Genomic DNA, 132,638 nt, shown 5'->3' with positions numbered 1-132,638 from the left:
GCCTCCAGATTCATTATCTCAATCCACTTTCACCATTTTAGTTCCCTGCTCAAAAATATTTTTTCGGAAAAACATTGAAATTGTTTAAATGGAGAATATGTTAAGTGAATTAAAGTGTATCCACTGTACAAAGGAATATTGTGAATCAGATTTTATAAAGGATAAGGTAAATTTGTATATAATGACACAAAAAATGTTTTCTATATATTGTAAAGGAAGAGCTAGTAACTGTATTTTTGCAAGAAGTACATGTGTTGTGGTGATGGTTGCAGCACTCTATAGTTACCAAAAATCATTGGGTTGTACACATGAAATTGGTGAATTTTATGGTATGTAAAACCTACATTAAAACAGCTCTTTTTTAATCTATATATTCACGTGTTTCTAGTGATTTTGACTGAAAGGCCCAAGAACTGACAAGCAAAAAGAAAGAAAATAAATATACAAAAAGATCAGGGAACTGTTAAGAGTGATATTCTTGGGGCTGTATTATGTTGACTGAAGAAAAATGCACAACATGAGAGTTGTGAGTTAAGTTTTATTTGGGGCAAAGTGAGCCCTATAGTCCCGGATGCAGCCTCTCGGTTAGCTCTGAGGAACTGCTCCGAAAAGATAAGGGAGAGGTCAGTATATATGTAATTTAGGTGAAGGGGGATGCATGCAGTCAAACACACACATTTTGCCAGAGGGTTGCTGCTAGCGACAAGAAGGTAGCTGCTAGTCAGGAGGAGCAGGTGTTTCTGTTAATGATTTCAGTGCTTTCCTGGATATGAGAAGAAATTGGGCTCCTAAAATCTTCTCCCGAAAATATTTAACTATCTGGAGGCCTGTTCTGCCAGTGTTTTCAAGCGCAGAGTGCCTCATTCCTGAACTCCTTTCAGGGGGTGTTGAAGGTCAAAGACTGCAGTGGCTAGTGACTTCATTCTTGTGGGGTGACATGATGAGCAACAATTTTTAGCTGACAATTATAAGGAACTTTCATTTTTACTTTATATGCTTCTGTATGGTTTGAATTTTTATAGGAAGGATACATAACTTTTATTTTTCCCAGGTTTCCCCCCCAGTTTTATTGAAATATAATTAAAATATTGCATTAGTTTAAGGTAGACAACATGATGAATGATATATGTACAGATACATAAATTTTATAATCAGAGAAAAGGATATATATACATATATACATTAAAAATTATTGTATTTCTCAGTTAAGATAATGGAATTCTCATAGACTCTGTTTCCACCAATACTCAAGAAAGTTTTAAAAGTTGAAATTTCATCCACGGCAAGCGAAGCGTTACAGCTCAGTATCTTAAATGTCAATAAGCAGCAAAAATCAAGGAAAGAAATAGAAGATCTGGTCTGGAACAAGCATGTCACGGCTTCCAATCCTGCCTCCATTCCATGAAAACTCATACTGTTAGGTCCACAAAATCCTGGAAAATAACACATACATATGAGCGTGTATTCCAAGAGAGAAGAAAATTAAGTGGTTTCCTTATCTTTTATCTCTTCTCTCTGGAAAAGTGAAAATAGCTACTGGGGAGATGAAGGTGGAGTGAGAAGCGAAGAATAGACTAAGTCTTTAGATAGCAGTGAGGACTCCAGGAAAGCATACTGAATCGGAGGAGGCTCTCTCCCATAAGAGAGTGAATTCTGGAATAGACACTTAAAACCTCAGAAGTGATTGCAGAAGTTTGCATTCTAACAAAGACTGCACCTCACCCTTCCTGAGTTCTTCCCCCTCCCCTCCTTCAGACAAGCTTATAAGTCATAGAAAAAGTGCATACAGCATAAAATAACAGCCTCAAGTTGCTGTTCATTAGGAAAACCAAACCAGTTTCAGATCAAGTGGGAAGGAATTCAGGAGGCAAGTAGAGAAACAGAAAAAATTCACCCCAAGTGCTTTGAGCACTAGAATAACCTAAAAAGAAAATGAGCTCAGTAGATGAAATTCAAAAATGAGATAATAAAACAACTGAAAGAGATGAATAGGGAAATTGCACATTTGATGAAGCGAAGACCAAAACAATGTCATTAAAGAACTAATAAATGCATCAAAACAGCAAGGAACAGAATAGACATGGCTGGAGGTTGAATTATTGATGTGGAAAAAGGCTTGAAATAATCACAATAAAGGGAAGTGAAAAACACTAAGAGATTAAAACAATCAGAGAGAAGCTACTAGATATGGAAGACGGAGGTTGTTTGTGTGCCTGGAGTTGAGAACTCTTAAATGGAACAGAAAAAGTATTCAAAAATTTAAGTACAGGGCTTCCCTGGTGGCACAGTGGTTAAGAATCCCCCTGCCAATGCAGGGGACACTGGTTCAAGCCTTGGTCCAGGAAGGTCCCACATGCCACGGAGCAACTAATCCCGCGAGCCACAACTACTGAGCCCAAATGCCACAACTATTGAAGCTCATGTGCCTAGAGCCCGTGCTCCGCAACAAGAGGAGCCACCACAATGAGAAGCCTGTGCACCGCAACAAAGAGTGGCCCCCGCTGGCCACAACTAGAGAAAGCCCGTGTGCAGCAACAAACACCCAACACAGCCAAAAATAAATAAATAAAATAAATACATTTATTTTAAAAAAAAATATATATATATATGTACAGAAGTTCCTCTAAAATGATGAGTTAATCTGTAGCTTGAAAGGTCAAATATTTCATTCAAAATATTTAACCCTGAGACATATTTTAGTTAATTAATTGAAATTCAGACATCCAGGCAGAAAAAAAGCAAATTGCCTACAAGAAAAAAAGTCAGGCTGTCCTCAGATACCTCAAAAGCAACATTCAGAGACAGAAGAAGTGGAGCATTGTCTACAGAGTTCTGAAAGGACAAAAGTGTGATCCAAGAATAGTATACCCAGCCAAGATGTCATTCAAAAATAAAGGTACTGGACAGTTCCCACAAATATAAAAGAACTCATAGAAAAGGGAAATACTTGAAAGTGAAATTCAGCCAATTAAGAAACAGGGCAAAATTAAGATTTTAAGAATTGAGAAGTCTTGGTAAAAGGATGTGTGATGATCATTGAATCCATTTAAATACAGAATTAATAATGAACACTTGAATGAGTTATTGTTTTGGAGCACATACATGTTATACAGATTAACAATGTAAAATACTATGACTAAGAAATATTGGCCCCATGGGAAGGGGTTATGAAAGATAGGATGAGTGCACCAATGTCCTGATCTTCCACATCAAGGTCAATTGATTTTAACTTGAAACATGTTTTTTGAAAACATTAGTAAGAATAACATAATATCAAAACCATTTTTTCTAACCTTAAATCGATATTTTAAAAAATGAGAACTCTTGTAGTAAATAAACCCTTATTTGATGTCCAGCTTTTCTTTTAGTTTTTAAAAATTCTGTTAAATTGAACTAAGCTTGAATGCAATACTTTTTAACTTTTAAATAACACATATATTATGATACTATTTTTTAAAATTAGGTATATCCATTAACACACCTATTTATCTACCATTCTATCTGTGTAAAAGCATGGAAAGATTTAGAATGATGCTAACCAACTGTTAATAATTGTTATTTTAGATGGTGGGTTTTAAGGGGTTTAAAATGTTTTCCTTGTGTGTGTGTGTGTGTGTGTGTGTGTGTGTGTGTGTTGCATTGCTTAAATTCTTTACAATGAAAATGTTATTTTTTAAAAGAACAACAACTGATTTTTTCTTAAAGCAAAGCAAATTGAAAAACAAACTTTCAACACTTCTCCCTAGTCTTCAGGATATGATTGATGCTTTTGTCTTCAAAAAAAACCAAACTATCTTTCCAAACCTATCTCCCTTTAGTCTCAAATTAACAGGGCTGATCTATAAGAGATATTCCTTGAAAATCTCTGCTCTGCTCCTTTTCCCAAATAATTTATACCATCTTGAATGGGGTCACCATCCTTATTCCTGGCAAATACAGTCCATCGCACAAAGCTCAACCTCTGGTCTGTCTCTTCCATTGACCTCTTCAGAATTCACCCCCTGCCCAAGCATTTTTTTTTTTTTTTTTTTGGTACGCGGGCCTCTCACCGCTGCGGCCTCTCCCGTTGCGGAGCACAGGCTCCGAACGCGCAGGCCCAGCGGCCATGGCTCACGGGCCCAGCCGCTCCGCGGCATGTGGGATCCTCCCAGACCGGGGCACGAAGCCATGTCCCCCGCATCGGCAGGCGGACCCCCAACCACTGCGCCACCAGGGAAGCCCCCAAGCATTTTTTAATCAAATAGTTAAAGGTATCCATGTAGAGAAGTAGCAGTATTGTTCTTGCTTCCTCTGGGTTTGGTTTTAAGAGGAACCATTTAGAATGAGACAAAGTTCTTTCAATTTAAGTCAATTCCATGTTGTTATTTTAATAAGTAGCTTCTGACGCTTATTAATATTATAACAGGAAGTGAGAGCTTGCAAAGTCCAAATTTCAATGTAACTTCAAAGAGTACTGAAAGTTAATAAGATATGTATACATTCCCTGAGTAGGCAGGGAACAATGAGAACTTAGAGGAGTATCCCAACACTCATAGGTTTCAGTTTTCTTTTTCGCAGACAAGAAATGAAAATGCTTTTTTGTTGTTGTTGTTAAAATACCCAAATTTTAAAATATAAATTTATTATTTATTTTATTTTTGGCTGCATTGGGTCTTCGTTGCTGTGCGTGGGCTTCTCATTGCAGTGGCTTCTCGTTGCGGAGCATGGGCTCTAGGCACACGGGCTTCAGTACTTGTGGCGTGCGAGCTCAGTAGTTGTGGCTAGCGGGCTCTAGAGCACAGGTTCAGTAGTTGTGGTTCACAGGCTTAGTTGCTCCACAGCACGTGGGATCTTCCCGGACCAGGGCTCGAACACATATCCTCTGCATTGGCAGGTGGATGCTTAACCACTGTGCCACCAGGGAAGCCCGAAAATGCTTTCTATAGATTAAAAAAATTTAATAAAGTTGCTTGCTATTAAAAAACATGATTATTGATAACCAAGATCTAGACACCCACTGACTTTTCAATGAAGTAAACAGAGATTCCACCAAGTGACAGCATATTATAATTCTATAAATATTAACTGTAGAACCTAGTAACATGATTAGATCCTTAGTGATGGAAATATACTCCTATGTCATTAAAACTTTGTAACTCGAAAGGGAGCCTTCTTCCATGTATCAGGATCTTATGGGTCTTTAATTTTTTCCCAAGGTTTTTTCAGTTTGTTTAGTCTTATACCTCTATTATTTATATCCCATATGGTCCTCTTTGTTAGATTCCATTTTCATTTTGCTGAAGTATATCTATGAGTAATTTTTCCACATAGAATATATGGTGTTAAGCATTTTGAATTCTACATGCTTCTTATTTTGCCCTCACATTCAGTTGACAGTTTGGCTCTGTATAGAATTCTGAAAAAGACTCTCTTCTTGACCAAAGTTTAGGCAGTCACTCTGAGCCCTCCTTTTGACTATTCTTCACCCTTGGGCTCTGTACTCAACTTGCCTAGCCCAGTTTTAGCAAGAAACCTTCTAAATTAGTTTAGCAAGAATTCCCCCATTCTTAATATCTGATCACCATTGATATCTGATGAAGTTATTCATTCCCCACCCTTGATGTCTAAGTCCTTGTCCTGCCCTTAGCAAGAATCCTGTTAGGCAAGTTTAACAAGAATCCCCCCACCCTTCAGGTCTCTCCTCTTAGTAGTTTCCATCCACTGACTCCCTCACTCTGCTCTTTGCCAGCTGTCTTTGCTGTATTTGGAGTTGAGCTCAGTTTTACGGAAGCCTCTCTCCCTTGTTGCAATGGTACTAAATAAAATCTGTCTTTACAGCCTTTGACTAGTGTCTGGCTCTATTTCTTTTTAACAATTCTAGGTTCAAATAATTATTTCCTCACACCTTTGAAGACATTCATTGCTAATGATGACAAGTCTCATTCCTTTATAAGAGAACCTGTTTTGTTTGTTTGCTTTTCTTCCTCTTTGGATGCTTGGTTGCCCACTCATATTCCTACATAGAGAGTTAGCTTGAATTTCCTCTGTGTCTGTGTTTTTCCAATAGGCCTATCCCTTAACTTTGGGCTCTATGTGAGCAGGAGGTGAATATCATATCATTAGGCAGTCTTCATTGTAGCGTGCATGGGGAGTAGGCAGGTAGTCTGGTGACCTCTATAACTGACTCCTTCATGATGATGGAGTGCATTACGTGAATCATTCCTGAGTGAAGCTGCTGTCCCACCCACCCGCCCCTTCCTTTTATACAAGATCTACCTTTTGTCAGATGAAATATTCTCTCTAGGAGCCTGCTCCAGTCAAGTCCCCACTGTCTTCAAAGAGCAGGTATGATGTGATTAGCAGACAACCCCTTAAAAGAAAATAGTTAGGTTCTTCATTTGATGAATGGCTGTGCCAGATTGTCTGTTGGAAATTCACCAGTGGAGTTCAGGTTACTGCCAGTCAATGAAAGGCATTCAGATGAGATTTGGAAAGCAAACAAGAAGCGGAAGCTATATGTTATTGCTTCTTGGCCAGCTGCAGGAAGACAAGAGGTTTTACAGTAGCCTCCAAGTAGGTCCCCACAGATTGCCTGCCTTGGTGCTGCATGCAGGAGTAATCATTGCAGTTCCTAAAACTTCTGACTCTTTGAAAGCTAACAACAAGTCTGAGAGCAAAGGATGACTTACTCTGACCTTCAATCCTCCAGCTCTTCTAATGGTTTGATTAAAAGACTATTTCCCTGAAATAAATTCCTTCCTGCTTGAAACATCTAAAATAATTTCTGTTTCCCTGACTGATCTCCAACTGACACAGTGACAAAGACAAGGAGAGCTGGGAAGATAAACATGCTTTAAGACAAAATTAGGGGAATTCCCTGGTGGTCCAGTGGTTAGGACTCAGTGCTCTCACTGCCGAGGGCCCAGGTTCCATCCCTGGTTGGGGAACTAAGATCCCACAAGTGACATGGTGCAGCCAAAAAAAAAAAAATTTTTTTTAAAAGACGAAATTTGCTAGAGAAGATCCCATGTGATAAAGGCAGGAGGTGACAGCTCTGAGAAGAGAGAAGATTGAATCCCTGGGGCTCACACAAAGAGTAAATAACTGAAAAGCTCTTCAAGAAGAAAGTGCCTGGGGGGTTGCTTTTAGATTGTGAGGACACATCCTTGTTTACTGCTATATCCCTGGAGCATAGCACATGCTTGACACAGAACTGGTGTATGATAAGCATGTTTAACAAATGCATACCCCAGTAGAGAACTGTGCCTTTCTTTGTGTTTCAGTTCGGATGCTTTTGGTTGCAATTAATAGAAAGTCCAACTCAAACTGGCTTAAGCAATAAAGGGGATTTATTATTCCACATAACTGAAAAATTTTCAGAACTATGCTGAAACTTACTATCAGAACTTCAGGCAATACTTAGTCCAACAGCTCAACAAGGATGTAATTTATTTTCATCCCTTAACTCTGCCTTCTAAAATGTTGGCTTCATCATAAGACTGACTTCTTTTGTTGATTGATTGATGCCCAGAGCTCCAGAATTACACACTTCCTCTTTATTTTTAAAGTAAAATCACTCATTTTATTTATTCATTCCATCAGCTGAGAATTGCTCTATCGTACAAACACAGTATTGTACAAAAAAATCACAAAACATTACAAAATTTAAAAGTACAAGCTGCCTTACTTAATAAATACGACTAAAAGTAGTTAAAGTGGAGATGAGATAGACTTTAGGTTGGAACCATTGTTTGACCCAGCAAACCATACAAGCTCTGTATAGACATTTTTATTTGTACATAATACAGGGCAATCCTATTTTGCCTTGTGAAAGAATTTAAAAGGAATAGACTATGAAGACAGTATTCTCCTGCTAGAAAATAACTGCCAAGATTGCTTGGGGGCATTTATGCCATTAGTTTTTAAATATCTCAGTTGAATCCAAGAAACTATATATAAAGCAGGAGGTTTATCTTGTCACAAAGTCTTCTAACTTGTTAAAAAGTTTTTTCCAGAAAACAACAGATATAAATAAAAACAATTGAGAACCCCAGGCAATCTACTCGAAACATCAACCAGAGTACAGAATAATCACTCTGCCATCATCAAATATCACTTTCATGCAAGTAAGAGCTGGTACTATTCTCGCACTTTCTCTTTTATATTTTATAGAAAACAGGGAATCTTTAGCCTAGCATTCCTAAAAGAGATATGATTGGATTGGATTAGATCACATGTCCACCCCTGGATCTATGACTGTGGTCAAGTGTGCACTGATCTGCTCCACCCCTGAATTAGAGTCAGCTACCCTGGACAAAATGAATACTATGAGGAGAGACAAAAAAAAAGTTTTCTATTCTTAATATCTGACCTACTCAAATTTATTGCTAATTCTTGGGGGGACCCCCATCTCTGTATGGCTGGGACTGGGCTTGCTGTGGGAGTCACTAGATAGATGCAGATTCGACAGTGGGTAAGACACATCCAAATGACTCCACTTAGTGAGAGAGGATCCCATCTATCTCAGTGACCAGCCCCAACCATGCATTGGGCAAAGATACTCATTCCCTGGAACCAGTGCTGATAAAGAAGGGGTCTGCCACTACCCTAGGACCTGACCCACAAGAGGCAAAGCCTGCATCTTCAGAATTTCCTGTAGCTACTGAAATGAGTGATCTACAACCCTAGATCCCACTTCCTCTTAACTACTCCAGGAATTAGCTCACCAATTTATTTCCTCTCACTTCTACAGCATCAGAATTTCCCTCTCTATTTGATTGTTTCCATGAGCATACAAACATGCTGTAATTTCTCCTAACTTAAAAAGGGTACCTCCCTTGAACCTCACACCTTCCTCTGGCAATTACCACATTTCCCAGCTTCTCTTAACAAAAAAAAAGGTCCCTTTTAAAGTTGTAGGTACTAGAAGTCTCTATTGCCTGTCCTCTCATTTTCTCCCTTTTTAAAAAATATTCCAATTTTTATCTTGATTTTTATTTATTTATTATTTATTTTTGGCTGTGTTGGGTCTTTGTAGCTGCACGCGGGCTTTCTCTAGTTGCGGCGAGCGGGGACTACGCTTCAATGCGGTGCACGGGCTTCTCATTGAGGTGGCTTCTCTTGTTGCGGAGCATGGGCTCTAGGCGCACGGGCTTCAGTAGTTGTGCCGCGTGGGCTCAGTAGTTGTGGCTCACGGGCTTAGTTGCTCCGCAGCACGTGGGATCTTCTCGGACCAGCGCTTGAACCCATGTCCCCTGCACTGGCAGGCGGATTCTTAACCACTGCGCCACAAGGGAAGCCCTCATTTTCTCTTAAACCCATTTTAATTAAGCTCTTATGCTTATAACTCCACTAAACTGCTCTCAGCAAGGTCACCAGTGATTACCACTTTGCTAAATCCAAGGGTTATTTTTCAGTTCTCACCTTTCTCCAGCTTCTCAACAGCATTTGGCACAAGTGATCATTCCCTCCTTCTTGAAACCCATTTTTCGTTTGGCTTCCGAGACCGCCCACTCCCGACACTTTCCCTCCTATGTCACTTGCTGCTCTTTCTTAGCCCCCTTAGTTGGTTCCTTCTCCTAGTCCTAACCTCTAAAGGCAGAGTCACAAATCAGTTCTCTGACCTCTTCTCTATTTATACACACTCCCTGGGTAATGTCATTTGTTTAAAAACAATCTATTGGGCTTCCCTGGTGGCGCAGTGGTTTGAGAGTCTGCCTGCCGATGCAGGGGACACGGGTTCGTGCCCCAGTCCGGGAAGATCCCACATGCCGCAGAGCGGCTGGGCCCGTGAGCCATGGCCACTGAGCCTGCACGTCCGGAGCCTGTGCTCCGCAACGGGAGAGGCCACAACAGTGAGAGGCCCGTGTACCGCAAAAAAAAAACCAATCTATTACATACTGAAGTATTTATGCGGAAAGCAATAAATATCCAGTTTGCTTTAAAATACTCCAACCCAGGGAGGAGCAGGGGAGGATGGGACAAGACTAACAAAATATTAATAATTGATGAAGCTAGGTGATGGGTACATAGGTGATGGGTATATTATTCTCTCTGCTTTTGTACGTGCTTAAAATGTTTTTCCATAATCCAGGCAAATAAATACAGTCTATATACTGAACTCTTCTATATTTATGCTTCAAGCCCTGACTTCTTTTTCCCTGAACTTCAGACAAGACTTTCCCACTGCCTAGTCAACACTCCTACTTGATTGTCTAACAGTCAGCTCAAACTCAGCATGTCTAAAATGAACGCTGGACCATCCCCCCTCTCTACCGCCACCCTCCCCACCCCCGCAAAACCCTCTTCCTCTCCCAGGGTTTCCTGTCTCTGTAAATGACACTACATTCATCCAGCTGCTCATACCAAAACCTTTTTTTTTTTTTAATTTGGATTTTTGAATTTTATTTTATTTATTTTTTTATACAGCAGGTTCTTATTAGTTATCCATTTTATACATATTAGTGTATATACGTCAATCCCAATCTCCCAATTCATCCCACCAACACCACCCCCCCGCCGCTTTCCCCCGTTGGTGTCCATACGTTTGTTCTCTACATCTGTGTCTCTATTTCTGCCCTGCAAACCGGTTCATCTGTACCATTTTTCTAGGTTCCACATATATGCGTTAATATATGATATTTGTTCTTCTCTTTCTGACTTCACTCTGTATGACAGTCTCTAGGTCCATCCGCGTCTCTACACATGACCCAATTTCGTTCCTTTTTATGGCTGAGTGATATTCCATTGTATATATGTACCACATCTTCTTTATCCATTCATCTGTCGATGGGCATTTAGATTGCTTCCATGTCCTGGTTACTGTAAATAGTGCTGCAATGAACATTGAGGTGCATGTGGTTTTTCGAATTATGGTTTTCTCTGGGTATATGCCCAGTAGTGGGATTGCTGGGTCATGTGGTAATTCTATTTTTAGTTTTTTAAGGAACCTCCATACTGTTCTCCATAGTGGCTGTATCAGTTTACATTCCCACCAACAGTGCAAGAGGGTTCCCGTTTCTCCACACCCTCTCCAGCATTTGTTGTTTGTAGATTTTCTGATGATGCCCATTCTAACTGGTGTGAGGCGATACCTCACTACTGTAGTTTGCATTTGCATTTCTCTAATAATTAGTGATGTTGAGCAGCTTTTCACATGCTCCTTGGCCATCTGTATGTATTCTCTGGAGAAATGTCTGTTTAGGTTTTCTGCCCATTTTTGGATTGGGTTGTTTGTTTTTTTTAATATTGAGCTGCTCATACCAAAACCTTTGGAGTCATCCTTCACTCTTCCCTTTCTCTTATAATCCACATCCAATCCCATCAGCAAAATACATTCAAAACCTGACAACTTCTCACCACCTCCACTGCTACCATCCTTGTCTGTCATTTCTCCCTGGAGCTACTGCAAAGACCTTGTAACGAGTCCCCTTGCTTCCACTTTGGCCCCTACAGTTTGTTCTCCACAAGCAGCCAGAGTGATTCTTTGAAAATGTGAATCAGATCATGTTAATCCTTCCTCTCAACTTTCCAGTAAGGTCCCATCGCACTTAGAATAAAGCCCAACATCCTTACGATGGCCTGCAAGGCCCTACATTATCTGTACCCAGCCTCCAGCCTCACGTCCCTGGCTGCATCTCTCACGGCTCTCACTTTATCTCCTGAGCTCCAGCACACTGGCCTTCTGCTACTCCATGAGCCCACCAAACATACTCCCACCTCAAGATACCTGCTATTGGGAGTTCCCTGGTGGCTTAGTGGTTCGGATTCTGAGCTTTCACTGCCATGACCCAGGTTCAGTCCCTGGTCAGAGAACTAATACCCCACAAGCTGCCCAGTGCAGCCAAAAAAAAAAAAGAGAGAGAGCGATACTTGCTATTCCTTCTGCCTGAAATGCTCTTTCCCCCAAGTATTTGCATGGCTGACAACCTCACTTCATTCTCATCTCTGTCCAATGGTCACCTCTGTAAAGCTTTCAGCAAATAATACGTGTTAGGGCTTCCATGGTGGCGCAGTGGTTAAGAATCCACCTGCCAATGCAAGGGACACGGGTTTGAGCCCTGGTCCAGGAAGATGCCACATGCCGTGGAGCAAGTAAACCCATGCGCCACAACTACTGAGCCCGTGCTCTAGAGCCCGCAAGCCAGAACTACTGAGCCCACACACTACAACTACTGAAGCCCATACGCCTAGAGCCCATGCTCCACAACAAGAGAAGCCACCGCAATGAGAAGCCCGCACACCGCAACGAAGAGTAGACCCCGCTCGCTGCAACTAGAGAAAGCCCGAGGGCAGCAACAAAGACTCAACTCAGCCATAAATGAATAATAAAAATCATAATATGTGTTTATATGTATACAATTATCTATCCCCTTTCCTGTTTAATCTCCACCTATTATACATACATTAGTTTATTACTTGCTTTGTAAGATACATAAGAGCAAGAATTTTGTCTTGTTTACTACTATATCCCAACACCTAAAACAATTCAAAGCGTAAGTAGATAGCCAATACTTGTTGAGGGAAAGAATGATTGAATGAATGGGTCTTAGGTAAGGGTGGAATAGAGCTCTGCTTTTGAACACTCGGTTGAGGGGATGTAACTCTTCCCTTCCCCACTGCCAGCTTCTCCTGAACCCTGGTGTGTCCCTTTAACATCTACAAGGTTTGTTCTTAGGATAGAGCCAACTAAGTGGGTATAAGTTGGAGCCTTCATGAAGGAGTTGTGAAAGTTCTGCTTGTGATAGTCATGCCCTGAGAGATGAGAAAAGGAGTACAGGGGTTAGTCTGTTCATGTGGGAAAGTGGGAGATAGTTCAGTGGCAGAGAGGACTGGAAACCCTCTAAGAGGACTGAGTGCTCTGGGCGTAGGCCTCCTGCTGGGTGCATCCTGCTCGCTCACGTGATATCCTGAGACCACAGATGACTCAGTGGCTTTCTCCTTCTGAATACACAAATTATCGATAGCCCAGGAATAGTCTTGTTTCAGGAGGAACCATGAACAGCACTTCTGGTTACCTCCGTCCCGAGGAAGAGCATTGTTGGGAGAAGGATGGGCACTTGGGGAGAATGAGGCCATTGGTGCCATGATTTTTCCTCTGTCTGCTGGTACCCGATAAACAAGCACCTTTCTCCCATCTATTAATAGCCTCACATTAGGAGGGACCCTTTCAATTGCCTCTTGTGGATGGATGAGGAAGAACTGGAATTTCTTCTATTCTTAATTCTTCTGGCTCACTTGAGAACCATTCAGAACAAAAGAGATCCCAATTTATTAAAAAATATTCTCTTTGAGGAGTTGCTCTTGTCTGCTGAGAAGCAAAATAAAAGGCAGCAGGTTAGCCCTGAAAAGCACTGGGATGCTTGAAGCTCAGCTTTATTGGATATTAGCCAGAAACACTAAGCCAGCAGGGCAGACGGAGTCTATTCAAGTGGACATGGTCATTTATTTGCTTAAAACAAATAAAAACTTTTATCTAAGTGAAATAAAAAATGCACACAAGATAATATCATGGGGCTTCCCGGGTGGCGCAGTGGTTAAGAATCCGCCTGCCAATGCAGGGGACTTGGGTTCGAGCCCCGGTCCGGGAAGATCCCACATGCTGCGGAGCAGCTAAGCCCGTGCGCCGCAACTACTGAGTCCGTGCACCACAACTACTGAGACGACGTACTCAGTAGCATGTTAAGGGGGGATCTTAACACCATCTAGGTGTCAGATCAAAACCAGGCTATGTATTTGTTTGTTAGTATTTGTTAGTAGCCATAGCCTCCCTGGAGGCCCAGAGAAAAGACAAAGACCGGTCATTATCACTGTGAAAATTAATAAAGGGAAACCTCACTAACGTGAAGTCAGAAGGCCAGAAGGGGGAGCTCTCACCGCAGTAGCACTATAGGACGATTACAGAAGAAGCTGTCAATTACTGACCCCACTGGAAGAATCCACAGGAAATAACCATCAGTTAAAGGCCCTAACAGGAAAAGATGTACACTGCACCCCCTGCAAGAAACTGACTACACCAGCAACTCAGTCAATGAGAAACCATCATCACCCTGAACTCTCACGTTTCTCCAATGGACTTTCATTCAAAACAACCCCTTCCAACTTCCTCCTTTTTCTCTATAAAGTAACATTCCTCTCCTTTAGTTATTGGGTTTGCCTACGGCTTTTGCTATGGCTTGTTTGTCCCAAATGCAATTCCCCTGCTATTCCTGAATAAACCCATTTTTGCTGGTAAAAGAACTGTTTTATTTTTAAGGTCAACAACACTAACATTTATGGAGCACTTGCTATGAGCCATGAACTTTGTAGGAGGTCATAAAGGAAAATCTACACTCCTCCTGTGTCTTTCTCCTTTACTCTCACACTTCTATGACACTTTGCTTCTGACACCAGATGCGTGGGCTTTCCACACATCGAGTGATGCTCCAACAGCAGCTGGACGTCCTACAGTTTAATTCAGTTCTGACGCTAACTTGTCAGATCCCACAAGTCAAGGGCTAAGCCTCACAAGACTGCCTGCACCCTTCAGATGTTAATCACAAGTCCCAGGTTGTCACTTGTACTTCCGACCAACCGGCTGTAAATCCAGATTCCCATGACCCTTTCCTTAGGTGCAATAATTTGCTAGAATGGTTCACAGAACTCAGGGAAATACTTTTGTTTACTAGTTTATTATAAAGGTTTATTGTAAAGGTTATAATAAAGGATGTGAATGAACAGCAAGATGGAAAGATATGTAGGGTCAGGTCCATGGAGCTGGGCTGTGTCACATTCCTGGCATGTAAATGTGTTCACCAGTCCAGAAGCTCTCCAAACCCTGTACATTCGGGATTCTTATGGAGGCTTCATTGTGTAGGCATGATTGATCTTAACTCAGTTTCCAGCTCCATTCCCCTTCCCACAGGATGCAGGTGGGTGGGGCTGACAGTTCTAAGTATCTAATCATGGCTTGTTCTTTCTGGTGACCAGCCCCATCCAGGAGCCCACCAAGAGTTGCCTCATTAGAACAAAACAACATTCCTATTGCCCATGAAATTCCAAGGGATTTAGGAGCTCTGTTTCGGGAAGCAGAGACAAAGACCAAATATTAGAACAAAAGATGCTCCTAAGTGCTCTTATCACTTGAGAAATTACAAAGGTTTTAGGAGCTGTGTGCCAAGAACTGGGGGGCAGAGAACAATACATATTTTTTCCATTATTTCACAGAAGTTTATGGAGTTTATTTAATTAAGCCAACAACAACCTCATGAAGTGAGCCCAATCGTCCTCAATTTTCAGATGAAGAACCCAAGATGTGAAGTCGTCAAGGTGAGAGAGCAGGCAAGAAACAGAATTTGAAGCCAACAGTTTTTACTCCAGAGAACCACTGCTATCTATGACTTGCGAGTTCTTATGAGACTTACGAACCCACAAGGCACAATGGCATCCTGGAGTCACAATTCTGAGGAATCAACTTTTATAAAGGATTTTATGTGGTCTAAGCCTGCACATGCTAAACCATTCCCCCCAGTCCAGTCCCGCCTCGTCCATCCCAATCAAATCCTATATATTAGTAGCATTTAAACCCTGGTGGGTGGAACAGATTTTTAACCAGGACAGCTAGAAAGAGGAAACCATTAGGCCCAGATTAAGAGGTGTTTTTCTGGGGAGGTGTGGGGTTCTTGCTGCCCTATCTTCTTGTGGCATCATGGAGTGTTGTGATATATAGCACCTTCCCATGAACCTTTAAAAGCCCTCAGATGGCCCCCCAAGAAGGCCTGATACTTTCAAAACAAGGCTATTCCTTCCCCAAATTATCTAGCAATACACCAAGAGTAGATAAATCCTGAGAACATTTTCCCAACTGTTCTCCACACTCCAAAGGAGATTGTAAAACATACTAGTGAAAGAGAATCAAAGAAAAGGAAGAGGTATCAGGTCAAGGTGTCCAAGGACGGCAGGCCTTTGCACCCAAAGCTGGGTGCCTGGCTTTCTCAGTGGATATGGTACTCCATTTCAATTTCTAGTTTATTGCATGTGTTCTGGCTGTGAGTTGCTGCAAATATTTTTTTATCTTGTATGAGTTTGAACACAAATAAATCTATTTAATAAGTCATATATTGTTGGTACAGAAACTCCTTTTTTACTTATGAGAGGTGGATGTGGTATAAAGAGATCAAGGGAAGGAGCCAGACCATTCTACAACATCTCTTACCAGAGTTTTTTCACTTATAAAACTGGGAGTGGGGTGCAATGGGCTAAGTTACTGTTTAATTCTTTCAGCTCCAAGATTCTGGGGTTCTATGGGGTCAGATTTATCAGTAGACCTGAATTTAGTAGTTTCCTACTTCATTTTTTAAAAAGAAGAGAGCAAAGAAAATTGTACCATATTTAAGAATTTAAAGTTGTAGGCAACAGCTCCATATTTAATATGAAAATAAAATACTCTTAAATTTCAGTTAAAGACAATACAAATTTAGCAAGCTAGTTTATTAACTATAAGACATGTACTGAGCAAAGCATAGAATAAAGTAACGTTAAAATATATTGAAATACTCATGCTAGAGATCAACATTTAACACACCTTGTTTTTTGAACCCCTTTCAGTGTAACCTATACTCTAGTAAAGCTTCTTTTAGTTTAGCATTTCTAAATATGTTATTATTATAAAGTTCATTTTTAGCACAGTTTTTAAATTATATTTATGACAGAGAGATAAACTTTTTCCAATCTGACAACTGATACACACTGTTTAACTTATTTCAACTTAATTATTTGAGAAAATTCATAATTTATCAACATATAAGTTTTAAAATGATATGTTTAAAAATAAATAAATTAATAAATAAATATAAAAAACAAGGGCTTCCCTGGTGGTGCAGTGGTTGAGAGTCCGCCTGCCAATGCAGGGGACGTGGGTTCGTGCCCCGGTGCGGGAAGATCCCACATGCTGCGGAGCGGCTGGGCCCGTGAGCCATGGCCGCTGAGCCCGCGCGTCCGGAGCCTGTGCTCCGCAACGGGAGAGGCCACAACAGTGAGAGGCCCGCGTACTGCAAAATAAATAAAAAATAAAATAAAATAAAATAAAATGATATGTTTGTTGACCGAATATATTACAAAGTGAAAAATAAGCAAAAGCTGTCTTCCTGACCAATTTTTAAGTTATTATGGGTTAAAAATTAATTATTTGATTTGATATGGTGGGGTTGTTGACTGCCAAATAAGAGCTGCCTGACTCATGGAAATAATTTGGGAGCTTTCCAAATTTTTATGAGCAAAAATACTATTGTTTTTAAGGAGAAATTTTTCCTGTAATTTGTGTGCATGTGCGTGGATGTTTGTACAGGGGGTGTGTTTTCTGTGTCTGCAGTTATTTGGAAAATTTGGGGGCAAAACCAAAAATGAACAGAGTTTGACTTAATTAATTTTGTTAATATCTAAATGCAATGCATTTTCAAAATGTAATAGACAGAGCTGGGGTAAGCAGGCTGGCCCACTGCTTTATGAGAATGCAATTTTATCTTGAATCCTTAATATGGAAGCAATGAGATTCTGGGAACCCAGTTAGAGTTTAACTGGCTGTGCAATTTATCTCCTGGAGACCAGCACAGATAGTCTGATCACTTCCTACTTCAATCCATGGACTTTCAAAAAAGTCTTGTCTGCAGGCGAGAGTGTATTGTTAGGTATAATTTGTAATATGTAATATGGATTTTTTGAAAATTCTTGATTTTTAAAAGTCTTTTGGATATTTGGAATTGGTAGTGAATAGAGAATACCTATATATTTTTAAAATTTACTTTATTGAAGTATAGTTGATTTACAATGTTGTGTTAATTTCTGCTGTACAGCAAAGTGATTCATTCATACATATATATATACATTCTTTTCCACGTTCTTTTCCATTATGGTTTATCACAGGATATTGAATTCCCTGTGCTATACAGTAGGACCTTGTTGTTTATCCATTTTATATATGAGTTTGCATCTACTAATCCCAAACTCCCAATCCATCCCTTCCTCACCCCCCTCCCCCTTGGCAACCTCAAGTCTGTTCTCTATGTCTGTGAATCTGTTTCTCCTTCGTAGATAAGTTCATTTGTGTCATATTTTATTTTTATTTTTTTATTTTTTATTTTTATTTTTTTGCAGTACGCGGGCCTCTCACTGTTGTGGCCTCTCCCGTTGCGGAGCACAGGCTCCAGACACGCAGGCTCAGCGGCCATGGTTCATGGGCCCAGCCGCTCCGCGGCATGTGGGATCTTCCCGGACCGGGGCACGAACCCGTGTCCCCTGCATCGGCAGGCGGACTCTCAACCACTGCGCCACCAGGGAAGCCCTGTGTCATATTTTAGATTCCACACATAAGTGATCTCATATGGTATTTGTCTTTCTCTTTTGACTTACTTCACTTAGTATGATAATCTCTAGGTCCGTCCATGTTGCTGCAAATGGCATTGACAATACCTATATGCTTTAAAAGGCTTTGGAAATTATCAAGTTCACTCATTGAATTCATGCAATTAATATTTATTGACAGCTGCTATATGCCAGGCACTGTTCCAGGCACTTGGGATAGGTCAGTGAGCAAACTGGACAAAGTTCTTTGTGGTGCTTATCATAGGAAAGACAGACACCAGCAATAAATAGAAAAAATAAGTAAAGTAAATAATGTTTAGTAGGCAATAAGTAAAGTGGAATTAAAAAAATAATAGAACTGGGCAAGGATTGCTAGTGCCTGTGAGGGTGTTGTAATTTTAAGTAGCATGGTCAAGGTAGATCTCATTGAGAAGGGACATTTGTTCAAAACCTGTAGAAGGAGGGAGATTTAGCCATGTGGTTAGTTGGGGAAGAGGCTCCTAACTAAAGGAACTAACACATGCAAAGCCTCCAAGGCAGAAATGTCCCTGGTGAGAAAGAAGAATAGAGTAGTGTGACTGAAGGACAGTGGAAGGAGCTGACAATAGAGGTAACCAGCCCAGGGCAGGTAGAGCCGTATCAGCCATGGTAAGGACCTTGCGTTTTACTCTAGATCAATATGGCACTATTGACATTTGGGGCTGGATATTTCTTTGTTATGGAGGACAGTCCTGTGCATTTTAAGATGGTAAGCAGCATCCTTGGCTTCTCCCCACTAGGTGCCAGTAGCACCCTGCCAGTGAGACAACCCAAAATGTCTCCAGCCAATGTCAAATGTCCCCTGGAACAAACCCTCTTCCCCTCTGACCCTTGTCATGAACCTCTACCCTTCAGCATCTTTCCCACTTTCACCCCCCGAACTTCTATCCTCTGTATTTTCACTTTTACATGATCAAGATTGGAAATACTTACATCTGGTCTTCTGTGCTCTGTGTATAAGTTGATTCCAAAAGTGAAAATCAACAACATAATACTTCTGTTGTTTTGACTATGTAATTATTATTCAGAGCAAAGTCAAATCATAAATTCTAATGTATATAAATAAATTTCCTTTCTTGTGGTTTTTTTTTTTTTTTTTTTTTTTTGGCCTTGCCCCACGGCATGCAGGATCTTAGTTTCCTGACCAGGGATCAGACCCGTGTCCCCTGTGTTGGAAGCGCAGAGTTTTAACCACTGGACCGCCAGGGAAGTTCCTCCTTTCTTGTGGTTTTTACCCAGAAGGCAGGAGGAATAAAGCAGAGTTAAAGCTGTATTTGGGAAAGAAGCAGTAGTCACTCATATTATCCAGGAAAACGGAATATTTTATTGTGGTTTAGACAACACTCTTGTTTCCATCTGCTCAGACATGATTATGGAGTGGTTTTGTTTTGTCTGCCTCTGTCAAAATCAGAGTGGTCTTATCTGACGTTTGTGTTTACGTCCAACAGGAGAACACTATGGCCAAGCTGTGAGTACCAGGCTAGCTCCTAGCTATGCGAAGGTCCGGATGTGAGTTCCAGGACAGTTCCAGAAAGCATTTAGGTACTGCTTTCACTTTCTCATGATATTAAGAATGCTTGTGATATACATATATTATGTATTAAAAATTTTAAAGCTGACAATTTTAGGTAAGAAAAGAAACGAAAATTGAGAGAGGTATGTTGGAAAATATAAGTACCATGGTAAAAATAGAGCAGAAGAGGAGGGATCAGGAATGTTGGAGAGGGGGAATTGCACTGTTAAATGATTAGAATTAAAATTTTTATTTAGAATTATTATTTATGTTAGACTAAGATAAAAGTAATGAGGTTGGGGTTAAATTGAACTCATGACTCTGAAAGGCTTCTACTCAGCCAGTGAAATGGTTAATGTTTATTTTTGGCCAGCTGACACCCAACAGTCACTGAGAATGATACAAATGCAGCCCTAGGGCCTAAATCCTTCACGTTTACCCCTCACTAAAAGGAAACAGTGCTTCTTGGAAGGCAGCCAGTGCCAAATCTCCAGGCAGAGAACCTCCTGGTACGTTTTGTTACTGATGGGAAGCAGCAATTCTTTGGGAATTTCATGTATAGCGTTGGAGGAGGCAAACAGGCCAGTTTGAGAAGAAAGTTTTCACACCCAGGGACAGTCAAGCACGACAAGCTGAATATTGAAAATCAATGACTGTAATCAACTGGAACAAGTTGAAGCTATAAAATTGCTTTGGGGACTTTCCTGGTGGCGCAGTGGTTGAGAGTCCGCCTGCCGATGCAGAGGACGCGGGTTCGTGCCCCGCTCTGGGAAGATCCCACATGCCGCGGAGCGTCTGGGCCTGTGAGCCATGGCCGCTGAGCCTGCGCGTCCGGAGCCTGCAGGCTCCGGAGAGGCCACAACAGTTAGAGGTCCGCGTACCGTTAAAAAAAAAAAAAAAAAAAATTGCCTTGAATCCAGGATAATATGGAAAAAAGAGATCTTAACATGAAGTATGGTTAAAATATAATGGCACTGTAGAGGTAAATTATTGATATATCTTTATAAACATTTGGAAATATTACTTATTGATTAAGCGAAATTATGAGAAGTCCAGTTTAAAGCTGTAGTCGTGACTTGAGTAAACGATCAAAAATGATTATCCTATGAGGCAGCACTGTCCAGTAGAAATGACATGTTAACCACATATGTAACTTTATTTTTATGAAAAAAATTTTTTAGTGGACTTTATTTTTTAGAGCAGTTTTAAGGTCACAGCAAAATTGAGGGAAGGTACAGTGATTTCCCATATACCCCCTGTCCCCACACAGGCACAGCCTCCTCCATTATTAACATCCCCCACCAGAGTGGCACATTTGCTACAACTGATGAACCTACATTGACATATTATTATCACCCAAAGTCGATAGTTTACATTAAGTTTCACTCTAGGTGTTGTTCACTCTATGGGTTTTGGCAAGTGTATAATGACATGTATCCACCATTATAGTATCATATAAAATAATTTTACTGCCCTAAAAATCTTTCGTGCTCCACTTATCCATCCTTCCTTCTTCCCTATCGCCTTGGCAACCACTGATCTTTTTCCTGTTTTCACAATTTTGCCTTTTTGAGAATGTCATAGAGGAATCACAGTATGTAGTCTTTTCAGATTGGTTTCTTTCACATAGTAACATACATTTAAGTTTCCTCCATGTCTTTTCATGGCTTGATAGCTCATTTCTTTTTAGACGTAAACAGTATTCCATTGTCTGGTCATACCAGAGTTTATTTATCCATTCACCTACTGAAGTGCATCTTGGTAGCTTTCAAGTTTTGGCAATTATGAATAAAGCTGCTATCAATGTTCGTACATGGGTTTTTTTGTGGACATAACTTTTCAACTTCTTTGTGTAAATGGTAAATACCAAGGAGTACGTTGCTGGTTTGTATAAGAGTAGGTTTAGTTTTGTAAGAGGCTGCCAAATTATCCTCTAAGTAGTTCTACCATTTTGTAGTCACAGCAACAATGAATGAGAGTTCCTGTTGCTCCGCATCCTCACCAGCGTTCCATGTTGTCAGTGTTCTGGATTTGGCCATACCAATAGGTGTATAGTGGTATCTTACAATTGTTTTAACTTGCATTTCTCTAATGACATATGTGGAGCATCTTTTTACATGCTTATTTGCCATCTGAGGTGTCTGTTAAGATGTTTGAGGTGTCTGTTAAGATGTTTAGCCTATTTTCTAATCAGGGTGTTTGTTTTCTTACTGTTGAGTCTAAGAGTTCTTTGTTTATTTTGGATAGCAGTCCTTTATCAGATATATCTTTTGCAAATATTTTCTCCCAGTCTGTGGTGTCTTTCCAATCTCTTGACATTGTCTTTCACAAAGCAAAAAATTTTAATTTTAATTAAGCTCAGTTTATTCTTTATTTCATGGATTGTGTCTTTGGTATTTTATCCACAAAGATATCACCATAGGTTTTCTCCTGTTACCTTCTAGGAATTTTACAGTTCTGCATTTTACACTTAAGTCTATGATCCATTTCAAGTTAATTTTTTGTGAAGGGTGTAAGGTCTGTGTCTGGATTTTTTTTTTTTCATGTGGATGTCCAGTTGTTCCAGCACCATTCGTTTGAGACTATGTTTGCTCCATTGTGTTGCCTGTGTTCCTTTGTCAAAGATCAGCAGATTATACTCATGTGGCTCTATTTGCAGGTGTTCTATTCTGTTTCATTGATCTATTTGTTTATTCTTTCACAAATAACACACTGCCTTGATTACTGTAGCTTTATAGTAAGTCTCTATTTTTTTTAAACATCCTCATGACTTATTTTATACCTGGAAATTTGTGCCTTTTGACTCCTTTCACTCATTTTGTCAGTCCCTTCCCCCAACCCTCACGCCTGTCTCTGGCAACCACTAGTCTGTTCTCTCTATTCTCTATATCTATGAGCTCAGTGCATTTGTTATTTGTTTTAAGATTCCACATATAAGTGAGATCATACAATATTTGTCTTCTCTCTCTGACTTATTTCACTTAGGATAATGACTTCAAAGTCCATCAATGTTGTTGCAAACGGCAGGATTTCATTCTTTTTAATGGCCAAGTAATATTCCATTATACATATATATCACATTTTCTTTATCCTTTCGTCCATCGATGGACACTTAGGGCCACAACTTAGGTTGTTCCTGTGTCTTGACTATTTTATTTTATTTATTTATTTATTTTTTAACATCTTTATTGGAGTATAATTGCTTTACAATGGTATGTTAGTTTCAGCTTCACAACAAAATGAATCAGTTATATATATACATATGTTCCCATATCTCTTCCCGCTTGCGTCTCCCTCCCTCCCACTCTCCCTATCCCACCCCTCCAGGCGGTCACAAAGCACCGAGCTGATCTCCCTGTGCTATGCGGCTGCTTCCCACTAGCTATCTACCTTACGTTTGGTAGTGTCTATATGTCCATGCCTCTTTATCGCTTTGTCACCGTTTACACTTCCCCCTCCCCATAGCCTCAAGTCCATTCTCTAGTAAGTCTGTGTCTTTATTCCTGTTTCACCCCTAGGTTTTTCATGACATTTTTTTTTTAAATTCCATATATATGTGTTAGCATACGGTATTTGTCTCTCTCTTTCTGACTTACTTCACTCTGTATGACAGACTCTAGGTCTATCCACCTCATTACAAATAGCTCAATTTCGTCTCTTTTTATGGCTGAGTAATATTCCATTGTATATATGTGCCACATCTTCTTTATCCATTCATCCGATGATGGACACTTAGGTTGTTTCCATCTCTGGGCTATTGTAAATAGAGCTGCAATGAACATTTTGGTACATGACTCTTTTTGAATTATGGTTTTCTCAGGGTATATGCCCAGTAGTGGGATTGCTGGGTCATATGGTAGTTCTATTTGTAGCTTTTTAAGGAACCTCCATACTGTTCTCCACAGTGGCTGTATCAATTTACATTCCCACCAACAGTGTAAGAGGGTTCCCTTTTCTCCACACCCTCTCCAGCATTTATTGTTTCTAGATTTTTTGATGATAGCCATTCTGACTGGTGTGAGATGATATCTCATTGTAGTTTTGATTTGCATTTCTCTCATGATTAGTGATGTTGAGCATTCTCTCATGTGTTTGTTGGCACTCTGTATATCTTCTTTGGAGAAATGTCTATTTAGATCTTCTGCCCATTTTTGGATTGGGTTGTTTGTTTTTTTGTTATTAAGCTGCATGAGCTGCTTATAAATTTTGGAGATCAATCCTTTGTCAGTTGCTTCATTTGCAAATATTTTCTCCCATTCTGAGGGTTGTCTTTTGGTCTTCTTTATGGTTTCCTTTGCTGCGCAAAAGCTTTTAAGTTTCATTAGGTCCCATTTGTTTACTCTTGTTTTTATTTCCATTACTCTAGGAGGTGGGTCAGAAAGAATCTTGCTGTGATTTATGTCATAGAGTGTTCTGCCTATGTTTTCCTCTAAGAGTTTGATAGTTTCTGGCCTTACATTTAGGTCTTTAATCCATTTTGAGCTTATTTTTGTGTATGGTGTTAGGGAGTGATCTAACTTCATACTTTTACATGTAGCTGTCCAGTTTTCCCAGCACCACTTATTGAATAGGCTGTCCTTTCTCCACGGTACATTTCTGCCTCCTTTGTCAAAGATAAGGTGACCATATGTGCGTGGGTTTATCTCTGGGCTTTCTATCCTGTTCCATTGATCTATCTTTCTGTTTTTGTGCCAGTACCATACCGTTTTGATAACTGTAGCTTTGTAGTATAGTCTGAAGTCTGGGAGCCTGATTCCTCCAGTTCCTTCTTTCGTTCTCAAGATTGCTTTGGCTATTCGGGGTCTTTTGTGTTTCCATACAAATTGCAAAATTTTTTGTTCTAGTTCTGTGAAAAATGCCAGTGGTAGTTTGATAGGGATTGCATTGAATCTATAGATTGCTTTCGGTAGTAGAGTCATTTTCACAATGTTGATTCTTCCAATCCAAGAACATGGTATATCTCTCCATCCATTTGTATCATCTTTAATTTCTTTCATCAGTGTCTTATAATTTTCTGCATACAGATCTTTTGTCTCCTTAGGTAGGTTTATTCCTAGATATTTTATTCTTTTTGTTGCAATGGTAAATGGGAGTGTTTTCTTGATTTCACTTTCAGATTTTTCATCATTAGTATATAGGAATGCCAGAGATTTCTGTGCATTAATTTTGTATCCTGCCACTTTACCAAATTCATTGATTAGCTCTAGTAGTTTTCTGGTAGCATCTTTAGGGTTCTCTATGTATAGTATCATGTCATCTGCAAACAGTGACAGCTTTACTTCTTCTTTTCCGATTTGGATTCCTTTTATTTCCTTTTCTTCTCTGATTGCTGTGGCTAAAACTTCCAAAACTATGTTGAATAAGAGTGGTGAGAGTGGGCAACCTTGTCTTGTTCCTGATCTTAGTGGAAATGCTTTCAGTTTTTCGCCATTGAGGATGATGTTTGCTGTGGGCTTGTCATATATGGCCTTTATTATGTTGAGGAAAGTTCCCTCTATGCCTACTTTCTGCAGGGTTTTTATCATAAATGGGTGTTGAATTTTGTCAAAAGCTTTCTCTGCATCTATTGAGATGATCATATGGTTTTTCTCCTTCAGTTTGTTAATATGGTTTATCACATTGATAGATTTGCGTATATTGAAGAATCCTTGCATTCCTGGAATAAACCCCACTTGATCATGGTGTATGATCCTTTTAATGTGCTGTTGGATTCTATTTGCTAGTATTTTGTTGAGGATTTTTGCATCTATGTTCATCAGTGATATTGGCCTGTAGTTTTCTTTCTTTGTGACATCCTTGTCTGGTTTTGGTATCAAGGTGATGGTGGCCTCGTAGAAGGAGTTTGGGAGTGTTCCTCCCTCTGCTATATTTTGGAAGAGTTTGAGAAGGATAGGTGTTAGCTCTTCTCTAAATGTTTGATAGAATTCGCCTGTGAAGCCATCTGGTCCTGGGCTTTTCTTTGTTGGAAGATTTTTAATCACAGTTTCAATTTCAGTGCTTGTGATTGGTCTGTTCATATTTTCTATTTCTTCCTGATTCAGTCTTGGCAGCTGGTGCATTTCTAAGAATTTGTCCATTTCTTCCAGATTGTCCATTTTATTGGCATAGAGTTGCTTGTAGTAATCTCTCATGATCTCTTTTATTTCTGCAGTGTCAGTTGTTACCTCTCCTTTTTCATTTCTAATTCTATTGATTTGAGTCTTCTCCCTTTTTTTCTTGATCAGTCTGGCTAGTGGTTTATCTATTTTGTTTATCTTCTCAAAGAACCAGCTTTTAGTTTTATTGATCTTTGCTATTGTTTCCTTCATTTCTTTTTCATTTATTTCTGATCTGATTTTTATGATTTCTTTCCTTCTGCTAGCTTTGGGGTTTTTTTGTTCTTCTTTCTCTAATTGCTTGAGGTGCAAGGTTAGGTTGTTTATTCGAGATGTTTCCTGCTTCTTAAGGTGGGCTTGTATTGCTATAAACTTCCCCCTTAGAACTGCTTTTGCTGCATCCCACAGGTTTTGGGTCGTTGTGTCTCCATTGTCATTTGTTTCTAGGTATTTTTTGATTTCCTCTTTGATTTCTTCAGTGATCACTTCATTATTAAGTAGTGTATTGTTTAGCCTCCATGTGTTTGTATTTTTTACAGATCTTTTCCTGTAATTGATATCTAGTCTCATGGCGTTGTGGTCAGAAAAGATACTTGATACAATTTCAATTTTCTTAAATTTACCAAGGCTTGATTTGTGACCCAAGATATGATCTATCCTGGAGAATGTTCCATGAGCACTTGAGAAAAATGTGTATTCTGTTGTTTTTGGATGGAATGTCCTATAAATATCAATTAACTCCATCTCGTTTAATGTATCATTTAAAGCTTGTGTTTCCTTATTTATTTTCATTTTGGATGATCTGTCCATTGGTGAAAGTGGGGTGTTAAAGTCCCCTACTATGAATGTGTTACTGTCGATTTCCCCTTTTATGGTTGTCAGTATTTGCCTTATGTATTGAGGTGCACCTATGTTGGGTGCATAAATATTTACAATTGTTATATCTTCCTCTTGGATCGATCCCTTGATCATTATGTAGTGTCCTTCTTTGTCTCTTCTAATAGTCTTTGTTTTAAAGTCTATTTTGTCTGATATGAGAATTGCTACTCCAGCTTTCTTTTGGTTTCCATTTGCATGAAATACCTTTTTCCATCCCCTTATTTTCAGTCTGTATGTGTCTCTAGGTCTGAAGTGGGTCTCTTGTAGACAGCAAATATATGGGTCTTGTTTTTGTATCCATTCAGCCAATCTGTGTCTTTTGGTAGGAGCATTTAGTCCATTTACATTTAAGGTAATTATCGATATGTGTGTTCCTATTCCCATTTTCTTAATTGTTTTGGGTTCGTTATTGTAGGTCCTTTCCTTCTTTTGTGTTTCTTGACTAGAGAAGTTCCTTTAGCAGTTGTTGGAGAGCTGGTTTGGTGGTGCTGAACTCTCTCAGCTTTTGCTTGTCTGTAAAGGTTTTAATTTCTCCATCAAATCTGAATGAGATCCTTGCTGGGTAGAGTAATCTTGGTTGCAGGTTTTTCTCCTTCAACACTTTCAATATGTCCTGCCACTCCCTTCTGGCTTGCAGAGTTTCTGCTGAAAGATCAGCTGTTAACCTTATGGGGATTCCCTTGTGTGTTATTTGTTGTTTTTCCCTTGCTGCTTTTAATATGTTTTCTTTGTATTTAATTTTTGACACTTTGATTAATATGTGCCTTGGCATATTTCTCCTTGGATTTATCCTGTATGGGACTCTCTGTGCTTCCTGGACTTGATTAATGATTTCTTTTCCCATATTAGGGAAGTTTTCAACTATAATCTCTTCAAATATTTTCTCAGTCCCTTTCTTTTTCTCTTCTTCTTCTGGAACCCCTATAATTCGAATGTTGGTGCGTTTAATGTTGTCCCAGAGGTCTCTGAGACTGTCCTCAGTTCTTTTCATTCTTTTTTCTTTATTCTGCTCTGCAGTAGTTATTGCCACTATTTTATCTTCCAGGTCACTTATCCGTTCTTCTGCCTCAGTTATTCTGCTATTGACTCCATCTAGAGTACTTTTAATTTCATTTATTGTGTTGTTCATCGTTGCTTGCTTCATCTTTAGTTCTTCTAGGTCCTTGTTAACTGATTCTTGCAATTTGTCCATTCTATTGTCCATTCTATCTCCAAGATTTCGGATCAACCTTACTATCATTATTCTGAATTCTTTTTCAGGTAGACTGCCTATTTCCTCTTCATTTGTTAGGTCTGGTGGGTTTTTATCTTGCTCCTTCATCTGCTGTGTGTTTTTCTGTCTTTTCATTTTGCTTATCTTACTGTGTTTGGGGTCTCCTTTTTTGCAGGCTGAAGGTTCGTAGTTCCTGTTGTTTTTTGTGTCTGTCCCCAGTGGCTAAGGTTGGTTCAGTGGGTTGTGTAGGCTTCCTGGTGGAGGGTACTAGTGCCTGTGTTCTGGTGTATGAGGCTGGATCTTGTCTTTCTGGTGGGCAGGTCCACGTCTGGTGGTGTGTTTTGGGATGTCTGTAGACTTACTATGATTTTGGGCAGCCTCTCTGCTAATGGGTGGGGTTGTGTTCCTGTCTTGCTAGTTGTTTGGCATAGGATGTCCAGCACTGTAGCTTGCTGGTCGTTGAGTGAAGCTGGGTGCTGGCGTTGAGATGGAGATCTCTCGGAGATTTTTGCTGTTTGATATTATGTGCAGCTGGGAGGCCTCTTGTGGACCAGTGTCCTGAAGTTGGCTCTCCCACCTCAGAGGCACAGCACTGAGTCCTGGCTGCAGCACCAAGAGCCTTTCATCCACAGGGCTTCTTAATTTGGGATGATTCGTTGTCTATTCAGGTATTCCACAGATGCAGGGTATATCAAGTTGATTGTGGAGCTTTAATCCGCTGCTTCTGAGGCTGCTGGGAGAGATTTCCCTTTCTCTTCTTTGTTCTGACAGTTCCCAGGGGCTCAGCTTTGGATTTGGCCCCGCCTGTGCGTGTAGGTCGCCGGAGGGCGTCTGTTCTTTGCTCAGACGGGACGAGGTTAAAGGAGCCGCTGATTCGGAGGCTCTGGCTCACCCAGGCCGGGGGGGTAGGGAGGGTCACGGAGTGCGGGGCGGGCCTGCAGCGGCAGAGGCCGGCGTGACGCTGCAGCCTGAGGCGCGCCGTGCGCTCTCCCGGGGAGCCGTCCCTGGATCCCGGGACCCTGGCAGTGGCGGGCTGCACAGGCTCCCCAGAAGGGCGTGTGGCTAGTGACCTGTGTTCGCACACAGGCCTCCTGGCGGCGGCAGCAGCGGCCTTAGCGTCCCATGTCCGTCTCTGGGCTCCGCACTCTTAGCCGCGGCTCGCGCCCGTCCCTGGAGCTCTCTCAAGCAGCGTTCTTAATCTTGACTATTTTAAATAATGCTGCAATGAACATGGAGGTACATATATCTTTTCGAATTAGTGCTTTCATTTTCTTTGGATAAATACCCAGTAGTGGAATTGTTGGATCCACTGGTAGTTCTATTTCTAATTTTTTGAGGAAACTCTGTATTGTTTTCTATAGTGGTTGCGCCAATTTACATTCCCACCCACAGTGCATAGGGTTCCCTTTTCTCCACATTCTCATATATATAACTTTATTTTTAAAATTTTTTTAAGTAAATTTATTTATTTTATTTATTTATTTTTGGCTGCATTGGGTCTTCGTTGCTGCACCCAGGCTTTCTCTAGTTGTGGCGACCAGGGGCTACTCTTCATTGCGGCGTGCGGGCTTCTCATTGCAGTGACTTCTCTTGTTGTGGAGCACAGGCTCTAGGCACGTGGGCTTCAGTAGTTGTGGCACATGGGCTCAGTAGTTGTGGTGCACTGGCCCAGTTGCTCTGTGACATGTGGTATCTTCCTGGACCAGGGCTTGAACCCGTGTCCCCTGCACTGGCAGGCAGATTCTTAACCACTGTGCCACCAGGAAAGTCCCATATATGTAACTTTAAATTTTCTAGTAGTCACATTAAAAAAACAAGGTAAAATTAAAATTAATTTAATAATATATTTATTTAATCAAATATATTCAAAATATAACAATTTGAACATGTGATCAATGTAAAATTATGAATGAGATTTTTCAATCTTTTTTTTTCATACTAAGACTTTAAAAACTGATGTGTATTTTACAATCATAGCTCGTCTCATTTTGTACAAGCTGCATTTTAAGTGCTCAGTAGACATATGTGGCCACAGGCTACCATGTTCGGAAATGAAGACGTAAGGTCTCAAAAATGAGTAGCTTGGGGCTTCCCTGGTGGCACAATGGTTGAGAGTCTGCCTGCCGATACAGGGGACGCAGGTTCGTGCCCCGATCTGCTAAGATCCCACATGCCGCGGAGCGGCAGGCCCGTGAGCCATGGCTGCTGAGCCTGTGTGTCCAGAGCCTGTGCTCCGCAACGGGAGAGGCCACAACAGTGAGAGGCCCGCATACCGCAAAAAAAAAAAAAAAAAAAAGAGTTGCTTGGCTGAAGAATGACTGTGGAAAAAAAAAATCAATGCTTACTATGATAACATATTCCTCATATGTCCAAGTTGTGAAGAAAGGCAAGATGTACCTAATAAAGTGGTGGGCTTCATAGGAAATCACAGAAATATCTATTTATAACGATAGCCAACACTTATTTAGCACTTTCTATGTGTCAGGCACTGTACCATGAGCTTCACAAGGGTTATCTCATTTCCTTTAATCTTCACAATGCTTGATAAGGCAGTAATAATGGTTGACATTTATATAATATTGTTCTAAAAATTTTGCATATATTAATGCATTTGATCCTCAGGCAATCCCATGATGCTATTTCCTTTTTTCTTCAATAAATTTATTTATTTTATTTATTTATTTTTGGCTGCATTGGGTCTTTGTTGTTGTGCTCGGGCTTTCTCTAGTTGCGGTGAGCGGGGGCTACCCTTCCTTGCGGTGCACGGGCTTCTTATTGCGGTGGCTTCTCTTGTTGCAGAGCATGGGCTCTAGGCATGCGGGCTTCAGTAGTTGTGGCACTCGGGCTCTAGCGCGCAGACTCAGTAGTTGTGGCGCACGGGCTTAGTTGCTTCGCGGCATGTGGGATCTTCCCGGACCAGGGCTCGAACCCGTGTCCCTGCATTGGCAGGCGGATTCTTAACCACTGCGCCACCACGGAAGCCCCCATGATGCTATTTCTATCATTATTCCATTTTAAAGGTCTGAGACACAAAGAAATTAAGAGACATCTAATTGCAGAGCCAGAATTTGTACGCATATTTTTGAAATATATATTACTTATTATTTTTCTTGTCTTAGAGAAGGGTCATGTTGAATGATTTGATTTCAAATGTATTGTTTGAGCAAATTAATCAAAGATCATTTTATACAGCTGAGTGATACTGGGTCATTAAAGATGTTGTGACTGTATAGTATTTGTTGAATTATTTTTTCTCCATGAATAGGATAAAGCAATCCTATCAAGAACCACTAAACTCCTCATAGCTCTGAAAATGTCTTTGGAACAAACACCAATGACAGATAAGCTCTCTTTTTGATGTAATAGCCTTGGGGAAAGTGGACCTGGAGGGTTATTGAGGCTGATGTCTTATGGGTAGAAACAGGGATGGGAGATCTCATAAAATACTGTCTTGGGCTTTTCAACATTCTTTGTTACAGGGATCCAGTACCACTAAGGTGTGTCTCAAAAGGGTCCCTAACTTCATGTGTGTGGCTAGTCACGAGCTTTCTAAGGAGACTCTTGAATTATAAGAATGTGTACCAGAGAATACCCTGGCGGTCCAGTGGTTAGGACTCGGTGCTTTCACTGCCATTGCCTGCCTAGGTTTGATCCCTGGTTGGGGAACCAAGGTCCTGCAAGCTGTGTGGCATGGCAAAAAAAAAAAAAAAAAGGACTCCCGTGGTGGTCCTGTGGCTAAGATTCTGAGCTCCCAATGCAGGGGGCCCAGGTGTGATCCCTGGTCAGGGAACTAGATCCCACATGTCTCAACTAAGAGTTCATGTGCCTCAACTATAGATTCCTGCATGCCACAACTAAAGGTCCTGCATGCTGCAGCTAAGACCCAGCACAGCCAAATAAATAAATATTTAAAAATAAAGAATGTGTACCATTTCTTTCCATAGAAAAATATTTTTTTGATTTTTTTTTATGTAAAAAAATCATCCTGGGGACTTCCCTGGTGGCAGTGGTTAAGAATCCGCCTGCCAGTGCAGGGGACACAGGTTCGAGCCCTGGTCCGGGCAGATCCCACATGCTGCGAAGCAACTAAGCCCGTGTGCCACAACTACCGAGCCTGCACCCTAGAGCCTGTGAGCCGCAACTACTGAGCCTGCAAGCCACAGCTACTGAAGCCCATGCACCTAGAGCCCATGCTCCACAACAAGAGAAACCACCACAATGAGAAGCCTGTGCACTGCAGCGAAGAGTAACCCCAGCTCGCCACAACTAGAGAAAGCCTGTGTGCAGCAACAAAGACCCAACGCAGCCAAAATTTTTTTTTAAACTAATAATTAATTAATTAATTTAAAAATCATCCTGAAATTCATATAGAATCTCAAGGAATCCCCAATAGCTAAAACAATCTTGAAAAAGAAGAACAAAGTTGTAGGGCTCACAGTTCCTGATTTCAAAGCTAATCCAAAGCTACAGTAATCAAAAGAGTGTGGTACTGGCATAAAGACAGACATATGGGCCAATGGACAAGAATAGAGTGCCCCCCAAAAAACCCTTGCATATATGGTCAAATGATTTTTGATAAGAATGGCAAGTCCACTGGATGGGGAGAGGTCATGCTGGAGGCTCTAGGGGAGAATCTGTTCCTTACCTCTTCCAGCTTCTGGTGGCTGCTGATATTCCTTGCCTTGTGGTTACACCCCTCCAGTCTCTCCGTCCTGCCTTGTCATCTTCTTCCATGTTATCCTTCTCCACCTCTTTCTTAAAAGGACACTTGTGATTGCATTTACGCTCCACCTAGGTAACCCAGGATAATCTCCCTATCTCAAGATCCATAACTTAATCACATCTGCAAAGGTCTTTTTTCCATATACAGTAACATTTACAGGTTCCAAAGATTAGAACCTGATATCTGTGGGGGCCATTATTTAGCTTACTACCTCCTCATTCTTTGACCACTTCCTTTCTTTAATGAGGAACCAGTAACATGCTTTACTGCCCCAGTCATGGGATCAGCCGTTTCTCCAGAAGTTTTTGTTCCTTTTTAGTGAAGAATGATATTTGAAAGTCAAAATGTAGATGGTAGGTGGGCTTATTGCTACTAGGGTGTCATTCTTGTACATCCTTTCACTAGGACTAGGAAATAGGACACCAACTAGGAAATAACATATGGGTACACACACACATATACGCACACATACACACATACATTTTGCGTGCATTCTGAAGTGTTGGGCTGGAGTCAGCTTGTATGGGCTTGCAAAAGCCAATAGTTATATATTCAGGAATTCTGTGAGTGACTGTTAAACTAATGGCAGTTTGAATAAGCTATGGTGGGAATATTTACACCATGGAAATCAGCAAACATTACAAATCAGTGGGTTTTTTTCTTATTTCTTTAAAATCAATGTTTTTTTAAAATGAGAAAGCCACTTTACCAGCACACTACTACATATGTATCACACACATATACCCTCTCTCTCTCTCTTTATACATAATATTTGATATTATATACATAAGTATACACACACACACAGATACACACACACACACATACATACACCCATTGGGCTCACACCTCTACCTCTAATTCTAGTCCAACATCACACAGTTTGTTCTAGTCTTTCCTGTTTCTATATTTGTAACTATCTTCTCCAGTAGTAAGAAACCTGACTCCCATTATTCTCAATATATTGACTGACTTACTCACTTTCCTGACTGCATGAACCATCTCCTTGGCCCTGTCTCCGCTGACCCTGACCAAGAGAACTGCCTCCTTTGCCCTGAACATGAGGGCCATTTATCTGGCCCTGGACCTACTGGTCCTGACAGACCTTTCAAGCTATACCTAAGCCCCAGCCCTGCCAGCCCAGGCCATCGGAATTGCCTCCTTGGCCTGGGCCCCACCTGCCCTAAACTCAACAGCCAAATCTTGACCTTAGCTCCTCATATTTCCTTCTTTGTCTACCCTTCCCATTAAAAATGCTTATTTCCCTATTCTTTTTAAGTGCGTGGTGACAAGCCATCAATTTGACTCAGTCATGTGGGTTGCCATCTGGGACATGCTTGTAAATAATAAAACATTATTTATTATTTATCTGAACTGGAAATCTAACTGATGTCCTGCATTTTTATTTGCCAAAATCTGGCAATCCTAGTTAGAGAGAACTATACAAATAAGCTTCCTTTAATCCTGAAACACCATCTATAACTCAAGACTTCCCTGCCCACGCTGGGCTCCTAGCTCTTCCTGTACTGAGTTCTTTCCACCTCACACTTCTGCTTCAAAGGCACAAGGTGTGCCCCTTTCTACGCTTACTTTCTGTACCACACCTTTTCTCTGCCCTTGACCTGCACATATTGCTTTTGTTCCCCTCCAAAGAGCTGTCAGAGTTACAGACAGTTGCACGCAGTTTAGTCTACAACTAGAGAGTTTAGTTTACTAATTAGTTCATGTGTTTTTATCTCGGAATACTCATAAAGGAGATGCCATCCTCCAGAAAGCTTTACATAGTTAGCCAGTAATTTGTACACCCACAGCATTCTTTTCATTCCTCTACCAGTATTTTTATCTTCTGTTAACCAAAATTTTAGAAACAAAGACCTGATTGAAATGAAAAGGTGTTTATTTGTGGTTTGTTAGGACTGCAGCCCAGGAGACACAGATTCAAGAAGCACTTGAATTGTGTTCCACCGGACTACAAAATGAGGGAGGCTTATAAAAGCCAAAACTGCAAGGTTACAGTTAGTTACATGAGTTGTTTATCAAGAATTATAATTGGAGCTGGCAAGCAGTAAGGGTGCTTGTTAAGTAAGGATTGGTTGGGATCAGAAATGGTTGCATAATTACAAGGGAGACCTTGAGACCATAAGGTTGCAGCTGGCAGGTGTTGTTCAGAATACAGCTGGTAGTGTTCTTGGGTCTAGTATGGTTCAAAGAAAGTTCACGTCCTCAGTGATGCAGAGAGGTGTCTGAGACCAGATCCTCAATGGTCACCTGACTTCATTTTTGTATGCCTGAACTGTGATTACCCCCATTATAATTTCAATTTGTCATCACTTCTTATATTGAAAACTATCTATTTTATATGTTTGTTGTGGAATTATCTCCAGAGTAGACTGTTCAGTGAAAAAATAAAATAAGGAGAAGAACTAGAATAAAGGGAATAAAGCTACTGTATACAAAGCTGTGAATAAAGTATCTCTGAAGGGATAAAAATAAACTGTTTTGCAGCGGTGACTTTCAAGGAGGGAAACTATGAGACTGAGATACAGGGATGTGAGGGAGACACTTTTACTATCTATTCGTTTGTACTAATTTAAAAAACTAAGTGCATATTTTAATTATTCAAAAATATTTAATTTGGCGGGGTGGCAGGGGGGGAATTCCCTGGCCATCCAGTAGTTGGGACTCCTCACTTCCACTGCAGGGGACATGGGTTTGATCCCTGGCTAGGGAACTAAGGTCGCGCATGCCGCGTGGTGAGGCCAAAAAAGAGAGAAAAATATAATTTTTTAAAGGCGAAATTATCTGCTTATGTAGGTATGCCCCTCCTTAGACAGTAAGCTACTGCTTGAGGTCAGGGACCACATCCATTTCAATTTGTACTCCAAGAGCCCAGCACTGTGTCCAGGTCAGAGCCATAATTTTGGCTCTTTATACATATATAAAAATAGCCTTCCCCCCACTGATTCATTTCCATTGCTATTACTGATATTACCTCAGTTAAATTAAACTGTATTAAATTCTTTAATGTCAAACATAAAAATTAATGAATAATAAAAATGATAAATTTCAAATTCAATTATTAAACTAATTTAAATGAGATAAATGTTAAAATAATAAAGCCTATAAAAACACTGGAATTTTTAAAAAATTAACTCTGTTGAGGAATAGTACACAAACAATAAAACACCCATTTAAGTGGGTTTGATGAATTCTGACAAACGTATGTACACATGTAATGACCACAATCAAGAGATAAAAAATTTCTGTTACCCCAAAAAGTTCTAGGTCCCCCCTTCTCAATCAATTTTAACCTCCCACCCTTGGCCACTGGCAACCACTAAATAATCACATTACCATCTATTAATAGATTTCAAATATATTTAACTACACACATTTAATTTATTAACAGAAAGTCTGTATTTTGCTATTAAATCAAAAAGCAAATGCTGGCCCACAAAAAAAAAAAAAGTGCATAGTTTGACCATGTTCTTGTTTCAATTCATCTTTTTTTCTCATTCTTTATGAGAGAGTAAATTTGTCATGTGGCATAAGAAGGAAAAGTGGAGGGGCTTCCCTGGTGGCGCAGTGGTTGAGAGTCCGCCTGCCGATGCAGGGGACACGGGTTCGTGCCCCGGTCCGGGAAGATCCCACATGCCGCAGAGTGGCTGAGCCCGTGAGCCACGGCTGTGGAACCTGTGCGTCCGGAGCCTGTGGTTCTTACAGGAAGAAGATAACATTACATTGAACCTCTACAATTCTTCATACACTGTGCAATTTTCAAATAAAGTACTAAGCAATTAAAAAAAAAAGAAGGAAAAGTGGAAAGGCTGCTGTATTTTCAAGAGCAATACTAGCAATTGCCATTTATTGAGCATCTAATACGCACCAGGCACCATACTGACCCTTTACATGAATCCATTTTCTCATTCCATCCTCACAGCCACCCCAACAGCTGGGTATTCATTATTAAAATCATTTTGCGTGTGGCTTAGAAGTACCCCTGACCTCAACTAAGTATGGTTAACACAAATGCATCACACATTTAACAATACCCCAAATCTCCAAGCTCTAAACAACCCACCACATACTTAAGTAGCAGTAAATCCTGTTAAGCCAGGTGCCCTCCCTAGTTCTCAGAAATAACCAGAACTACCACTGTCACTCTGAGGCTCAAGGATCGCTGATCTTGTCCAAGTCTGTGCTGCCCTTTCCTTGACGAGTGAACGTTTCACCTCTGGCCCAGGGTCTACTCTGGAGCCAACTCCCACAGGGCTGTGCTGGAGCCCTCCTCCCTCTCCAGGGTGTGAGGGTTGCTCACAAAGATTCTCCAGTAGTCCTGGGATTCTGAATTCACTATTCCAGAAACAAAGGTCTTCTAGGGGGCAGTGTAGATTTACTCCTTGGGCTGACCTAAGGAGGTAGCTCTGCACAAGTTGAAATTCAAGTTACACATAAAAGATGAAGCTTGAGACTCAGAGAAGTTAAAAATCTTGGTCAAGATCACCAGCTGGTCAGCAACAGAATTAGGATTCAATCTCAGTCTGTCTGACTTCCAAACAACGACTGCTTTTCACTCTGTTGGGCTATCTTCCTGACCATTCTTTAGACTAAAGGGAAAAGGACATAGCAAGTAAGGAGTAATTAAATAAATATATGCGGAGCAACTGCTCTGTGCCAGGCCCCAATCTATGACATGAACAAAAGAGAAAAGACAGAACTTGTGAGGAGAAATGTTCTTTGGGGAGAACCAGGTCTCAGTTAAAGCAGAGAGGAGACTTATGCTCTCGGGGATCTTGCTGATGAAAAATTACAAGTTCCATGCATTGTAACCCATGCAATCGCTCATGAAATATTCAAGCTCACAAGGGCCTGGGGCTGCATTAGGTGCTGAAATGAAGTGGGGAACAAACAGATATGAACACTGTCTGCAAGTTTACAATCTCATGGAGGGGGAGGGATAAACAAATAAATGAACACTCACATGTATAATTACAGATTGTGGTAAGTGCTATGAAGGGAAAAGAAGAGCTTGCTAGAAGAGAGAAAAGAAAGGAACCTACTTTAAAAGAAGAACCCCAAAGATTGAGAAGGCACTGGACAGGTGAAGAATGTTTCAGAGAGAACAGCAAGTACAAAGGCCCTGAAGTAATAAAAAATGAGGGCTTGGGCTTCCCTGGTGGCTCAGTGGTTGAGAGTCCGCCTGCCGATGCAGGGGACACGGGTTCGTGCCCCGGTCCGGGAAGATCCCACATGCCGCGGAGCGGCTGGGCCCGTGAGCCATGGCCGCTGAGCCTGCGCGTCCGGAGCCTGTGCTCCGCAACGGGAGAGGCCACAACAGTGAGAGGCCCGCACACCGCAAAAAAAACAACAACACAAAAACAACAAAGAAACAAAACAAAACAAAAAAATGAGGGCTTGAGGAGTTGAAGGAAGGCCAGTGTAGCTGGGGCCGCTCAACTATCACTGGATGATACTGTGTCTCAATTCCATTTAGTGCAAGTGGGAGGGAGTTCCAGGAAGAGGTGACAGATTGAGCAAAGACACAGAGGCAGGAAAACTATAAAGTGCGGCGGAGGGGTGACATGTTTGGGGAGCTAACAAGCAACTCTGTGCTCTTAGGAGTAGCAAGAGGTTGAACTTAAAAGCCAGGTTGAGTATTTGTATTCTATTTGAAGCAAGAAGGGGCTAACATGTTTAAACAATGGAGGTAAATTTAGGAAGATGGCCAGGGAGTAAGTGGATGACCTGGAAACAGCGATATCCTTGGAGCGCTCTTGCAATAGCCCAAGCAAGAGGAAAGTAAGACTTGCCTAAGGGTAGGTGGTACAATGAAGGAACTGCCCCTTCCTTATAACCAACAGATATAAAATTCCCCAAAAGGAAGAGCAAAGAAGAGTTGTCCAGGGGAAATCTCTGGCAGGAGGGAAAAGGTTGAAACAGTGTCTGTGAGGTTTTCAGAGTTTCCACCTCCTTTGGGGGTTCTCTACCTTTGAGGCCCCTGACTCTTCATCAAAACACAGCAACAAAGCCTCCTAGCAAGGAATACCTAAGTTCCTGGGGTTCCCGTGAGCTGATGAGAGCAAGTCCAAAGGAGAGGGCCTGGGAAGGAGTGGTGACAGTCATGGGGGATAATCACTCAAAAGGAGGTTCCACTGCTACATCATGTGGCAGCTACTCCCTCCCACCAAGCTCTTCTTAGACCTTTAGAAGATATGTTCTCTTTCCCTGGGCATGGCTAAGTGGAAATAGGTCAGACATGGGTGGAAGAAAATTTCCTAAGGACAAATTGATAGGATTTGGCATCTAACCTGATTAGATTTTGAGGAAAGGAAAGAGAGAATAGAAAATAATTATGAGAGAAGCCTGGGTGTTGGAACAGGGGTGATTTAAGATCTTTTAGCTGCCTTTACACGACTCTTACCCTCCGTAAGCAACCTTCTGATGCTAATATTTTTCCCAAGCCAACTTTTCTATAGGTATGCCATTATATTTCTTAGGATAAATTAGTAAATTGGGCTCTTGTGATTTAATCACCACCTAGGTGAAATGACACAATCAAGTTCTTGAATTTGCAAGTTAGAAATTCTAGCCTGGGACTTCCCTGGTGGCGCAGTGGTTAAGAGTTCGCCTGCCTGTGTGGCGGACGTGGGTTTGATCCCTGGTCCAGGAAGATCCCACATGCCACGGAGCAACTAAGCCCGTGCGCCACAACTACTGAGCCCGTGCGTCACAACTACTGAAGCCTGCACACCTAGAGCTTGTGCTCCGCAGCAAGAGAAGCCACCACAATGAGAAGCCTGCACGCTGCAACGAAAAGTAGCCCCCACTCGCCACAACTAGAGAAAGCACAAGTGCAGCAACCTCATATCTCCTTATAGCACAACCCCATTTTTATGCCCTTTTTCACAGAAAAATCTTCTCAAAGGGGTTAATTCTCCCCACCCTATCCCTTTGCTTTTCACTTCTTCTTGAATTAATTCTTCAACCCTCTCTAGTCAGGGTCCATACCAGACAGCCACAGAAACTTCTGTAGTTAAGGTTATCAACAATACTCATGATGTCGTATCAAATGATCACTTTCTGTCCTCATCTTACCCAAACTCTTGTTAATGGTCTACACCACTGACTATTCTCTTCCTGCTACTTTATTCTTTTGTCCTCAGAAATATCACATTCTTCTGGTTTTCCCTCCACCTCTTTGGTTGCTTCTTCTCAACATTCTTTGCTGGCTGGATCCTATTCTTCTGACATGTCGATCTTGGAGTGGTCCAGGACTCTCCTCTTTTTTCTGTTTGAGGTCACAAACTGTCAACTCATCACCCAAACTGAACTCACATGTGGGTATTATATGTCTTGCAGTTTTTACAATGCGAAATTGTGTTTAAAAAAAAACAAGCCCATATTTCCAATTTCTCTTGGAGAATTAGATCTAGCAAAATAGGGTTTGCATTCTCACACTGCTGTAATTTGCTGGAGCTGAGTACCTTCTGCCTGGGTCATTTCTTTTTGTGTGTGTGGTTTAAACAGCAGAAATTTATTTTCTCACAGTTATAGAGTCTTTAAACCCAAGATCCAGATGTCAGCAGGATTGGTTTCTTCTGAGGCCTCTCTCCTGGGCTTCCAGATGGTCACCTTCTCACTGTGTCCTCACATGGTCTTTCGTCTGTGCACATGGAACCCTGGTGGCTGTGCCTCCAAATTTCCTCTTCTTATAAAGACACTGGTCAGATTGGGTTAATATCATGCTTTGTAACAGTCAGATTGAATTAGTACCCTAACAACCTCACTTTAACTTAATTGTCTTTTTAAAGGCTCTGTCTTCAAAAACAGTAACATTCTGAGTTACTGGGGGTTAGGGTTTCAACATTATCAATTTTCGGGGGCAAAATTCATCCCATAACATCTTTATGATCTTTGTTGATTATAAAAGTAATCTATGCTTTTTTAAAATCAAATTATACAGAAATGTGTAAGTAGAAAGTCAAAGTCTCCTGTCATCTCACTTCTCATGACAATATCTCCCAACAGTTAGGCGTAATCAGTGTTTCTTGAAAGAATGAGTGAGTGAGCATGGGGTGGGCTTCATATTACACCTGAAAAAAGTGAGGCACCAAAGAGGCTAAGCAACCTTTTCTAGGTTATAAAACTAGTTAATGAAAAGAGAACCAGGACTTCCCTGGTGGCACAGTGGTTAAGAATCCACCTGCTGATTCAGGGGACAGGGTTCGAGCCCTAGTCTGGGACATCCCACATGCCACAGAGCAACTAAGCCCATTCGCCACAACTACTGAAGCCTGCACACCTAGAACCTGTGCTCCACAACAAGAGAAGCCACCGCAACGAGCAGCTCACGCACTGCAACAAAAAGTAGCCCCTGCTTGCCACAACTAGAGAAAGCCCACGCACAGCAATGAAGACCCAACACAGCCAAAAAATAACTAAATAAAATAAATTTTTAAAAAGTGAACCATACCCAGTTCTACAAATTTCTCATCCAACGTTCCTTCTACTATCTTATGCTACTCCTTTTTTATATTTGTTGTAATTTTTGAATAAAGACGTGTTCCTCATTTTTAATGTTAAAGTGGGTAAGTTGAAGATTTTATATTTCTCTTTAAAAGTTACCAAACCTGGGAATTCCCTGGCGTGCCTGGGTCATTCCTTAACCAGTTCGCTACTTCCAAACATCTAATATCCAGCCAGCTTTACTCATTTAGGTCACCTGTCTAAGTCACGCAGGAATTTGAGTTTATGACGCCTGATTTACCTTTCCCCAGGTAATCTCATCTAGTCCCACTTAAATACCATAAAGTTTTACATTTTCTTCTTTTGTTTAACAAATATTGATTGCCCACATGCCAGGAACTACCTTACCAGACACTAGGGATATAGCATTGAGTAAAATAAGTCACCCTACTTTCAAAGAATTTACCTTCTAGCAGGTGAAACACACAAAATAGTGATAATGTAAAGCCAATTAATATGAACAAAATGAAAAGACAGCAAGGGATAGAGAAGGCTGTTTTAGACAGGGTCATCTGCCCCTGTGAGGTCATACTTGAACCTGAACGAAATGAAAAAAGGAAGGATTCCCCAGAGAGAGGAAACAGTAAGTACAAAAGTCATGGAGCTTTTCTGTCTTGTTTAAGAATGGCAAGGTCAGTGTGGCTGGAGCCCAATGAGTGAGATGAAGTGGTGGGAAGAGCATTTGGAGAGGTAACAGGGCAAATACAGATAGGACTTTGTAGGCTCTGGTGAGGATGACGGGGAGCCACTAGAATGTTCTGAGCAGGGGGGAGTGATGTGATCTGAACTATGTTTTGTTTTGTTTTGTTTTTAATTTATTTTGGTTGCGCCAGGTCTTAGTTGTGTCTGGCGGGCTCCTTAGTTGTGGCTCACCAGCTCCTTTAGTTGTGGCATGTGTGCTCCTTAGTTGAGGCTCGTGGGTTCCTTAGTTGTGGCATGCAAACTCTTAGTTGCAGCATGCATGTGGGATCTAGTTCCCTGGCCGGGGATCGAACTCGTATCCTGTGTATTGGAAGGTGGATTCTTCACCACTGCATCACCAGGGAAGTCCCTGAACTATGTTTTAAAAGGAGTTATGTGGCTATCCTGTGGAGAACTGACTGGAGGAGGGCAAGAATAGAAATAGCTAGTTTACTGAAAAGGCGTGCGGGCTTCAGTAGTTGTGGCACGTAGGCTCAGTAGTTGTGGCTCGCAGACTCTAGAGCACAGGCTCAGTAGTTGTGGCGCATGGGCTTAGTTGCCCCGCGGCATGTGGGATCTTCCCGGACCAGAGCTCGAACTCGTGTCCCCTGCATTGGCAGGTGGATTCTTAACCATGGCGTCACCAGGGAAGTCCATGTGCATCTTTAATTTTACTAAGTGTTACACATTCTTCTCCTAAATGATGTACCAATTTATACTTCCACCAGCAGTACATAAGTTCCATTTTCCTAACTCCTAACACATGGTACTAATTTAAAATTTCTGCCAATCTGATGGGTATGAAATTATATCTCACTGTTGTTTTAATTTGTACTTTGATAGTTACAGTAAAGTTAAATATCTTGTCATGGGTTTATTGGCCATTTGGGTTTCTTTTTTTGGTGATCTACCTCAATATCCTTTCTCTACTTTTCTATTGGATTGTTTGCTTTTTTCCTTTTGATTTTGGGAACTTCTTGGGATATTAATCCTTTGATGGCTATATATATGGTGAATATTGTCTAATCTTTCGCTTGTTGTGTGCCATCTTTTAAAACTTCTGTTATTACAGAATTAACAAATTTTAATGCAGTAAAGCTAACAATATTTTGCCTTATGGTGTGTGTTTTTTGGATCTTATTTAAGAAAGTCTTCTCTATTTTGCTAACATAAAGATATTTATATTTTCTTTACTCCATCCAGCATTTAATTTTTGGATGTGCTCTGAGGTAAAAATCCAATTTAACTTTTTCTTCCCCCTTTTGGAAAAAAATGTTCCAGCGCCATTTATTGAAAAGTTCACCCTTTACCTACTGACTTGTAATGCCCTCTCTATTATAAACCACGTTCCCATGGGCTAGTCTTCATTTCGGCCTCACAACCTCCACTGGCTTGCTTATTTTTCTTCTACTGGGGATGCTTTCCTTTATCGCTCTTCTCAGGGCTGCATCTCTCTCGTTCTTCAGATCGCAGCTCAAATGTCATTCCTCCATATCTAGATTATATCTACAGGTATGTCCGTCTCGGGGACCCCACGACTCCAAAAGGTCTGGAAGGACTGCAGTGGGCAGGAGCCACTGCTCAGCTGTTGCCAGGCCGTTGCCCGGGCGGCTATCGGGGAGGCCGCAGAGGGGAGGAACATCCCGAGTTCGAGTGACGGAATCCAGCGGGCGCCAGAGTCGCCCAGGGGTGCGTCACAGAGCGCGGTCGACCGGGGGCGGGGCCAGGTCTGAGTCACGTGGCTTGGTTGCCTACGCGCTGCTGGGCCGTGGGAAGATGGCGGACGGAAAGGGAGACGCCGCCGTCGCCGGGGCTGGGGCTGAGGCTCCGGCGGGAGTCGGAGCCGGAGACGGAACCGAGACAGAGTCCATGGCTCGGGGTCATAGCCCTGCATCTCCGGTGCCGGGAGCCTCAGGGCTGCGACCTTGTCTGTGGCAGCTGGAGACAGAGCTGAGGGAGCAGGAGGTGTCGGAGGTCTCATCTTTGAACTACTGCCGGAGCTTCTGCCAGGTGAGGGGCGGACTGGCTGGCTGAGGGCGGCAGGGCGGGGAGGCCAGGGGAAGAGGCCCCGGACCCGTTGCTGCAGCCGGGGCCGGACTGAAAGGCGCCACCTCCATGTCTTGCCGCGCCCCCGGGCCGGGAAGGCCCAGTTCGGAAGCCCGACCGCTGGCCCCCCTCAGCCACTGCCCGACTTCGGCCACCGCCAGGGCGGGTTGCGCTGGGTTAGACTGAGAGCCCGAAGGGCGCCGGCAGCTCCCTGGAAGGGCCGTGCCCTGTCGTCGTTGCCTGTCCCCCTGGCTGGTGGTTGGAGCGCCATTGCCTCCTGAGGGATTGATTGCTCGCTCGTTCCTTCCCGGAGATGCTTTTTTGAGTAGAGTGCAGATCTCCAAATTGTAAAACCTGGGTTTTCCTAAATAATCCGGAGATATATGTTGGGGCCAGAGACTTATGTTTGGAGTCAACGTCTTCTGGGCCCCTAAAAGGTATGACAGTTGGCTTTGAAAGACGTCTAGGGCTTTCTGCTTAAGGATTGTGGAGCTGGTTGGCTGTTTGGTTTTTGCTGCCTTTTTTGGGGGGGGCATCAAAGCTGTTCTTTCGCCTCTTCTATATTCCTTTGAGAATTGTGCTGCCAGAAATGAGGCTCGTGATCCTTGTAGTGGTTATTAGGCTCTTTGAGTAGAAGAGGATTGGGAAAGATGAGGAGTGTGGTCTCTTTTGGCAGTTCTGTGACCATTTCTGTGCCGTAGTAGGTCCTAAACCTATGATTACATATTTCTTGGTATGCTTAGTTTCGTTTCCAGGATCACGCCGAGATTTTTCTTTATAAATTTAAAGATGTGCCATTATTATTTCTACGTCTGCTTGTTTGTTCTAATCAGGTTTTGGAGCCGCCCCTCTGCTTCTCACCTGGTGCACCTTAGAAAATGCAAAATAATCGTTGGCACTTGGGCTCTTAATGAGTAGTTGAGTGTGCTGAATAAATTGCGGTGTTCCACAGTTATAATTTTGAGGGACAATTTGCTCTGTTGGTCCGGAGAAGAATCAAAAATTGACTTGATTGAATGTCTTTCTCCCTCCTCTCTGCTGAGCCAGAAGCACTTCATCTCTAAATGGGTTTTGTCCTTGCTAATCTTTTCCATACGTTGTATCACTCCAGTTTTTATGTCTACAACCGTCAGCCTTTCCCTGAACTCTGAAGTACTAAGGTGTTCTTTGCTTCTTCACTAGCAGTGAACATTCTTAGTACACATATTTACTTTACAAACTTTTACTGACTCCATAGGATGGTGCCAAACACTTTACCAAGTGCTGAGGAAACGTAAATAAGACTGCACTTACCCTTGATGAGCTTACGGTTGGGAGGCGGTAGTAGAAATAACAGTATCGTCAATGCAGTTTTGGTAATGATGGAAGAGGAGGCGTTGTAGAAATACTGGGAGAGGCCAGTTTAGATGGGGTGGCCTGGGAAGGCCCTATGGCTGAAGGGATGAAAATGAGTCTTGAATATTGGGGAAGGAGGTGGTATTCCAGAGTCAAAGGTAGAGATGAGAAGGAAAACAGTGCTTTGGGAGAAGAGGGAGCTAATTGGACCCGGATTAGTGAGGAGGAGAGCAGAAAAACTGTTGGTTTGGGGTAAGCCTCCTAAGCTTGCGTTGTCTTCCTAGAAGAATAGCAAGAATGGATATAACCCATCAAATTGAAGCTTGTCAGAGGATAACATATATATATATATATTCTGCTTTATGCCTACTGCTGGCAGCTCTGACTTTATTTTAACTGAATTTGAATGTATTGAGTCTTAGTGATACTTAGATATGTGAGGGCACAGAAGAATTTTAAAAAGGAAGTACTTTTGTAATTTGTCTTTCTTATGAAGTTCTTTTTTTTGGCCTGAAGTTTTCCCAAAACAATGTTTTGCACTAACAAAATAAAAGGAGTATCTGTGACGGTATGTTGTAATAGAAAGCACATTGGATTGCGAGTTAGTTGGGTCCTAATTATGACTTTACCACTTACTAGCTAATAACCTGGGGCAAACTATGACTGTGAGATTGTTTTGTTTTCTGACCTTTATCTTGTAGTGCTTTATACGAACAGCAGACAGAAAGTTTATATTCAACCCTTCACAGTATTTATCACAATATTTTTGTTACATTTTCCCCATAGCCCAGATAAAATCAGTAGAGTGTCCTTTCTTACCAGATACAGAAAAGTTTTTTAAAATTTTATGATGAAGTAGGAATAATTTCACTATCCAAATTTGGTTGAATAGCTTTTGGTTTCACATTTGAAAGGCAGAATAAAATTTATTCATCTACTGATTGTGTGTGTGCGCCTGACATTGCATTAAGTGCTGGAGATAGGAGCCTGCTCTGCTGGAGCACCTAATGAATGTGTAGAGAGATGTAGTTGTATTACATTATCATAAAGGCCTGACCTGTGCTCTCTGGGATGCTTAACTGCCACAAAATTATTTCCATCATGTGTTTACTTTAGAGATATTGTCTTAAGGACTTATACTGTGCCAAGTAGATCCCTCCTGCAACAGGCTGGGACCGTATTCTCTCTAGCTCTTGCAGCACTTAAAAGAAATGGCTCTGTCTTTGGAATTGCACCAAATCAAGAAATGAACTAACATATGAAAGGATAGAGAAGCTTGTTTCATTCTGGGCATGTTTTCAATTTTCAGAAGTTTGTGAAGATGATCAAAATGAAACTTCAGAAGTAATAGTTACTAAGAAAATGATATTTAGATGAGGTTGTAGTTCGTGAAAATTTGTATTCAGTGATTATGGGGTGTGTGTGTGTGTGTGTGTGTGTGTGTGTGTGTGTGTGTGTGTGTGTGTGTTTTCCCCTTCCCTCAGTTCCTTTTCTGAAAACATTGTCAGTCAGTGTGGATAAGATTAACTCCAGAAAACAGTCTTTCTTTGTTTTGCTGAAAAATTGATGATATCCTCTCAAATTCTTGCTATATTTTGGGAACCCAGATTCCTGAAGTTTTCCAACTGGCTGTTGTATTTGTAACACAAATTTTGAACACTTTTTTAAAGTAGACTTCATTAATAACTTGAAATTATACTTTGAGACTATCAAGCAGAGTAGTTTTATGAGTAACCCTTGTTTATGAGACACTTTGAGTTCTGGAACTAACAGTGACTTTGTAGATTTTTAAATGTTAAATTAGGTAAGTACTGAATATTTCATTTTCCCTTAGATTAGTGATTGAGTTCAAAGGGCCTAAATCAGATGGGCATACTGGCTTTACCATTTAAACTAGCTGTGTAACCTTGGCGCATGTTATTTTCTTTAAACCTTAGTTTTCTCATTTGCAAATGGAATGATAACAGTACTTACTGTTCTCTATGTAAATACACTGTTGTGTGGACTAAATAAAACAATCTCTGTAAAAAACAATGGCCCCAGAATTATCTGAGTTATCCAGATTTCTTGGAATAAAAAGTCAACAGTCTTGCCCCCAGCTTACTTTTCAGCTCTTACCTAGCCTTTCCCATCACCCCAGTTCTACTGTTACTTATTCAGGAGTACTTGGAGTTCATGGATCAAACTGGGATCTCAGTTACTCCTATGATTAAAATTTTGCCTGTGAATTTCCAGGTGCATTATTTTGGAAAAGATGACCTTAATTTTCATTGGATTCTTCAAGATCCAAGACACGTTAGGTTTTCAGTAAATATTTCCCAAGTGACTGATCTACAAAAGGATGGAATTACTCCTTTAACAAAAACTCAGCTCATTAAGCATTTTTATGTCTTTCCCTTTCATTGTGCTGTTCTATCCTTTTCTCTCATTTTCTGCATGACAAGTTTTCCTTCTCTAGGGCCCAGTGCAAATGTTACCTTGTCTGTGAAGCTTTCTTTGATTTTACTAGATAGATTTCCTCTTAGTTGTTTGTGTTCTTTTGACACTTTGCACATACCTATGGTTTTAACTCCTTTCCTTGCTGTCACCGTCTTAGTTCAGGCTTCACAATGTCCTTTTGCAGCAACTCTTCACTAATCTTTCTTGCCTTCTTACTGGCCTTATCAGCAGTGCATTTTGATGTTCCTTTTAAATTATAAACATAATCTTGTTAGTCACTTTATTCCCTAAAATTCTTCAATGGTTTTTTCCCCAAAGGCAAGATAAAATTCACACTTATCAGCCTGGCTGCAAAGTCTTTTAGGATCTGGACTTGCTCCACCCCTTACACCCAACTTTTTTTTTTTTGTCTACCTTCATCCCAGTGTTCATCTCTCAGTCCACTTGATTAACCCCAGGGTCACCCCTTCCTCATCTGCTTATTTATCCTTTAAGACGTGACTCAAATAATAAGTTTTTTAGAGCATTTTCTGATTTCAGCAGACAGAATGAGGTGATTCTTTCACTTAGAATATGGACTCCAGTAGCACCTTGTACATCGGCACGGTACCTCAATGTTTTTGTCCATGTTTATCTCTTCTATTGACTAGTAAACCAACGAGTCTTTGTTGTATACCTGGTACCTAGCAATTAATACAATGCCTGGCCCACAAAACTAATCTGTTGAATGAATTATATTGTAGGAACTTCATGATATACTCAAGAGATGAGTACTTCAAAAAAAACACCTAATGTAAAATCTAGTATGTTAAAAGGCAGTTCTACCATAAGAAATTCCTGTAAAGGAACAGGATAGGAGATTTTGGTCCTTTCTTAGAGACAATACTTGTCAACTTAGCTTACATTAATATAATAAATATAATAAAATACACATTTACATGTGTGGGTTGAGGACTAGTGTTGATGAAGGGAAAAAATAGGAGGCATTATATAGTATTGAGGAAGAGTTACCAGTCTAATAGGACAACAGTTTGGAGATGTTGAGAGAGGGAGGATCAGTCTTCCTAACTCCTTGAGGTTGGTGGCCGTGAAGACTCTTGAGCATTACCTCTTTCATTTATTTTTACCTTTTTCAATTATTTATTTTAAAGGGCTTTTATTAAATGCATTAGCTTTTCTTCTTGTGCTGCCTTCTCCTGGGAGATGTCTAAATAGGAACTAAATGACAGTTATAACAGCAAAAGCTAGCTTTTCAGTGTGCGTAACCAAAACATATTATAAATGTGACCTGTGAAGCAGTGAGAACTTTGGGTGCTGTTATTTACTGTGGTACCACCCAGTCTCTTGTACTGTGGTCCCTAGTGACTTCTGTGTCTACCTGTGGATCATGCTCTTCTGAACAATGTTAGTTAAAAAGTCTAGATAGAACACACCGCTTATTTCAAGACCGCAAAGGCATTGGCAAACTAAAATGTGCTTTGTTTTCATTCAGTTGTAGACATCTGTCATCTCTCCCAGAGGTCTTCTTTGACTATCTTATCTAAAACAGCACTTCCCCATCTTCTTTACACTGCTTTATATTTCTTTTAATCACTGACTCTGTCTGATATGTGTATTTGTCTGTATCCCCACCTGGAATGTAAGCATCATGAGGGTGTTTGTATTGTTTACCCAGTGCCTAGATAGTCCCTGGCACTTAATGGCTATTCAATCAGTATTTATTGATCTTTTATCTCCTTCCTTCCATAAATCCCTGACTAGACTTCTTAAGAGTAACAAGCAAGACTTAGCTTATCTTTATCAAGAAATAGGAACTTTTCTTGTCAGCAGGTTTATGCTGCTTCCTAGTAGGGATCAGGTTTTATTGTTCTTTGTATCTTGATTAACTAAGAGTAGAACCTCATTTTAATTTTATTTATATTTTCTAAGAACTTCGCCTGGTTGCTTATATTCCACAAATATTTAAAGTAATGAATTTTTCAGCAAACTTTCTTAGCCAGATTGAAGCATTTATTTTGGATATGATTGACATCATACTTTACAACCCAAACATAGATTGCAAGATGGTATAAAAAATAGATTCCTAAAACTTTCATTGCTGACATAAGCAACATAGAAACCATATGAAAAAATAGAGGGATATTTAATTTATTGAGCATCTTTTATGTGCCAGGCACTTGGGTAGGTGGTGGTATTTTCCTTTTACGGTAGAAAACAGACCCAGGGAAATTATGAAACTTTCCCAGGATCACACAGCTGTGGCGAAGTCTTTGACTCCAGAGCCCATGCTGTTTTTCTTATATCAGCATTTCCTAAATTATGTTTTGTTCCATGAAATATATGTATGCATAAGCACTTCTTGAAATAAGGATTATTTGTTCATATAAGTTGGGAAAATGTTGGGATAAACGTTTTTTATTGTTGTTGTGTTCTGTTTTGTTTTGTTTTGTTTTTGCGGTACGTGGGCCTCTCACTGTTGTGGCCTCTCCCGTTGCGGAGCACAGGCTCCGGACGCGCAGGCCCAGCGGCCATGGCTCACGGGCCCAGGCGCTCCGCGGCATGTGGGATCTTCCCGGACCGGGGCACGAACCCGTGTCCCCTGCATCGGCAGGCGGACTCTCAACCATTGCGCCACCAGGGAAGCCCAGTGTTGTTGTTGTTTTTTAATTAATTAATTAATTTTTGGCTGCTTTGGATCCTTGTTGCTGCGCACAGTCCCCCTCTAGCTGTGGCGTCTTTGCCGCAGTGTGTGGGCCTCTCAGTGCGGTGGCTTCTCCCGTTACGGAGCACGGGCTCCAGGCAAGTGGGCTCAGTAGTCGTGGCTCGTGGGCTCTAGAGCGCAGGCTCAGTAGTTGTGGTGCACGGGCCCAGCTGCTCCGCGGCACGTGGGATCTTCCCGGACCAGGAACCGAACCCGTGTCCCCTGCATTAGCAGGCGGACTCTCAACCACTGCGCCACCAGAGCAGTCCCTAAACATTTTTTTAATATGACACATTGTGACTCTTCTAGAGAGACATTTAAGTATTGTACAACATTTGCCAAAATTAAGGTGTCTAAAACATTTAACATTTGGGAGATTGGGATTGACACATATACACTATTTATACCATGTATAAAATAGATAACTAATGAGAACATACTGTATAGCCCAGGGAACTCTACTTAATGCACTGTGGTGATCTAAATGGGAAGGAAATCCAAAAAAGAAGGGATATGTGTATATGTATAGCTGATTCATTTTGCTGTACAGTGGAAACTAACACAACATTGTAAAGCAACTATACTCCAATAAAAATTAATTTAAAAAAATAAATGAAACATTTTGCCATGTTCTAAACCTTATGTCAGCCCCCAAATCACATGCTTTACTTTCATTATAGTAAAGCAAATTAGTGTGGTGAGGAGTTGATTGCTTTATGTTTCTGCACACCACCGAGTTTTGATTTCCTGTTGTTAGCCTAAACATGACTGTGAGCTTTTTTTTTTCCTTTTTGGCTGCATTGGGTCTTTGTTGCTGCGCGTGGACTTTCTCTAGTTGCGGCGAGCAGAGGCTACTCTTTGTTGCAGTGTGCGAGCTTCTCATTGCGGTGGCTTCTCTTGTTGTGGAGCACAGGCTCTAGGCACGTGGGCTTCAGTAGTTGTGGCACGTGGGCTCAGTAGTTGTGGCACGCGGGCTCAGTAGTTGCGGCTCATGGGCTCTAGAGTGCAGGCTCAGTAGTTGTGACGCACAGGCTTAGTTGCCCTGTGGCATGTGGGATCTTCCTTGACCAGGGATTGAACCCGTGTCTCCTGCATTGGCAGGTGGATTCTTAACCACTCTGCCACCAGGGAAGTCCTGACTGTGAGCATTTTATAAAACCAATTTCCCTCCAAAGTTTTCGCAGGTGTTAGATTATACTTATTGTCCCAAATGAAAAATATTTTAATGTATTATAATTTTTTGGAAGTTGAGAATGAATTACATTTCAGACATATTTTGAGTTCAAGTTTATTTATTCATCTAGGTTTGCCTATATTTCTGCACATAGCAAGCTTGGAAACTACTGATGTATTTGTCTTTTCTCCTCACTTTTGTGCTGCGCCTGATTTCGCTAATGTGTTTTTTAGAGGACTTTTCTTATTCTTTTTTGGGGGGATCTAGTAGCTTATTGTGCTGACATTTGATCTCATTGTATTTTTACTCCCAAAGAAATAACCTGAGTGTGTCACATAAGCCAGTACAGTAATGCCTTCTAATATGGACACTTATAAGAATTATTACCAGATATGATAGAATGAATGACTTAGCTTGGGAATTGTATTTTTATGATATATGGTTGTGTAAAACAGGCATATTTTCATTTGGGATTTCATTTTCTTTTTTCCATATGTATGTTTAAAATATATAAGGTATCCTGGGCTTCCCTGGTGGCACAGTGGTTGAGAGTCCGCCTGCCAATGCAGGGGACACGGGTTCGTGCCCCGGTCTGGGAAGATCCCACATGCCGCGGAGCGGCTAGGCCCGTGAGCCATGGCTGCTGAGCCTGCGCGTCCTGAGCCTGTACTCCACAACGGGAGAGGCCACAACAGTGAGTGGCCCGCGTACCGCCAAAAAAAAATTTTATATATATATATATATATATATATATATAAGGTATCTTAAAGAAATAAAACTAATTATATATAGTTTTTGTTTTTTGTGACTCCAAACTGATACATGCACATTCTAGAAGCTTAAGACAAGATGTATAAATGCATAAAGTAAAAAGTGAAAGTACCATGTAGCCTCACTGTTAATAACTTGATGTATTATTCTGATTTTTGGAAAAGCACATATAGTATATGTGTGTATATAAATATTAAAACTTTTAGTTGCCCAAGCAACTCATGAACACATTCTAATTGTAAAAACTTAGAATAATGTAAAAGAAGAGAAAGTTAAGATGAAAACTACCATATACTCCCTATACTTCAGTACTACATTTTCTTAGGTTAACAGTTTGGGAATGTATACTTACAGAATTTTTCCATATGATATGTATTATTTTTAGAAAAATACTGTCAAGTTTATATACTAAAACTTGCTTATTTCATTTAATATATTGTAGATATCTTTTCACATGGAACACACACATATTAACTACATTAAAAAAAACTGCATAGTATTCCATTGAAAACTGCATTGATTTTATTTTTATTTTTTAATTAATTTATTTTTGGCTGCGTTGGGTCTTTATTGCTGTGCACGGGTCTTTCTCTAGTTGCGGTGAGCGGGGGCTGAGCGGGGGCTACTCTTCATCGCTGTGCGTGGGCTTCTCATTGCGGTGGCTTCTCTTGTTGTGGAGCGTGGGCTCTAGGTTCATGGGCTTCAGTAGTTGTGGCTCGCGGGCTCTAGAGCTCAGGCTCAGTAGTTGTGGCTCACGGGCTTAGTTTCTCCACGACATGTGGGATCTTCCTGGATCAGGGCTTGAACCCATGTCCCCTGCATTGGCAGGCGGATTCTTAACCACTGTGCCACCAGGGAAGTCCAAAACTGCATTGATTTTAAATTATGCAAGTAGCAAAACCTTCAACACTCTTTTTTTTTTTCCTAATTTATATTTATTTATTTATTTGGCTGCGTTGGGTCTTCGCTGCTGTGTGCAGGCTTTCTCTAGTTGCAGTGAGCAGGGCCTGCTCTTCGTTGCAGTGCGCGGGCTTCTCATTGTTGTGGCTTCTCTTGCTGTGGAGCATGGGCTCTAGGTGTGCAGGCTTCAGTAGTTGTGGCTCATGGGCTCTAGAGCGCAGGCTCAGTAGTTGTGGCACATGCGCTTAGTTGTTCCGCAGCATGTGGGATCTTCCCGGACCAGGGCTTGAACCTATGTCCTGTGTACTGGCAGGCAGATTCTTTTTTTTTTTTTGCGGTACGTGGGCCTCTCACTGTTGTGGCCTCTCCCGTTGCAGAGCACAGGCTCCGGACGCGCAGGCTCAGCGGCCATGGCTCACGGGCCAAGCTGCTCCGCGGCATGTGGGATCTTCCTGGACCGGGGCACGAACCCGCGTCCCCTGCATCGGCAGGCGGACTCTCAACCACTGCGCCACCAGGGAAGCCCACTGGCAGGCAGATTCTTAACCACTGTGCCATCAGGGAAGTCCCAAAACCTTCAACACTCTTAATTTAAAAATTTTTAAAACTGTAAAAGCTATGCTCAAGGCAGAATGTATGAAGCTACAGAAAGGTTTTAGGAAAAAGTAGAAGCCCTTTCTTGCCTTCAGTTCCTCCAGTCACTCCCCACAGCAGTTAACGGTGTCTTATGTGTTCTTAAAAATTAAAATGCACACTCTTCTGCAATTTATATTTTAATTAATTAATTTTTGAAAAGAGTTATTATTTTTTTAATTTATTTTTGGCTGCGTCGGGTCATAGTTGTAGCACTTGGGATCTTCCTTGAGGCATGCGGGATCTTTTGTTGCGGCGCATGGGCTCTTCGTTGTAGTGCACAAGCTTCTCTCTAGTTGTGGTGTGTGGGTTTTCTTTTCTCTAGTTGTGGTGCGCAGTCTCCAGGGCGCATGGGCTCTGTAGTTTGCAGCACGCAGGCTCTAGTTGAGGCACACGAGCTCGGTAGTTGTGGCGCACGGGCTTAGTTGCCCCGCGGCGTGTGGGATCTTAGCTCCCTGACTAGGGGTAGAACTCGCATCCCCTGCTTTGATTGTAAGGCGGATTCTTTATCACTGGACCACTAGGGAAGTCCCTACATTTTGATTTAATATACTGAGGACAACTTTCTGTATCAGTACACGTTGAACATTACCATAATTAAATAATTTGTATTCTTTTTTGTTGTTACCGCAAATAATGTTGAAGTGAACAACCTTAAACATTAAGCATTAGTTATTTATATCCATAGCATAAATTCCTGGCATTGACATTACAGTACTGGACTAAAGAGAATGTTTTTTTAAAATTTTGATAGATACTGGCCTACGAGAAGTTGAGTATGTACTTCCACCAATAGTGTTATGGAGTCCCTGTTTCACTATATCCTTGCCAACCCTGGTATTACTAAACTTTTTAATATTTGCCCATCTGATAGTGGCAGATAATTGCTATCACACTATTAATTTGTATTTTAACAGCATTAAAAAAATTTATATATTCATTTATTTTGGCTGCGCCGGGTCTTAGTTGTGGCACACGGGATCTTCGTTGTGGCATGCGGGATCTTTAGTTGTGGCATGTTGGCTTCGTAGTTGCGGCATATGTGCTTCTTAGTTGCAGCATGTGAACACGTAGTTGCGGCATATATGCGGGATCTAGTTCCCCAACCAGGAATTGAACCTGGACCCCTGCATTGGGAGCACGGAGTCTTACCCACTGGACCACCAGGGAAGTCCTTGTTATTTTTTCATGTGTATTAGATATTTACTTTTTTTTCCTGTGAGGTTTGTCTTTACCTTTTTTTTTTTTAACATACTTCTGTTTTAAAATGTTATTATTTAAAAGTCATTAAAATTTGGTTGTGTCTAATGATCGAGTGTGACCTTGTAATCTTAAGATTCCATGCTGCTTTGAGGTTCTCAAGAAGCAGAACATACTACAGAGAGTTAGTTGCAGCCTAACCTGAGGCCATCAGAATGTATCATACAATTTAGTGATTGATTGTTGTTGTGAGAGATTTGTCAGTGTACTTATTTCCAACAAACATTTATTGATCATTACTACTTTGGGGAGATTTGGGAATCTTTGGGAAGACTGAGTCATAGCTGAATAAATGGAAAGACCCTAGTGCATTACATTAGCTAACTCTTTCTTATGTTGTTATCTTTATATGTTTTCAGATAAAGTGTCACTGAATGGATGTATTACCTTGCACCAAATCAGTTTGTTATGGGGCCTCAAATTGCTGCTTAAATGAGATGGCCTTTTAGGTGTGATTCTCCTCTAAAACTACATAAGTCTACTGGGAAACATTTGCTAAGGATTATTTTCTGAGTCACCTCCAAACATTTGCCTTGTGTATCCTTATTGAAATAAATAAATTTTAAATGTTCTATTTATGCAGTACCAATATATAAATTACAAGCAAACACAGAAGTATAAAAGGGATGAGACTTTTAAAACTAATTTAAATAAAAGTTTCAATATTATATTTCTGCCCCTTGATGGGTTATCATTTACACCTTTAGGGTAAGTGCCCATCCCAGTGGAAACCGCTCTACTAATTTGAGCTGAAATTATTTGTTTACATTAGTTGTTATGCTCACTATCCTTAGTTGACTCTTTCCTTCATAATGAAAGCTTGATTTTGGTAAATGAAAATGTTAAACCTAGAGCAAATTATCCAATGAAGTTCTAACAGTAAATGTGGGTAAAACATCATGTTTCGTCAATATTACGTTTTATTGCCTTATGAAATGGAGAACATATACAATAGAAAGTACATTTTAAGTTTGAAGTTAAGAGGTTTCGGTTTAAATCCTCATTCCAACACTTTTGTGATCTTAAACCTTGCCGTGAGTCTATATTCTTGTCTATAAAATTGGGGGTAATAGAAAGCTACCCCGTAGGTTGTTGTGAGGATCAAATGGGACAATATTACAGTACCCGTAGCATAGTTTTTGGTAGCAGCAGATAGGTACCCAGCGTGTCTGTCTCCTTATTTTGTTTCTATACTGAATATTGTTTTTTTTTTTTGTTGGTTTTTTTTTTTGGTTTTTTTTTCCGGTACGCGGGCCTCTCACTGCTGTGGCCTCTCCCTCTGCAGATGCACAGGCCCAGCGGCCATGGCTCACGGGCCCAGCCACTCCGCGGCATGTGGGATCTTCCCGGACTGGGGCACGAACCTGTGTTCCCTGCATCGGCAGGCGGACTCTCAAAGAAGTATTTCATGTAGCGTGGTTTTCCTCCATTTTCCTGTCAATGTAGAGCTCACTGAAAGAAAAAAGTTACCTAAATGCTTTCAGAGCATTTGCTAACATAGTTTTAGATTCAGAGAGCCTATGATGAGTTTTGTAGACTGGAAGTGTAATTTACAGTAACTTTCTATTACATTGAAGCAATATGGATGCCTTTTGGGGTTTATAGTAGGTATAATGCGTTTGATGTGTTGCAACTAATAGTTCGTTCTATATGAAATATTTTTTATTCATTTGGCTGTTGGCTTTAACTTGGTTTATTGTTTGGCATTTAAATTTTGTGTTTCATTTTATTGAAATGTGCATATATCGAAAGTGATTTGAGTTTGTAACATGGATTTGAGTTCTTGGGAAAAAGTTGGCCATGTTTTCATAAAATTGTAGAATCTTATGTTTGGGGGAAGAACTTTGGAGGTTTTCTGCCCCATTCCCTTTCCAGTTTAAAACTTGTAAGTTAGAAACTCCCTCTCAGTCGAGGATGTTAGCCGAGGATCAGAATAATTATATCAATATTGTGTGATATTATATAACAGCTGTAATATCAATAAAGTTCTGAACTTTGACATATCTATTTACTATCAAGCAAAATTGATTATCATTGTAATCTGATGTGAGCATCTTTCTAAAAAATACTGTGATCTTAAGCATTTTCTTTTTAAAATTCCCACAAGTGCAGTTTGGTCAATATTATGCTGCTCTCCTCCTTTACAGGGTTTGAAGGAAGCAGTGAGAATTTGGGAGTTCAATCTACTTAGTTGAATTTGTTTTAGTATACAGGCATATTTCATGCTAATCAATGATATGTATCGGAAAAATTGTCTTAATCGAACTTCAAAAATAAGTTAGCATATCCTTTAATAATTGGGCAAAGAATCAAAAGCAAATAATTACAAAATACGTGTTATGTGCTACTTGGGGTTCTGGTCTGCAGTGAGCTTATTGTCTAGTGGAGAAGATAAATATTAAGCAGTTTTTCCTGTTACATATGCTTATTGGTACAAAAGAGCAGTAGTCAGTGTTTGACGGTTATATGTATTTATCTACCTTCCAACGAGTTTGTCCTTAGGTAACACGAACATAAGCAAAACAATTCCCTTGCTTAACTATTACATAATAATTTTTAGGTCTAACATAAATGGTTTTGAGTAAGCAACATTATTGCTCTTTCCAATTGGTATAGATTATAAAGAAATGATTTTCCGTGCCACTTTTCTATAATCGGCTTCATTAGTGTTTGTTGCCAAACTGAAAATTGGAAGCAAGTGTATGGTTAAGAAGGGAAGACCCTACTAATTTAAGGGAGTGCAGGAATGCCAGGAATCCGTCTTGGACTAGATGAGGGCTTTTATAAGATATTTTAGATTTGGAAATGCCAAAAAATAAGTACCCTTTGAACACCCCAGAGCCATAAAACATTTGAGCACAGGAGATTATTACAAAGAATTAGAAAGCTTTTGTTTATGTATATAAGGCATATGTACCAAATTGTATTTATTGGGGTTATTTGGCGATAGAGAGTAGTGGTAGAATTAGATGGCACTGGTGTGATCTTTCACTTCTTTGTTGCATAGAAAATTTTAAAGTGGGGGAATTATGAGTGGATTTTCCCTTTTTGGTGTATTTCAGGATTTTTCAAATTAAATTTAAACAGGCAAAAAGGTAGTACTATATGTATTGGTATGAAAGGGTATCCAAGATGTGTTGTTTTAGAAACAGAAAACTATATAGTATCCCATTTCATAAAGCAATGATGTATAGAAAAAGTTTTGAAAGACAGTTAAAGTGTTATCATTTGTTGCATTTCAGTGAAGAATAAGTGGGACGTTCACTTTATGTTTCTTGTGTTTTTGTACGGTTTATACTTATATATTACCCTTTTTAATTATTTTTCATTTTATCAACTATTGTTTCAGTACTTGTCTTTGCTTCTTTCCTTTGTTAGATACTGTTTCCTAGCCCTCCTGTCTTTGTCTTGTTTTACTCCCCTATTTGGGGTGTGAGGAGTTACCCTCCAGTAGCTTCCTGAGGAGGTTTCCCCTCTCTTTTGTGTTAGTTAGGCTGGGTGTAGGAATCTAGGTTGAAAATCAGTTTTGCTCAGAACTTTGAATGGTATGTTACTTTTCAAAAAAATCAAATATTTCCAGGATACAGGTAGTAAAGTGCATACTAAAATGAACACAACCTAAGAAATAAAATAATTGAAGCTACCTATGTACCCTGTTACAGACATCATCTCCCTCCCACCATCATCCTGATTTTGCTATTTAATCTCTCCTCCATCTCTTTACTTTGTATTTGTGTATTTTAATATAATGTGTAATATTATTTCTTATATTTTTCAGCTTTGCTTAAATGATGTACTGTATGTATTCTGAAGCTTTTTGAATTCAACATAATGTTTCTAAGGTGTATCTAGTGTGTATGTATAGTTTTTGGTATGTATAGTCTTGATACTTTCATTTTTCACTGGTGTGTAGTATTTCATTATGTAAATATATCAGTTCATTTGTCCATTCTTTTACTGATGGATTTAGAGGCATTTACATTAACTGCTGGGGTAGATATCTTTTCCTTATATGTTTATACATGGCTGCAAGAATTTCTTTTAGGGTATATGCTTACAGTGGAATTGCTAGCTTCATATATAAGCCTATCTTCAACTATAATAAATACTGCCAAGTTACTCTCCAAAGTATTTGTAGCAGTTTGTGCAGTTATCAGTGTATGAAAGTTACCATTGCCCTTCATTCTTGCCAATACTTTGTATAGTCGACAGTTTAATTGTAGCCGTTCTGATGGATAGACTGTGGTATCTCATTGTGGTTTTAATTTTTTTTTCTGTTTACTTGTGAGGAGTTGCTTATCTTTTTGGTTATATTTATTGCTATTCAGATTTCCTCTTTTCTGAATTACTTTTTCCTATTTTTTGCTCATTTTTCATTTGGGTTTTCTTAACAGTTTTTATGAAATTATATTCTAGATATGAATTTTTTGTTGGTCATTACTTTGGAATTATCTTTTCTTCTGTTTATCTTTTCACTTTTTATATCATTATTTTTAACGTAATTTTTAAACTTTTTTTTAACATTTCATTTATTTTTGGCTGCATTGGTCTTCATTGCTGCACGTGGGCTTTCTCTGGTTGCGGCGAGTGGGGGCTATTCATTGAGATGCAGTGACTTCCCTTGTGGAGCACGGGCTCTAGGCATGTGGGCTTCAGTAGTTGTAGCACGCAGGCTCAGGAGGTGTGACTCCCGGGCTTAGTTGCTCCACGGCATGTGGGATCTTCCCAGACCAGGGCTTGAACCCATGTCCCCTGCATTGGCAGGAGGATTCTTAATCACTGTGCCACCAGGGAAGTCCCTTATATTATTTTTATGCACAGAATTTTTACACTTTATTGCAGTAAAAATAGTAAATCTGACAATTGAAATGTAAAATTTATTTAAATTCCTTTTATGATTTTGTGCATTTTGTGGAGCATTGTGTTTTTTTTAAAAAAGCTTTATTGAGGTATAATTGACATACAGTAAACTGCTCATATTTAAAATGAACAATTTGATAAGCTTTGGCATATCTGTATACCCATGAAACCACAATCAAGATAACAAATATATCCGTCACTCCTAGAACTTTCTTTCTACTCCCATTGTATTTCCTCTTTCTTACTTTCCTCCCGTACATAACCATAACATCCTCACTCAGCTATGCTGCTTTCTCTATATATAGATTATATTGCATTTTTAGAATTTTACATAAATAAACCTGTAAGTCTCTTTTTGGTTTCTTGCAGTATAATTATTTTGAAATTCTTTTATGATGTATATATTAATAATTAATTCCTTTCATTGCTGAGTATTCATTCTATGGCTTTATCATGATTTGTTTATTCACCTGTTGGTATATTTGGCTTGTTTCCAGTTTTTAGCTAATACAGACAAAGCTGCTATGAACATTCATGTGTAAGTCTTTGTGTGAACAAACGCCTTCTCTTTCTCTTGGGTAAATAACTGGAATGGCTGGGTCACATGTCAGGTTTTTGAGAGTAGTTGTATCATTTTACATTCCTACCAACAATGTATGAGAGTTCTAGTTTTCCACCTCCTGATCAGCACTTGGTGTGGCCAGTCTTTTTAGCTTTAGCCATTTTAAAATTAGTGGCAGCTCATTGTGGTTCTCATTTGCCTTTCCCTAATGACTTCTGTTGAGTATCTTTTCATGTGCTTAGTTACCAACCATGTATCTTCTTTGGGAATGTATCTTTTCAACTCTTGCTCATTTGAAAAAATTGGATTGTCTCTTTTCTTACCGTTGAGTTTTGAGGGGTGTATGTGTGTGTTTTTGGACCCAAGTCCTTTATGCAATATATTCTTCTTTTTTTCCTTCTTTAAATGTTGTGACTTAGGTGGCAAAGGGTAGACAGATTGGGGATGGTGATTTGTATCACTTTTAAATTACACACATTCTGCCTCTGGTTCACTTGGGATCTCTGGAGGGAACACCCTTGGCTGTGACACAGATTCCATTGTGTTGATGTGGGCATGGAGAAAGCCTGAGGTGCTCTCTACCAGCTTAGAAGGAGCAGATCATGACAAGGATGAACTGAGGCAGAACAACATGGTGGCAGACACACATTGTGGACAGAACTGTTCTAAACGCATGAGAGACACTATCAAGAACTTCAGAGAAAAACTGGGTGAGACACTAACAGGAACGAAATGTCCTGCATTACTAGATGGGCATAAGAGCAGCCAAGCCATGGCTTGCTTGTTGGCATGTATTCTCCTAGGCTGTGGTTTGTCTTTTTATTCTCTTAACAGTGTCTTTTGAAGGACACAAGTTCTTAATTTTGATAAAGCTCAGTTTATTAACTTGTTCTTTTATTTATTTTTATTAATTAATTAATTTTATTTATTTCTGGCTGTGTTGGGTCTTCGTTGCTGTGCGCGGGCTTTCTCTAGTTGTGGTGAGCAGGGGCTACTCTTTGTTGCGGTGCACAGGCTTCTCATTGAGGTGGCTTCTCTTGTTGCAGAGCACGGGCTCTAGGGCGCGCGGGCTTCAGTAGTTGTGGCTCGCGGGCCCTAGAGCACAGGCTCAGTAGTTGTGGCGCACGGACTTAGTTCCTCTGCGGCATGTGGGATCTTCCCGGACCAGGGCTCGAACCCGTGTCTCCTGCATTGGCAGGCCTATTCTTAACCACTGAGCTACCAGGGAAGCCCAACTTGTTCTTTTATTGATTGTATTTTTCATGTTATGTCTGAGAAATCTGCCTAACCCAAGAGCACAAAAGCTTTCTATGTTCTCTTCTATAAATGTTACTGTTTTAGGTTTTACATTTAGATCTGTGATCCATTTGGAGTTAATTTTTGTGTATTGTGTGAGTGATGGGTGGAAGTCATTTTTCTAAAAATATGAACATCTCAATGTTACAGAATCATTTGTTGAAAAGACTGCTTTCCCATTGAATTGAGAAATTGCCTTTGCGCTTTGCTGAAAATCAATTAGCCATATGTATGTAGGTCTGTTTCTGGACTTTATTCGGTTCTGTTGATCTATTTGTATACCCTGATGCCGTTACCACACTCTTGTGTTGCTTTTTTCAAACAGAAAATACAATGTTATGAAAGCTATGTTACACATAGAGACAGGAAGTAGAATGGTGATTGCCAGGGGCTGGAGGGAAGGGGAAATGGGGAGTTATTGTTTAATGGGTCAGTTTCAGTTTTGCAAGGTGAAACAAGTTCTGTGGATGGATGTTGGTGATGGTAGCACGGCAGTGTAAATATACTTAATGTCATAGAACTGTACACTTAAAAAAATGGTTAAGGTAGTAAGTTTTGTTATGTGTATTTTGCCACAGTTTTTTAAGCTGTATTGTGCAATGTCTGGTGCAAAATGAGTACTCAGTCATTTCAGTTAAGTGATTTTTAAAAATCAAGACCCAGAGAGGTTAGCTGGCAAATGATGGGGGGTAGAGGTTTTAATCCACAGCCGAAAGGCATGTTATTTCACTCTATTACACAACTGCCTCAGAATTGTGATCCTCTTCCCCCGTGTGATAAAGCTTGGATTTAAAAATCTCAAGATTTAAGAGGTATTCTAGATCAGTCTCTTTAGTACTAGTGACTTACTAAAACAGAAATGTGGGGTATTTGAATTTATCCTTCTCTTTCCCCAGTCTTCCTAATCATGCTTATGCACTTCTGTTTCTTGAAAATTGCTCTTCTTAAATCTTAAGACATAAAGTTAACTTTTTTGGGTATTTTTTTATATTGTAGTAAAGTATGCATAATATAAAATTTTTCACTTTAGCTATTTTTAAGCATACAGTTCACAGTGGCATTAAGTATGTTATGTTGTTATGCAACTGTCACCACCATTCATCTTCAGAACATTTTCATCTTCCCACACTGAACCTCTGAACTCATCAGACATTAATCCCCCATTCGTCCCTCTCCCCTGCCTCTGGTAACCACCATTCTGCTTTCTGCCTCTATGAATTTGACTATGGTGCATTTTTATAAGTGGAAACCTATGTCTCTTCGTGACTTGCTTATTTCACTTAGCGTAATGGCTTTAAGATTCATCGAGGTTGTAGCATGTGTCAAATTTCCTTTCTTTTTAAGGCTGAATAATATGCCACTGTTATACCACAATTTGTTCATCTATCCCTTGATGGATTCTTGGATTGCGTCCACCTATTGTAAATAATGCTGCTATGAACATGGGAACAAATAGCTCTTCAGGTCACTGCTTTCAGTTCTTTTGGGTGTATATCCAGAAGTGAAATTACTAGATCATATGGTAATTCTGTTTAATTTTTGGAGAAACCATCATACTTTTGCACAGTGGCTGAACCATTTTACATTCCCACCAACAATGCACAGGGGTTCCAAATTCTCCACATTTTTGCAAACAATTGTTATTTTCTGTTTGTTTTTGGTAATAACTATCCTAATGAGTGTGAAATGGTATCTCACTGTGATTTTGATTTGCATTTCCTACTTACTGATGTTGAACATTTTTTCATGTGCTTATTGGCCATTTGTGTATCTTCTTTGGAGAAATGTCTGTTTAAGTCCTTTGCCCATTATTAATTGGGTTTTGTTGTTGTTGAGTTTTAAAGCTTTATATATTTTGGATATTAATCCATTAACAGATAGATGACTTGCAGATATTTTCACCTGTTTTGCAGGTTTTCTTTTTACCACATGGATAGTATCCAAATTTCGGGGTACAAAAGTTTTTAATTTTGATATAGCTCAGTTTATCTGTTTATACTTTTGTTACGTGTGCTCTCAGTATCATGACTAAGAAATCATTTCCAAGTCCAATATCAGGAAGCTTTTCCACTGTTTTCTTCCAAGCGTTTTATGATTTTTAGCTCTTAGATCTATTTTTTCCCTTTTTCTTTTCTTTTTTTAATTGAAGTGTAGTTGATTTACAATATTGTGTTAGCTTCCAGTGTACAGTAAAATTATTATACATATATTTTTCAGATTATTTTCCATTATAGGTTATTACAAGATATTGCATATAGTTTCCTGTGATATACAGTAAATCCTTGCTGCTTATCTGTTTTTTTTGTTTTGTTTTTTATTTATTTAATTTATTTATTTTTGGCTGCATTGGGTCTTCGTTGCGGTGCGCAGGCTTCTCATTGCGGTGGCTTCTCTTGTTGTGGAGCCCGGGCTCTAAGCGCATGGGCTTCAGTAGTTGTGGCTCGCAGGGTCTAGAGTGCAGGCTTAGTAGTTGTGGCGCACAGGCTTACTTGCCTCGCGGCATGTGGGATCTTCCTGGACCAGGGCTCAAACCAGTGTCCCCTGCATTGGCAGGGGGATTCTTAACCACTGTGCCACCAGGGAAGCCCTGCTTATCTGTTTTATATGTAGCAGTTTGTATCTGTTAATCCCATAGTACTCCTAATTTATCCCTCCCTTCCCCTTTGGTAACCATAAGTTTGTTTTCTGTGTCTGTTTCGTATATAGATTCATTTTTATTATTTTTTAGATTCCCCATATAAGTGATATCAATGTGATATTTGTCTTTCTCTGTCTGACTGACTTCATTTAGTATGATATTCTCTAGGTCCATCCATGTTGCTGCAAATGGCAATATTTCATTCTATTTTATGACTGTAATATTCTGTTGTTGTGGTGTGTGTGTGTGTGTGTGTGTATGTATACACACACACACATACCACATCTTCTTAAGCCAGTTGTCTCTTGGTGGGCGCTTGGGTTGTTTCCATCTTGGGTATTGTGAATAATGCTGCTATGAACATTGGGGTACATGTATCTTTTCAAATCAGAGTTTTTGTCTTTTCAGGATATATGCCCAGAGGTGGAATTGCTGGATGGTATGGTAGCTTTATTTTTAGTTTTTAAAGGAATCTTCACGCTTTTTTCCATAGTGGCTGCACCAGTTTACGTTCCCACCAACAGTGTAGTAGGGTTCCTTTTTCTCCACATTCTGTCCAGCATTTGTTATTTGTAGACTTTTTGATGATAGCCATTCTGACTGATGTGAGGTGATATCTCATTGTGGTTTTGATTTGCATTTCTCTGATAATTAGTGACGTTGAGTATCTTTTCATGTGCCTGTTGATCATCTGTGTGTCTTTTTGGAGAGATGTCTGTTGAGTTCTTCTGCCCATTGTTTGATTGGGTTGTTTGGTTTTTTGATACTGAGTTGTAGGAGTTGTTGGTATATTTTGGATATTAACCCTTTGTCAGTCACATCATTTGCAAATATTTTCTCCTGTTCCATAGGTTGTCTTTTCATTTTGTTGATGGTTTTGTTTGCTGTGCAAAAGTTTTTAAGTTTCATTAGGTCCCATTTGTTTATTTTTGCTTTTATTTCTTTTGCCTTTGCAGTCTGATCTTAGATCTATTTTGAGCTAATTTATGGTATAAGGTAAGAGTCTAATTCTTTTGCATATGGATATTCAATTTTCCCAACACTGTTTGTTGAAAAGACTGTCCTTTCCCACACTGAATGGTCTTGGCACCCTGGAAAATCATTTGACCATATATGCGAGGGTTTATTTCTGGACTCCTCTATTTCATTGGTCTGTGTGTCCGTCTTTACTTGAGTACACACTGCTTTGATTACTGTAGCTTTGTAGTAAATTTTGAAATCAGAAAGTATAAGATTTACAACTTCATTCTTCTTTTTCAAGTTTGTCTCAAGTTCAAGGTCCCTTGAGATTCTATGTTAATTTTAGGATGGATTTTTCTATTTCTACCCCCCCAAAAAAAGTCACTGGGATTTTGATAGGGATTGCATTGAATCTGTGGGTTGCTTTGTATAGTATTGACATCTTAACAATATTGTATTTCAATCCATGGACATTTTCATGACATGTCTTGCCATTTATTTGTGTCTTCTTTAATATCTCTCTTCAAGTTTTTTTAATATATAAATTTATTTATTGATTGATTGCTGCTGCACTGGGTCTTCGTGGCTGTGCGCGGGCTTTCTCTAGTTGCTGTGAGCGGGGGCTACTCTTCATTGTGGTGTGCTGGCTTCTCCTTGCAGTGGCTTCTGTTGTTGTGGAGCACATGCTCTAGGCACGCGGGCTTCAGTAGTTGTGGCACTCAGGCTCAGTAGTTGTGGCTCGTGGACTCTAGAGCGCAGGCTCAGTAGTTGTGGCGCATGGGCTTAGTTGCTTCACGGCATGTGGGATCTTCCCGGACCAGGGCTCGAACCCGTATCCCCTGCATTGGCAGGCGGATTCTTAACCACTGTGCCACTAGGGAAGCCCTCTCATCAAGTTCTAATAGTTTTCAGTGTGCAAGTCTTTCACTTCCTTGGTTTATTCCTGTTTTTTTGATGTGATTGTAAATGGAATAGTTAACTTCCTTTTCAGATTATTTATTGTTAGTGTATAAAACCACAACTGAGGGAATTCCCTGGCAGTCCAGTTGTTAGGACTGTGTGGTTTCACTGCTGTGGACCCGGGTTTGATCCCTGGTTGTGGAACTAAGATCCTGCAAGCTGTGCGGCGTGGCCAAGAACAAAAAACACAACTGGTTTTTGTATGTTGATTTTATATCCTGCAACTTTGCTGAACTTGTTTATATGAATAGTTTTTTTGGTGTGGAATATTTAATATATGTAAAATCATGTCATCTGCAAACAGTGATACTGTATTTTTCTTTCCAATTTGGATGCCTTTTATTTCTTTTTCTTGCCTAATTGCTCTCACTAGGACTTCCAGTACTGTATTGAATAGAAGTGGTGAATGTGGATATCCTTCTTCCTGACCTTAAAGGAAAAGCTTTTAGTCTTTCACCATTGAATATAATGTTAGGGTTTTTCATTCATGGTCTATATTATGTGGAGGTAATTTTCTTCTACTCCTAGTTTGTTGAGTGTTTTTTTTTTTAATCATGCATGAAAGATTGTTGAATTTTTCAAACACTCTTCATCAGTGGAGGTGATCATGTGAGGTTTTTTCCCTTCATGCTCTTAACGTGGTGTAGTGCACTAATTGATTTTTATATGCTTTACCATCCTTGCATTCCAGGAATAAATCCCACTTGGTCATAGTGTATAATCCATTTTAATATGGCATTGAATTCAGTTTGCTAGTATTTTGTTGATGATTTTTGTATCAGTGTTCATAAGACCTATGGATCTGTAGTTTTCTTTACTTGTAGTCTTTGTCTGGCTTTTGTATCAAGGTAATGCTGGCCTCATAGAATGAGCTAGGATGTATTACCTCTTCAGTTTTTCGGGAAGATTAACTGTTGATGCTGTTCTCATCCAAGCTCTCTTCCTTACTGTTATTGATAACTGAAATGAAGATACCATATGGGTGCTGTAAAGGAAACATGAAAATTTTCATTCAACCACAGTAGTAATGAAAAGATGATAAATTGAATAAACAAAATAATGTATTTCCCTTATCCAGTTGACCCTCAAAAAGTTGTATTTAGGTTGTAATGTACAATAATTGTAACAGTTCCTCAGTCTGTTACTATCTTACATAAATAATAGGAATGTAAATTGGAACAAATTTTCTGGTGCAGAATTTGGCACTATGTAGTCTTAAGAATTATGCATCCTTTGACCCAGCAATTCCATTTATAGAACATTGTCCTAAATATTATATATAATAATGCAGAGTTAGAAACCATCATGCCCAGAAACAGGGACTTGAGTAATAAACTGTGATACACACATGAACTATAAAAATACTGATGTTGAAGAAAATTTTACAAAACAATGTATAGTTTGAGTCCATTAAAATACTGCTATTTAGGCATTAAAAAGCCCTCAAACTTAATATTACCTGTTAACAGTGGTCTACTTTTGGGTAGTGATAGTGTAGATTGTTGACATTTTTATTTTTACTTCTCTGTTGATCCATATTTCTTAAACAATAAAGGATATTAATTTTATGAAAAAACAGCAAAAGATATTTTTGAAAATGAAATGAAGTTAGAAAGCATAGTTAAATCCCATGACAGAATTACTATCTAAAAATAATCTTGGTAGGCTGGGATGATGAACTGAATCCAGGATAGATGAATAGGTAGGTAGACAGAGTAATAAGTAAGTAATATTTCTAGATTTTAAAAAAACAACTGTAACCAATATAGAAAGTGTGAGGTGGGGCCTAATAGCAACATATGTAAAAGACTTAAAAGTTGTAATTTACTCTGGCCACTTTCTGAATGTAAGCAGCCAGCTGTTCTCTTCCCATTCCATCTCACACCCAGCTTAGTCTCTTCTAGGGAAACCTCCCGTGCTTCCTCACCAACGGATGTAAAGTCTTGTCACTGTTTGCCCTATCTGTTCTATTGGTGTTTTCTGACTTTGTTCAAGTTACTGTCTACTTGGAATCCTGTTCCCCTCACTTTTGAATTTTCAAACTTGACCTGTACCTCAGAAATCCAGCTCAAGTGCTATCCCCTGCTGAAAGCCTGTCTGTCATAGTGCAATCACATTTTACTCAAATTTATGTAATTCTGGGAATTTCACGAGTTGAGAAATTAAAATCAGTAAGATTTCTCGTTTTATGTGCAAAATTTGAAATAATGAAAATCCTCCTCTATTAAAAGTCACATAATTTCCTGTTGCCATAGGACATGCAGCTTTAACAAATACCAGATATTTTTTGTCATTTCTTTGTGAACCACCAGCATTCTGAACTGTGGAGTATTAATCAGCACTATTGCTGGAAAACTTTCCCCAGAAGCAGTCATTTTAAATGGAAATTAAATGTTGTAAACTCTCAGGAAGAAGGCCAAATGATGACCATGATACTACTTGCTGTAAAAGATTAAAGTTAACACCTGGTGGGGAAAGTAGAGTTTTAAAACATATCTAAAATAGTTGTAGAATTGTGCATTCTGAAAAGTCTTGTAGCACAGTAATTAAGTGTGGGCTCTGGAGTCAGATGACACTAGTTCAAATCCTAACATTTAATACCAGGTGTCTTTTGGAAAATAACTTAATCTCTCTGTGCTTTGGTTTCCCCATTTTAAAAATGAGCTGATGCCACAGCAATCAGAGAAGAAAAGGAAATAAAAGGAATCCAAATCGGAAAAGAAGAAATAAAGCTGTCACTGTTTGCACGTGACATGATACTATACATAGGGGATCCTAAAGATGCTACCAGAAAACTACTAGAGCTAATCAGTGAATTTGGTAAAGTAGCAGGATACAAAATTAATGCACAGAAATCTCTGGCATTCCTATACACTAATGATGAAAAATCTGAAAGTGAAATCAAGAAAACACTCCCATTTACCATTGCAACAAAAAGAATAAAATATCTAGGAATAAACCTACCTAAGGAGACGAAAGACCTGTATGCAGAAAATTATAAGACACTGATGAAAGAAATTAAAGATGATACAAATAGATGGAAAGATATACCATGTTGTTGGATTGGAAGAATAAACATTGTGAAAATGACTCTACTACCCAAAACAATCTACAGATTCAGTGCAATCCCTATCAAACTACCACTGGCATTTTTCACAGAACTAGAACAAAAAATTTTGCAATTTGTATGGAAACACAAAAGACCCTGAATAGCCAAAGCAATCTTGAGAATGAAAAATGAAGCTGGAGGAATCAGGCTCTCTGACTTCAGACTATACTACAAAGCTACAGTAATCAAGACAGTATGGTACTGGCACAAAACCAGAAAGATAGATCAATGGAACAGGATAGAAAGCCCAGAGATAAACCCACGCACATATGGTCACCTTATCTTTGATAAAGGAGGCAGGAATGTACAGTGGAGAAAGGACAGCCTCTTCAGTAAGTGGTGCTGGGAAAACTGGGCAGGTACATGTAAAAGTATGAGATTAGATCACTCCCTAACACCATACACAGAAATAAGCTCAAAATGGATTAAACACCTAAATGTAAGGCCAGAAACTATCAAACTCTTAGAGGAAAACATAGGCAGAACACTCTATGACATAAATCACAGCAAGATCCTTTTTTGACCCACCTCCTAGAGAAATGGAAATTAAAAACAAAAGTAAACAAATGGGACCTAACGAAACTGCAAAGCTTTTGCACAGCAAAGGAAATCATAAACAAGACCAAAAGACAGCCCTCAGAATGGGAGAAAATATTTGCAAATGAAGCAACTGACAAAGGATTAATCTCCAAAGTTTACAAGCAGTTCATGCAGCTCAATAACAAAAAAACAAACAACCCAATCCAAAAACGGGCAGAAGACCTAAATAGACATTTCTCCAAAGAAGATATACAGACTGCCAACAAACACATGAAAGAATGCTCAACATCATTAATCATTAGAGAAATGCAAATCAAAACTACAATGAGATACCATCTCACACCAGTCAGAATGGCCATCATCAAAAAATCTAGAAACAGTAAATGCTGGAGAGGGTGTGGAGAAAAGGGAACACTCTTGCACTGCTGGTGGGAATGTGAATTAGTACAGCCACTATGGAGAACAGTATGGAGGTTCCTTAAAAAACTAAAAATAGAACTACCATATGACCCAGCAATCCCACTATTGGGTGTATACCCTGAGAAAACCATAATTCAAAAAGAGTCATGTACCAAAATGTTCATTGCAGCTCTATTTACAATAGCCAGGACATGGAAACAACCTAAGTGTCCATCATCGGATGAATGGATAAAGAAGATGTGGCACATATATACAATGGAATATTACTCAGCCATAAAAAGAAACGAAATTGAGCTATTTGTAATGAGGTGGATGGACCTAGAGTCTGTCATACAGAGTGAAGTAAGTCAGAAAGAGAAAGACAAATACCGTATGCTAACACATATATATGGAATTTAAGGGAAAAAAATGTCATGAAGAACCTAGGGTAAGACAGGAATAAAGACACAGACCTACTAGAGAATGGACTTGAGGATATGGGGAGGGGGAAGGGTAAGCTGTGACAAAGTGAGAGAGTGGCATGGACATATATACACTACCAAACGTAAAATAGATAGCTAGTGGGAAGCAGCCGCATAGCACAGGGAGATCAGCTCGGTGCTTTGTGACCACATAGAGGGGTGGCATAGGGAGGGTAGGAGGAGGGGAGATGCAAGAGGGAAGAGATATGGGAACATATGTATATGTATAACTGATTCACTTTGTTATAAAGCAGAAACTAACACACCATTGTAAAGCAATTATACTCCAATAAAGATGTAAAAAAAAAAAATGAGCTGATGATAAATCACCTAGCTCTTCAGGTTGTTGTATTAAATGTTCGTAGCATGTAAAGCTCTTAGGAAGATACCTAGTGCATACTGTGTGCTCAAAAACAATAACTATGGTTATTCCACCGGAAAAATTAGTCTTGAACCATTTGAGTTTTAAATTGGAATGCATCCCTGCATAAAATGTGACCATCATGAAGAAAAGAATTCTCCTTCCTTGATAGGTTCAGAGAATAGGATGCTACCAGTCTCTTTGAAACCATGTAGTAAGGAATGTATGAAACCATGTAGTGAGGAATATAGATAGAATTGGGATAGGGAAGAGATTCTTTCCTTCACTGTAAACATAATACTTATTAAAGAAAATTTGGGAAGAATTTCAGAAAATTATAAAAATGATAGAAAATTGTTTATAATCCTACTACTACTCCAGTGCTAATAACCGTATTAGCTGAGTTCCTTCTAGTTATTTTCCCTGTGCATTAATTTTTTGGGGTACAAATATGTTATGACTACAACACATACACAGAACTGGAGGATATTTAGCCTAGAGAAGTAAACTGTTGTAGCATTCCAGGTGAGGGATGTTGGGGGCCTGGTCTAGGTTACTGTCTGTAGAAATAAAGCATAAGATCACAGACAAAGGTATTTCTGCAGTTGAATCAGCAAACTTTGGTGTGGTGGTTTCAAGGACAGGTTTTTTTAGCTCTGGCTCCTGAAAAGAAGCAGATGGAACATAGGAGGAAGAACATATTTGCTGGGGAAGATGTTTGTTTTCAACATGTTGAATTTTAGATTTGACTAGGACATCCAGATGGAAATGTCTAACAGGCATTTGAGGTATATAGCAAGGACTTGGATATGAATGAGAGCACCCCAGTAAGAATGTTTAAAATAATCAAAGATGGTACCTGATTGGGCTAATTTATCTGACCTCTCAGTGTATTTAGTTCTTTAAGGGCAGGATAAGAGTCTTCATCTCTAGTACCCAGCACAGTATTGCCACATAGTAAGCTTTTGTAGCGTAAATGCATTTACTGAAACAAAGAGAAGAGGCCATTAATTTGGTCTCTGAAGAATGCCAGTGAACTTGAGGGAGTCATAGTTATCATTTATTGCCCCTTTCTTATTCAGTTTTGTTGGTGTCTAAAATTTAAATGTCTAAAGAAAAATAAGAGACTTCCATTTTTCTTTTCTGCTTCTGATGGAATTTTGTTTACATGAGGTACTTAAAATGTCATTTGGATGGCTGTAATTCATTCAGTTTCATCTTGCATTTTTAAAAAAGATGATAATGAAGATTGTTCCAGTGATTCTTCCAATGTCCAGACATGTTAAGGACACCTCCTTAATGTGATTAACATGTAAGGGGGGAAAACATTTAGGAATATAAAAAATATATAAATCAGTATAGGGAAAAACGTAAACATAAATAGTCATGGGGTATTGAATCTTTGAAATTGTGTAACTTGTTGGGAGTCTTATTGGATTGTCTGTGTCAGAAGATACTAGATTGGTGGCAGGAGCTTCTGAGTGGGAAGGTGGACTGTGGAAAGAATAACCTCATCTGTATGCACTATGCCCTTCTCTTTGCATACTTTAGCCAGTAGTTGGTTAATTTGCATGTGTGGTTTCAACTATCATGCTGTGTTGACTCATTCTGAAAGCTCCACGAGGATAGGCCCCCATCTCTTTCCCCCCAGTACCTAACTCCTTACTAGAGTAGGCGCTCAAAAAATATTTGTCAAATGAATAGAATGATGAGTTTATTCAGTAAAATGGTAAATTTATTCAGTAAACATTTAATGAGACTTGAATGTCCTATGGAGATGGAAGGGGGTAGAAGAGTGTTAGGCCTGTAAAGATTGATAAGATAAATCTGACCTCCGGAGCATAAAATCTGCTACTGAATATAAATTTGTAAAGCCCTCTGGTTTTCAGATTAACCAATGCAGACAGTAAGTAATTTGCTGATCTAAAACAATCTCTTTCTGACATAGATTTTAATAAATTTCTTCAGAGAGATTATGTGAAATCTTTTTTATGTAACTGATAAGCACATGATTCTGCATTCCTTCTCTTCACTGTTTTAGCTAGAAAGGATTGTTGTGGGGTCAGTTTTATGATCCTGTTATTATTATTTTTTCTTATTTTACTAAAATTTGGGATTTGATTAGATGGGGACATAATGCTTTTCTGAAAATACAGAAAGAGCCCACTTCTCTAAAGTGACTGTGATAAAGCAGCAAGATACTGAATTGAAATGGGTGTACTAAAATAGCTTAACTGGCTTGATCAGTCAAGTATGCAAAGATCAGATAATCCAGTGTGTTAGTTAAGAGAGCTTTTACTGTATGTGGTATAATGGTTGATCATATATTTCCCTGTTAAGTTTGTTTGTTTGTTTTAAATAATCAAGACTAGTCAGTTCTTAATTATCAGAACAGATATAGGGGCTGTTATTGTGAAAACTGCAGAAAAAACTGCAGAAGATCAGTGGAATCCTGCAGTGCCACCACAGCTATTGGTAGTTTGCTAAGCAGAAAAATCAGAAGACAGGAAGTTAGAAGAAATTATTATTGAAGTAGCCTTAACTCCCTAGCCCAGTCAGAATGTGTGTTCTGGGGGGGAAAACTTGCACAATTCAAGTCTTAACCTAACGAGATGTATCAGTTAAGCATTAGCAAAACCTATTCAGTTGTTAGAGGAAAGAAATATATTAATAGTAGGGAGAGCAACTTTGTGGAACCTAGAAAGAGAGACCCCAAACCAGAATTTGGCAGATTTTCCACACTGTCCAAAGAGAACAGAAGCCAGCTTTCTGTCGTCATTTGAACACATGTAATTTATCAGGCTTTATTGTGGTTGTGTTTTCCTTTTTTTAGATTTTAAACTCACCAGATAACCTCTTATGTCAAAGTATGGGGAATGGGGACCATAGGTGGTAATATGACTGTCCCCCATTGTAAACAAATGAACTGGCATTTGGCATATATATTAGTTTTTGAAATAAACTTCATTAAAAATAAAAACCTCAACCTTTTATAAATTGGTAAGTATAAATTAAGCCTAATAAGTTCTACGTGTGTAGAAAAAAGAGCTGAGAGGGCTACACTCAGCAATAAGTCTCTTGTGTAAGTCAGGGATCATATTCTTATCCTTGTATACCCAGTGTATTGGCACATGGTTGGTGTTCAATTTAATGTTGTATTAATGAAACGCTACTGAATTTCAGAGATGGTAACTCCAGACCTCTAGTGAGAACAACTATAGGCGTTTTATGGCTTTATTCTTAGATTTATTCTCATGTCAAAAGAGCAGTCTGCCTTTTCTTTAACTCAGCAGAAACAATTCATTAAGTGATGAAAATAGAATCCTCTAAACAAACCAGATGCGAATCAAAACTGCAATGAGATATCATCTCACACCGGTCAGAATGGCCATCATCAAAAAAATCTACAAACAGTAAATGCTGGAGAGGGTGTGGAGAAAAGGGAACACTGTTGCACTGTTGGTGGGTATGTAAATTGATACAGCCACTATGGAGAACAGTATGGAGATTCCTTAAAAAACTACAAATAGAACTACCATACGACCCAGCAATCCCACTACTGGGTATATACCCTGAGAAAACCATAATTCAAAAAGAGTCATGTACCAATATGTTCATTGCAGCTCTATTTACAATAGCCAGGACATGGAAGCAACCTAAGTGTCCATCAACAGATGAATGGATAAAGAAGATGTGGCACATATATACAATGGAATATTACTCAGCCATAAAAAGAAATGAAATTGAGCTATTTGTAATGAGGTGGATGGACCTAGAGTCTGTCATACAGAGTGAAGTAAGTCAGAAAGAGAAAAACAAATACCTTATGCTAACACATATATATGGAATCTAAGGGGAAAAAAAAGGTCATGAAGAACCTAGGGGTAAGATGGGAATAAAGACACAGACCTACTAGAGAATGAACTTGAGGATATGGGGAGGGGGAAGGGTAAGCTGTGACAAAGTGAGAGAGTGGCATGGACATATATACACTACCAAACGTAAAATAGATAGCTAGTGGGAAGCAGCCGCATAGCACAGGGAGATCAGCTCGGTGCTTTGTGACCACCTAGAGGGGTGGGATAGGGAGGGTGGGAGGGAGGGAGACGCAAGAGGGAAGAGATATGGGAACATGTGTATATGTATAACTGATTCACTTCGTTATAAAGCAGAAACTAATACCATTGTAAAGCAATTATACTCCAATAAAGATGTTAAAAAAACAAAAAGGCAAATAAAAGGTGTATGCATCTGTTAGACAAAAAGGAAGGGGTAGTGCATTTGAGAACAAAGATAGTCTTGTTTGTTTCATTGTCTTTATCTTTTTTTTAATAATTAAAACTCTAACTTTATTTTTTAGACCTTATTGCAATATGCAAGCAGCAAGAATGCATCAGAACATATTGTGTATCTTCTGGAGGTATATCGACTTGCCATCCAAAGCTTTGCCAGTGCTCGCCCATATTTAACTACTGAATGCGAAGATGTCCTCTTAGTGCTTGGCAGATTAGTACTGTAAGTTTAAGAACTTAAATCCCTCTTAAAATTGAGTATTTTTGGTTGTAATGTTTGCCTGACTTCTCTTTACTATGGCATCACATTGTTCAAAGCAACATCAGGGTCATACCTTTGAATGAAATTTCCTTAGCTCTGAGCCTTTATATTCACATTTTCAGGAGATAAAGTATAAGTGAAGGTGCAGCCAAGCAACATAATCTTTAATTGCCTCGAGTCTCTTTTCCTACTCAGGCTTAGAATGATGCATTTTCTCTCTGTCCTTAGGAATAGATCAAGTGAAGTGACAAGAGTATCTGGAAGCTGTGGTGGTCTTTGAGGAACACTTTGGGGGGAAACGCTGTGAAATTTTGCAATACAATTATATTATTTGAACTAAGAATTATACTAGCAGAAAATATCAGGGTACAGCATAAGATTACCATCCCAAGGGTCCATGATAATCTAGCTGCTGTTTTAATATTTGGTTGCCTAATAGCAGACAGAGTTACACCTTTAATGTATTTATTTGCAAATTGAAAAAATACAACAGCTGTTAGTTTTTAGTTGTGGAATCACCTTGATTCAGTTTGCAGATTGTTTGGTGGGATAAATTCTAGTCTGAGTGGTCCATTTTATTTTTCTCTGGTCTTACCTGTTTTCCTTCCTATTTTCCCAAACCCCAAACCTCTAACTTTATACTTTTTTTTTGCCACATAAACATTCCTGGTTTTATAATCCCATTATTCCTCCTCTAAAGCCTCATAGTTTTTCTTTTTTCTCTTTTTTGAAGTTGAAAATATAACAATGTTGAATGAAAATTTGAAGAGTGAAAAACAAATTTAAAATAGTCTAAATAAATGTAAAATGTATATTCAGTATCACTGTCATACTGTACTTGATTATGAGTATAACCACCGTTATATACTGACTTAGTTATTCATATTCTAGGAGTTGCTTTGAATTACTGCTTTCAGTGTCTGAAAGTGAACTGCCATGTGAAGCCTGGGTACTCTTCCTTCAGTCTTTACAGGTGAGTTGATGTGGCCTCAAAAAAGGTCTCTTTTTAGGTATTCAAGACATGTAGTTAATTTCTCCCAGCAAACTAAAATTGGAAACTTAGAACAAAAACAAATTCATTATATATTGGTAGTAAGTTCATGAAATGAGGAGGCCTTCCAGATGAAGGGAGTGTGCTAAAAGTTTCTTTTTTCCTTATCATTTGGTTTTGTTAGCCTTTACATAGCTTAGAAACAACACAAAAAGTTTTCATTCTTCAGACACAAAGTTTTAGGCAGAATAAAGCTATTAAAAATGTAAAATTGTATATGTTTATAAGGTAGCAGTATTTGCTTCATTCATAGTACACTTATCTAGTAATTTCCCCCTAACACTTCAGGGACTTACAGTGCTAAGTCTCTTAAACCGTCAAAATAGTCATCAGAGATTCTGTGCATGCATTTTCAACAGGAGAGCTACGTTGGCTCTTATATTGGCTTGATTATCAGAATTCTTAGATGAGCAGATCAGAAAGTAGCAAGTTGGGGAGGGGAGAGTAAGGTAGGAGGAAAAACAATAGGAAGCAAATTTGCCTGTTACCAGTAGAGATAGAAAAACTATTTAAAGAAAATAGACATAATTAAGTAAATAGCTACCATTCATTTATTATCATTAATTATGTACCAAACAGTACTCTACATTGTTTTTACATTTTGTATCTTTTAATCAAATTGCAAACCTTATACCATAGAGATCATTTGAATCTCCATTTATAAATGGGGAGACAGGCATAGAGAGGTGAATTAGCTTGCCCAAAGTTACACCTAGATTAATACCTAGAGCTTGCTTTGTTTAACTGCTTCCTCGAGGACACAAACTCCATAGTAGCTTGCACTTGTTTCATGAAGGCATAAGTAAAGATTTGCATGTTAACAGACACACCTCGTTATCTGGAAGTTTCTTTCCTCTAGGATAAAAAATCCAAAATGAAATGATATAATGTTAATCTTTAGATTTTCTGTTTGAGGAGAAGAATTCTTTGTCATGCTCTTGGCCTGATTTAATCCCTGTAATGTCCTAACTCTTCACATATTCATACAGCTGCTGTTAAAATCATCTTTCATACAGAGCATATTGATTTTGTCATTCTGCCTGCCAGTAGTTTTGTCCTGGCATACGACATTCTAGAAGGGCAAGTGTACTTATTCTTATTAAGGCTGTTACTATTATTATTAGTAGTATCCTTTGAAGAGAGAATACTCTCATATTTCTTCATTCTTTTCTTAGATTGTATGCCTGAATAAAATAGTTGCCTTCCCTCCGACCTGTGTAACTTTGCCCGATATTTATCAGACATTTAGGATATATATATTCACATTTCTGAATATGTGTTTAATAAATGCAGTAGAGGTACAGATAAATATAAGACATGGTCCCTGTAGAAATCTGAAACATAAAACCTTGAGGTTTTCTTATTTTAGGTGATAAATGGGTAAGGCAGCAGGTAGTTTTGAGGATACTTTTGGTAAGAGAATAGTTTTACAAGAGCAGGCCACAGAGAGCATTCTCAACCACTGTTTATAGCTGTGTAACCCTTCCAGACCTTTTCATTATGGATATAAAAATACGTTCTGAAATGAAATTTTAAATAAAGAAAAATGAGATCCTGTTTTTTTGCAACTTTTTTTAACTTAATGATTTTAACATGGACATGTATCTAGGATTGCATATGTAGTTCTCCCTTGATGACTGCCTGGGATTCTGTTATGTGGTTGCACCATAAATTATTTGGCCAAATCTCTTTGCTGTTTATTGTAAACAGTGGTAGAGTGAACATCTTGTGCTAGTATTTCTGTATTGTAGATTTCAAGATACGGATAGTTTTACCTTAAAAAAGAAACAAATCTAAGTTTTTTAATTACTTTTAAAATTCCACCATAGTTTTTAAGGACTCTATTTAATGTTATTTTTTATTTTTTTAAAGTGCCTGCCTCCCTGCCTCCCTCCTTTCCTTCATTCCTTCCTTCTTCTCTCTTCATTCATTCATTCATTTATTCATTCATTGGCTGCACTGTGAGGCTTGTGGGATCTTACTTCCCTGACCAGGGGTTGAACCCATGCCCCCTGCAGTGGAAACGCAGAGTCCTAACCACTGGACCACCTAATGTTATTTTTTAAAAGTAACTTTGCTATAATATATATATGTGTATGTGTATATATATGTAATAAAGGATTACACATCATTCTTACTCAGAATAAACTGTATTTTGAACAGATGAAAAATTAGAAAATTGTTTTTGTTTTTAACCCAAACAGTGGCTTTTTATTTTAGTTGCTATGTATCATGGGGGTGACAGTGTTCTGCTAAAGTGTAATGGTATAGGGCTGTTAGGTATTACAAATATGTTAACCAGACACAGCACATTCTGACATAGAATCTTCATCTTCACTGCAAAGTAAATGCCTGTTGTCCTAAGTTAAGGAAAAAGAAGCCTGAGGACAGGTCAAGCCATTAAAGGAAAATTATAGCATTTAAATATTGCTGTTAGTTAACTGTTATTTGGAAATATCACTTTCAGTGTCAGTTTTAAAACCTTTCTTAGCAGAAGATAACTCAGTATATGGTGCGTGTGTGTGTGTGTGTGTGTGTGTGTGTGTGTGTGTGTGTGTGTGTGTATTAAAACCCTGTCGTTCTGACATGAAAATTAAGGGGAAAAAAGCGAACTTTATTTTTTATATTTCATTTAGGTGAATATAAGATTATAGTCTTAGGTCTGTGAACATTTTTAACCTATATTTTATTTTCCAAAGAAATACTGCTACCAGTGAAAGCTTATGTTCCTTGAGAATTTCAGCAGTCTAAAGTAAGGGAAAACAAGTTAAAATTTTAGAATATGGAAACAACCAATAATCCTCACTAGTAATAAAGGACAGTGAGATATATGCTTAATTATTTATGTCAAGTTAAATTTCTGACCCCTTACCTCCCCGCCCTTTGTGTATATAAGTATTTTAAAGAATAAACTTGGCAATTATATTTTGTTTGTTTTCTGAGGAGATAGAATGACAGCTAATAACTTGCATTTCCATGACTTTTAGCTAGAGCCATCTGTCATTTTTCTGTGTACTTTTTAAATTTTTTGGCTGCGCAGCATGTGAGATCACAGTTCCCCCACCAGGGATTGAACCTGCGGCCCCTGCATTGGTAGCACAGAGTCCCAACTGCTGGACCTCCAGGGAAGTCCCTGGAGCCATCTATCATTTTAAAAGTCCTTTGATAGAAGAATTTAAACAATTAAAAAGATATATAACAATAGATGTCATTAAGTCATACTTCTGTTAGAAGGAATAGGTTGCCTGTGTGAATACTGCAGAATATTTTTTTAAAAAAAGAAATCTGTGCCAGTGGCCTTAAAATAATTGAGTAATTCAAGGATGGAAATTGAATTGTGATCATTTTACCTAGGAGAATTCAGGAAAACATTTTAAAGGTACTCTTTAACTTAGTGAAAATGCCCTAGTTTCATTTTTTAAAAAGCAGCAACAGAATTTCACAAAACTTTGAGGATAGTTTTTTTTCTGCTTATTTATTTTTAGGAAATCCAAGATATAGGTCTTTTCATAGACATTCAGATATATTGAAAAGGCAAAATGACTTTTTATATTGTTTATATTGCCTGTTCTCTGGATATGCTTTTTTTTTCTTCTTTTTTTTAAAGGAGTCACATGATGCATTATTGGAATTTGGGAATAATAACCTACAAATACTGGTTCACGTTACCAAGGAGGGGGTGTGGAAAAACCCTGTTCTTCTTAAAATTCTGTCTCAACAGCCAGTAGAAACAGAAGAAGGTAAGCTTAAAACTATACTGACTATTGAAGGAGGATTTAGTTCTAAGAGAATTAAAATTTTTTCCTCTGTTAAAATTTTGTGAATTTCACCTGTGTATCTATAACCAATCGTTCTCTTATCCTTTGAATAGTAAAAACTAACCATTAGCACTTAATGTTTTGCTTAAGGATTCTTGAATATTTATGTAGTGTTTTAAAAGTATCCCTTTATACTTGTTTTTAAATGTTGCATTGACTGACAATGTTTATGCAGAGTTCCTGAGATAGAAATTAATAATCTGCTTCCAGTCCTTGGTATATAGTAGAGCTTTGCTTATAATGATATTTTGTTTACTGGTTACTACAGCTGAGGATTATGAAAAAAATTACTTCTTATTTTAAATTTATGAAACATTGGAATTTAGCGTTTTTATAGAGATATGCAAAGAAAGAAAATTCTTACAAAGTTGTCAGTTTAAGTCCAGAAGATTTATGGGTTTGAGTTGACGTAGTTGACATTTGCATTTTAGACACACAAAATATCTCATTTTATATGTCCAACAATTATGATGATTTCATTTGCTTTAAGTTAGTGGAAAGTTAAAAAAAGGATCACATTCTGTTAAGTATGTTTCTGGGATAAGAATGAGTTTCAGAACAGTTTTTATTTACACTTTAGATAGATCTTTTTTTAATTTTTATTTTATTAAAAAATTTTTTTAAAATTTATTTTTGGCTGCATTGGATCTTTGTTGCTGCGCGCGGGCTTTCTCTAGTTGCGGCGAGCAGGGGCTACTCTTCTTTACGGTGCATGGGCTTCTCATTGTGGTGGCTTCTCTTGTTGCAGAGCACAGGCTCTAGGTATGCGGGCTTCAGTAGTTGCGGCACGGAGGCTCAGCAGTTGTGGCTCGCGAGCTCTAGAGCACAGGCTCAGTAGTTGTGGTGCACGGGCTTAGTTGCTCCACGGCATGTGGGATCTTCCCAGAAGAGGGCTCGAACTTGTGTCCCCTGCATTGGCAGGTGGATTCTTAACCACTGCGCCACCAGGGACGTCCCATTTTTTATAGATCTTTAGTTCAGTTCTCAGGACAGGCCTTTTGAATGTTGATATCTTAAAATATTACAGTTAGCTTATTCATTCACCAAGTTTGATCACCTATTATTGTATACATGCTGTTTGGGTTTTTCTGTATAGTCAGAAGATTGATAATAAGAGTGTTTAGATTTTCTCTTGGTCCCTTTCCTCTGATAATTCTACTGCTTATCAGTTACACGGACAAGAAAAAAAATGAATAAGGAGAATAGCTGTTAAATAGAAAATAGATTGCTATTTATTGTTTTCTGTTGAGGTTCCCAGTAAATGGCATCCTTTTGTAAATATAGGCAGGTGGAGGCTAAATTATTGCCTTTATTATTATTAAAAGTTGTTAGAGGACAGGGCCAAATAGTTGCAAAAGGATCCCAGAATTAGGCAGATCCCAGTCCAGATAAGGCTCCAGGAGTGAAGAATGCATGACCTTTGTAGATAGGCCCAAGCCCCAGAGGGAAAAGATGGAGTTGCATTAAATGTCCCCAATTTATTTTCCCCAACGTACTAATCAAATATATCCCTCCCACCCCAGGAGTTAACAGTACTCAATTTCTTTTCACATAGAAAAAATCAAGAAATGGGGAGAAGCACTGTTTACCTAATATCCCATGGTATCCTATATATTCAATAAAGATTAAGTTAAGTACCCACTATCTATAAACTGAATGGGTATAGGTTACCTACATATGTAAGGAATTTTTCTGAGAACCACAGCATAAGTGGTGGGCAGCCTGTTGCCTGCTTACTTCTGCAACTGGCCCTTACTAATTTCAGGTCAACAGATTTAGAAAGCCTCCTTTATAGCTCCATTGCCCTTGCAGCCCAGATATCAACATATTTGATGCTAGAAAGCAGTGACTATCATTTCATTAATTGCCTTTTTTCAATAACATAGTAATCAGAAGCATAAAAGTACAAAGTGTTTAGCCTCCCAAGTAACTCAATAAATGCTTTTTGGTTTAGTTTTTTGAATTAAAAAAAAAGTGTATAAGAATTTTATTTTTCCTGCCACAAATTCTTGAATTTTGTAACCCCGTCCCCACCAAAAAACAGTTATTACTGAAGTACGTAATAAGTGCCAATTGTTGACACTTCTGCCTGCCATGATCGTCAGGGAAATGAGCAGGTCCTCCCACCCAGGTATCAAACACCTTTCTACCTCAGGTCACCCCAGCAGCCTACCACAAAACATAGGGCTGGCAAGACCAAGCCCAGCCCCACTGATGGTTCCTGACTTGAGCCCCAGTGCCCACAAACCACCCCTGGTTCCAACGGTGATGGCAGCAGCCCACAGCCCTAAAGACCTCAGGCCCATCAACCTTGGAGACCCCCCTTCCACTGTACTAGAGTGGTTCCAACTAGAGGAAACCCAGAGCTACCATCTGGTATCTGCTAGTTTTTCCAGCTGACCTGTGCCCTACCCAGCACCCTCCTTCCCCCCCTAATTCATGACATCAAAGCACTGGCTTTTCCCCATTTTTCTTGAGACTCAGGAGGGCCAAAGCAGCAGCCTTTTGTTCTTTTTTTTCTCTCCCCTACCAAGGGTTGAAGGCAGAGATCCATCCTAATTGTTCAGAGGTACTAACTTCCTCCCCTAAATCAAGCTGAGAAGGAACCAGCCAGCTCTTACTTCTTCCTGGTGGTTTTTCTTTCCCACCCCAGTTCATTTTTTCCCTTCTACTACCTACCTCTGAAGCCATTTTATGAATTATCATGTGCCACCTGAGCCTTCAGTAAAAACAAAAACACTCTCTTCTGTTAAAAAAGAAAACAAAATTTTTAGCTGGACCTTAAATGTTACCATTTTTTACATGTTGAAGTATATATGAGGTAAACTGTCATGATGTTTGCACCTTACTTTTAAGTGGCTGAGAAAAAGAAAAGCTAGATAAAGAAATATGGCAAAACAGTTCAATTGTTGAACCTAGATGGAGGAGAGGGTATATGATTAAACATTTTTTTTGTATTAAAATGTTTAGAAAAAATAATATACAGAAGGGATCACAGTTGGGAGTGAGACATCTTAGTGTACACTTCATTGTGTCATTTTAAATATTGAAATGTATGTATGGATTTCCTTTTTAAAAATACAGTTAAGTATTGATTTTAACATAACTTAAAATGATTTTTAAAATGCAAGTCTGATCTGTGTGTTAAAAATTGATATAGTGGTTTAACTGTGGCTGTAATATGTTGAGTAAAATAGTTTTACCTCATAGAAATAATAGCTACAATTTATAGAGTGCCTGCTATGTGATGGGCACAGTATTAGTGTTTTCTATCTCCTGTAATCCATTAAACAGGCAAGAGATTACACATGCCCAAGGCCGTGTAGTTAAAACTGTGGAGGCAGGATCTGGGCCCAGATGAGGAGATATCTAAAAGTTTTTGATTGACTAAAGTGATAACCATTGGTTGCTAAATACATGGTTTTATTAAACATCTGTAATATATAAAGCATTGTGCTTAGCGCTGTAGGGAATACAAAAGTTAACAAGGCATGGTATTTGTACACAAATTGCTGACAGTGTAATAAGGGGGATATCAGGGACAAATAATAGCAAGTAGTATTGAGCATTTACTCTGCACTGGCCCTGTGCTTCGTGTCTTACTTGCATTCCGGTATTTCATTTATGATTCTTTCATCTCTTTGGGGTAGATATTACTAACCTTTTCATAGATGAAGAAACTTGAGGCTCAGACAGGTCTACTAATTTCCAAGGGCTTCACAGCTAGTATATGTGAGAGTCATGATTCAGCCTCAGTTTTGTGATTCCACAACCTGAGATCTTAACCTTCATACACTCTAATCATTTATTATTGTACTTAAAGAGAAAACTAAGTGTGGCAAAAGAAGTAAAATGCTGTGGGAATTTAGAAGGGAGTGGCTTGTATAGATAACGTGCCTGTTTTCAGGTGTGAGATTTGTGAAAATGCATACAAGTTGGTAGAGCAGATAAATAGAGCATAATCTGATATTAGGCAGTTTAGGATGTAGGGGACAGATGTGGCAGGAAATAATATGGAGGAACTAGGTTGGAGAGAATTTTAAAAAGAATTGCTAGGACACAGTAACTAAGTTGATTTCCTTAGGAAAGGAGTTGGCAAGGAAGGATAATGCCAAAATTTCATTTCTTTATGATTGAGAGAATACCATTACTGAAAATAGAAGTAAGGAACAAGGAGCTATTTGAGATATGATTGTGAGTTCATTTTGTGGGATTTAGTGCTTGTGGGACTAAAATAGAGAAAAGTCCAAATGCAAATGATCTGTTTTCTGTCCATGCCTTTTGACCTTGACTGTGTATTAGAGTATCTATGGAATTTAAAACCAAAACACACACACACACCCCCAAGGTCCAGGCACTACCTGCTAAATCAAAATCTCCAGGGTTGGAGCTCTGGAATACAGACCTTTTTGAAGTGCCACAGGAAACAGGCACCTTCCACCTATAAGTGCTGGGAGTGTAAATTGGTACAATCTCTGGAGATTAATTTGGCAGTAATTTCACTTCTAGGAATTTTTGCTATAGATACAGTCGTGCATGTGTGAAATGGCCTTTGTACAGGACTGTAGATTGTAGCATTATTGACAGTTGTCAAAGATTGGAAACAACTTGCAAGTGTATCAGGAGGGGATTGGTTAAATTAATTATATCCCTACAGTGGAACAATGCTTATTTGTTAAAAGTATTGAGGTAGCTCTCAATGTACAGTGATGTGATAGAATGACCTGTATGATATAGTAAGTGGGAAAAGAAATACGTCTTCTGTACTAAGAATGTTTCTGGAAGGATAAACAAAAAATTGGAAATGATTATTGTTTCTTGGGGAGAGAGACTAGGGGACTGGAGTCAGAGTAGGAGGGAGACAACTTTTAACTGTATACCTTTTGGTGTGCCTTTTGAATTTTGTGTCGTTTGCATATATGGTGTTACCCATTTTTTTACAAAAGAGAATTTTTAAATCTCTACAGTTGATTCTGATGTGTAGTTAAGATTGGGCCAGTGGTCTCTCCCTCCCCTCCCCACCGTCCTGGTGGTTTATCATTAATATTAATGATTTCTATTCCACATGTGGCCTGTAGACCTAGTAGCATGGCTATTACCTGAGAGGCTTATTAGAAAAGCACAGTCTCAGGTCCCATCCCAGACCTACTGAATTAGCATCTGCATTCTACTACAATTCCCCTGGTGATTCAGAAGGCACTTTTGAGTTTAAGGAACACCGTTTTAGGTGAACCACCTAAAGCAGTTTGTTTGCTTGCCACTCATCTTGACATGTATATTCCCACCTCTGTTCTTTAAATAATACTGTGTAACGATGCCACACACTTGTTAAGTATTTACTATTTGTAAATCGAGGGCTTGTCCAGAACACTGTACAAATCTGTGTTCAGGTGCTTAATATTGAGTACTGCTCAGAGCAGCATTTTCCAAAGTGTGTACTGAACCAGGAACGTAGATTTTACGTTGTGCTAATGATATGTGTAAAAGGGTTCTCTGGTCAAATCAGTTTGGGAAACCTTGGGTTAAGTAAAAGTGAACAGTTTTCTTCATTGCAGGACTGTTCAGAGATTTGACCAAGGAATCCTTTTTTTTTCTAGGACTATCTCTCAGGTCTTTTGGTCGGTGGAACACACTTTGAGAAATGCCTGGTTTAGAGGAAAGACCACCACTGGCTTTGGAATCCTTGGCAAGTTACCTAATTTCTCTGAGTATTAATTTTCCTAACCTTAAACTGGGGATAACAATACTTGCCTTGGTGGTGGTGTGAAGAATAAATGAGAGGTATATAAAAACAGTCAGCTTAAAGCTTGGTACCTCATAAGTGTACAAGTGGTAGTTGTTAATATTACACAGGATACTTGCCTTTTTGCCTTGTACTTAAGTTTATAGTTCATTTCATTGTTCCTTACTATCCTTATAAGAAAGTGAGGGAGGAGAAGGTGAAAGAATGAATTTTGATGAAATGTTAGTAGTAGCTTTTTTAAAAGGTATGGTGTTCAAAATAAAACTACTAAGTAATGTGGGAATAATTAGCAACATTAATTTTGCTCTTTGCTCTGTTAGATGAGTACTGAGATCAGAATAAACTTCCAGTTATATCAGCTGACTTTTTGTCCACTAAAAATAAGCAACAACAGAAGATATCAAACTTTCATCTTTACAACCTTGACATGTAATGTGGTATGTTATCAAACTGTTTTATTTTTCCTTTTTTCTAGTCAATAAATTGATTGCACAAGAAGGACCTTTCTTTCTGCAAATGCGAATAAAACATTTGTTGAAATCTAACTGCATCCCCCAGGCTACTGCTTTATCAAAACTATGTGCAGAATCTAAAGAAATTTCAAATGTGTCATCTTTTCAGCAAGCCTATATGACGTGCTTATGTTCCATTCTTCCTAATGAAGATGCTATTAAGGAGGTAAGTAAAGCAAATAACTGCTGTTGTCATTCACACTAACTATGAATTTAATAGATTTTAATAATTGTTGTATGCCAGGCTGAAATTCCCAAGACTCATTTTCTTTCAGGCAATGAAAAGTACCATTTTAATTGTATATTTAACTGTTCAACAGATTGGATATAAAGTTATGTCTTGTAGGTGGATTTGAAAAGTAGATAATTAAAGAATATGCAGATGAATGTTTATATATTTGGGTGATGGTTTGCTTTGAAATCTTTAAATATGAAAGTTGCTTTTTCTTCTTAAACTAATGATTTCTCTCTGGGAAATGTGGAAATTATTAATACTGGTGTCAAGAGATAAACTAAAGAGAATGGCAGTTAACTTTATTTAAGTTAGTTTATATATTTAACTCTAAGCAGAAAGGTGTAGGACTTTAGAAGCCATGAATACATTTTGAACAATGATTAAGCAGACAAACAGGGTTTTTTTTTTTAACCTGAATCATTGTTTTCCTTAGAAAAGTTGGAATTAGTTTTCTCTAAGAGTTTTTGATAAATTATACAGAGAAAATGAGGAATTCCAAGGCTATATTCCATCATCTACCTTTAATTCTCTTACCTGCCATTCAGGTCTTACATATAGATTCTCATTTTACCTTTACACTGAACTTTCTTATTAAATGTGGGAATCCCAAGGATCTGGTTCTATGCTATAGTAATTCTTAACCTTTTATGACAATTTCAGCTGTAAATATCTCACTCTCCAAATGAAACTCTCCACCTTTCCACTTCACTCCCTTTAATATTCAGACTCCACCAGGACCAACAGTCTATCAGTCTGATCAGCTTTTCCCTCTCCTTACTCTGCTTTTCCATAGTCAATCATTATTAGCACTCCTTTGCATACACCCTCAATTCCTCTGCTGGTCTCTCCCTTAATTGTACTTCTTTGACTAACCTGTATCCTCATTATCCCTTCATCTGCACCTGTTTTGTATCTTTACCTGCACCAGTGGGGCCAAACTTAGGTGGAGAATAACCTGGCAACTGATTTTACTTTAATTCAGTCACACTGTGTTTCTTGAGTTCATTCACTCTCCTACTCCCTTAGATTACTATTTCATGCTTTTTCCTTTTTCTTTAAACCTATACTACAATACCTTCTGTCCCATCTCTGTCTCCACTGATGAACTTTCTTCCTATTTCTCTGAGGAAACTGGGACAGTTGGAAGAGAATTTCCATGACATCTATTCACCTACCTGCATTTATGCATTTACACCTTCTCTTCTGTTACTAAGGATAAACTATATCTGTTTTCCCCTGCTAAGGCCAACAATCCCCTTGACTTCAGTATCAGATCCCGTCTGCGCTTGCCCCCTCAAGTATAGTGCTGCAGCAGTTTTCCCTTTCTCTACTGCATTTATCAATTTCCCCCTCTGCTGTCACTATCTCATCAGCATTTATGCTGTTATTTCTTCCATTTTTAAAAGAGAAAGACTTCTTCTTCCAGCTACCACCCCATTTCTCTCCTGCCCTTTCAGTGTAATTTCTTGAACCATCGTCTGAATTTACTGTTTAACATTTTTCTCCTTGAACGTATTCTAATATGGCATTGACTTGTGCCAGTCCACCACATCACTAAATCCACCTGCAAAAGTAGTTCTAAGAGGGAGGTTTATAACATCCTCAGGAAACAAGAAAAATCTCAAATAAACAACCTAACCTTACACCTAAAGGAACTAAAACAAAACCCAACAAAACCCAAAGTTAGTAGTAGGGAAGAAATTGTAAAGAATCAGAGGAGAAATAAATGAGGGACTTCCCTGGTGGCATAGTAGTTAAGAATCTGCCTTCCAATGCAGGGGATGCAGGTTTGATCCCTGGTCAGGGATCTAGATCCCACATGCATGCCGCAACTAAGAGTTCATGTGCTGCAGCTAAGAAGCCCACGAGCTGAAACTGAGGAGCCCACCTGCAGCAACTAAGACCCGGCACAACCAAAATAAAAATAAATAAATAAATGAAATGGAGATTAAAAAAACAATAGAAAAGATCAGTGAAACTTTCAATGAGCTGGTTCTTTGGGAAAAAAAACAAAATTGATAACTTGTAGCTAGAATCATCAAGAAAAAAAGAAGGCCCAAATCAGTAAATTCAGATATGGAAAAGAAGTCACAACTGACACCAGAGAAATACAAAAGATCATAAAAAATTACTACAGACAGCTATATGCCAATAAAATGGACAACCTGGAAAAAATGGACAAATTCCTAGAAATTTACCATCTCCCAAGACTGAACCAGGAAGAAATAGAAAACATGAACAGACTAATTACCAGTAATGAAATTGAATCAGTAATTTAAAAAACTCCTAACAAACAAAAGTCCAGGACCAGATGGCTTCACAGTTGAATTTATCAAACATTTAGAGAAGAGTTAACACCTATCCTTCTCAAACTGTTCCAAAAACTTGTAGAGGAAAGAATACTTCAAACTCATTACATGAGGCCAGCATCACCCTGATACTAAAATCAGATAAAGACAGCACAAAAAAAGAAAATTACAGGCTAATACCACTGATGAACATACATGTAAAAATTCCCAACAAAACATTAGCAAACTGAATTCAACAATACATTAAAAGTATCATGCACCATGATCAAGTGGGATTTATCCCAGGGATGCACGTATGGTTCAGTATTCACAAATCAGTCAGTGTGACACACCACATTAAATTGAAGAATAAAAATTATATGTTTATCTTAATAGATGCAGAAAAGGCTTTTGGCAGAATGCAACATCCATGTATGATAAAAACTCTAAAAAAGTGTGTATAGAGGGAACATACCTCAACATAACAAGGGCCATATCTGACAAGCCCACAGCTAACATCATACTCAGTGGTGGAAAGCTGAAAGCATTTCCTCTAAGATCACGAATGAGACAAGGATGTTCACTCTCACCACTTTTATTCAACATAGTATTGGAAGTCCTAGCCAAGGCAGTCAGACAAGAAAAAGAAATAAAAAGAATCCAAATTGGAAAGGAAGTAGCAAAACTGTCACTGTTTGCTGATGACATGATATTATATGTAGAAAATCCTAAAGACACCACCAAAAAACTAGAAGAGCTCATCAATGAGTTTGGTAAAGTTGCAGGATACAAAATCTGTTGCACTTCTCTACACTAACGTGAACTATCAGAGAAATTAAGAAAACAATCCCATTTACAATTGCATCAAAAAGAGTAAAGTACCTAGGAATAAATCTAACTATGGAAGAAAATACCTGTACTCAAAAACTGTAAGATACCAGTGAAAGAAATTGAAGATGACACAAACAGGTGGAACGATATACTGTGTTCATGGATTGGAAGAATTAATATTGTTAAAATGACCATACCCAAGGCAATCTACAGATAAAGTGCAAACCCTATCAAATGCCAGTGGCACTTTTCATAGGACTAGAACAAAGAATTCTAACATTTGTATGGAAATATGAAAGATCCCGAGTAGCCAAACCAATCTTGAGAAAGAAGAACAAAGCTGGAGGTATCATGTTCCCTGACTTCAGACTATACTACAAAGCCACAGTAATTGAAACAGTGTGGTACTGGCACAAAAAAAGACACCTAAATCAATGGAGCAGAATAGAGAGCCCAGAAATTAACCCACACATATATGGTCAATTAATCTATGACAAAGGAGGCAAAAATATACAGTGGGGAAAAGGCAGCCTCTTCAGTAAATGATGTTGTGGCGCATGGGCTTAGTTGCTCCATGGCATGTGGGATCTTCCCAGACCAGGACTCGAACCCATGTCCCCTGCATTGGCAGTGGATTCTTAACCACTGCACCACCAGGGAAGCCCCATCAGGGAACTTTGAATTGAAACTACAATGAGGTATAACCTCACACCTGTCAGAATGGCTGTTATCAAAAAGACAACAAATAACAAGTGTTGGCGAGGATGTGGAGAAAAGGGAATGGTGGTGGGAATGTAAATTGGCACAGCCACTATGGAGTCAGTGTGGAGGTTCCTCAAAAAAACTAAAAATAGAACTACCTTACGATCCAGCAGTTCTACTCCTGGGTATTTATCTGAAGAAAACCAAAACACTTATTAGAAAAGATATATGCACTTCTATGTTCATAGCAGCATTATTTACAGTAGCCAGGATGTGAAGCAGCCTAAGTTGATGAATGGATAAAGAAGATGTGATATATATATATATATATATATATATATATATATATATATATCTCACATTGTGTGTGTATACATATATGCAATGGAATGTTACTCAGCCATAAAAAGGAATGAAATCTTGCCTTTTGCACCATGGATGGACCTAGAGGGTATTATGCTAAGTGAAATAAATCAGACAGAGAAAGACAAATACTGTATGATTTCATTTATATGTGAAGTCTAAATAAACAAAACAAGTGAACAAACTTAAAATAGAAACAGAGTTCTAGATGCAGAGAACAAACAGGTGTTTGCCAGAGGAGAGTGGGCAGGGAGGAGGAAAGAAATAGATGGGTGAGATTAAGAGGTACAAACTTCCAGTTGCAAAATATATGAGTCATGTGTATGAAATATATAGTATGGGGAATATAGTCAATAACCATGTAATATCTTTGTATAGTGACATAGCATAACTAGACTTATTGTGGTGATCAGTTTGAAATGTATAGAAGCATTGAATCACTGTGTTGTGAAACAGGAACTAACATACTGTTGTAGGTCAATTATACTTCAAAAGCAAACAATGTCATAGAAAAAGAGATCAGATTTGTGGTTACCAGAGGTGAGGAGTGGAGTGAAGGGGAGTTGGATGAAAGCAGTCAGAAAGTACAAACTTCTAGTTAATAAGTAAGTACCGGGATTGTAATGTACAACATGATAAATATAGTTAACACTGCTCTGTGTTACATATGAAAGTTGTTAAAAGAGTCAAGCCTAAGAGTTCCCATCACAAGAAAAAAGTTTTTTTTCTGTCTCTTTAATTTTGTGTCTGTACTAGATGATGGATGCTCACTAAACTTATTGTGATAATGGCCTCAAGATGTATGATATGCTGTACACCTTAAACTTATACTGTGCTGTATGTCAATATTATCTCAATACAACTGGAAGAAAAAAATCCAATGATGACTTCCCAGTTTTCACCTTACTCCATCTGACTTATTAACTGTCTTTTAAACTTTTAACAGATTTTTCCACTTGTCTTCTAGGGTACTATACTCTGTTGGTTTTCTATCTACCTGGCTGATTGATCTTTCTCATTTCTACTTGCTCTTCCTCCTCCTCCCTCTGATGATTGAATGTTATATTACTCTAGGACTCTTTTTGTGTCCTCTCTTTTCTATTTACACGTATTCCCTTGGTGATCTCATTTAGGCTCACGGTCTTAAATGCCAATTATGGCCTGAATCCCAGATGTTTTATCTCCAGCTCAGTCCTCTCCTCTGAGCTCCAGACTCATATATTCAACTGCCTAATCACCATCTCGACTTGCATGGCTAATGGCATCTTAAACTTAACATGTCCATAACTAAGCTCCTGATATTCCTGGTATTAGGGCTTTGTTTTGTTTTTATGAGCTTTCCTCTAAATGAAGTCAATTGTAAAACAACTATACTCCAATAAAAATTAATTTAAAAAAAAGACAATAGTTAAGAAATAAAAATATAAGAATAAATATAAATGAAGTCAATTGCCTTCCAACTATATTCTCATTGTTGGAGGGGGAGGAGGTGGGTAGAGAATAACCAGCTACCACTTTTTTGAGCTTTTACCATGTATTAGGCACTATGCTAAATGCTATGTATACACTGTCACATTTAGTTCTCACAACTCTTAGGTAGCTCCATTTTGGTAAGGAAGTGAGGCTCACATTAAGTAATATGTTCATGGTTATAAAACTTAAAGTAGATAAGCTGAGATTCAAACCTGAGTTTGGTGTACTACCACTAATATTATATTAAAGATATAGGATGATAAATACTATTCTAGGTGGTGTATACCTAAGTGTCTGTATGTCATATGCTGTCTTAGGCATTGGAGATACAAAGATGAATCTAGAAGCCTTTGAACGGTGTACTTGCTTTCACTCTTGCCTTCTACATTTTATTTTTCCCCAAAGTAGCCAGAATAATCTCTAAAACGTAAATCAGGCCATGTCACTTCCTTGATCAGAACCACTCAATAGCTTTCTGTCTTGCTCAGAATAAATCCAGAAGTCTTTATATTCTGTGTGCCGTGGCCCCTGGCTACTTGTCTAACCATCTCTGACTATATTGCTTTTTTTTTTTTTTTTTTGGCGGTATGCGGGCCTCTCACCGTTGTGGCCTCTCCCATTGCAGAGCACAGGCTCCGGACGCGCAGGCTCAGCGGCCATGGCTCACAGGCCCAGCCGCTCCACGGCATGTGGGATCTTCCTGGACCGGGGCACGAACCCGTGTCCCCTGCATCAGCAGGCAGACTCTCAGCCACTGCACCACCGGGGAAGCCCTCTGACTATATCTTGTACAGCTTAATGCTCACTCCTCTCCAGCCCTCTTGTCTCTACTGTTTTTTGAACAAGCCAAACATATTCCTACCTTAGAGTTTTGCGTTAGATCACTCCCTGGAATGCCCTGCCACAAGATAGTTTGGATAGCTCATTCCCTACATCATTCACAACTCTCCTTAATATTGCCATATCAGAGAGTCCTTCCTCACTGTCCCACCTAAAATAATACCCTATCTCCCCCTACTCAGTCTTGTTTTTCTTTAATAAATATCTCCTGTCAGTTATTATAAATATATACAAATCCATCTAAAATGGCCCCCATCACTCTCTGCCCCCTTACCTACCTGTTTTTATTTATAGTACATACCACTATTTCTGGACATAATATTTGCTTATTCTCTGTTTCCCCCCACTAGATTGAAAACATTGTAAGGACAGGGACATAAGTTTGTCCATTGCTGTATCTCTACATCCTAGACAAATACGTAGCCACATAGTAGGGACTAAATATAAGCCTGTAAATTTATTTGTTTGCAATATTGGGAAGGGTAAGGAGATGGGAGACTGCTTACCTCTAATAACAGCTGCAATATCATGTGTTTGGGAAGCTTAACCAGAATAAGATGGAGTAATGGTTATTCTCAGCACCTGATATATGCCAAAAGAATTCAGAAGAAGCAAAAATGCTAGACCTTGGATTTGATTCCTCTCTCAACCTTTGTTTATTCAAAACCTATTTTGTTTTTAGCATTGTATTAAGCATTGGCAAATACATAAGGGTGTACATGGTCTAGTTTGGTTGCCAGAAACAGTAATAGGAAGATAAGTACTAAGCCATACGATAGTGCCTCTGAATTCTGTAGAAGTGTAGAGGTAGAGAATATCTTTGTGGACTGGCGTATAAGGCTGTATAAAAATTGATCCTTGAGTTGGACCTTGAAATAATGGTGGGGTTTGGGTGGGTAGAAAGAATGGTTTGGGGATAACTGACTGTGGTAGTAAAGGCACAGAAATGAATATGCACTTTGTAGGGAACCACTAGGGAACACGTTGCCTGGGGCAGAGAGTGGATGTTTAGGTCTTGTGAGAAATAAGACCTGTTGCATAGGGAAAAGTAAGGCCTTGGAAACTCTACTGCATTTGAACTTAGATTCAATGCAGTAGAAATTAGGAAGGTTTTGAAGATAGGAAGTGAAATGACTGAAACAGTGTTTTAGGAAGCATAGACAGAAAGAGTATATATTAGATTTAGGAGAAGAGATTGGAGTTAGCAAGAGGAGAAAGGATGGGACTTGCTGACAGGACAAAAATAAGGGATAATGTGCAGAGATCCCTTTAAGAGACTCATAAGACCTGGGAGACTGGAAGAATGGGGTTGCTCTGCTACTGACAAGAATGGCAAAGAAGAAGGGGGTATGGGAGAACAGGGAGGATATGGGATGCTTTGTACAGGATCTTTGCTGGTTTATTAATAACAAATCAAGAAAACAGGATTTCTTCCTGAAGTTATAGAATTAATTCCTTTCAACAGATTTGTGGAGAATGCAAGGAACTGGGTTATTGGAAATGTGATCTGATTTACTGTGGTCTGTGGATCAAATCCACCCAGCTACTTGTTTTTGTAAATAAAGTTCTACTGGAACACAGTCACGCCTATTTGTTTATTGTTTATGACTGGTCTTGCTCTACTATGGCGGAGCTGAATAGCTGTAACCAAGACCATCTGGCCCGCAAAGTTGAAAATATTTTCTGTCTGGGTGTTCACAAAAAATGTTTGCTGACCTTTGCTATGCAAGATTCAGATTTCCTAGTGTATTAAAACCATTAAATATCATTTAGTCTAACCTTCCATGATTTACCAATGGTGAGACTGAGGCCAAGAGGTAATGTTTCCAAGGCCCTACCTTCATTAAGCTAATTATTAAGTCCAAGCCCATGCTAGAACACAGATCTCCTGGCTCCCTGGCCAGCTCTCTTTACACTGTACAGCTTACTTCTAGTTGGTAAACACTGATGAGTCATGTTCTAACAGGAAACATTTTGGTGGTATTTTCATTCCATTCATAGTTATACATTTATGTATAGGTGCAACTTAAAATATTTTTATAATGATTGGGATTCATTTGTTAAATATGTCAATGTGACAACATTGGGCACACATCATAAAATTATTTTAAAAGGAACACCGGTAACATCATAATTAGTCTCTTATCCAGCGATGCTTTCTTTTGCAAGTGAGAGCAGAATTAAAGAAATCTTTAAAAATTTGCTTTGGGAAAGGACCAGTGAATCACTAGATGTTCGTTAATTGGAGTTTAAAATCAGCACATGTTCTAAGGCAGCAAAGTTATACACAACGTTTGCCATCTACTTCAGCTGAGTTCAGGAGAAGAGTCAAATTAACTTGAGTAACAACTGGGAATAAAAGTACTTATATTTTGGCACCTGTGGGTATCACAATAATGGGTGTGTGTAATAGGAAACCTCTGCTGGGGAAGATTTAGCCAAACACGTACAATTAAGATTAATTGATGGGGTCAGCTTGAAAGCCAGAATTCAGAACCCCAAATTTAGAACTCCATGGAATCCTCAAGTTCTAGGTTGTAAATACCTTATTTAGAATTGGATGAGATGACACTGTTATTCACTTTACATATGAAAGGATTTTTTTAAAAATATTTATTTATTCATTCATTTGGCTGCACCAGGTCTTAGCCGTGGCACAGGCGATCTTTGTTGCCGCGCGAGGGATCTTTATTGTGGTGTGTGGGATCCCCAGCTGCAGTGTGCCAGCTCCTAGTTGCGGCATGCGGGATCTAGTTCCCTGACCAGGGATCGATCCCGGGACCCCTGCATTGGGAGTGTGGAGTCTTTAACCACCGACCGCCAGGGAAGTCCCTACATATGAAAGGATTTTAAAGAAAGTTACAGACTTGGCCATGGCCTAGTGTCGCAAGTGGATGTTTCCTATGTGTATATTTTTTATTACTGAAAGAGGAAATCTTTGCAAAGGTCAAGTTTCCCACATATATTATAAAGGATAATGATGTTTTAGACATGAAGCACTTCTCTTATTATGAAGAGCAAGAAATCTGTCTGCAGAGTTCTTGGCACAGATAAAGAAGTGGTTCATTTCAGTCTTGATCCCTGAATGAACTGCATCTTCAGTGTTTGATGTGGTTACAAGGCTTGCTTCTTCTCTTGATGAGGAAAGGAAAAGACAAACAGGACCCGATTTACTCACCAGTCTAACACTGTTGGGAATTGACACAGTCACTAGGTATATAAATGATAAACAGAGCAAAGACACTTAAACAGGACCCATTAGGAATCCAGTTTGGGAGTAGAAGAAACAGTAAACAACAGCATAGAGATTCCAGGTGTACCTTTTTTTTACATTTTTATTTATGTATTTATTTTTGGCTGTGTCGGGTCTTCGTTGCTACGCGCGGGCTTCCTCTAGTTGCGGCGAAAGGGGGCTACTACTGTTTATTGCAGTGCACGGGCTTCTCATTGCGGTGGCTTCTCTTGTTGCAGAGCAAGGGCTCTAGGCCTGCAGGCTTCAGTAGTTGTGGTGCACAGGCTTAGTTGCTCCGTGGCATGCGGGATCTTACCAGACCAGAGCTCAAACCCGTGTCCCCTGCATTGGCAGGCGGATTCTTAATCAATGCACCACCAGGGAAGTCCCCAGATGTACCTTAAATAACATTAAGATGGATCCTGAACAAGGAATAATAAAGTGTATAATTAAAATTAAAATCGATAATATTACTTTATGTATCCTTATGGTCATATGGTGAATGAGATGTACTTTCAGAAAATACACTAAAGGTAGAAGCCTTTATGAAGAAGTGCAAGATTTGCCTATTTAAATATTTTATCTCCGAAAGCAGAGTTCTTTTAAAAAGCTTTGAAGAGACATCTTCCTAAAACTTAGTATATATTTGGATCTCATCTCTGCTGTTACTTTCATGGGTTATGTGTGGGTGTTGTGGTTGATACATGATTATATTGGAGGGGTCATCATGGAGAGTTAGTCAGACACAGTCATTTTCAAGAATTCAGTAGGACAATTCAGGCTTCTCTCAGATACTCAGAGTCATAGGATTTAACTAGAAGCATCAGTGACCATTTATATCTTTAGGAAACATACAAGTGACCGCTCAATATCATAGTGTTGGTCTGTGGTATTGCTGCAGTTTAAAAGAAACTTGGTTTTTAGAAGCACAACCTTTTTTCCAGGTGATGTCTATGAACCTAACAGGGATGATTCTCTCCAAAGTATACCCAGGGTTACATGAAATGGAGGCTTGCTAACCGACTCCACCCTTTCTCCTACTCAGGGATGCAAGTGAGAGAAATCTTATTATGTGGATAACTTCCACTTTGATTCCTTTTTGAAAAAACCATTTACCAGCTTGTTTTTTAAAATCCATTATTAGGAACAAATTATTTGCATTATACCCCGGAACTGATCAGGAAAATAATAGATTGAAAACCATAGTTCTAGAGAAAGATAAATGTTAAAATATTCCAGTAATGGCACTGGCCAGAATACTAGTTTACCTTGGTTAGCCTAAGCATGAAGATAACTTAAGAAGACAAATAAGCCATCTCTACCCACCTTCTCTTATGCCAGTTGGCTACCTGTCATACCATTGCTGTTTAATTCGCTGATTATTGTGAAAGCCTTCTAACTGCATCTGTTCTTGTCCCCAAAATTCATTCTCTGCAATAGCTGAGGTGATCTTTTTTCTTTTTTAAATGAAATTAGGCATTTTATTTTGAGATAATATTAGATTCGGATGTTATTGTAAGAAATAATACAGTCATGCCTTCCAGTCATTTAATATATATTCACTGGAGACTGTGTTAGGCACTGGGAATACAGAGGTGAAAAGACACAAAGGAGAGCAACAGCAGACAGTATTCACACAATGTGAGGCTTGGGGAAAGGCCTGTGCTGGAAATTGAGTTCCAAGTTATCAGCATTTGAAACCAGAGAGTGGAGGGCATTAACTTTGTAGAACTCTGGAAATTAACTAAAGGCTTACCATAATCCTGGAAGTTTTATTCAAGAAAAACGCATGAATCTCAGAACAGTGAGCTTGGTGGCATTTTAACTTGCTCTACTTCTCATTTCCCTCTCCCTAGCTTCACAGTAACCTTGAAAACCAGCAGCCTAGCAGCCACCCGAGGAAGCAGAATGGTTTTGGAACTCTGCAAAAGCCCATCCCCACAGAATTGTCACTATTTGACCTACTTGGCAACTTTCTGAAAAGCTGTGTTCTCAGGATTTGTCTTTATTTGACTCAGAGCTCACTCTACCAAAAGTTCTGTCCCGGGGCATTTATCAAAAATAATGATTGGTAATTGTTTAACATGACAGTTGTCTGAGGAGGAATTACCAGTTGGGCTTAACAAGACTGACAAAAAAAATTAAAAAGAAAAACTGGGATATAAGATGTCCATAGAGGACTTAGAAAACCTCTGATATATTCCTAGTACTCTGGCAGGTAACACAAATGTATAGTGCTGTATGTCTGTCAAGGAATGACCCGAGAAGGCTCTAATCCCTCACCTCTTGGTTACCTTGAGGCTTCACACAAGTAGGAAATGAAGGGCAGGTTAGAGCTTTAAACTGCCTTCTGAAATATTGAAAGGATTCCCCAACACACACACACAGCTGCTTGGCAAAAGCAGAGAGACTTGCTTGTTCAAGGCATTTAAGCAACATATTCAACATCTTGAATTAAGCTAACCAAGCAGACTGTAGTGGCCACACATGACAAAGAATACAGGCTTTACAGAATTATTCCAAAAAAGTCACTAAACAAACAGTAACAATCATAAACCCCAAAGAGGTGAAAGATTCTGATTTCCAGAGTTGCCACAATATATTATTTAAAATATCCACTTATCATTATAAAGAAATATGGTAGTCCATACACAGGGAAAAAGGCAGCCAACAGAAACTTAGGATGCCCAGGTGCTGGACTTGCTAGAAAAGGAACTTTAAATCAGTTGTTGCAAATACACTCAATTTGTGGTAGTTATGTTCTATATAGTCACTGCAAACACTGCATTAGCTTATATTGAATCCATTCCTCCTAGGGGAAATACAAGGTTAGGTTCCTGCAAGCCTCTCGTCACATATGATCAATACATAACCTTGTTTTATGTGTGCTTCCATTTAAAGATACCTTATTTAATTTATATTATTGATTTATTAACATTGAACTCATAGCCAACAGCAGTGTAACTCATGCCTGCATGAAACTTTTGCCGTACGCAGACCTCTCACCGTTGTGGCCTCTCCCGTTGCGGAGCACAGGTTCCAGATGCGCGGGCTCAGCGGCCATGGCTCACAGGCCCAGCTGCTCCGCGGCATGTGGGATCTTCCCAGACCGGGGCACAAACCCGTGTCCCCTGCATCAGCAGGTGGACTCCCAATCACTGCGCCACCAGGGAAGCCCCCTGAAACTTATTTAACACATGTATTTTCTCCATAAGGCACATCACAGTCTCTTGCACTTAGGAAATTAGGCAGCACTTTGGCACTACAACTAGGGGCTATTCTAAACAGTGAAATCACCAGTGAAAAATACAAAAACATTAAAGAGTGGCACTAAATAGAACATGAAAAAGATACTTGTTACAGTATGAGAACTGAAACAAAAAGGCAGAGCAACACCTTGTTTGACCTTAGCTGGGAGCATGCTCAAGAGAGGACTCAAATTTTTTGCCATTATATGCATGTTCGTGAATGATTGTGATAACACTGTGAGTATTGAACTTGGGGGTTAAAAATAAATTTCATCAAGTAGGCTAATTTATAAGTACAGAATCTGCAAATAATGAAGATTAACTGTATATTCAAAGAACTAAAGCAACTAAAGAAAAGTATGAGAAAAATGTCTCAAGACGTAGACAATAGCAGTAAAGAAATAGAAAAAAAGAACCAAATAGAGACTGCGGAGTGAAAAAGTACAATAATTGAAATTAATTCACTGAAGAGGCTCAACGTCAGATTTGAATTAGCAGAAGAAGGAATTAGCAAACTTAAAGAAGTCAATCGAGATTACTCAATCTGAGGAACAGAAGAGCCCCAAAATACATGAGCTGGCAGCGTTGAAGGGGGAAATAGACGATTCAAATATAGTAGTTGGAGACTTTAATACCCCACTTTCAGTAGTGGATAAACCAACTAGACAAGAAGGAAATGGAAGGCTTGAGCAGTACTATAAACCAACTAGACCTAGCAGACATTTATAGAATATCCAAGAGCAGCAGAATATACATTCTTCTCAAATGCACGTGGATCGTTCTCCAGGATAGACATATGTTAGGCCATAAAACAAACTTTGATAAATTTAAAAGGATTGAAATCATACAAAGTATGTTTTTTGGCCACAGTGGAATGAAATTAGAAATCAGTAGCAGAAGGAAATTTGGGAAAGTCACAGATCTGTGGAGATTAAACAACACCTCAAAATAAGCAATTGATCAAAGAAAAAAAATGGGAAGTTAGAAAACACATTGGGATGAACGATGAAAACACAACATATTGAAATTTATCGGATGCAACTAAAGCAGCACTTAGGGGAAATTTACAGTTGTACAATGTCAATCTTAAAAAGAGAAGGATCTTGGGAGTTCCCTGGTGCCCTAGTGGTTAAGATTCTGGGCTTTTACTGCTGTGGCCCAGGTTCAATCCTTGGTCGGAGAACTAAGATCCCCCTGCAAGCTGCGCAAGTGTGGCCAAAAAAAAAGATCTCAAATTAATAACTTAACCATCTGCCCTAAAAGACTAGAAAGAAGAGCAAACTAAACCCAAAGCTAGCAGAAGGAAGGAGATAATAATGATTAGAGTACAAATAAATGAAATAGAGAATACAAAATCAATAGCAAAAAGTAATAAAAGTTTGTTTTTAAAGATCAACAAAATTGATAAACTTTTAGTTAGACTGAACATGAAAAAAAGAATACTCAAATTACTAAAATCAGGAATAAAAGGACATGACTAATGATATTACAGGAATAAAAAGGATTATAAGAGCATACCATGAACAACTATACACCAAAATGTTAGATTTACTTAGATGAAATGGACAAATCTTAGAATGAAACAAACTACTGAAATTAACTCACAAAGAAATTGAATATACTTATGACTAGTAAAGAGATCGAGTGGGTAATTTAAAAACTTCCCACAAAGAGAAGCCCACACCAACATGGCTTCACTGGTCAATTGTACAAAACATATACAGAAGAATTTACACCAGTCCCTCGCAAAGTCTTCCAGAAAATAAAAGAGGACAGAATCCTTACAAACTCATGCAGTGAGGCCATTATTATCCGATAACCACAACCAGACTAAGATAACAAGAGAAAGAGAGGTACAGACCAATATCTGTAACAAATATGGATGCAAAAATCCTCAACAAAATCCAGCAAAACAAATCCAGCAGTATAGAAAAAGGAGTACTGTCTGCCCTCTGTATCCATGGGTTCCACCTCCAACTGTGGATTGAAAATCTTCAGGGGAAGTTTCCAGAAAGTTCCAGAAAGCAAAACTTGAATTTGCCCCCTCCAACAACTATTTCTATAGCATTTACATTGTATTAGGTATTATAAGTATTCTTGAAGTGATTTAAAGTATACAGAAGGATGTGCGTAGGTTATATGTAAATGCTGTGCCATAGAATAAAAGACAAAAGCTACATGTTTGTCACAAGAGACAGAAAAAGCATTTAACTAGATCCTACACCCTTTCGTGTTAAAAACACTCAGCAAACTAGGAATAAGCTGGAAACTTCCTCACCCTGATAAAGAGCATTTGTGGAAACCCACGGCTGACATAATACTTAGTGATGAAAGATTGAGTGGTTTTCCCCAAAAATCAGGGACAAAACAAGAATGTCTGCTTTTGACACTCTATTCAATATTGTGCTGGAAGCTTTAGCCAGAGCAGTTAGGCAAGAAAATAGTTAAAAGGCATCTAGATTGGAAAGGAAGATGTATAAGTATTTCTAAATTGCATATATCACGATCTTGTATATAAATGATCCTAATAAGATCAATATACAAAAATCATTTTTATTTATGTACATCTAACAATGAACAGTACAAAAAATTTAATTAAGGAAACAATTCCATGTACAATAGCATCAAAAAGAATAAAATATTTAGAATAATTTTTTTTTTTTTTTTTTCTTTTTGGTGGTACGCGGGCCTCTCACTGTTGTGGCCTCTCCTGTTGCGGAGGACAGGCTCCGGGCGCGCAAACTCAGCGGCCATGGCTCACGGGCCCAGCTGCTCCGCGGCATGTGGGATCTTCCCAGACCGGGGCACGAACTCGTGTCCCCTGCATCGGCAGGCGGACTGTCAACCACTGCGCCACCAGGGAAGCCCAGAATAAATTTTTTAAAAGAAGTACAAGACTTGTTTGTATACCGAAGACTTTTTTTTTTTTCTTGCGGTACACGGGCCTCTCACTGTTGTGGCCTCTCCCGTTGCGGAGCACAGGCTCCGGACGCGCAGGCTCAGCGGCCATGGCTCACGGGCCCAGTCGCTCCGCGGCATGTGCGATCTTCCCGCACCGGGGCACGAACCCGAGTCCCCTGCATCGGCAGGCGGACTCTCAACCACTAGCTCCACCAGGGAAGCCCAGAATAATTTTTTTTTTTTTTTTTTTTTTTAGAGGTACGCGGGCCTCTCACTGTTGTGGCCTCTCCCGTTGCGGAGCACAGGCTCCAGACGCGCAGGCTCAGTGGCCATGGCTCACGGGCCCAGCCGCTCCGCGGCATGAGGGATCTTCCCGCACCAGGGCACGAACCTGAGTCCCCTGCTTCGGCAGGCGAACTCTCAACTACTAGCGCTACCAGGGAAGCCCCTGTATACTGAAGACTTTAAAACGTTGTTGAAAGAAGCTAAGTATATGGAACAACATCCCGTGTTGTTGGGCCAGAAGATAGTATTGTTAAGATGGCAGTGTTCCTCAAAATGATCCTCAGATTCAATGCTATCTCTGTCAAAATTCTGCCTTCCTCTCTTGCAGAAATTGATAAGATGATCCTAAAATTCATGTGGAAATTCAAGGGACCCTGGATAGCCAAAACAATCTTGTAAAAAGAACAAAGTAGGAGGACTCACTTCTTTATTTCAGAGCTCACTAAAAATTTTCAGTAATCAAGCCGGTGTTTTCCCGGCAAAAGGGTAGGCGAAAAGATCAATGGACTAAAATTGAAAGTCCAGAAATAGAACTTCCTTGGTGGTCCAGTGGTTAAGACTCTGTGTTTCCAATGCAGGGGCATGGGTTTGATCCCTGGTCGGGGAAGTTCCGCATACTGTGTGGTGCAGCCAAAGAAAAAAAGAGAGAGTCTAGAAATAAGCCCTCACACTTACAGCCAGTTGATTTTCTACATGGATGCCAAGATAATTCAATGGGGGAAAGGATAATCTTTTCAGTAGTTCGTTCTTTAACAAATGGGTATCTACTTGTAACAGAATGAAGTTTGACCCTTGATACCACACGTAGAGATTAACTCCAAATGACCTATAGACTTAAATGTAATAGCTAAAACTGTAACATGTTAGAAGAAAATATAGGAATAAATCTTTAAGACCCTGGATTAGGCAGTTGTTTCTTATATGTGACACCAAAAACACAGGTGACAAAAGGAAAAGTAAATAGGACTTCATCCAACTTTGTCACAGTCAAGAAAGTGAAAAGTTGATCCACGGAAGGGGAGAAAATATTTGCAAACCATATATATGTAATATAATCTGATAAAGGACTTGAGCCCAGAATACATGTAGAACTCTTTAATAATCAGTAATCAAAAGACAATTTAATTTTTTAAATGATCAAAGGGTTTTTTTAATCGTTAGATTTTTTTTTTTGAGCAGTTTTAGGTTTACAGAAAAATTGAGTGGAAAGTACAGAGTTCCCATATGTTCTCCCTCACCCCCAGAGTCACCTATTGACGTCTTGCAGCTGGTATGTTAGATTTATTACAGTAGGTGAGCCAGTACATTATTATTTACTAAAATGCGTAGTTTACATTAGGCTTCACTCTTGGTGTTGTACATTCTATGGCTTTTGACAAACGTATAATGACATGTATCTACCATCACAGAATCATATAGAATAGTGTCACTGCCCTAAAGATTTCCTATACTCTACCTATTCATCCCTCACTCTCTCCTCTCAGGCCCCTGGCAACCACTGATTTTTTTACTGCTTCCATAGTTTTACCTTTTCCGGAATATTACGTAGTCGGAATCATATAGTATGTAGCCTTTTCAGATTGGCTTCAGATTGGCATTGAAGGTTCTTCCATGTTTTTGTCTCTGTCTCTCTTTTTCCCGAGTTATTATCAAACTCATATTGCCCTTATTTAATTTTTTTTTAACCAACCAAAGTCCATGGTTAGGGTTCAGTCTTTGTGCTGTGCATTCTGTAATCTGCAATTCTCAGGCGTCTAATCTTGCTGTTTATTGTATGTGCTGACATTTTCTGGAGTGGCTTGTTTATTTGTGCTTTGTATAGTTTGGGATTGTGAGCCTCAGTTTTGGCGGGTTGAGTGGGGGTAGGGAATACTTTATGTCTTAGAATTCTCATAGGCCTTAGTTAGCATATATCTGTATAAATCATGTTTATGTTTGCTTCTGCCGGGTGATTTAAAGATATTACCAGCCAGAATCTTCTTTTTATTTTATTTGTTTTTCTCAGTTTGGGTTTTTTAGACAATAGTATTATATCAGACTCCAAGTTTGAACGAGGAAAGATTATAAATTCTCAAAATTTTTTTGATCCCACAAGAACCCAGGTTGAGGTGGACAAATACATTTTCCTGTTATATCCCTGCCCCCCCCCCGCCCACCTTTTTTTAGTCTACACTTTCTCTGAGTTTTTAGTTCTTCAGGGGTTCCAACTTTATGCCAAAGGGCTCAGTGCCAACTTCTCAGGTTCAGGCTTTATCATCTCCTAACCACGACTTGTAAAACCCAAGCCTCTTAGTGAAATTATCTATAACCCAGCAAGTTAAGGCAGTTGTCCATTCACACTTAAACTTCTTTCTTGAGTTTTCAGCTATGTATTTATTTGTTGTGTTTTCAGCTATGTATATATTTGTTGTGTTTTATCCAGGATTTCTAAGTGCTTTGTCACAGGAGAATTTTAAGCCATTATTCTTTTTTTTTTTTTTTTTTGTGATATGTGGACCTCTCACCGTTGTGGCCTCTCCCGTTGCGGAGCACAGGCTCAACGGCCATGGCTCACGGACCTAGCCGCTCCGCGGCATGTGGGATCTTCCCGGACCGGGACACGAACCCGTGTCCCCTGCATCAGCAGGCGGACTCTCAACCACTGTGCCACCAGGGGAGCCCTTAAGCCATTATTCTTGTTAAGTCCAACTCTTTGTTTTTATTCCTTATTCAGCACCAGGGCTGGCAGGAAAGTATGTAACCATTATATATAAAATTCATAGGGTGGAGCTTCCCTGGTGGCGCAGTGGTTGAGAGTCCGCCTGCCGATGCAGGGGAGGCGGGTTCATGCCCCAGTCCGGGAAGATCCCACATGCCGCGGAGCGGCTGGGCCCCTGAGCCATGGCCGCTGAGCCTGCGCGTCCGGAGCCTGTGCTCCTGAACAGGAGAGGCCACAACAGTGAGAGGCCCGCGTACCGCAAAAAAAAAAAAATTCATAGGGTAAGGTGATATGTTTTCATCTTTGACACCTGAGTTCCCAGCATTAGCCACTTTTTGTCTGTATCCTAAAAATTTTTGATTCTGGTGAATTCCAATGTCATTGATAGTGCTTACGCATGATTTATATTTTTGTATCATTAAGTTTATCAGACTTTCGTTATGAGGTAGACCTTGATAAGGAAAGATCTGAGGGGACTGGTGAGGATTTGAAAGAGGCTTAAGGTGAGAACATGGTGTGGAATGAATGAGCCTGAATAGTCTTTCACATGCTTCTGAGTTCTTGGCTGGTTCTGCTCACTATCCATTCATTTTGATTCAGTAAACGTTTATTGACTACCCTTGGACATAGAACAGTCACCATATTCCAAGCCTTCAAAGAGCACACAGTAATAAGGTATTATCATTTCCACTGTTAAAGCATCTCACTGTAGCATAGTGGCTAAGAGTATGGACTCTGGAGCCAGATTATCTGGGGTAGATCTGGGGATGTTTATGTGAATTTGTAGAACAGTACCTGACATATAGTAATGCTGTATAAGATTTAGAAGTATTATTATCATTATTATTACTTTTTCACTGCCTTTTTTTTTTTTTTTTTTTTTGCGGTACGCGGGCCTCTCACTGTTGCGGCCTCTCCTGTTGCGGAGCACAGGCTCCGGACGCGCAGGCTCAGTGGCCATGGCTCACGGGCCCAGCCGCTCCGCGGCATGTGGGATCTTCCCGGACCGGGGCACGAACCCGTGTCCCCTACACTGGCAGGCGGACTCTCAACCACTGCGCCACGAGGGAGGCCCCATCACTGCCTTTTTTTTTTTCTTCTTCACATCTCCTTATTGCTCTCTTTGCCTCGACAATCCACTTACCCTCTCCTGTCTGTCTTGTGGACTGATAAAAACTCTTGCTTAAGTCACACCAGAATATTAGGGTAAAATAACAGGTATACAATCAACACAATCCAACCTTTCTTTAAAATAGGTACATATTTGCAGTAGTCATATATTGTTTGCTATACAGTTAGTGTGTATAGACAGAATACTGGAGTAAAACTCACATTGGTTATTATTGAGTTGTAAGATCTAAGGCTAATTTTTATTCTCTATATTTTTCAGGTTTTCTATTATAAACATTTTTATAATCAGGAGAAATCTAATAAATAGAAGCTAATCAAACTAAAAACTATACTGATTTCAAGTCATTTCTTTCAGATATATATCCAGAAAGCCTTGCCAGTCTTACAGATCTTACCATGTTGATAAAATGAGAAAATACAATAAAAGTTATTTGAAATGGATAAAAAATATTCTAGAAGTATAAGTTGTGTGTTATTTCCATTCTGATTTATATGTCTGGCATAGAGAGCTGCTCATGCTATTTCTCAGCTTGGAGATGTTATATTGCTGCCAAAATTGAATTTTAGAATTCTTGGTTTTCAGCAGGAGCTTTAACATGGTGTGGATGGTAGGTGGTGGTTGTTCTGGAACAGCTGGTTTTACTTGCTGTGAATTCTCACTTTGGTCCTTCAGTCAGTACAATTTGAAGTGGCTCTGTGGTGAGCATTTCCTCTCTGCATGACCCTTCTGATTCATTCAGCTATGGATGAGGATATGGTTGTTTAGGGCATCAGTATAATTCCATCTTCATAATGTATGATGTTATTCTTTTCCCTGAAACCTGAGCTTAACTTTAATTATGTTTAGGCTTTAACAACTTAACTTTCCCTCCCAATACTCGTTAGATACAAATTTACATCGAGTGATTTTGCATCTGAGAGTGATCTTTTGAAATACTTTCTAGTATTCTTTTTTTTTTTTTTTTTGGCGGTACGCAGGCCTCTCACTGCCATGGCCTCTCCCGCTGCGGAGCACAGGCTCCGGACGCGCAGGCTCAGCGGCCATGGCTCACGGGCCCAGCCGTTCCACAGCATGTGGGATCTTCCTGGACTGGGGCACGAACCCGTGTCCCCTGCATCGGCAGGTGGACTCTCAACCACTGCACCACCAGGGAAGCCCACTTTCTAGTATTCTTAAGGTTCACTTTCTTTTTTATTTTTTCTTTTTAAAATTTATATATTTTGTGAAAACAATTTTTTTGTCTAGCATTTTATTTATTACTTTTAATGAAAACAATTTTCTTTTTTTTTTGCGGTACGCAGGCCTCTCACTGTGTGGCCTCTCTCGTTGCGGAGCACAGGCTGCAGCCGCACAGGCTCAGCGGCCATGGCTCAGGGGCCCAGCCGCTCCGCGGCATGTGGGATCTTCCCAGTCCGGGGCACGAACCTGTGTCCCCTGCATCGGCAGGCGGACTCTGAACCACTGCGCCACCAGGGAAGCCCAATGAAAACAATTTTTAACAGCACTTTTAAAGTGCTTCCTTTTTGCCAATCCCTTTTTTTTTAAATTTAATTTTATTTATTTTTGGCTGTGCTGGGTCTTCGTTGCTGCGCGCGGACTTTCTCTAGTAGCAGCGAGCGGGGGCTACTCTTCATTGCGGTGCGCCAGCTTCTCACTGCGCTGGCTTCTCTTGTTGCGGAGCGTGGGCTCTAGGCGCGTGGGCTTCAGTAGTTGTGGCTCGCGGACTCTAGAGCGCAGGCTCAGTAGTTGTGGCGCACGGGCTTAGTTGCTCCACGGCATGTGGGATCATCCCGGACCAGGGCTGGAACCCGTGTCCCCTGCATTGGCAGGCGGATTCTTAACCACTGCACCACTAGGGAAGCCCTGCCAATCCCTTTTAAAACATATATATTTTTTAAATTTAGCTCTAATAGGTACACATAGCACATTTTTAGAAATTGAGGTATAATTGACATATATTAGTTTTAGGTGTGCATCGTGATTCAGTACTTGTATATATTGTGAAATGATCATCACAATAAAGCTAGATAACATCTGTCACCATACATAGTTACAAAAAATTTTTTTCTTGTGATGAGAACTTTTAAGATAAACTCTCGGCAACTTTCAGATATGCAATATGGTATTATTAACTATAGTCACTGTGCTGTACTGAAACATGTTAAAAATTCTTATAATAACTATGAGGAAGGTTCTGTTATTCCCATTTTAAAGATGAGGAAACTGAGGCACTAAGTTACTGAGAAGTTACGTAACTTATCCAGGATCACACAGCTAGTAGCTATAGAGCTGGGAAGAGAATGTATATATAGTCTGGTTCTACAATAATTGCTTTTAACCACTGCACTACACTGCTTATTATGTCATTGCATTGTCTTTCCAAAGATTAGAAAACACAGTATTAAATAAGTTTCACTTTTTAAACATGAACTTTTTACCTTTAAATTAAACTTGATTCATTTATTCCATTTATCAGCACGTATTTACTGAGTGTCTTCTATGTTCCAGACACTGTGATAAGTGCTGAGTTTTGAACAAGATGTACATAATCCTGACCACATGGATTTTATATTCTAGCAGAGAAGACATGCTAATAAGTTGTTCAACTAATGATTGAATTGCAGCTGTGGTAAATGCTACAAAGGAGAATTTGAGAGTAGAGTTTTTGCCAGGGATTCAAACGTGCTTTTAGCAGTTAGGGAAGGATTCAGTGAGAAAATGGCATTTGAGCTAAGCTGAGAAAGAAGCCTTTCTTTGCCTACCTGAGGGTGTAACTAAAATTAGAGACTTAGAACCACCAGAGTGGTTCTGCATAGCACTCTGGAAGGAGATGAGCTAAACTCTATATGCCTCATTTGCCCTGATACACACTTCATTTGTCCTGAAAGTATCACTGTTTTGTATATTTGGTGCCTAGTATAATTGACATTTATAATGCTGACACAGTCATGAAATAGACTCTGTTCTTCATATTCTGTTTATTAAGACAGGGAAATGATAAAATAGAGAGTGAGAAAGGGTCTTCAGAAGTCTTAATCTACTGTTTTACCACTATACAAAAAGAGCCCCGGAAAATTCTACTGATTTGCCCAGAGGTTGGTTGTTTTTGTTTTTTTTTAAGATTCCTGTAAATAGTGTAAATGAAAAAGATGTGTTTCGAAAAGTGTTTTAGTTGTGTGAAAAACTCAGTTATACAAAATAGTTTTTCCTTAATTACATGAAAAAATGATATGTTGATATAGTATTTATATTTAAAAGTTTCTCAGCTGGCCTCCTTTAGCCCTACTGGGAGTAAGGGTAAGCTTGTTATTTTTCTGTATAACTAGAGGGACTTGAATTAAATTGAAAAAGAAAGAAAAAACAGGGGGAAAAAAGTTGATGGTACTAAAGGTGAAAATAACCTGAAGTTATACATAATTTGATTCTTTTATATAGTAACAATGTTCATGAGTAATTTTTTTAACTGTACAAAAATGTTTTATCTGTGTTGGGACTGCAGTGAAACTTCCTCATAGCATCTGTTCTCTTCTCTGTTTAATAATTTCTTATATGAAATTTTTATTCCAGAAGACTCAGCTATTAGTTAGTAGAAGAAAATTATATCTCCCTTAATTCTTGCCTCATCAATTACCAAAGATAGAAAATGTTACAAAGAAGCTTCATGTTATATAACAAAGTTTACAGAAAAGTCACCATTTTCTTTTTGACTTAGTCATCTCATTTTTGATAGATTGCAAAGGTCGACTGCAAGGAGGTACTAGACATCATATGTAATCTGGAATCCGAGGGTCAGGATAACACAGCATTTGTTCTTTGTACGACTTACCTTACCCAGCAGCTCCAAACTGCAAGTGTATATTGTTCTTGGTAAGTATATTTAGTTTTTATTCCCTTTATTTGTTAGTACATAGTATATAGCATTTAGGGTTTATGTAAAATGTTGGTTTATTTCAAACTTGAAGACTAAGCAGATTAAATGATGACATGAGAATTAAATCTTTCTTAAAAGCTAAACCATTCAATTAAAAATATTATTGGTTTAATCTTTTCCAGGAGAGTCCAAAAATAAAGAAAGAGTAAAAAGTCTGAGCTCCTCTTGATTATTCCATGGAGAGTTGTCTGTTAACTTCAATATATATCTTCTTCTTTGAAGATAAAATTGTGGCCGTGTAAACCAAATTGGCGTTAGGTTGTTTTCCTTTACATTTATTACATCTTCTGATAGTCACTTTTCCCGTCTTATTTGGAAACTCACTAATTATCTAGGTTTCTAGGTCAAACTTGCACTAGAGAAGGAAACCCATTTGAATTGTAATCTTTTTTTGCAACTTTGGTACTATTTAGCACAATTGCATTATTTGGTTTTAATTCAATTTATATCTTGTTTGCCTACAGAGTACTTAGTTGCTAAAAAGGTCACAGTAAGTGTAACCCTTGGTTCTTTCATCCTAACTGTATTGAAACTATTTAGGACAGCAGGACAAATGTGGTACACAAGAAACCTCTAAAATGCAAGACTCTATGGATAAGTATCAGATTAGTGGTACAGAAAACACTGTAAGAGATTAGAGAAGGGTGCTCACTGTATACCAGTGTTTAAGGAAGGTGTCAGGGAGGAGGTAGTATTTGAGCTTTAATTCAAAGAATGGGTTGGATTTGCATAACCTTGACTAGAGGAGCTTCTAAGAATGGCTTGAAGTTGGAAGTAAGCATTTTGTATATAGGAAAACCTAATAAAACCTTTCATATACTTCAGCCCTTATTGATCTTCCTTTGGAGCATCTGTGTATATCTATAAAGTTTTATAATTATTAGTATTTTTTATGTTGCTGTATTTCTTTTTATTTACTAATTTTTATACAAATACTATTTGAGTTCCTTAAATTATCTCTCCCAATCCTCCTAATAATCATTGTACAGATAAGGCAGTGGAGGATCAACAGGATCTGAGAAGTCTTATAATTGCCCACAGTCTCAGAGCTAAAGTGGTAGAGAGAGAGTAAAGCCCAGGCGTTTTGACCCCTAATACAGTGCTTTTCTTCTGTGCAGTTGTTTTCTTGGCACAGGGACAGAATTCACATCGCAGTCTTCTGCTAAGTCCTCTGTGCCAGACTTATATCTCCTCTGAGAAAGGAGATACTGGGATAGGGGCTTAAATATCATTGTGGGCATTTTGTTAGCTAACCAAAAAAAAAAAAAGGTGCTATAAGTAAAAAGAATTTTAGCAGAGCAGTGAGATTTTTGATCATTATCAAGTAGAAGAATTTGTTTTTCATTCATTAGAGATTTAACCTCAGTAAAGCAGATGTATTTACTTGTGGAATAACCCCTATTTTTTCTTTTTACAGTTGTTTTCTTTGCCTATAATGAAAAAAATATCTGCTAGCTATAGCGAGGTTTTTAGTGCAAAGAATACATTAAATCACATATGGGATGTGTTACAGATTATAAAGTGTTTTTCAAACTATAGTCACGCAGTTCTTTTAATATTCTTGATATAGCTTCCCTTTTTTTTAGTGAGTCTAGGATTAATGCTGTTCTCCTGCAGCAGGAAGGGATTAAAAGGGATTTCCCTCTTATTGGCCTCCTGAGGAGCTATAATGAGTAAAGGAGAGGAAAGAAAATCTTAAATCACTTCACACTTTGTTAAAAGTAAGCTTCTTCCAAGCAATTCAGAGGGAAATAGAATATAAAATTTTAGAATTTTAAAACATTTTTTTCGCCCTTCTGTTGTTTTCAAAGGCTTTGGGGGTGGGTGGGTGGGGAGGCGGTGGTAGTGGGATATTGGAGTTAGCATAGCCATAACATAAAAACAGTGAATTTTACTAAGGAAAATGAGTCCCAGGAATTCTGTTCAAATAGGATAGATTCTTTTGTTGTGCTAGAGGTGTCCTGTGTTGAAGATAGTAGGCTATTTGGGAGTATTTGTCTAGAAAAGAAAAAAATTCTTTATTAATTGGTATTTTATTGATGACAGTAAAGTTGGAATATGATAATAAAAGCAGGCACTTATTTTAAATACACATATTAGAATTTATTAAGTGTCATTCTCGAATTTGGTCACCATTGAAGATATTTGAAAGGGAAACTATGTAACTATCACCCAAAACAGTTTTTTATTCTTTTAAATTTCCTTCAGAGACATTTACAAATTACAATAAAATATATCATTACTTTATAGCAATTACCATATTACTGATCTCAAAATGTATATCACTCAGCTTATTCATTAAGCTTAACCCCGAAAGATTTTTGGCTATTTGCAAAAATCAAAGAAGTGCTGGAGGAATGAGTTCCCTATATTTGTCTAGCAATGGTAACATAATTAGAGTAGCCATGCAAGTGAGAAAGATAACCCTTTTGAATGGGACAGTGTACATACAGATGTGTAATTGCTGCTGCTTCTTTAAAATAAAATGATACAGTTGAACCTTAAACCTCTACACTAAGCTTTCAGTGAGTATTTGATAGATTGACCTTTGGTTTCTGTAACACCTCTGAGCTTTAAATCTTTTATGTTGTATGTTTGTGTTTCTTCAGATGTAATTTCGTGTCGCTTCTCTCCCAACTAGACTGTGATATACCAGGGTCGTCATGTATGTTGTCTAATTTACAATTCAGTCCCCAGCACCTGGCGAAGACCAGATCCAGATATCCATTCATGTTTTATTTAACTGAATTTTTTAGAGGAAAAATGAAGTCATGAGAATCATCTGTATTTGCAGGAGCCCTCTTTAGGGAGTGGTCATTCCTTAATTCCACGAAGTTTTCTTTGCCTCATTTCTAAAATACCTAAATTCTAGATCACAGTTTGACATTGTGGGCCTCCTGCTTTGCAGAAACAGTGCAGTTTAAGGTTCTTGCTTGGTAGCTAGATGTCTACCAAAATGTGTTTCCTACTATTAATAGAACTAAATTTCCTCTCCAATTTTTATGAATTTGTATATAATTTGTTGTCTTGAGGTAGGCGGTGGGCTAATTTGAGGGTGCAGTAAATCATCTGAAGCATCCATATAGTAGAATCATTTTCAATACATTCTTTAATGGTGGTCCATTTTTTAAAAAATCACATCATTGTAGTGGTTGAAGAAGTATTGTCCTAGTGCATGTATGATCCAGGAGGCTATAAGTTGCTGTTGGTGGTTTCATTGTTCCAGTGTGCAGATTTGAATGGATGATTAAAGTGACATCTTGGCATTCTCACTAGTAATCCACCGGTTTTCATGGTGTCAGGCATGTTTGTATGTTTGGGTGGGTAATAGTAGTTTTAGTTTGTTTTGGTAATAGTTTTAAATCGCTCAGTTGTAACTGTGGAAATAAGTGTACAAATATAAAACACATGATAGAAATGTTCTTTTTTGATCGTGGTTATTTGGAGTTAACTAGAGTTTGAAATATTAAATTTGGAATAAATCAAGCCCTAGACATTCTGATTTTTTTTAAAAAAATCATTTTGAGAGACTTTAATTCTCAACCTGCCTTTCATCACTTTATCGGATTTGCCTAACTTTAAACTTGTAGCTAGCTGGTGAATTTTAGATAGTAGATATCCTTTCCCCTTTATCTTCATAATCAGGTTTTACTAGCTTTGATAATTTTGTTCTTTTCAGATAGCATAGGTTTCACATATATTTTGGTAGGTGCTTACTTTATCTGAGAGCATATGTAATTCTCCATTTCCTTCGTTATTCAGAATTTTGCATTATTCTCTAAAGTTTTATAAGTAACATGCTTACATGTGAATGAAGCAGTCTTCTAAGTTTAAAAATGAACAGTCACCCCAGTTACTTGCCTGCCTGGTAGCTGTTCTCAGTTTTTACTTTTTCTGGTTAGGAAAGCAATGCTAGTCACCAAACACAAATATTTAAAGGCATTTTAAGTTAATTTTACTTGTTATATATAGCTCAAATTTTCCATCATTAAATATTATAAGCTTTAATCATATATGTCTTGAGACATATTTATTTCAATCTTTGAAGCAAGTTTTATATCTACGTAAGAATTTTACCATATGAGAATCCCAGTTACCTCCTTAAAAATGTAAGAAAATACGTTCTGTTAAACATGTTTGTTTTTAAATCTATTATAAAAAGAGGTGTATTCATTTCTTAAGCTTTGGGTTTGTATCGTTTCCTGGAATAGTCTGTGTTAATAGCAATAATAGGATATTAGTGTTCTAAAACAGGCTCATGAAAATAATATTATTTTTTAATGGAAATCATTTAACAAATACACAGTATCCATTGAGGTTGTACAGAAAAGAGTCACTTTAAAACTTTTTTTTTTTAATAAATTTATTTATTTATTTTTGGCTGTGTTGGGTCTTCGTTTCTGTGCGAGGGCTTTCTCCACTTGCGGCGAACGGGGGCCACTCTTCATCGCGGTGCGTGGGCCTCTCACTGTCACGGCCTCTCCAGGCTCCAGACGCGCAGGCTCAGTAGTTGCGGCACATGGGCTTAGTTGCTCCGCGGCATGTGGTATCTTCCCAGATCAGGTCTCGAACCCGTGTCCCCTGCATTGGCAGGCAGATTCTTAACCACTGCGCCACCAGGGAAGCCCTAAAAAATTTTTTTAAATAAATTTATTTATTTTATTTTTGGCTACGTTGGGTCTTCGTTGCTGCACAAGGGCTTTCTCTAGTTGCAGCAAACAGGGGCTACTCTTGGCTGCAGTGCGCGGGCTTCTCGTTGCATTGGCTTCTCTTGTTGCGGAGCACGGGCTCTAGGTGTGCAGGCTTCAGTAGTTGCGGCGCACAAGCTTGGTTGCTCCGTGGCATGTGGGATCTTCCCGGACCAGGGCTCGAACCCGTGCCACCTTCATTGGCAGGTGGATTCTTAACCACTGCCCCACCAGGGAAGTCCCCAGTCACGTTTTTTAAAGTGATAGCATTCTCTTCTGTTTTGCTAAGGAACTTTCCTTGAATTCACATTTCATATTAACATTAGCATTTCTATTCTGGGCATTTGTTGAGTTTCTAGTGCTTTTCCTTTAGAGTTTTCTCTTAGCCCATTCAGTACTTTTATTTAACTTATTCTTTTCAAGCTTTTCTTAGTTTTCATAATGAATATTTGTGGGATTCTTGTATTTTAGCCATTTCCAAGAGTGCCATTTTAATAATTTTATTAGTAATATTTAAGATATTATCATTCCAAGATACAGGCCTAAGTAGCATCATGACATTTTAGAGATGTAAAGGGCCCATGAGATTAACGTGGTGAAGTACTATACCATTAGAATATTTCATAGTTGTATACACTTTGTTGGCAGCGTATTGATGTCTGATGATCCTTGCGCACTAGGACAGGGCTTAATTCAGTCAGTATAATTACCAATGTAAGGGGTAAAACCTTTTGGAACAAGATGGGATCTAAGTAAGTCTTTGAAAATGTCAGCATAAAGGAAGTAGTCTTTTGTTGTTTTTATTTTTGCCCAGGTACAAAGAAGAAAGAAGTGGGGGAATTTTCAAGGAGGATTCTTCTTAATAATTTTACTAGTTTGAGAGGAAGCAGAATATAGAGTTTTTTTCTTCTAGGTTTTACTTACTGTCACTTTTTCACAAACCAAAAAATTGGGGTAACAAATACCAGTTGCTTTAAATGTTTTACCATAATCTTTCTTTTTATAGGGAATTGACTCTCTTTTGGAGTAAACTGCAAAGAAGAATCGATCCTTCTATAGACACTTTTTTGGAGCGCTGTCGTCAGTTTGGTGTCATAGCTAAAACACAGCAGCATTTATTTTGCCTGATTAGAGTTATACAAACTGAAGTGAGTAATTTATGCTTTTTATGCTGATTGTTGTGGAGGGAAGAAATGAGTGGGGAGATAACTTCTCAGGAAACTCCTTTTAAATAAGGGAAAATGAGAAATAATGGGGTTTAATAAGGTTATGGAATGGGACATATCTAGCTGTTTCTACAGACTTACTTCCTAGGAATCTACAATTTTTTTTCATGGGAAATAGTGATTGACTTGACAGACCACTGGAGGAGGGAAAGATTATGTTTCTTGGTTGTCACCTCAACCGCCCTATATCTCCTTTTCCTAGAACAGTGTTCTGTATTTTATACAGGCATGTTTGTTTGCAAATTAACATAATAATTATAAAGAAAGAAAGTAAAATTGTATTTTTCAGCTCCTTCAGGATGGAGTGATAGATTCTAGGTTTTAGACTAACAGAACATTTCCAGAATCGACTGTACACAAATTATAAACTGTGCAAATTAGGAAACAAGTTAGGTTTTTTTCGTTTTTTGTTTTTCTTAAATAAATATTTCCTAAAATGAAATGAAGTGCCTTGTTTTTTTAGTTCAGCCCCATAAATGTATGCTAAGACTGCCAGCCTGGAGATTTGAGATGATTCTTATGCTATGTTCTGTTTCTGTTTTGTTTTTAATACCTACTCATGACTGAGATCTCTATATACCCATATCTATAATGGTTTATGCGTATGTTTTATGGGTTACATCTTTGACAACATCCAGGGATTGTTTATACTAAAGTCAAGGCACAGTTGTATCTTTGATACCTCCCATCTCCTTTAATGTAACCTTCCATATCCTATACTTTATTTGAAATACGTGTATCTAGTCTTCTCCGGTGAAGACAGGAAAAGGTAAAAGTTGTCTGAAGCAAATTCATGGTCAGATAAGCTAGGTGATAATTATTTCTAATCACTGCAAATGAAGTTGTGTCTCCTATCTCATAGAGAACATGTTCAAGTAATTATAGAACTTGCCTTGTTTAAAAAAAATTAGTGGTACAACTGGCCTTTAAAAAGTTGTTGTTTTTTTCCCAATCTTTAAGGGAAGTATGAATTTTCTGTTGCTGCATAACAGATTACCACAACTTAGCACTTCAGTTAACACCCATTTATTAGCTCACAGTTTTGTAGGGCAGAAGTCCAGCACAGTGTGGCATGGTTCACTGCTCAGTATCACAAGGCTGAAAATGAGGTGTTGGCCAGGCTGAGTTTTTATCTGGAGGCTCTGTGGAAAATCCACTTCTAAGCTCATTTTTATTGTTGACAGAATTCAGTTCCTTTCAGTTATAGGGCTGAAGTCCTCATTTTCTTGCTGGCTGTCAGCCACAGTCTGTTTTCAGCTCCTAGAAGCCACCCTCATGCCATTCCTTCATTTTCAATCCAGCAAAGGCACTAGGAGTTCTTCAAATCTGACCTCCTCTACCTCTGACTTCCAGATCTAGATTTAAAGGGCTTGAGTGATTAGGTCAGGTCTAGGTAATCCACTTGTCTTAAGATCAGTGGATTTGAGGCTTTAATTACATCTGCAAAGTCCCTTTTGCCATGTAATGTAACATAATTATAGGAATGATATTTATAGGTTCTGCTTATACTCAAAGCAAGGAGATTATACAAAAGTGAAGGTCAGTGGGGGTCATCTTAGATTTCTGTTTACCTCAAGGAACCACAAAAAATGGAAAAGATGCTAGAGGATTAGGGAAGGTGGGCTTCTGACACAGACCAAGGAATTTGCTGTCCATTTGTATAACCAAAACCCATTTCTTTTTCATCTCAGTCTAGGACATTTTCCACTGTAATCCTTGTTTATATTTGTCCTGAAGGGTAGGAAAGTTATGGACTGGTAGGTGGAAGGGGAGTGAATGTGGAATTCTTTTCAAATTGAGAGACTTAACCTCTAGCTTTTTAAAAGAGAGGTGATCTAACCTGTATCAGTTGGGATGTAGTTCTGCTGTGAATGGTAGATATCCCACAGTGATAGCGGTGTAAAGAAGATAGAAGTTTCTCCCTCTCCTATACAGGTAGGTAACCCAGGTAGACAGGCCAGGGTTGCTCTCATGGCTCCACATATCAGAAACCCAGGTTCCTTTTATCTGCTGTTAACATTTAGCTTCCATCTCATATTCCAATCCCAGCTATAATGTCTCCATTCCAGATGGCGAGAAGTGGAGTGGAGAGCAAACCACACTATGACACACCTTTTCCCCACTCCTTCCAACACACACACACACACACACACACACACACACACACACACGGTTACATCTAGCTGCAGGGGAAAGCTAGGAGATATATTGATTATTTGATTATTCCAGGTGACTTTGTAACCAGATAAAACCAGGTGTTCTGTTTTTGTAAAAGAAGAGGTGAAATGATATTAGCACAGCTAGCAACCTTGCGAAGGAAAAGGTTAATGATGCTGAAAAGCTTTTGTGGGCGTTGGGTCTCTTGCGGAAGGAGGGCCTTGTAATAGAACATCCTTATGTTCTGGGCTTCAGTTTTCTGTAAACAAAGAGCTTAAACCAAATGATCAATTAAAAGTGCTCAGAGTTGTTAAATTTTGATTCTGTGACTTGAGAAAGTCATATTGGAAGGGGTGACTTTAGAGAATCCAGGGTCTCTCTCAAGACTTCAAAAATAGTATGACAGAAGAAAGGATGTGGATGTGGTTATATTTGAAGTAGAAGGCATAAGAAGAGGAATAATCTTGAAGCCAGTTTATTTGGCCTTAGGGCCCTTTTTGGTGGAACATATAAGTAGTACTGTTTTGCAAAACATGACTTTATTTAGTTTAATCCTTTCTCTTTAGTAATAAAGAAGCTGAAAATTAGAGATGCGTGACTTTTGGAGAAAGTCTGTTAAGTTTTAAAATCATAGGTTCTTAACAAGTTACTTAACCCCTTTGGAAGACTGTGAGATAAACAGCAAAGAATGTGTGTTGTTTCTTAAACAGCCTAATGTAGTTGAAATGGTAAAATTTGTGAAATCATTAAGAACACTTTTCAAAACAAAAATAACTACCATTATACATTCTGAACAGATATACCAAGAAGTTACTTGTTAAAGGAGTGATGAATAAATTAGAATTAGGATATGGAATGTGGAGCTGAATTTTGAAGAAACTGATAGATATGAATAATTTGTTAGGTTTTAAACCAGGAAGCTGAAGAAGTGCCTTGGCGTATTGTATCAAGGGCACATGGGATATCGCCAAGTCAATTAACTTTGGAGTTGGTATAGAGTGTAAAGTGGTTAAGACTCAGACGCTGGGAAAAGATGCTTTAAGTTTAAATTCTTGCTCCTCTGCTCACTAGCTGGTGACATTGGCAACTAATTTTCTGAGCCTTGGTTCCTTCATCTATAAAATGAGGATGATGTATGCAAAAAGTTTATTTAGAATAGTGGCTAGGATGTAGTAAAAGTTTATTTAGAATAGTGCCTAGGATGTAGTAAGGAGTCTGTAACTTGATGGCAATTATTTCTTTGTGTTCTCAGCATTTAGAATGGTGCCCAATGAGAATAATTGCTTAGCAAATTGATGTTTGAACAGTGGAATTTATCCTCAAATATTTTATGGGGTTCTGTTGAATATTTACTATGTTCCAACATTGTAATACTCATTTTGTGTTACCTTATTTCATTTTTATAACAGCATTAGGAGGAAAATCCAATACTGCCACTATAATTATCATTGTACAGATGAGGAAACTGAGGCTTAGAGGAGTTAAAAACTTCTCACTGTAGTGAAGCTGGGGTTCAAAGTCAGTCAGAGTCATACTCAAAATTCTGTGCTCTTAAGTACTGTATTTTAAGCCACTCTGCCGTAAGATCCTCCTTTTCTTGGTTTATATTATTTTCACGCACCCTTTCAGCCTCTCACATGAAAGAATCATCTTAAATGCACTTACCTTTTATCATATACAACCAGATCTTTTTTGTGATTTTTTGACTGATTTCTGAGAACCTCCTGCTATAGAGAAATTTTCTGTTGTTTTTCCATGGGAAACTGAGATTTCAGTACACCTGTAACTATAGAGTATTAATTCTTTTAGGAGGAAATGGAAAGGATCGTTTATTCTAAGCCTTGAGGTTTTGAAAACACCCAATTGTTCATGACATAGACATATGAGTTTTTTAAATTTAATTCAATCTTAGACCCACTTTTATGCATGTTTCCTCTTGCACCCATTTATTTAAGCCCTATCCTTCCTGCCCAGCTTGAGACAATTCTTTTTTGAATCCTTCAGTGACCTTATGTATCCTGACTGAGCTCCTTTGCATTTATGTGCTTTTATACATTTGGCACACAGATAAATTCCTTGAGGGTTAAGGACTGCTTTAATATGCAGTGCCTTATAAAGTTGGATACTCTATAAATGTACATTGTTGTTGTTCATGGTTGTAACATCTAATCCAGTCCTTTGCATGTTGAAAGAAGGAGGATCTAAATGTAACTTGCAGGAAGAAAGATTTAAGAACTTTAAGTTTTAAGAAGTAAGTGTGTGTGTGTGTGTGTGTGTGTGTGTGTGTGTGTGTCTTATCAGTGAAAGTTATGTAATGTTTCCAAACTGGGGAAAAAAAACCTTTTCTTCCCTATTTTTCTTAACAGGCACAAGATGCTGGTCTTGGGGTGTCGATTTTACTATGTGTCAGAGCTCTTCAACTCAGATCAAGTGAGGATGAAGAAATGAAGGCATCAGTTTGTAAAACAATTGCTTGTCTTTTACCAGAAGATTTAGAAGTTAGACGAGCCTGTCAGCTTACAGAATTCTTAATTGAACCCAGTTTGGATGGATTTAATATGTTGGAAGAACTGTATTCTCAACCAGATCAAAAATTTGATGAAGAAAATGCACCAGTTCCGAATTCTCTCCGATGTGAGCTTTTACTAGCTTTAAAAGCCCACTGGCCATTTGATCCTGAATTTTGGGACTGGAAAACTTTAAAACGACACTGCCACCAACTTCTGGGACAAGAAGCCTCAGATTCTGATGATGACCTAAGTGGCTATGAACTGTCTATTAATGACACAGATGTTTTAGAGTCATTTCTTAGTGATTATGAGGAAAGTAAAGAAGATAAACAATATAGAAGAAGAGATTTGACAGATCACCAAAAGGAGAAAAGAGACAAAAAACCCATTGGTTCTTCTGAAAGATACCAGAGATGGCTTCAGTATAAATTTTTCTGTTTGTTATGTAAGCGGGAATGTATAGAGGCCAGGATTCTTCATCATTCTAAGATGCATATGGAAGATGGAATTTACACCTGTCCGGTTTGTATTAAAAAATTCAAGAGAAAAGAAATATTTGTTCCTCATGTGATGGAACATGTTAAAATGCCACCAAGCAGAAGGGACCGCTCTAGAAAGAAGTTACTGTTGAAAGGCTCTCAGAAGGGAGTTTGTCCCAAGAGCCCTTCTGCAACCCTAGAGCAAGGTCAGTCATTGAATGAACAAGCCAAAGGAGAGTCACATGAGTATGTCACATTCAGCAAATTAGAAGATTGCCACCTGCAAGACAGAGATTTGTACCCATGTCCTGGCACAGACTGTTCCCGTGTGTTTAAGCAGTTTAAATACTTAAGTGTGCATCTTAAAGCTGAACACCAAAATAATGATGAAAATGCCAAGCACTACTTAGATATGAAAAATAGAAGAGAGAAGTGTACTTACTGTCGACGACATTTCATGTCTGCTTTTCACCTGCGAGAGCATGAACAAGTGCATTGTGGTCCTCAGCCTTATATGTGTGTATCTATAGATTGCTATGCTAGGTTTGGATCAGTGAATGAACTGCTTAACCATAAACAAAAACATGATGATCTGCGTTATAAATGTGAATTAAATGGCTGTAATATTGTTTTCAGTGACTTGGGACAGCTTTACCACCATGAAGCACAACACTTTAGGGATGCGTCTTACACATGCAACTTCGTTGGCTGTAAAAAGTTCTATTATTCCAAAATTGAATACCAGAATCACCTCTCAATGCATAATGTTGAAAGTTCAAATGGAGATGTGAAGAAATCAGTGAAACTTGAGCCTGCAGCAGGTGACAAGCAAGATTGTATTGATCAGCCCCATCTACTTGACCAAACTGATAAATCACATTTACCAGAGGATCTTCTTTTCTGTGCAGGATCAGCTAGTTCTCAAATAGAAACTGCAGAAAATCTGAAAGAAAACAGTGACAGTAATTCTAGTGATCAGTTAAGTCATAGCTCTTCAGCTTCCATGAACGAAGAGTTAATTGACACACTGGATCACTCTGAAACCATGCAGGATATATTATTGTCTCACGAGAAAGTCTTTGTGCCCTCCGGTTTAAAAGAAAAATGTTCCAATGTGGCAGTTTGTTTTGATGGGACTAAGTTTACCTGTGGTTTTGATGGCTGTGGTTCCACGTACAAAAACGCAAGAGGCATGCAGAAGCATCTAAGGAAGGTTCATCCATACCATTTCAAACCCAAAAAGGTAAAGACAAAAGATCTCTTTCCCTGTTTGGGTAATGAACATAATCCAGCAACTGAAAAGTTTGATACAGAACCTAAACCTAGCTCAGATACAAACAGTGACTCCCCAGATGAAGGTCTAGATCACAATATTCATACTAAATGTAAACGAGAACATCAGGGTTATTCCTCAGAAGCCACCATTTGTGCTTCTAAAAGGCCGTGTACAGAGGATACCATGTTGGAACTTCTGTTACGCTTGAAGCATTTAAGCTTGAAAAACTCAATAACACATGGATCTTTCTCAGGGTCATTGCAGGGGTACCCATCCAGTGGTGCTAAGTCTCTTCAAGCGGTGTCACCTACAATCTCAGACCTTAATTTTCAGAATCAAGATGAAAATATGCCAAGTCAGTACCTGGCACAGCTGGCAGCCAAGCCTTTTTTCTGTGAGCTTCAAGGATGCAAATATGAATTTGTGACCAGAGAGGCTTTGTTAATGCATTATCTTAAGAAACATAATTACTCAAAAGAAAAAGTCCTTCAGCTAACCATGTTTCAACATCGGTATTCCCCGTTCCAGTGTCATATCTGCCAAAGGTCATTTACAAGAAAAACACACCTTAGGATTCATTATAAAAATAAACATCAAATTGGCAGTGACAGAGTAACTCAAAAACTATTAGATAATGAAAAATGTGATCATGAAGGTCCATGCTCAGTAGACAGGTTGAAAGGTGATTGTTCCGTGGAACTTGGAGGTGATCCCAGCAGTAACTCTGAGAAGCCACACTGTCATTCTAAAAAGGATGAATGCAGTTCAGAAACAGATTTGGAGTCATCGTGCGAAGAAACAGAAAGTAAAACATCTGATATATCATCACCAATAGGTAGCCATAGAGAAGAAGGAGAAGGAAGAGAGGGGAGAGGTAGCAGGAGAACTGTTGCTAAAGGAAATCTCTGCTATATTTTGAATAAATACCACAAACCATTCCATTGTATCCATAAAACTTGCAACTCCTCATTCACCAATCTAAAAGGCTTGATTCGCCATTACAGGACTGTACATCAATACAACAAAGAACAGTTATGTTTAGAGAAAGATAAAGCGAGAACCAAAAGGGAACTTGTCAAATGCAAAAAGATATTTGCTTGCAAATATAAGGAATGTAACAAGCGTTTCCTGTGTTCTAAAGCTCTTGCTAAGCACTGTAGTGACTCTCATAACCTAGACCACATTGAAGAGCCGAAAGTGCTTTCTGAAGCAGAGTCAGCGGCCAGGTTTTCCTGTAACCAGCCTCAGTGCCCGGCTGTTTTTTATACATTCAGCAAGTTGAAGCACCACTTGATGGAACAGCATAATATTGAAGGAGAAATACATTCAGATTATGAAATTCATTGTGATCTTAATGGCTGTGGCCAGATTTTCACCCATCGCAGTAATTATTCTCAACATGTATATTATCGACATAAGGACTATTATGATGATCTGTTTAGAAGCCAGAAAGTGGCAAATGAAAGGCTACTAAGGAGTGAAAAGGTGTGTCAAAAAACTCACCCTCAGGGGCATGAACATCAGACTACCAGGAGATCGTTTAATGCTAAGGCTAAAAAGTGTGGCTTAATCAAAGAAAAGAAAGCTCCGATTAGTTTTAAAACAAGAGCTGAAGCCCTCCATATGTGTGTGGAGCATTCTGAGCACACGCAGTACCCTTGCATGGTTCAAGGATGCTTATCTGTGGTGAAGTTGGAGAGCAGCATAGTGAGGCATTACAAACGTACCCATCAGATGAGTAGTGCCTATTTAGAGCAACAGATGGAAAATCTTGTCGTTTGTGTTAAGTACGGTACCAAAATTAAGGAGGAGCCCCCTTCTGAAGCAGAGCCCTGTATAAAGAAAGAAGAAGATAGAAGCTGTGAATCAGAGCTCACAAAGCACAGCCATTCCCCAGGTGACAGTAGCATACCTGTCCAGACCGCCGATTCCCTTTATCCAGGTGAAAGGGATGGAGGTCAGAAAGGATGTACAGAAAGCAACCCAGTTTTTGATGCAGATACTCTGCTCTACAGAGGAACTTTGAAATGTAACCATAGTTCAGAAACCACTTCTTTGGAACAGTGTCATACAGTTCAGCCTCCTCCTTGTAAAATAGAAAATTCCATACCTAATCCTGATGGGACTGAAAGTGGGACTTATTTCACAAGTTTCCAGCTGCCTTTACCAAGGATCAAAGACTCAGAAACCGGGCAGCAAAGTTCAGGGCAAGAAAACACTGTAAAAAATTCAACCCATGTCCCAAAAGAGAATTTTAGGAAGCATCCACATCCCAGGTCATTTGATTTGAAGACTTACAAACCCATGGGATTTGAATCTTCATTTCTGAAATTTATTCAGGAAAGTGAAGAGAAAGAAGATGATTTTGATGATTGGGAGCCTTCAGAGCACTTACCATTAAGTAATTCTTCACAACCCAGTAATGACTTAACAGGGAGTGTTATGGCAAATAATATGGTGAATGACAATGACCCTGAAGTTGACATACCTCATTCTTCCAGTGACTCTGCAATTCATGAGAACCTGACTGCAATCCCACCTTTAATAGTAGCTGAGACGACAACAGTTCCTCCCTTGGAAAACCTGAGGGTCGTATTGGACAAAGCATTAACAGACTGTGGAGAACTTGCCTTAAAACAGCTTCATTATCTTCGGCCAGTGGTTGTCCTTGAAAGATCTAAGTTTTCCACACCAATTTTAGAGTTGTTTCCAACAAAAAAGACAGATGAGCTTTGTGTAGGAAGTTCCTAAATAGCAATGTTGTTTTAGAAACAGACTGGCTCCAACACTGCAACATGGGGACAATTGCCAACTCGAACAAAGGCTGAGAACCAGCCACACCATTGTTTAGGGTAGAATAGGCTGTGTATTTACATGAATGTACAATATCTATGTCAGCAGTATTGGCTGAGTCCATTAGCTCTCCAGTTGGTTTATTGATTGGTTTTTTTTTGTTTGTTTATTAAAAAAAATGGAACTGTATTCTTGTTTGGTGCTAATTAATACATCAAAATATATTGGGGCTTCCTTTTTCAAATTAAGTGTGCATGATTGTATATGGAACAAATACTAAGATCCCAGGGTGGGAGGGCTAGGGAAAGGGATATGTTCTTACTTGACTTGAATGTGCACCTGAGGGTGCTCTGTGTAATATATTGTACACTACAGCATCTTATATTTTTTGAGTTGAGTTTCAATAAATTACAATTTTTCACCCATTTTTTGTTTAGTCATAATGAGTTTTCATGCCACACATAAATTGGAATTGCACTTATATTTTCTGGAATGTGCACTTATATTTTACCCCAGTAGTTTTTTGTTTCTTATTAACTAAACCATTCAGATGAAGCTTCCTTTTGAATGACTATTGTCTTAAAATTTTTGTGGAAAGAAAATTCCGAGATAGGATAATTAACTCTGGGAGTCAAGATAGCTCCCAGAAGAGGATGTCCAGGAGTTGTCCAGGTAGAAAGGAGAGCGTATGCCGAACATAATGTGAAGGGCACAGCAAATTCAGAGATGGAAAGTCATGTTTCCAGGCAACTACAAATAATTTGATAGGCTGTCAGTAAAAGGGGAGCACTGGAGCGGATGAGATTATTGTAGAGATAGGCAGGAACCAAACCATGAACACTAAGGACTTTGGACTTGAGTCCATAGGCAGCTGAGAGCCTTTGAAGAATTTTAAACAAAACATTCATGTTAATAATCTATAGATCACTTGAAATGAGTGTGATTTGAGGGGCTGAGAATGGAAACAGTAGATATTAAGACTGTTGAAGTAATTGAGGCAAACTTGGTGAGAGTCTGTACTGACAACTGCAGCAGAGGGATGAGTAGACGAAATTGAAAAATTCAAGAGGATTATTGGATGTTGGAGGGTGAAGAAAACGTTTTGAGGAAAACTTAAGGTTCAGTAGTGATACAACCAATTGAGGTGGGACTACAAAAGGAAGAAATGGATTTGGGGGAAGAGGATGGAATGTATTCTTATAAATACAGCAGCTTTATTCTCTGTTCCTTTTAAAGTTTGCAGCCGCTTTCATTAGCTAGCAATGGAACGACTCGTACTCCTAATATCCCTTTCTTATGCCTCTGGTTAAGATTTTAAGATCTTTTCTCTAACCCTTAAGCCTTGTTTTATCAGCTCTTCAGGGATTTCACTCTGCCACCTCCTCACCCTAAGAGTCTAAAGCACCCCCCAAGCCCAAGTCATTTCTTGGCTCAGGTCGTAGTAGGTAAGAGGTTCTCAAACAAGCTTCTGTTGAAAGAAAAAGTGACAGAGTAGAACATCCTAGAGGTTGAGGTCACTCCTGACTCCTTTGGGATCTTTGGCTAATTTCTTCTGTGGGCTTCAGTTTCCTCACTTACGAAGTGAGGCGGTGTAGGTGATGATTTTGAAAGGTCCTTATCTGTGATCTGAGCATGAGAAATAACCAGTGGCCTCATTTAAAAAATTCCTAATACTAGAGATTTTTAGATCAGACCAAGAGAAAGCTGCTAATTTGTTTAAGACTCAACTATATACAGCCAAAAAAAAAATTGTAAAAATTTAAAAATAAAGGGGAGGGCTTCCCTGGTGGCACAATGGTTAAGAATCCACCTGCCAGTTCAGGGGACATGGGTTCGAGCCCTGGTCCAGGAAGATCCCACATGCCGCGGAGCAACTAAGCCAGTGAGCCACAACTACAGAGCCTGCGCCCTAGAGCCTGCGAGCCACAACTACTGAGCCCATGCAGCACAACTACTGAAGCCTGCATACCTGGAGCCCATGCTCCACAACGAGAAGCCCGTGCACTGCAACGAAGAGTAGCCTCGGCTCGCTGCAACTACAGAAAGCCTGCACGCAGCAATGAAGACTCAACGCAGCCAAAAATAAAATAAATTTTTAAAATAAATAAATAAAAATAAAGGGGAATTCCCTGGTCGTCCAGTGGGTAGGGCTCTGCACTCCCACTGCAGGGGACAGTTTCGATCCCTGGTCAGGGAACTAAGATCCCACATGCCGCCCAGTTCGGCCAAAATAAAATACACTCAACTATATCCATTCAACCACCTCTAACTCCTACCTCCTGGAAGGACCAAGTGAGTCCATTTGCAGTGGAACCAAACCCTAATTTTCAGAACCCAGTTGAAGGTTTGCTTTAAGGTGACGCTAAGATCATTTTCTGTTCCAGTTGTAGTGGCTTGCTTCATCTGATCTTTATTGAAGACAATGTTCTGTTAAAAACCAGCATGTGTGATTATATGATAATACAGAAGATCAGAGGGCTATTTTTGAAGTTTTTAGTACTGTCATTTTTACTTGATGTCTCTTTGGGGTTTGTCCCCAACCCCTGACACAGACCTGGAAGCACCGAGTTTGTGCCCCCTAAAATGATATGTGGAAGTCGAGAATGCCAGACACTTTGATTCTTGAATTTTACCCAGAATTCTCTTGCTTCCATGTTTCCCCATGTTCATGAGCACATGTGTGAAAGAGACCAAGTCATTAGTGATTAGCCTTCCTAGGGATTTCATCCCTAACCTATCCTCTTGGTCCCAGGTTACCTACTTTTTTTTTTTTTTTTAAAGAAGATGTTGGGGGTAGGAGTTTATTAATTAATTAATTTATTTTTGCTGTGTTGGGTCTTCGTTTCTGTGCAAGGGCTTTCTCTAGTTGTAACAAGCGGGGGCCACTCTTCATCGCGGTGCGTGGGCCTCTCATCTCACTATCGCAGCCTCTCTTGTTGCGGAGCACAGGCTCCAGACGCGCAGGCTCAGTAGTTGTGGCTCACAGGACTAGTTGCTCCACGGCATGTGGGATCCTCCCAGACCAGGGCTCAAACCCGTGTCCCCTGCATTAGCAGGCAGATTCTCAACCACTGCGCCACCAGGGAAGCCTGTCCCAGCTTACCTACTTTTGACCTGCACTGTGAAGGACAGTCACTGGAGAACAGAGTTAGTCATTAGCCAAATATGTAAAGATAATTCCAGATGTTTTGGGAGATAAAAATAACAAAGCAGATTTGTTACAGGATCTGCTATCATGGAGCTTTAATGTGAGAGCTGGGGTAGCTTAAACATTTTAATCAAAGTGTGGTCACAGATCAGCAGCATGGGCATCACCTAGGAGCTTGTTCAAAATGTAGAATGTCAAGTCCAGACCTCCTGGTCCAAAATCTGCATTTCAGTAAGATCTCCAGATGATTTATAGGCACAGAAAAGTTCTAGAAGCAGTGGCCCAGAATACGAAGTGGGAAGTGCTGTGAGAATGCAGGATAATTACACTTTTTTTTTTAGCACTTTACTTAAAATTACCTTGTTGAATTTTCATAACTCCATGAAGTCAGTACTGTTAGTATTCTTATTTGACAGATAAAAAGAGAGGGATGAAGTGTCTTGCCTAGCTGATAAAGCTAGGAAGAGGTGGAGCCCAGTTTCCAATCTCATCTGACTGGAAAAATGTCAGGGAGGGGAACTTAATGTGAAAGAAGAAAGATGGAAAGTGGCAGGTGGTATTTAAAGTACCACAAATACCACAGTTCTGTAATTAAGCTGTATTTTTTGTGAAAGTGAGTAGTGGGAAATAAAGTTTGAAGCATAGGTAAAAGCCAGGTCATGCAGATCCAACTCCAGTCATACGTCCAGTGTTGACAGTTACTCATTTGAGAAAGAGGTGGAAAGGAGAAACTATTGTTTCTGTGAATATCGTGTGACCTATGGAAAAGTCAGTTTTTCTTTCGGAAAGAAACTTCTGAAAATCAGAAAAGTTGCTTGGTGTCCCCTCTTCACCCCCATGGTAGACGGTGAGGCCTCGCGGCTTTATACTCCTGATTCGGGACACAACCTCCTATTATGTACAGCTGAGTCTGCAAAGAGTGGCCCACTGTGCTAGCAGGCCTGCTTTGTCTACACTTGCAGAAATATAGTCTGTGACGGCCTGCATTTGGAGGCCTGAACCTCTCTGAGGAAGTAACTGGGATAGTCAGGAGATTTAAAAACCTGTCAACCTGTATTTGGCAGGTTTAGCCTGGAAAAGAGAAGACAAGAGGCAATAGGAAAGCTATAGCCAGATATTTACTAAGCACACACCTTCTGCCAGCTTCTGGGGAGAACGTTGAACATGACAGGGTAAGTTTCCTGCATCCTGGAGATTAGAGTCTAGTCAGGAAGACAGACATTAAACAAAACACTACAAAAAATTAGTTAAGTAAAAGTGCTACAAAAGATGCCCTGACTGAGGGAACCGAAAAAGAGGACAGGAAAATCTTCCTTAAAGGAAGCAATGTTTAAACCTGAAGAAATAGCAGGCGTTAGGATAATCCAATTATGTGCCAAGGATTTGTGGTACAACAGCTTGGTGTGTTAGTGACATTGACAAATCTAGTAGAGCTATAGAGTCAAGAGAATAACAGGGAAAGGGGTAGGAGAGAAGATTGGATACGTCAGCAGGAACCAGGTATTTTAGTGCCTGTCACTATGGTCTGGATTTTGGATTTTGTTTGAAGGACAATGAAGAACCTAGTGAAGCTTTGAAAGTAGGCACTGCATAAATCATAAGTTGCAGTGTAAGTCAAGAAGTCCTAACAGGGCACAATGTGGAAGTGACTGAGGGATGGATGGATGGATGACACTAAAGGTGGGCTGAGATACCTCGCATGGTGATAAATTCATCACTGGAGGTGTTCTGGTGTCCGAGAGGCGAGTCAAACAATAGATGGGTTTTCAGACTAGATTCTCTTTGAGGAACTTTATACTATTGAGATCCACAATACCTTGCATTTGGTCATAAACATCACTATAAATAATAGTTGCCCTCTTTTACACAAATTATCGAGTTCTCATTACAGTAGCCCTACAAGGTAGGAATTACTCTCACTTTACCAATGAAGATACTGAGCCTCAAGTTAAGTAACCTGCCCAAGGTAACAAAGTTAGTGAATAGTACAGCCTAATTTGAACCCAGATCCATTATACTCCCAAAGGCCTATCCTCTTAACAGCTACTCTATAAAGCTTCTATAGAAATGAGTATACAAATACGGTAATGGGCACTTGATGATTGAACAGTTTAGGCTATAAGGATATTTGGAATTCTTCTAGGGGACTTTGTATTTACTTAAAAATATTCGAATGCCTGCTAAGTACCAAGCACTAGGGATACAGTAGTCAATAAAATGGACTTGGTCCCTGTCTTCCTTGAGTTTACAATAGTCAGGGAAGATATATTAAACCCAAAATTGCACAAATAACCTTAATCGTGTTAAGTGCTTTGAAAGTAAAGTCTAAGGTGCCATGTAACAGGGGGATCTCATCTAGTATAGGAAGTCTTGGGTAATGATTCGGTTGTCACAACCATATTTTTCTCCAAAAAGTTTTTGGTTATCATTCTTTAATGGTTTCTGACATATGTTTAACTTGTTATAGTAAAATCCCAAGTCTTATCTGAGTAATGTGTATTCCTTTCTAGAAAAGATTCTGGTTGTGGTCAGTCACTAGCAGACTATGGGTTTAACATCATTAGCAGTCGCTCCTAAATCAGTGGGTCATTTCGCCCTGACATGGTACTATATATCCAACAACATTCTAGACTCCGCTTCCTGGATGTGTCCCTGACACCTCAAGCAACTTGCCATACCTCTGATTCCTGCAAGAACAAAACAGTTATTCTTTCTCCACCAGGCTTCCCTATTCATCTTCTTTCTTTCAGTCAACCAGATGAACAAATCAGAATAGCATCAGACAATATTTTTCTAAAAGTTGTCATAACTGACCCTTTCTCTCCTTACTTACCATGCCCCTCCCCTCCTCTTGGTGCAAACCCTCTTTTGGATTCTTGCTGTCTTGGTAAATGATCTCACAATTTATATTATACGCTTGTGTGTGAACTACCTTTTTTTCATGTAAGATTTTTGGGAACAGACCTTATATTTTATACTTCCATACCTCCTTGTTGAGTAGATAGGTACTAGTCAGTAAATAATGGACTTGATAACATGGCATATAGGTTATGGTACAGCATGCTACTGTTTACAAAGTGCTTAGGAAATGATACCATTTGTTCCTAATGTAAA

At 39.1% G+C, this 132,638-nt stretch overlaps 1 protein-coding gene across 1 annotated transcript; it reads left to right on the top strand.

Moving 5' to 3' along the window:
* The first annotated feature begins 43,735 nt into the window (after positions 1 to 43,735).
* Positions 43,736 to 126,801, top strand: RLF (RLF zinc finger). Its single transcript, XM_027108972.1, has 8 exons — positions 43,736 to 43,994; positions 75,771 to 75,925; positions 76,856 to 76,937; positions 80,623 to 80,755; positions 87,052 to 87,254; positions 111,047 to 111,183; positions 116,942 to 117,083; positions 121,685 to 126,801. Exons 1-8 carry the CDS (start codon positions 43,761 to 43,763, stop codon positions 126,332 to 126,334), a joined length of 5,736 nt encoding a protein of 1,911 aa, XP_026964773.1. The 5' UTR covers positions 43,736 to 43,760; the 3' UTR covers positions 126,335 to 126,801.
* The last annotated feature ends 5,837 nt before the right edge of the window (positions 126,802 to 132,638 follow it).

This window comes from Aethalodelphis obliquidens, unplaced genomic scaffold, assembly GCF_003676395.1.
Source record: "Aethalodelphis obliquidens isolate GAN/ISIS:26980383/991018 unplaced genomic scaffold, ASM367639v1 scaffold9, whole genome shotgun sequence".
Taxonomy (NCBI): domain Eukaryota; kingdom Metazoa; phylum Chordata; class Mammalia; order Artiodactyla; family Delphinidae; genus Aethalodelphis; species Aethalodelphis obliquidens.
The sequence above is the reverse complement of the archived record's forward strand: the minus strand, read 5'-3'. Positions and strand labels throughout refer to the sequence as shown.

Coding starts and splice junctions, on each gene's coding strand:
- RLF (XM_027108972.1), top strand. CDS start 43,761: ATGGCGGACGGAAAGGGAGACGCCGCCGTCGCCGGGGCTGGGGCTGAG. Junction 80,756..87,051: donor GCCAGTAGAAACAGAAGAAG/GTAAGCTTAAAA, acceptor CCTTTTTTCTAG/TCAATAAATTGATTGCACAA. Junction 111,184..116,941: donor GCAAGTGTATATTGTTCTTG/GTAAGTATATTT, acceptor TTCTTTTTATAG/GGAATTGACTCTCTTTTGGA.